General features: G+C 46.0%; 8 protein-coding genes across 17 annotated transcripts in view; 5 read left to right on the forward strand and 3 right to left on the reverse strand.

The window, feature by feature from the left end:
- Positions 1–1341, reverse strand: part of BCL2L11 (BCL2 like 11) — a 14262-nt gene extending 12921 nt beyond the window's left edge. Inside the window, exon 1 of one of the 3 annotated variants that reach the window (XM_055725686.1) lies at positions 1–488. This exon is cut by the window's left edge and continues 302 nt beyond it. The gene's annotated coding sequence lies outside the window, so the exon portion shown is untranslated. The other 2 variants (XM_055725687.1, XM_055725689.1) reach the window with 2 other exon arrangements.
- A 7425-nt stretch (positions 1342–8766) lies between these two features.
- Positions 8767–44405, reverse strand: BUB1 (BUB1 mitotic checkpoint serine/threonine kinase). Its single transcript, XM_055725706.1, has 42 exons — positions 42587–44405; positions 42333–42415; positions 39713–39827; positions 38957–39085; positions 38597–38713; positions 37356–37474; positions 37076–37177; positions 35775–35901; positions 34810–35011; positions 34013–34157; positions 32240–32425; positions 31747–31811; positions 31375–31462; positions 31016–31085; positions 30230–30449; positions 29916–30006; positions 29504–29617; positions 26842–26844; positions 25802–25858; positions 25581–25725; positions 25030–25226; positions 24010–24050; positions 23631–23737; positions 22166–22218; positions 21867–22057; positions 20252–20412; positions 19555–19889; positions 18748–18800; positions 18085–18222; positions 16956–17048; positions 16206–16296; positions 15726–15807; positions 14867–15047; positions 14200–14278; positions 13474–13679; positions 12845–12985; positions 12073–12188; positions 10472–10633; positions 10122–10279; positions 9851–10028; positions 9498–9604; positions 8767–9061 (listed from the first exon to the last, which is right to left on the reverse strand). The coding sequence occupies exons 1-42, from the start codon at positions 43031–43033 to the stop codon at positions 8866–8868; spliced, it is 5691 nt and encodes a 1896-aa protein (XP_055581681.1). The 5' UTR covers positions 43034–44405; the 3' UTR covers positions 8767–8865.
- Positions 44406–44627: 222 nt separating this feature from the next.
- NPHP1 (nephrocystin 1) lies at positions 44628–62565 on the forward strand. 6 transcript variants are annotated; one of them, XM_055726028.1, is made up of 20 exons: positions 44628–44731; positions 44820–44884; positions 45431–45491; positions 45967–46103; positions 46551–46746; positions 47056–47157; positions 47972–48063; positions 48494–48536; positions 49112–49196; positions 49826–49920; positions 50568–50696; positions 51852–51926; positions 52670–52780; positions 54524–54606; positions 55880–55956; positions 56809–56908; positions 57310–57422; positions 59820–59893; positions 60340–60384; positions 60752–62565. In XM_055726028.1, the coding sequence occupies exons 1-20, from the start codon at positions 44663–44665 to the stop codon at positions 60797–60799; spliced, it is 1800 nt and encodes a 599-aa protein (XP_055582003.1). In that variant the 5' UTR covers positions 44628–44662; the 3' UTR covers positions 60800–62565. The 6 variants fall into 6 exon arrangements, with proteins under 6 accessions (XP_055582003.1, XP_055581998.1, XP_055582000.1 ...); XM_055726023.1 differs by having other exon boundaries at positions 62132–62565; XM_055726025.1 differs by having other exon boundaries at positions 62201–62565.
- A 141-nt stretch (positions 62566–62706) lies between these two features.
- MALL (mal, T cell differentiation protein like) lies at positions 62707–66803 on the forward strand. Its single transcript, XM_005445629.4, has 4 exons — positions 62707–64252; positions 65355–65522; positions 65791–65919; positions 66274–66803. The coding sequence occupies exons 1-4, from the start codon at positions 64151–64153 to the stop codon at positions 66334–66336; spliced, it is 462 nt and encodes a 153-aa protein (XP_005445686.1). The 5' UTR covers positions 62707–64150; the 3' UTR covers positions 66337–66803.
- Positions 66653–90079, reverse strand: ASB3 (ankyrin repeat and SOCS box containing 3). Of its 2 annotated transcripts, none has more exons than XM_055726031.1 (10): positions 89841–90079; positions 77454–77656; positions 76933–77091; positions 75340–75452; positions 74720–74771; positions 73671–73848; positions 72105–72302; positions 70656–70907; positions 68362–68495; positions 66653–67370 (listed from the first exon to the last, which is right to left on the reverse strand). In XM_055726031.1, exons 2-10 carry the CDS (start codon positions 77647–77649, stop codon positions 67102–67104), a joined length of 1551 nt encoding a protein of 516 aa, XP_055582006.1. In that variant the 5' UTR covers positions 77650–77656; positions 89841–90079; the 3' UTR covers positions 66653–67101. The 2 variants fall into 2 exon arrangements, with proteins under 2 accessions (XP_055582006.1, XP_055582005.1); XM_055726030.1 differs by having other exon boundaries at positions 74636–74771.
- On the forward strand, positions 77729–86551 carry CHAC2 (ChaC glutathione specific gamma-glutamylcyclotransferase 2). Its single transcript, XM_055726034.1, has 3 exons — positions 77729–77911; positions 80117–80152; positions 83618–86551. Exons 1-3 carry the CDS (start codon positions 77777–77779, stop codon positions 83999–84001), a joined length of 555 nt encoding a protein of 184 aa, XP_055582009.1. The 5' UTR covers positions 77729–77776; the 3' UTR covers positions 84002–86551.
- An 80-nt stretch (positions 90080–90159) lies between the features above and the next one.
- ERLEC1 (endoplasmic reticulum lectin 1) lies at positions 90160–104097 on the forward strand. Of its 2 annotated transcripts, XM_055726032.1 has the most exons (14): positions 90160–90403; positions 90937–91041; positions 92309–92389; positions 93288–93365; positions 93512–93575; positions 95522–95562; positions 97982–98205; positions 100647–100776; positions 101199–101360; positions 102002–102061; positions 102550–102674; positions 103078–103155; positions 103352–103427; positions 103808–104097. In XM_055726032.1, exons 1-14 carry the CDS (start codon positions 90251–90253, stop codon positions 103877–103879), a joined length of 1449 nt encoding a protein of 482 aa, XP_055582007.1. In that variant the 5' UTR covers positions 90160–90250; the 3' UTR covers positions 103880–104097. The 2 variants fall into 2 exon arrangements, with proteins under 2 accessions (XP_055582007.1, XP_055582008.1); XM_055726033.1 differs by lacking the exon at positions 92309–92389.
- A 6028-nt stretch (positions 104098–110125) lies between these two features.
- LOC102058278 (toll-like receptor 2) lies at positions 110126–115542 on the forward strand. The gene has a single exon (XM_005445628.3). It carries the CDS (start codon positions 110442–110444, stop codon positions 113106–113108), a length of 2667 nt encoding a protein of 888 aa, XP_005445685.3. The 5' UTR covers positions 110126–110441; the 3' UTR covers positions 113109–115542.
- Positions 115543–117012: the final 1470 nt, after the last annotated feature.

Here is a 117012-nt window from a genome sequence, read left to right on the forward strand (position 1 = left end):
GCCCCGCACTGCCCCCCGCGCCGGGCTTGCACCGGCACACGCCGCCCCGGCACCGTGCACACACACCGGCACACGCAGCCCTACACCTCCCCGCTTGCACACAGCCCTGTGCACCCTGCGCTCACTTTTGCATACCCCTCTTACGTTCCCACCCTTGCATGACTCCCCGCACGCTGCACACTTGCACCCTGACACACACCGTGAGCCAGGTGTATACCGCCTGCATGCACGTGCTGTGCGCATGCCCCTTACACCCCCCACGCACGCCCTGCTGCACCCCCACCGCACTGTGTGCACACACCTTGCGTGCCCCACGCCCCGTGGGTGCACCCCTTGCCTCCACCTGCTCGGCCTGCACACACACGCATCGCCGTGCAACCCCTTGCACACACACTGCCCCCCTGCCGCACCACGCACACCTCCTCACACCCTGCAAACTCCCCATGCACTGCCCGCTGCACCCCCTGCACCGCACCCCCGACCCATTGTTCCCCCTCACACCCCTGGCTCCCCACCTTGGTGCAGGTCTGTGGGTGCACCTTGGTCACCGGGAGGTGTCAAGCGGCAGGAGAGCAGCCCTGGTGGGTGGCACCCAATTTCACATGGAAGAAAAAAAATAAAGAAAAAAAAAAGAAGAAAAAATAGAAAAAAGGGAAAAAATCAGGAAAAAAAAAGGAAGAAAATAATAATAAAAAAAAGAAACAGAGAAAAATAGAAAGAAAAAAAAAGAAAAGAAACCAGCAAACCCCAACCCCAGCAGCCTCATCTACGATATGTTTTGCATGAACAATCACAATATTATTTTGCGGTGATGAAGCCAACCCTGCGCCCTGGCAGGCGGGAGCTGCCGACCGCAGCTTCCTCCGGCCTCAGTGCCCACGCAGGGCACCCTGCCAAGCTGCCTGCCCGAGCCCAGGGCCGCAGCCCCCAGCCCCCGCAGCCCCCAGCCCCCTGCAGCCTGAGCGAGTGTGGCAGCCGCTGGCATCTGGAGTGTGGGGGACACGGCCAGGGTGGCGCAGGGATGGGGCTCCTTCGCCTGCTGCTGCTCCCACGGGGCCACTGTGCGGCAGGTGCCAGGGGTCCGGAGGTCCCGTAGTGCCCCCCCTGGAGAGGGGGCCGGGCCGGGGCAGCACCCTGTGGTGCATCCTTCGAGCAGCAGCAACTGGGCAGGAGCCAGGCGGCCCCGGGGGGCCGAGCTTCACCGGTGAAGCTGGTGCCAGGGTGGCACACAGACGCCCCCATCGTGCCCGGCATCCCCCCGTCCCAGCCGCAGCAGGGCCCGGTGCTTTCCCAGCCCAGACGAGGGTCTCGTCCCCCCGGCCAGCCCCTCGCCCTTGGCCACTGGGCAAACACAAGGACGGCGCCGGCGGCCTCGACGCTCAGCCCTTGTGGGAGTCAATGAATAAGGAGCAGCACGGATGCCAACGCTTCTGCAGGCTCGCCTGCGGAGGAGGGAATTTTCTTGGGAAAAGTACCATCAGCACCAGGGAACCCCCAAGGTGAAGCAGCCCAGCTTGCAGCGCGGCCTGGGCCAGCAGCCCACGGTGCCCGGGGACATCTTGTCCCCCAGCCGCTGCGGCGAGGGTGTGCCTTTATCAGCCCGGGCCTGGCCGCGGGGCATGGCCCTGCTGCAAACCCTGGGGGAATGGCCCCCGCCCCTGCCCCGGCCTCGCCGCTGGCGGGGTCCCGTGCTGCCTGGACCACAGGCACACACCCAGTTTTCGGGGTGAGCCTGCCCTCCGCCATGCGTGCTGCGCTGGCCACACCGCCAGCACCGCGAGAGCTGCGGGGAGCGCTCGCACTTCCCTAGAGGGATGGCAAAGCTGGCGTGGAGAGGGAAGGTGGTCCCAGTCACCAAAAGCTTGCTGCCCCTTGCAGGGGGTCCCCAGGGCTGGAATCCCTCTGCCCAGCCCCAAAAGCAGCCCCGGGCGCTCCTGCCCGCCCAGCTCGCCCACTGCCAGAGCATCCTTGGCTTCCCAGCTGGCGGCGGCTCTGTTCCCATCCCCTGCACGCCCCTCCGACCGGGTGGGAAGGAAAAAGGCCTGCGGGTGTTTGTGTGGGAAAAAATAATGGAGGAAATTCATTAGGGAACCTCATCAGGGAAAAATGTGAGGGCAGGGACCAGCAGCAGAAGGGAAAGGCTCGAAGGTCCCTCCTGCTGGCTTGGCAGCACTGTCACCTTCCCGCTGCGGACTGCGGAGCATCCCGGGGGCGCACTGGCAGGGCTGCGGGGGGCACGGGGCCGGCAGGCAGATGGGATTCTATTTTCTCCTGCTGCTTCATTTTGGTTTCTGTGTGGGTGGCTCATGTGAACAGAAAGGTGATGGGGAAAGCATTGTGCGAGAACAGCCTGGCCTTTCAAACACCTAAATTTAAGCTGGCAATTTCAGTGTGTTTGCAGGGCTCACGTATGCCCATGATTTTTTCGAGAGCTGCAACAGCCACTAGCTTCACTCCCTCTTTCTCCGAGCGCATTTTTCCCCCGTGAATCATGGCACCAGCCTCCTGGAACAAATCCGTTTCGACTTTGTCCTCGTTCCCATTGTTGTGAGCCAGCTGAGAGGCATTTGCACCGAAGCCACTTCCCAAAGGTCATCTCATTTTCATCAGTCTGGCACAGCACTCGGCGGTGGACATGGATGGAGAGAGATGGAGTTTGCAAACTCTCCTGTCGCTGCTGCCCCGGCCCCCGCAGCATCCATACCCCACACCTGGGGGACACCGGGCCGCGGGTGCCACGTCCCAACCCTCGTCCTGTGGCACCGGCACATGCTAGCACCGATGAGCAAAGCTCCCCTTAGATCTGCCCATCCCTGTCACAGAGCTGCCACCAGCCGTGGGGCGCTTCCTTGTCTCCCCCATGGATAACAGCAGGGAGAAATCCAAAGGGAGGTGGAGAGGGGTGAATAAGCAGGGTGGTGGGGAGCCCGTTGCACCCCAGTCCCCCAGTGCTGGCCGGCACCGGCCACTGCCTCTCCCACCCAGCCCTCCCTCCTGTTCCCTCAGCAGGCTGTCCCCACCACCGGCGAGCATGTGGGGAGGGCTGGGGGACAGGAGATGGTGCCCGGCTGGCGTGGGAGGACCTGTGACACTGCCAGCACGGCCCCAGAGAGCTGGACCCCCCCAGTATCGCAGAGAAGAACTTCCCCCAAACCCCCCCCCCCCCCAACCAGCAGCTGCTCATCAAACCCATTTTTAACCATGCAACACACCAACGGAAAAAAGTGACGCCGGCTTCTTCTTCTCCAACCCATTGTGATAAATGTTATTTCACTCAGCGCTGGCAGATAAAATCAAGTTTAAGCCACATGCCTTAAATACAAGGCTTTATCTGAGCCGGGTTTGGAGCCTGACCTTTATGGCGGTGCAGTGCTGTGTCTGCCGAGCGCTGCTGCTTTTCAGCCCTGGGCACGCAGGATAACAGACACAGCACCCGAGGTGCCTCCGAGGTGGCCCGGCAGCCAGGGAAGAGGAAGGGGAGAAGAGGAAGTTTTCCTGGCCGGGGAGAGGAGGAGGTTTTCCCGGCCAGGGAAAGGAGGGAGGGCTGGGGGAGCTCGGGGATGGATGCGCTGCCCGGCGGAGCAGGACGAGCAGGTGGCACACGTGGGTGACGGCAGCCTGCGCCGGGGCAGGCAGCTGGGCACAGATGTGGTGAGAACAGCCGTGGGACGTGCACCGAGCTGCCACCGGGCTCAGGCACCTGTGGGTGACATCACCAGCGCTGAAAAGCCCCAATCACTGCCCACCCCCAATCCCTCTCCCCACCAAGGGTGGCTGTGTTGGAGTGAGTGGGCATCACTTTCCCCACGCCTCGGGTCTGCATCCCTGGTGCTGGGCAGGGACCAAAACCTACATCTTCCACATCCCAGCTGAGCACTGAGCTGCTGAATTAAAAACAAACAACCAGAACAAAACAGTCATTACTCCTCCGTCAGCTTGCTCCATGTCCCCAGTGGCTACTATGAACATGCAAAGGTTTTCTCTCTATATATATACAATAGAGGGTTTAAATATATATATATTTATATGTATGTGTGTGTGTGTTAAAGAAACATGTCAACCACCCATTTGGGGGATGTCACTACTCTTCACCCATCCACAGTGGTGACGGAGGCATGGTAATAGACCAAGGGATGGTCCCGCAGCAGCAGCAGCCTCTTCTGGAGGCAGCAGTGGCTGAGAACGATCCCATCATGACCCGAGTGGTCCCTGGGCCAGGGTATCCCCCGGGAAGGTGTTGCTTTGATTCACTGCTGACCCGAGTTAATTTGTTACCCCGTTAATGGGTATTTCTTGTTCCTAATGGGGCTGAGTGACATTACCCTGAGTGACATCAATGCCTCCCCTGCATGGGAACCAGGACTGCTGCTTCGTTAGCATGCATCTAACCAGTTAGTGGTGCCTGCAACTTTTAACAACCTCAAACTTTCTATTTTTTAATGCTGTAAAAACCACAGTTAAGAAATTTGGCCTCTGCTGAGTGACAGGGTTACTTGGTGATGGGCCGCCACCAGCAAGTGATGGAGAACCTGGGAGGGAGCAAGCCCCAGGTCCCAGCTCATCACTGGGGCACAGCACGATGGCAAAGGGAGAAAAGTGAGTAAACTTGGGTTTTCTGCAGAAGAAAAAGTGAGCCACCCACGCGCCAGGAAATCTCTCCTCTCCGTGTGGGTGGTGGAGGCCCCAAGATGAGTTATCTCTAAAGGGCGACTCTGGGGATACCTAGAGATCTTCATCAGCATGGATTTGGTGTGCGCTGAGGAGGAAATATCAGCATCACCACCTGGGGCTTTGGGGTTTTGTGTTGTTTTTTTCAAAGCTCTTTTTTAGCAGCTCATTTTAAAATCGGTTAGAAAATAAGAGCCTCCACCCCAGCCCAGGTCATCTCCCCATGGAGCCATTCCCACGGCCGCCACACCACTCGGCCCCTCCTGGGATGGTTTTACCCTTTATCCCTCCTGCTTCCCCGTGGGATGCCCCGTGGGATGGCAGGAACAGGCACCCGGCAAGGGGGCTTCTCTTTGAGGCTATTTAATAGAAAGTAACAGGGCACGGGCAGGCTGGACCTGATGCCGCAGCAGTGCGGGCAGGCAACTACCCCATCCAAGACCTCTGCTCCTCTCTAGGGCTCAGCTATAATAATTTGTAGCAAAACTAAGAGCCCAGAACGCTAAAATCAAGGTGACTGCAAGCAAAAGTCCCATCCACTGCATCCCTGCGGGCATCCTCAGAGCTCACACCCACACACGGCTTCCCCGGGATGCTCTTGGCCATTGAGCAGGAGCAGCACTTGCAGGCAGACGGGATGCTTGCCAAGCAAGGAGGGATGTACAGTGTCTTACAGCTAACACCTATCTACCATATATAACGATGTGAAACTCCTACACCCACGCGAGCTCCTTCTCCACTTGCAGGGGGGCTGACATTTAAGCTGCGGAGGCTCCAGCCCGGCTGGCGGCACAGCTGGCAGGGACATACCTGCACCGCAGCTGCTGCTAAAAAAAATAAATCACTACCCCGAGGTGGGGCAGGCAGAAATTAGTATTAATGAGGGGCAAAGACACAGGTAAAGAATACATTGTGCTCATAACGCAGTGTCATATGCCACTCCAGAAAGTGCTCTGCACTTTTTGGAGCGGCATATGATGCTGTGTTATGAGATGAAGAACTAAATAAATATGTTTTACTATACATATAAAATCTTGAGGCTGGCAGAGGTTTTTGCCTGGACAGAGAACAGCTGGCTCCAGTTCAGCTCAGAAAAAGATTAAACAGAGGAGGAAGGGCAAAAAAAGAGAAGCAACACAAGCGCTGAATGTTTTTATTTCCACCAGCTACAAGGAGGTTTCTCCAGCTGATCTGCCTCACAGCGCGACTTGCTGCAGCTAATTTCTTAACCAGCTGCTTTGTATCAAACCCAAAGGCTTTTCCATACACCACGGGAAGCCTAACAAGAGGCAAGGCAGCATGCCGTGGAGGGTAATCCAAGAATTACTTGCTATAAAAGCGGGCAGAGGAGCCCCAAAGCAGGGAGATGCTGGGATCCATCCCTGCCAGCATCCCTGCCTCCCTGGGCATAACTCGCTGCCCGCTGCTGGGGTGGGTGGGGGGATCTGCAGCTGAGCAGTTCAAGCAGCAGGAAAATACTGCAATACGGTGAGAGGCAGGGAGATTTATGAAAGTCTGTTGTTTGTCTCCCTCCTGTGGATAGATGCACAAATAAAATTAATGCCCTTGCCTCCCCCCGGGGCTCTGCGGGTAAAACATCCTTTTTTCTATCTGCTTTGCAGGATTGTCACCCAGGCCCTGCACCAGCATGCAGACGAGCGGTGTCAGGGTGGCCGCATCCTGCAGGCTGTGAGGGTACTGCTGCGAGGGTGCTCTGCAGCTGCCCGACAGGCGATGCCCATGCACTGCTCACCCACATACGGCTCGCGTGCAGCTTAAGCCGGGAGGGTCTGCGGGCTGCCCAGCTGCTGGCAAAGCCCAAGCACCACACTTTTGCATGCTGTGCACGGGCTGAGCACTGATTTCCCCGTGCAGCACTGCTGGCTCTCCGCTCCCCGCCACGTTACCTTCTCCACAAATTACCCCAGGTCCCGTAACTCTGGGTTATGGCTCCCCATTTTATCCACGGGTGGGAAGAAGGTCTTCAGAAAGAGAAGCGTCTCGGTGCTGGAATTGTCCTGGATATCCTGGCCCCCCAGCACCACGCCAACCGTTATTTACCACCTGCAAGGCACCAGTGCAGAGCACTGCCCACCTGCGTGGAGCAAAGCCCCGTACAGATTTACTCCCTGAGATCAGCCAGCAGCCACGGAGGCTCAAGCGAAGGCAGCAATAAGCCGCGGTGCAACTCCAGCGTGGCTGGCACAGCCGGGGAGCTCTTGCCCCTGTATGGGAATCCCAGCAGAGCAGAGGCAGGGCAGAGCAGGTCCAGCTGGGAAGCCCTCCAAAGCCATCAGAGCTGTGGCTCCAAAGGTCTCAGAGACTAGTTTTGGCAGCAAGTCTCAGCTTAGCAATGCGGGGAAACAAAAAGAAAAGTGGCTCGGTGGGAAGGGGAGCTCGAGAAGCACCATCCATCCTTTGCAGTGACTATCGGCTGCATCCAGCTACTCCTGGCATCCTTTCAAATGTTCAACCGCAAGAATAAATGCAGCAAGCGAGGCAAGCAGAGAAAACCTCAAGCCGAGCCATTTGCTCGTGCGGGTCAGTGCAGAGGCTGTTCCCAAGTAGCAGCATCCATCCGCACCTGAGGATGCAGGCAGCCTGGCACGGGCGCTGCCGTGGAGGTGGTGTGTCCAAGGTGCCTGCCAGAGTCCTTCAGAGTTTGTGTAATTCAGGTGATTCAAGTTAATTTGATGTTTAACATTTGACAAGATGGCAGTAAAGCAAAGCCAACCTCGTGCGAGCTGGAGTGAGCGACAGCATAGACAGCAACGATTCAGCACGTTGGTGTGTGGCCACTGTAATTAAGAAGTGTCAAAATAGATAAAGGGGAATAGGGGGCACTTGTAAAGGAATGCTTTCCTGGTATATTCCCAGAGTATTTGCAGAACATTCTGCCACAGTAAAGGAAAAAACCCTCGTAATGAACAGAAACCAGCCGTTCCAGTTCTGGCTGGGAGAGACACCTGCTTCGCGGTCTCCTCCTCATCTAAGACTGTCGTGGCTGGTCAGAAGGGAACGTAACACCAGTGGCAAGTGTGCCCCCGGTCCTACCCCATTAACTCTAACCTGCAAACCTTGATTGCTCTCAGCCCAGAAGCACCCAAGAGAGAGGGCAGAGCAGGAGGGCTGAGTGCCCCAAACCTCTGAGAACTGCAGCGCTGCGAGTGCTGATGCTCAGCTGCATGTTTGCCTCATCACCGGCTCACAACAGTGTTTCCTCATATTCATTAATTATCTGCAGCGGCTTTTTTGGGAGAAGAGAGACCTACACCAAACCTGCTCTCCTTACACCTACCAACCACAGCTTTTTCTCTGGGCAGCTGTATAAAGCTACACAAGATCACACCCACATAACCCACATTACGTACACACTATTTCACTTCCAATCACTGGCACAGATTTTTTTTTTTATTGTTATTATTCCTTAATATCCTATCCCACAGGCGCTGCTACCCTTCCCAGTGGACTTGGCCTCTGCCAGCAGCAGGTCCAGCTGGGACCTGGCCAGCATTGGCCCCATCGGGCATGGGGGAAGCTTCTGGCACCTTTTCACAGAAGCCACCCCTGTAGCCCCCCACGACTAAAACCTTGCTGTGCAAACCCACTGTGACCTGCATGCCCGTTTCCACCTCGCTCCTCCCCAAAGGCTCTGCTCACTATTGTTCATGTTGGGAAAATGAGTCCTCAACCTGTCACACATGTTTTCCATTGTGTGGATGAGCCCGCCCTGCACATGGCTGGACCGCATGTATCGCCGGTACACTTCCCGGCCTCCGCATGACAGCCACACTTGCCAGCATCGTCGGTCTGAACCTGGCATTGACCCTGCTTTCAGGTCAAAGCAGCAGACTTCCCAAGTTCCCTTCAACAAGGAGTCGTCGATGGCCTTTTTTCAAAAATCCCAGGGGAGACCGAAAGCAATTACTTCATCTGTACAATACTTTTCACCAGCTTTCTCCCTCCCCTTTAGAAGTACAGAACATTATGACAATTGTCTACAGTCTCCAGCATGCCCATGCCTCCCAAACTGGACAAGTTAAATTAGAAAGTAATTTTTTTCATGCCATTTTCCACAAAAGCACAAGAAGATGCAAGTTATTCCCAAAGTTAGCCATTTATTGTTAAAACAAATTAGTATAAAAAGATTTCACATGACTGAGATGCCAGTCCTCAGAAACTGTGCAAACTACATGCTTATTTTCGTGACCGTTTGTTTTCTATAAGCAACACAACAAGCCTGTTCCGAAGGAACTTTATTTCCTTTGCATATGACTTGCAAAATAAGTCCTTCAGCCTTTTGCGCAGAACTCCTAGAGAAGGCAGGCTGCGGCAGCTGGGGATGTTTAGCATGCTCTCAAAGAACTCCTTCCACAGGTCAGCGTTGGGAAGCCTGCAAAGGAACAAAAATGCATCAAAAGTATTTTCTTCTACATTCAAGCAGTTAAAATACTGTTTCCCGTATTTCTCCAGCTCCCTCCCCAGTTGCAGGCTGGAGCAAAGGCAGACATCGCTGCAACACAATGCAGCTCCCGCTGTGGCACTGCTTAGCGAACCGCTGGGATTTTTCCCGGTTTGTTGTTGTTCCCCCCTTCCAGGCAGCAAGCCGCCAAGGATGCCGTGCAGCTTGCCACGTGCGCTGCTGAAACGCTTCCTGTGCTTAAGCTGGTGAATTCTATGCAGCAGTTTCCACACACTGAACGCAGTTTTCAGGGCATCAAGAAGCGCATACAAGCAACACAAAATGGTGACAGAAACTAACCTTCAACCTGGTACTAATGATGCACCTTTCTAGGCAAGGGAAGATTTTGAAAAGATTCGACACCAACCTTCTGAAGGTCCCCTCAGGCTTCCAGATACCATTTTCATTCTTCACTTTCATGTAGGTACCAAAAAGCATGCAATACACCGTTGCTGCAATGCCAAAGTAGTCCGTCTAAACAAAGTATAAACAAGTTTCATATTACAAGTGTGTTGAGACCACTAAAAATTAGCTGAAAAACATTGTGCGGAGCCAACAGGGCAAGCTCTGTAAGAAGAGGGTTCAGGACTGAGCTTTTAAAGCAACAAGCTGAAGATACAACTCTAGTGCAAAAGTCCAATATTTTTGCAGCTCATTTATTCAGGCCAGATGCATTTGCAGCAAGCTCCAAACGTCCAGGCTGCCTATGCGGTCTCATACCTGGTAGTTCCACGGTTTCTGTGTCAGCATTTCAATACACTGAAATCCAGATGTTTCACACTTTGCGGTAAACGCCGTTCCTTCAGGGAAGAGTTTCATGTCTATGCTTTGGCCCAAGTCAATGAGCGTCAAGCCATGAGAGAGCCCATCTATGTCACACGTGTCATTGTCCAGAAACCTTCAACCGTGACGACAAGAAGTGATCACGTAAATATCAAGGCTACAATATCACGATATGCTGGCATCTCAGGCAGCAAAGGGAAATACTTGCCTTTCTCCAAGTATAAAGTTGTCAGGTTTAATGTCACCGTGAATGATTTTGCAGTTATGGAGCTCTTCCACCATATAAAGAATTTTTACAGCAAAGTAGATGACAAGTGCTTGAGGCATCACCTTTTCAGGAAGCTTTTTGTAAATGTTTATGGCATTCTGTAAACAAAAATAGTGAAGAACCATCAGCTGCACAGAAACAACTTGGTACGGATTACAGGTCTATGTTGATACACACAGAATAAGTTCACAATGAAGGTCTGTAAAGTGGAGAGGAGACGTCTGAATATCGTAATGTAATAGCACTCCAAAGAATATAAATGTTCTGAGGCACGAGCTGATTCCACTCACCAGCAATGTTCCATAGTTGTAGAGCTCACCAACCAAAATGCTTCCATTTTGAAATAAATGAGCAGAATAAAAGTGGATGTAGAAATGGCATATGCTTGGATCGAGCCTTTCTACCAGTTGTGTTGCTATATAGAACTCCCAGGGGTTGGCAGGCTTCTGGACCTGTAACCAGAAAGTCGATTTACTAGAAAAATCTATTAGTATTAAAAGCAGAAGTTCTTCTCAGGTTGGTGGTTTTTTTTGTTGTGGGGGTTTTTTTTTTGTTTTTTTGTTTGGTTGGGGGTTTTTTTGTTTGGTGTTTGTTTTGTTGTTTTTTTTTTTGTTTTTTTTTTTTTTTTTAATAGCAGACCAGGCATTTTTCCTTTTAACCAAATAAAATGCTTATATCTACAGTAGTTAACCTCAAGTTGATACACTTAACGATTGAGGCTCTTGAATCAAGACTTCAGTTACACGCCACAATTCCATCCTAGCTTATACAGTCTTCCGCGTTATCTGATAAGTCTGTCCGCAACATTGATATTTCTGCTGGCAACAGACGTTTAATGCAAGACAGACAGAAGGCTTTTTAAGTCAAAACAGGGAAATCCTTCCAATTCTTTCCCCTACTATTTCCCCCGCTATGCTGAATACCTGCTGCTCCAAAAAACCAACCAAACAACTGAAGTCACCTTTACATACTAGAAAGGTCCCGGTTAAGGTGTTAACACAAGAAAGGATTGTTTTTCTGAAAGATTAAATGTTGCAGAGGAAATCCACAAAAAGGCTGGGAAGGCAGACCTAATGTGGAAAGGCTAAGGGTGCGTGTGGGGGTGTGTGCGTGTGTGAACTCCACCAAGTAACCATGTTTCAGCCAGGCTGTAGTAACTGCTCCAGGTGCCCTCCCCGCCAGCAGCAGATGCGGGGTTGTGTGACCCAGCAGAACCCTCGTGGACTAAGCTGACCCTGCAGTCACACACTTTCCTTTTGGCAGTGGTTCCACTGTAAACACATGCTATCATCTGTTGCTCATTCCTGCACTGAAGCAGCCTGGAAGAAGACAGGGCAGAGCCAAGAGGGCTCAACCTACAATCGCCATCAAGACAAGTGAGTTTATTAATAAAACCGCACCAGGGAGGTACCACCCAGCCAAGTCACCATAACCGGCCAGCTGCCAGCAAACAGGCTGGCTGCACAAAGTGCAAAAACGCTTGTGGAAAGCTAGCGGGCACGTAGCTGGGACAAAGAGCAGCCCCAATGTCATTGCCAATCCACATACATTTTCATTTTCTGTGGACTAAGAGCATTTGCATAAGTAACTGCCTTTGTCCAGCTAAGAAAGATAGCCTGGTTGTAATTCTTACTCCTTGGGATACTTGTGACTACTTTATAAAGAAAAGATGAAGCAGTAAGTCGAGTCAAGAGGATAAATAACCTCTTCTGATGTAGAGCCAATCAGACATCACAGCATCCAACCTGAACAAGGCTTTGAGGACTGACCAATATGCTTTACTTCATATTTGTAAATTAAAACACTCAGCAGAATCCACCCAGGGTAGCTGTCATTATAGTTAACGCTCCAGAAGTTTCCAGCAAAGCTATTCCAAATCAACACTTCTTACCTTGAATATTACTTTCTGATTGTTTCTAGAGTTACTGGCATCCAGAATGGAAGCTTGATAGACTTGGGCAAAAGCTCCCTCCCCAACCAAGCAGTCCACATGGAATGAGTTGGAACCTTTAAGAGATTAACATAATTAAGTCTTGCTTGCAAGCTTCACAGAAGAGACATCACTACTCAGACAAAGAAAAACAAGCAGCAAAAAGCACCAGCTTGTATAAGTTATTGCTTTAACCATAGAGCTAGTCTTTCTTCTACAAGTCTCTCCTCGCTAGTTCTCCTTTCCATACAAGGGAGCCTGTACTCGCTATTGAGAACAAGAGCGCTGTGAAGTGCCACATACTAAATAAATAAATAAAAAAAAAAATCATTGTTTCTATTTTAGTCTGACTCCCTGGAAGTAATCAAATTCCAAAATCCATTCTTTACAAAGTAAACACTAATGTTTAAGTCGTACAACTATGTTGCAATTACTGTCATACAGATTGTGTTGACACAGGACTGCTGCTGTTCTATACAAAGTTTGAGAGTTGTGTCACAGATTACTGGGAAAGGAAAACTAGGAAAATCCCCTACTCTGAATGCCTAATCAAACACGCTTATGCTACAAAAGACAAACAAAAAAACCAGGTCTAATTTCCAATCTGAGGTTTAAATAACCTGGAAGCTATCTGGATATACACGCAAGTAAACTGAATTAGAAAAACACTTCAGAGTTTCCCTGAAAAACTTCAAGAAATGCTTTAAAGTGAAATGTTTGAAGTAGCTCTTACCCAGTCGGAATTCAGCCTTCAGTGTGATGGGTGGAAGAGCAGACTTCCATTCAAAGTAGTTGCTGTAGGTGTGGAGTGGTTTAGGAAGCTCTGATAAGAATTTGCAAATCAATTCCTTATCCCAAGGGTTTTCAACAAGGACTTCATGGAAAGAAGAAAAATATTTAAGCTCTAAAAAAAGTGTCATTTCAAAGAGGTAACACAAGCTTATACTTGAATAAGCGTCACTGATCTGGAAAAAAAACAACAACCCAAACTAAAAAAAAAACAACAAAGAGGGATAAGTTTAGACTGCCTCAATTTTGACAATCCAGCTTTTATACCTATGTCTTCCCGGTTAAAGTTGCTCCAAAAGACACATTTCTGAAATATTTGAGCCTCAACTAGCAAAGAACCCTTAGGTACTCTCAAGTACTCCTGTACTTCAGAATATCTTTGGCATTGTGTAACAGGTACAACGCACGCTTGTCCTTCCTTACATCCCTTGTGCCGAAGCAGCAATCTCCTTGCAGGAGCCACAAGAGTCGCTGACTGCAGTGACCACCTTCATGCTGGAACAAAGCTGCAAGAACGTGACACTGCCCCGCTCTTGGACTTGATGGAAGAAAACTGTAGGCAATGGTCCGTACCTGCAGCTCTAACGCTCTGGGCTGCCCTGTACTGCCCAGCTCCAGACAGCTTGTCATGGAAAATTTTGTCCACCCCAGATGACAAGGCATATTCAGTTCTTCTCACAGCAGTCTTTTCATGTGATGCCTGAGAAGCAGCTGTAGCCATTCCTTGAACTCCATTTCCTTGAAGCTCCTCTTGTTCTGCAATTTGTTCTAGAGCAGGGCTATGTATTTAAAACAAAATATTATTAATTGACAGTACTGCCAGGGTTTTTTGCATCTGCATTAAGCACAAGTGTGTCAAATCGCCATGTTGGAGACCTTGCCCATAACCAACATTAAGATGAATAAAATGGACATTTCTCAAGAAAACAAGATTTGATCGTATTGTACTGCCCATACCCTAATTAAACCTTTGAGTTTGTTGGCCAACAAGTTCAGCCAATATTGAAAAGAGAGCAGTAGTTTTACATGCACAGCCATTAAAACTTTTGGGGCAGTTAACTTTTAATTTAAATGTGTCAGAAACTTAAATCATAGGAGCATTTTTAGGAGCATTATCACCATACCAAGGTTCCTTTGCCTCCACAAGGTGCCAAGATGTATGCTAAGCAGAGTCAGCCTGACACAAACATGTCAGTTCTAGACTGCTTGGAAAATGTGCATCGAGAGCAGCAGAGCAAACCTGGCATAGATTTGCCCAGCGCTCTCCAGACTTGGAGGTCTCAGCAAGTCGTGACATACCTTAGCTTCTTAGTCTTTGTCTGCTTGTGCAGTTCTTCAGGAAACTCCAAATCCATTTGCCGTAAGTCATCCCCACAGGCTGAACAAAGGGAGCAGCAACAATAGCAAATGTGTATTTTCCCCAAAGGCAAGTGCATTTAGAGTATTCTTACAAAGACAAGCAGGTTCAGTCACACCGCAGCTGCGAAAGCTGGTAAGTTATCCAGAGCTCAACAAGTAAAGGTAAGCCAGAACTCAACAAGCCCATTTAAAAATACATGAGTAAAGATAACAGCTTGATTTCTTTAGGGAGTAAATTCCAAGACTAAAGAGGGCCAGACAAGCATAACTGTGCCCCTTGAAGAAGGTGCTGGGACTTCAGCCAATTTTTTTGGCCATTTACAACTCCTTGGAACAGTTCAGAACAGCAATTTGACAGTACAGTCAAAGCCTCTCTTGTCCCTCGCCACCTTCTCCTATTCCCCCAATTAAAAATTCTTGGAAAGCTTATGTGCTCGGCCAGCCCGAGCTCCCAGCTGCTGTTCTGCAGGGAATGCGTGCTCAGAAGCAGCAGCAGGAGCCATACCTGCACGGTACTTGGCAAGGGCTGCAAGGTGACCCAGGCACAGGCAAGGAGCTAGACAGTACTGAATGAGATGCTCCCGACCCGAAGCGCTCGTTATTTTACCTTTGTACCCCAAAGCTTGTTGCGAACATGCCGACAGGTAATTAAATGGCGTTGATACAAGCTGGGCAGCTCGTGCGAAGTCTCTTGTGTTGTTTGGACTGGGAGCTAAGGTTTTATTACTGCTTGGTGCATTCCACACTGTATAATCATCCCTCAAGGACTCCAATGTCCCTGCCTCTTCCTAGATGGGGAAAAAACATATAAAGATTTAAAACCAAGCCATCAAAACTATCCTGCCAGAGCTGCAGCTGTAACCTATCAGCAGTCTCTGCAGTCTGTTTCAGTAATGTTGAGTCTGCACATGTCAACTTACAGTACTAGAAAAATAAGTGAATGGCAATAACGTAAATCTGTGATTTACATAATTTTTTTAATCAGACCTGAACATCGGCAATAATCAATACCGCAGCAAAATAGTAGACAACAAAAAATTGCCCTAAGTCTGAGAAATCCCCTCTCATTACTTAGTGATCACTTATAACCATCCAGACTGAAGTTTTATGCATCTCCTTGGCTATGAGAACTGTTAGGTGGTGATCAGAATGTTCAGTGTCTCTTGCTCGCTGTCCTTCCTCTCTCAAATAACATCAAATCCACACATCAACTGCAGTCAGGTTTGTTCTAGGGACTGACATCTCCACTATCAAGCTCCTAGGAGTTTTGTAAAAATTAACAACTGAAAAAGTTCATCCCGTTGGCAGGAAATGGGAAAGGGGATCTAGACTTCAACTAGATATCATTCATAAGAATAATTGCAGGACTGGGACAGAACAACGGTAAATACAACCACCTCTGAGACCCCCTATAACGACATAACCCATTTTCAATGCCAATTCTTGCAATAAGATCAAACACTCACTTCTGTACTTGCTGTACAGCCAGACAAGGGACGTTCTCCAACACTTCTGGGCTCTTCTGGCCTGTTTTTATGCTGTGGGATCCTGACAAAACAGGTAGTTTAGAATAGCTTTTCCCCAGAAACTTTCCCAGGCAGACAATCATAACAAAGATTTGTTGGTTTTAACCTTTTTTTTTTTTTCCCCTAAAGAATCCCATTTGCAGATACTTAGAGAAGCCGCAGCAGCTCAAAGAAACAAGCTATCCAGAATTACCCAGAAAATTAAGCATCTCAAGCATGCTGTCCAAACAGGGAAGTTGCGCAATTCCACAGAGAAGCAACTACAGCTTTCTCATGCCACTTCCACACAGCTGCTAGCAATTGTATTCAAGCCAAGCCTGATACTGCAAATACGGTCACAGCTAAGTTATATGGAATAGAATCAATCCTATACATAACCCTTAATAAACTGAACTCAGCTGTTACTTTTTTCCTCCTTACCTGCTGTTCTCTTTTTCATTTTCATCTTCAAAGATAGAAAATGCAGGCATGACAGGAGCAACAACATTATTTTTCACACTTCCATCAGGCTCTTAAAAATAAAAAATAACCAATATAATCTTCATTGGGTGAAGATAATACAAACAGTCACATTTTCACCCCTAACCAGGCAACTGACAGCTACATCCAGCTAGATCAACAGCATCCTCAGAATTGCCACTCAAATCATCTTTCCTATAAGGTCCTGGAAATGGGGAAGACTTTTCCACTTCAAAATCAAGACTTGCCAGGAGCACAGAAGCCTTCTTGGCTGCATCTGACCAGTTGTGAAATCCCTGTGGTCACTCCTAAAAGCCACTGCTACTGCCTGGTGCTCAGACAATTTCAACCGTTACAATAAGCTGGCAATTCAGATACTAACACCCAGTCTACAAAATGTTTCAGAAGAAAGCTCTACTCACATGAAGTACCAGCTGTGCCCTTTTCAAAGTTAGGTTTTAAATACTAGAGAAGTCTCTATGGACAAAGCAACATGTTCAATGCATACATGAATAGACTTGCTAACAGTAAAGTGCTTCTGCTGTTTTCAGGCTGTGCATCAGAATTCAGAACTTGTCAGTAAATTAAATTATCAGGAAAGAAGTTACTTCTTCACACCTACTCATCTCAAAATTATCAAGACTAATGGAAGGGGTGAATGGGAAATAAAGGAATGAAATATCATGGACCGAAAAAATAAATAGTACATACCACATTTTCTGCAAGAGACTTCAGATTGCTCCTTGCTTTCTTCAAGAGACAGCTCAGGCAAGATGGGTGTTTGAAACATATCCATGAGAAATCCTAAAAAAAAAAAAAAAATTAAAAATTTTCACTGGAATATTAACCCCAGTAAAAGAAATTTTCTGATGTTCTCCCATTGTATAGTAGTCAAATCAAATGCCAATTAATTATAATCTTATCATTTATCAAATACTATTCCCCAATTATTCCTTCATATTGCATTTACACACGCCAGACAACTGAACATACATGGGAAGATCCAACTTGGCCGGCACATACTTGTTGATGCCATGGCCTTTTTTTTCTTCTTCTTCTTCTTCAAGATGAGATTTCAAGTTCTCCTAAAGGAGCAAATTCTCCTTTATCTTCTTAGATATTTGGAAAACTAATGAATACCACAAGCTTTCTGTTTTTGCAGATATATATTTAGCTGCAGCAGTTTGCTACACATCAGTGGGTTAGCAGTTAGCGGGCTTACTATCAAAACAGAAAAACATGGCAGAAGAGTACAAAAGGGATAAGACAGCATCGGGATATTATGGCTCACATCTGACATTAGAAACACAATTGCATTTTCCCTTTTAGGATTTTGAAGCAGCAATGTTTGGAATTGACAGTTTGTTAAACAGTCAAAGACCTTTCGCATAAGTCATCCTTGTTTCAGCTTTGGGGAAGCTCGATACCAACTAGAGTTGCCTTACTTAACTTCCTAACACTCTTCCACATTAGTCTGTTGTAGGTCTTCACCTCAGGAACCGGAGTCCCTGACAGCACTGACAAAGGCAGCTCAGAGAACACGCTGCCCACACAGCGTGGCAGGTGTACCCCCAGCGACCCACCCGGGAGCTTATAGCATGTGGCTGCTGGGATGTCAGTAAAGCACCTACTTTTACAAAAAAAAAAAAAAAAAAAAAAGTTTTGGGTCATCCAGACAATTGCAAAAGAAGAGTACCAATTTAATTTTATTTTCCTCTTTGACTGAATGCTGTGCACGCCCATCGCTAGATAGCCTCCGCGTATAATTTGGCTCCACCGAAATGACCAGGCAAGGTCCCATTAACTCCAGTGGAACCAGCATGTTATTCCAGATGCTTACCCAATGCTTCCTTCGTATGAACTGTAGGTGAAGGCTGCACTTTGAATGGTGTTGCCTGCCTTGCTCCTCCCAGCGAGGTGTTCGGCGTAGCTTGAGAAGCATTTCCAGAAGCAAAGGCAGAATTTCCAACTAGAGATGCTAGAAAGGAGAACAGCGAGATCACTTCTGAAGCAGCCTGGGATTGTTTATTCACACTGCGGGAGCTAGCAAAATGTTAGTAAGAAAAGTAAATAAGATGAGTAGCAGAATGACAACCCAGAATTTTGGGAGAGATTTTGGCTTGTTCAGAGATCTGCTTGGCAGATTCCCAAGGAGTCTGCCCTGAAGGGCAAAAGGGACCTCGGAGAGCTGGGTGGCCTCTGAGGCTCAGCCTTCAATTCACAGGAGCAATCCACTCAGACACAAAGTCAAGCAGGCAGGAAGCCAGCAAGGACAAACAGGGAACTCCCGACCGAGCTCAGACAAAAAGGAATTGCACAGAAGGTGGAAACAGGGACTAGCTCCACGGAAGGGATACAGAGACATTGCCCAAACACGCAAGGATGGAGTTAGCAAAGGCAGCAAGCGTAGCTAGGGTTGGAACTAGTAGCCACGTACTATTGACTCCCCACCAGTATCACTCATACCAACAGCACCAGTCCTTACCAAAGCTGAGCCCATTACCTTCTTTCGCACCCACAGAAGTAGCTAGCCCAGCGGATCTCTTGGTAGGGCACCTTCAAAGGGAATATTAAGAGCATTAGTTCATCCCAGACAGACAGCAGGTAGCGATTCCCTCCCCCCTGCCCCCACCACAACTGACTTCTTTAGTCACACAAATGAAGCAACTGAGAGATCCTCTAGAAAATTGTTAGAGGCTGCCCCCAGAGAGATTCTCATACAGTTGCCAATAGGTATAAAACCTGAAAGGCAGCAGAAACCTTTAGAAAAGCCAAACTGCAGGCACTGAATGCTCTTCTTGGATACAGCGTGTGCTCCATAACGTAAGCGAATGACAACTAGTTCATTTCCTCTTGTTGGCCAAGCCCCTCAGCCCAGGTTCCCCCTCGGCCCCGCAGTATTAGCTAAGGCACACAGGGCAGGAGTGCAGAAGGTAAATACAAGCACTTTTTTCTTCTCTGGAGACCTTTGTGGCCAAGACACAACGTGTGGGATCCGCACGAACTAAGCATATCGTGTTACTCCAGGCATGGCAAGGACAGCGATGCTGAATAATCACTTCAGTTACACACTGAATTTCCTCTTGATTATTACAACTAAAACACAGGGTTAAAGGAATTAAAAACTGAAATGAGGACTGTAAGTTACGCAAGTTTGATCTATGTCTAAATATTGGTTCCATGAGCCACTTCAGATTTTTATTTTTTTCCAGAAGAGGGAGATTATTTTTTTTTTAGTAATTCTCAGCTGAAGTGTAGACAGTGAAGACTGCAGAATTTGCAAAGCAAGAATAAGCCTGTTTATACGTACTGTTCTCCAGCGCTCCAGTTAAGAGTGGATCTAGGATGCGCCTGTTCCTGAGCTGAAACATTATTGGACAGAGAGTGTAACAAACTGTTCTTGAGCTCTCCAAGCTCTAGCTGAGTTTTGACTGCATCCTTCTTATCTGTTACTTCCCAGAGGGAGGCTGATGATATCTGGTGGTCAACGGGTCTCACTGGCTGCAGTGTAAGAGCAGTGGACGATAAAGCGCTTGATTGAGGCTGGTCTGGCACCAGAGCTTGGGTGTTTTGCAGATCTGAGTTTTGACAAGATGCCATCCGGTTCTGCTGTAGAGCTGCACTGGGTATCACATGTGGATGCACCTTTAGAGGAAAAAAAATGTTCTTTAACACTCAAACACCCCGCCCCAAGTATAGCCTTTTCCAAGTATAGACATTTTCCCTTTTATTTCTGCATAACTAGAACAGTTTTCCAGGCATAAGAGCACTTCCATATGCAACCAAAACTAAATTGTGGAGAAGCAAAAGCAAACTTTTGGGTTTAATGATTAAAATTTACATCATCAAGTATTTAAAGTTATGCCAGCTATCCATACTAGTCAGATATTGCAGCCTGAACTTCCAGATTTGGTTAACCAACTACTCTGGCTACTGTCTGAAGCACGGTTAAATGTTGTGAGCGATGTTGACGAGGACTGCCCCTGTGGATCACACTACGTACTTACCACCCTCTTATTTGGTTCAGCTGATGCTGTAGGTGCTGGCTCCAGTCTAGTTTCCTCCAAGCTTCTGGTGAGCTGGGTGAGCTGCTCCAGCTTCTGCTGTAGGGCTTGCAGTTCAAGGACAGCTGACTCTTTTTTCCTTACAGAGTCTCTCTCTTCTTCTTCTAAGGATTAAACAATGACATTAAGCTAGACAGTTAATCAATACCCGAATGAGTTTCTCAACACAGACATTACAAGCTGCTTGAATTTAAAATTTAGATCTATAGTCTGTATGACAACAGGATGACACTCAGCCTTAGATGCCTAAGTTTGGGAGAAGGGGATGTCTCCCCCATGACCCACTGTGTCCAACCTCTCGCTCCTGATCCCTCAGGGGATGGCTACACAGTGCTACCTCAGCGCGAGCCCGGCGATCAGCGGCAGCCAGCCCTCACGCTTTCCAGAGGAGGCGACAGGCCAGCCTACCTCCCACCTGCTGCGTGCTTGCGGTGCCAGGCCCCGTGCTGCTGCAAGCACACTAGTGGCACCCATCCTCACCACAAAAGGAAACCAACCCAAAAAGATTCCACCAACATGCCCCTTTGGTAAGGCTTCGGTGGGGATGGAGCCTGCCGTCCCCAAGGGAAGAGGCCCAGCTGGGAATTATCATACACAGCTGCTGGATTAAAAAAAAAAAATAAAATCCAGACTCAAACATTTGTTTTAAAAACACATTGCCACCTACACTCCCACTGAATCTCTCCCTGTCCCGCTGAGTACAACTCATCCGTTTCTTCCTTTACCAAATGAGATAATTCCTTCTTACGTCCAACAACATTCCCCAGCAACCTTTTTTCTTCCTCCTATAAATGGTCAGATAAACAACTAAATTCCAAGTAGCGGCTCTTTATTTGCACTCAGTTTTGGCTTTGCTTCTCTACGACCTAATCTGTCCATTTGAAAGCCCACTACTTGTTCTCCAAAACATCATCATTCAGCAAACAAAGGTATTACCTCTAATTACAGACTTTTCTATGCCTTGAGAACCCTCCCAGCTAGAAGCCTGCCAGCGCAGACTATACAAGAGGCATCCCGCAGCCACATTTGCCAAGGCGGCCAAGTGAAGACAGTGTCACTCTGCTGCAGCACGCCTTTGACTGACTGGGGCCAAGGACAAAATGTGGCATCATATGTGACCATATGGGAGTTTAAAGCGTACTCTGAGCTCTCTCTGATTACAGCCTACTGATAGGAACCAAGACACTCTCAATCTTGAATTACTGGTGGCAGAGCGCCACAGCTAGAGCTCACCCCAGGGTAACTAGTACTGCTAAGAGCTGCTCACACTTCCCTCCTGTTTCCCCAGAAGAAACTCCATTCTCTATGAAAAACTAGGTTTGAAAAGACAAACCCAAGGGATGAGCTCAAACAGTAAATATCGATGTCAGTTGTTTGGCATGTTACCTGATATTCCCAAGCTCACCCCACCCTGTTTCTGTACAGGGATGCTAACCTGGGCTTTGAGGACAGTTTCAGGCTTCAGTAGAGAGCTGAAAAGAAATGAATGCAGCCAACTACTGTTTTTTCAAGAATATAAGAATGTTTCTGAAATAGCTAGATGGAAAGAGAAGAATACCCCATTCTTGCTGTCTTCTGAGGCGCTCGTGTTTCTTGAAGTATCTCTTGGCTCTTAGCTCCTCAAAGGAAAGTTCAGAGCCTTCGCATACGAGCAGGTTTTTATCATACATTGCAACCTGCTCACATTCAACAACAGTAGATGATGACTTGGGAAGAATTTCAGATTTGGAGATGTACGTAACGTACTTCCTGTGAGGAAAAATAAGAAAAAACTCTATTCAAGTTAATTGGACTTATTCTGGGAGCGTGTTAATTTTTCTACAGTGCGACTTAAAAAAAAAAACCCTACACACTTACACTTCTTCTCTTCCACCAGAAGAACTGGACTGAGTACCAGCAGAATCAGGACTCTAAAGCAGGGCAGGGGGAAACAAAAAATAAAAAAAAGAAAGAACTCCAACATTATAGTTAGCCATCCATTTCAACAAGACCAGCAGCCACGAAGCCCCCAGTATTTAATTCTGACTGAAGCAATGACAATACAGACCACGAGCGTGGCAAGAACACATCCGAGTGTTCTACAAGTCATCAGAACCTGAGGAAGTTCATCCTGAAGAATTAACCATGTAACAATTTGCCATAATCTCAGAGAACTTTTGGAAGACGAACTAAGATCTCAGAGAACTAAGAGAGACAGATGTAGTTCTGGGAACTGCAGTCCAGAAGGACACGGGAACTAGTTGAACAGGTAGTTTCTATTACAAAAAACAGGCACGTCTGTTAAAAATCACTTGGGTTTGTTAAGAACAGACCGGATGGCCTCACCCAATTTCTTTCTTTAACAAGCTATCCGACCTCAAGTGAAGGAATAGGCAGCAGACATAGTAAGTTTTAAGCTCTATTCCATCATGCAAGATATCTTTCAGTATTTGCAGGCAATACCAAATGGAAAAAGACACAAGCACTTTAGAAAACAGGACTGAGTTGAGAAAGGTTGCATCAGTTTCTTACCCACAGTCTTTCACTCTTTAATTTCACCTCCTGTTCACTTTTCATCTGACTGCGTTACAAAGACTGAAGAATTTTAACTAGCCCTGCCAAACCTCAGAAGAACGAGCGCTGCATTCTGGTACTTAGCCGAGTTAAAAGAAGTATGGTTTCTTCTTTTGTTGTTTTATTGTGGGGAAGGGGGTGCAGGAAGACAACTACAGGGTGACAGGATTTGAACTGTAAAGTTAACTCAAGACCTCCACAAAGTATGAACAGAACCTCACCTGGAACTTTTTATGAGACCCAACTGGCAAGCTACAAAGAGGCTCATGAACTGTGATAAAGTAATCCCCTACTCATTTCTCAACTCAACAGATTGACTTCTACAAGAAGCCACCATCCCACCAAGTACCAGCCCGGAAATTTCTCTTCTTCCTCTGGCATTATCTTGTATTCATTCTTAAAGAGGGTATTTAAGAGGAATTTCACCAAAATTCAGTGTAGGCAATTTCCAAGAAGCATGGCTGGCACAGAATCTATTTATAATATTACTCCTCTGGAGAATGCTAACCGGCTGGATGGATCACTCTGCCTGTGGTTCTGGAAACTTGTCAAGTGACTAAAAAGTGTGTCCCAATGCTTCCCCATTGAGGTGTTTCTACAAAGATGTGATGCTTACAGGATAAAACCCTCCAGTAACATTTTTGAGCTACACGAGATGTAGCTAGCATATTTTATCTTTGTTATCCAGTCAAGATCATCAATCTAAACTTTATGCGAGGGCACTGCGTTTTCCCCACAATGTACAAATTGCTCATTAATAGTAATTTACCTGATTTTTGCAAGTGTATGGTGGGTCAGTAGGACTTGAAAGACCTTTTCCAGTAGTCATCTGATTTGCAGCCTGTGAAGTTTGAAGTGGTTTTATAACGGCAGCACCTGGGACAGATAACATAGGTTTGCATTAATGAGTATGAATAGTTTTCTTATTTATGGATTTCTATTAACTAAGCACTAGAAAACTAATACCTCATTTTGAATACACTCCCCTTATGAATTTTAAATATGGCCAGGAAAACAGAAATCACCACCACCACCCCCCACCCAGCTTCTACAGGAAAATTATTTTCCTCAGTGACAAAACTCACTGATTGAGTTAAGAGAGTCATCTAATCGAGCTGCAGCTCACAGGCAGGTGTCTTCAGCCTCACCTTGCAAAGGAGGATTCCAAGGATCATAATTCTGCAGCCAGCTAAATTGCAAGAAACGTCAGTTATTATTGTTGAGTCAGTCATTCCTCCCCATACCCCAGGAACCTTTGATTTCCTCGTATGGTCACCATGCCACAAAATTTAAGACTAAAAAAACCCCTCGTTAGTCAGAGGACGCTCATTACTGTATACCAATATACACTGTTAGCTTCACATTCACAAAAATAAAAACACCTGCAATAGGTGGCAGTTTGTGTTTTATCATCACCAGAGGGAACACACAGCATCACGATAAGCACCAGAGCTTCCAACAGCTAAGCGCTAAACTCCAATGGGCACCCATTCGCAGCTAAGTACTCTGTGATAAGCACAAGTAACTGGACACACATATTATGGTCAACACATCCCCAAAGTGGGCTAAAAAAGTCCAGCTCTGATCAGCAACTGATGCCCGATTTCACTGCAGTTCCAGCTATGGCCACAAACCAAAATCAAAGAGGGTCCAAATGAAGCAGCAGCTGCAGTATGCATTCAGCTGGCAGTGCCAATAGATGCACAGGCAGCTACAGGATGAGCCACAGCCAGTTAATACACTCTGGAAAACATACAGATGTCCCAAACTTGAAAAGTCTGGTGTCATTAGCATGGCCAGCTTGCTTGAACTTCCAAGTAAGGAAGCTCACACACAGTATTTCCAAGGTAGACAGCCTGAAGCGGACCAGGCTATGCATCTTTATAGCTTCGAACTACTTAGCAGATGCTAGGCAGGGAAGAAAACCCCTTCATTGATTCATTTTTGGGCCTTACTTCACTGAAGACAGTCTGGTACAGCCCTTCTCGATACACCCTCCAAAACCTCCAACAAATACTGAACAGCAAAGTATTGTTGAGTTTATACGTGCCTTTAACTGAAATAATCATTGGCCTACTCTGCTATAGTACAGGGCACATACACAGAAGACAAAGAAATAATTATCCGTGTGCTATTTGAATAGCTCAATAAGATGGGTCAAGAATTACCAGTAGAGCTGTTGCAAGCACTCTCGTGGCTGTGCCTGGTTGTGAAGCCCTTTTTGAAGGACAGCTCCTGCACATTGCACGTTGCCTTCTTTTACAAGCTGCTGAGCCCAGGCAACATAGAAGTTAGATGCCTTTGTACCAATTCCGTATCCGTACAGGCAGTCAAAATACTGACAAGGAGAAGTGATGAACTCTGCCTGCACAAGATAAAGATGCAGATGTTTCAAAAACGTCCAAGGAAGTCACAGGCAAAAAAAAAACCCAACGGCAATTTCCCAGATACCATCATAGGAAAGCGTTATTTTCCCCAAGATAGAAGCAGCTGGCAGGTAAGTTACCTCCCACCAGGTAAACAACAATGCAGCTTCAAAACCGCACGCTATCCTTCAGCAAGGCTGAGAAGTTCGGAGCCCCTGCAGAGAGCAACGCAGCGGAACTCCCTGCCCTCCCCCGAGGGCTCCTGCTGCTCCCACAGCTCTCTGCAGCCACAGGGCTACGGACCGCCGGGGCAGCTTCGGTTTTTGGGGGCAGCTTAATACGCGTGCACCTACCAGCTTCACGCAGTAGCTAACGAATCTCGGATCCTGGCGGTACCTCTCGTGGCCGATCCCCGCCTGCACCAGGCGCTCCAGGAGGCCGGGCAGGCGGCTCTGCCGCTCCGGCAGGGGCAGGCATCCCTCGGCCCACCGCGCGTACCTGCAACGGTCCCGCCGGTCAGCGCCCGGCCGCGGCCCGCAGCCCCCGCCGGCAACCAGGCCGCGGCCGCGCTGACCTGTCCCACACTTCCAGCGGGTCCGGCCCTCGGTAGCTCCGCAGCTCGGCCTCGTAGCTCCGCATCTGGGCCTCGTAGCTCCTGCAAGGCAGACGGGCGCCTCAGGCCAGGTCAGGCCGAGCCCGGGGCTGAGGTCTGCAGCCCCCAGCCCTCAGGGCGGCTGCCCCGCCCCAGAGGGCCCCACACCTCGAGCCCCACACCCCCAGCCTACCCCTGCCCCAAGCCCCCCCATTCCCCCCGCCAGGCCCGGCCCCCCCCTGACCGCACGGCGCCGTCCATGGCCCCGCTCAACCACCGCCACCGATTCAAACCCGGCGCGCAGGCGCGCAGCCGCCCAGCGCCGCCTCCCTATTGGCCACCCTCTCCGCCAATCCCGCCTGCGGGCCGCCAGGCTCTTGTCACCCCATTGGGTGAGCGCCCGCCGGCGGGGCGGGGCCGGGAGGGGCTGCCGGCAGCAGGGCGGAGGCCCGCGGCGGGAAAACCCGGCTATCAAAATTTAATAAAAATATTCCAAAATTAAAAAATAAAAGTTTTTTTTTAAATTAAAATCTTGAAAAATTAAACTTAAAAAGTATATAAATAAAAAGAATATATAATAAAAAGAATAAATGTACAAAGCAGTAACCCGGCCTTCGCAGGACGCTGCTGGGCAGAGGGACGGGGGGCTGCGCAGGGGGACATACACAACGGCCACCTTGGGGCTGGCACGCGGGGGCCACACAGCCCACTGCCCCACAGGAGCAGCGAGGGGAGGCGCGGAGCCCCCCAGCCGGGCCCCGCTGTGCTCCCTGCAGGGTTGGGAGCCTGATGGCACCACATGTCCCATCGGGGGCAAATACACGAGGTGTCCACTGCTGCGGCCAAGGCGCAAGCAGGAGCCGTATCATCCATCATCGTGGCGGAGAAGGTCGGGAACTGGACCCCTCACACTTCAAGGAAATGATAAGCAGCAAGAATGTAGATAAGGAGTCTTCCGACAAGGCAGAGAGAGAATTCAAGGATGCTAGGGTAAAATAATTGTGGTAGTGGGAGATTGCAACTTCCTACGCAGATGCCCTCCCCCCCACAGAGGGGGAATCCCCCGGTCAGGGAAGCGCGCACAGTAAATTTAAAATGAACTGTATCGTTAAATGAAAGCAAGAGAACTTTACACCAATCATAATAAAGGAATGTATGACTAGAGTCACTCAAGCTCCACCTGAGAGTAAAGAAAAGTATAAAAGGTGAATGAATGAGGGGAGAAATAGGGAAGAGACCACCGAGACCGACTGCTGGGACCAGCTGACAGGCTGAGCCTTTCTTCTCCCCTCCCCGCCCCCCCCCCCCCCCCCCCCCCCCTTAGATGAGACTTAAACTAAGCACTTCTTCAGGAAGTTTTGAAATATCTATTAGAGAGTTACTCTCCGATATTTATAACCAGGCTGTATCATTTGTAACTTTTCCACATGTTTTACACTTAGTAACATTTTACCTGCACATGCTTTTCTGCAGACAGTCACTATCACCAGCGATCCAGAAACCTGTATATCTGTTGCACAAATCAAACTGCACTGTTAAGTCACTAGTCATCACAGTTTCTCATAGAACATGACCAAACCCCAGAGTGTGGCTGTCCTAGTTCACGAGCACGGCTGGACTGGCAGCACAGACCGCTATTAGTGTATCCAGATCTGCAGCAGTTTAATATACATATTAAATGCGACTGGACTGATGGCAGTAAATTGGACATCACTTAGAATTCAAACCCAGCCACACCTAACCTCCCACCTCGTGAGGAGAGTTAGAAGGCAAGGGGGTTTATTTTCTGCCAAATTACTCCATCCCCTTTAACACAACACCCATCATCATCATCATCACATCCCAGGACCCTGCACCTGGGGGAGTGCGAGGAGGATGATACGATGCTGTACACCCAGCCCCTCCCATCAACAACTCCATGATAAATGGTTGCTTTTTTTCAGACTGCTGAATTTAATGCACTAAAAAGCTGTTTAATCCAGCTTACATAGGTCCACATATGCATATAAAAGTGCTGTAATACAACATTCCAGTTACAAGTAGGTATTTCATAACATACTGCATACGGCACCATTACTCAGCCGGCACGGTCAGATACACCAGCTCTCCCTCTGCTTTCCCATAAGGGTAGTTCCAGTTTCAACATTTATATGAGACTTTACATGAGAGAAAGCTCCTTTACATGATGAAGCTGTTTCCAGCCTCAGCTGTCCTTTCTGCTGCTTAATCCATTCCCCACGTGCTGAGCAGCCAGCCAGGGAACATGCTCCAGACCGGGGCAGCTGAGAATTAGCTTTTCCTTCTCGACCACCGTGGGTCACCCCCATTAGGCTGCACTCTCAGAAGTCAGATTACTAGGTACAGTGGTGGCAGGGGACAAGTTTAAGATCTCTTCAAATGAAGGGCCTTCATCCTCAAGGGGTATCTCTGCCTCAAACATGCGCTGGAGCAGAGCATCAACCGTCCTGTAGCCTGCAGGTGGCCAAAAGAAGAGTCATTGTAAGCATCCATTCCTGTTCTTCAGCAGAAGTGAGGTAGCAGCTAACTTAAGGCAGCTCTTAGTCAAAGGCTGCTCCCCACGCTTTACGCTGAACAGGCAAGAAAACACCCCAAATTATGTTTCCTGGCGTTTTACCTCCACATACTTTTAAGCAGCGTAAGCACTTGTAAAGGGTAAGACCATTATTTTAAGTGCTTCTATTCCCGTGTGTCCTTCAACGGATTTGTGATCCCAGTGAGCTGACATGCCAAGAAGCACAAGCCTGGTGAACTGCTAAGGCATAGCAAGAAAGCCCACAGATCAAAAAGTAGCCACTAAGCTAGAGGAAAGAAGCATACAGTCACCCTGTGATCCAAATCAGGACGAATACAAAGTGCATGTAGGAACGAGAAAAGAAAACCAACTCTCGGCAACAGCAGCACCACAGCAATGTCTGCGTGGGCTGGTAAGGAAGACAAGCGTGCACAGAAGGGCAGAGGTAGGAGAGAGGAAAAGGAGTTGCTACAGAAGTAAAAAGAAACAGCAAACGTTAGAGTGTCCACAATTCCCAAAGTCTCCAGCTGGGTTTAGCAGTCTTTGTAGCCCAAAGGAAGCAGAAGTGCTTAGGAGCTTCCCCAGAGAGAGGGTTACGATCAGGGACAGTTCAGAGCCTCGGCCTCTTAAACAAAAGACTGAGCACACTGTAGGGCTGCACTTACGTTTGGAGGCAATTTTAAACACCAGCCCTTTAGACTGTGGCTTTGTTTCACCTTCCCCCTCGAGGTCATGCTCGGCACTCTCCATGTTATCAAGGAGCTGTTCATCCTGGAGCTCATCCCTACACAAGAAGGGCCACAAGTTACCTAGAGGGGAGCACGTTCTACCCTGGGGCCCACATGTACTCAGAAGCAACGGATTCTCTCAGACAGGGCAAGCACCAGTCACGGTGTTAGCATCCAGCATCCTCCGGGCAACAGCCCTGGGCTGGAAAAGCTTGGCAAGGCAGCTGCAAGGCCAATGCAAGAAGCCTTCTGGTAACACCTAGACCAAGCCTACATGGTCATGACAGGTTAGCAAGAACTTTGTGACAAGAGGAGTCTCAGCTCACACCTTGGGACCAAGGGTGGCTTTTTCCTCCAGTCCCACAGCCCTCACATGTGCCATACCAGCCACAACCAGCACTGCCCTTTTTTGGGGGGGCTTACTCTTGAACTCCCATTCCCAGCTCCTGGATTTTCTGTTCAATGGCTGTTTCTACTTCACTCTTCTCTAGGGAGTACTCCACAAAGAAAGCTTCCAAAATGAATGACACAAAGATACTGAAAGAAATGATGAGCAGAATTACATGTCAGCGTTTCCTTACTGGCATGCCCCCTGCTTTTGGGCATCATCTACCATCTCCCAGGCTCATCACCCAGCACTCCATCCCCTCCTCTGCCAGACACGGAGAGCTCTCAGTCAGGGGAGATGAGAACAGATGCTGCAGATTCCTCTACAACACATCCTGCCTGTCTCCAAGGGCCACACCACCTGTGACACTGGGGCCATCAGCAGTGCCCTGGCAGCAAGCAGAGCCCCTCTTCCTTTCAAAGTGGCTGAGAGCAACCCAAAACTTACTTGACAATAATTATCACCATCACAATATGGAAGGCAATGAAATACAGCTTTGCAGCTTGAACTGTCACGCTGGCAAATCCATTGGCAAAGAGTATAACGGGAGTTAAGGGCAAGAACATTAAAGGAGAACGTCTTGCTGGAGAGAAGTGCAAAGAGAAGAACCAGATAACCTGGCCAGCAACAACCTTCTGACCAAAGCCCTCTGCAGGGACCATTTCTCTGTTGCCTGGCACTACGTGCACGGGTGTGTGCAATACAAGGGGAAGAGCACGGATCACTGCACTCTCGTTTGAACCTTCCGCCACAAAGGATATCATGCCACTGATTGACTACAGTGAGCTCCATCAGGACAATGAAGGACGATGCAAAGTTGTTGAAATTATTCTTGCAGTATTTCCCACGGGCAAACAGAGAATCCTTGAGAGCTGGGTTTCCGCATTCCAGGGCGTGAGGAGCATTTGAGTTTGCAGGAAAGAACTGGATTTTCCCATAGAACAACTCCATGCCAATGATAGCAAATATACAGTACACAACCTGGGAAGAGAAACCCCATTGCCTGCTTCTCCAGTGACCAGCAAGCTCCACAGCAATTTTAGAGTTCCAGCAGGTTTTCCAGTTTTTACAGAGCCAGCAAGCAGCTGAGGGGCAGCACAGAGTCCAAGAGACCCAAGCCACTGGAGAGCGATTACCAGGCAGGAATAAATAAGCCAAGAACTACAGCCCAAGTACATAGAAATGAAGTATTCTCAAATCATAATAGAAGCTATTTTTAGGGAGTTATTAGAGAAACAGATTTCTCATTCAGCTTCTTGCCCAAACCATAGTTTGATTTCTCACAGTGCAAGACCCAGACCGCAGAGAACATCTTCACTGCCCCATGGAGCAAAGAAGGATGTCCTGACCCGGCAGCCAGCAGGAACCCAGCCCCTCTGCACACATTTACTCGTGCAATGACCAAGGGTCAAGTGGACACTTACAGTTTCAAGGGCCCGCCATCCAGAAATTTGCATTTATCCTCTTGGAAACAGCATGAGCCTGAGACTTAAGACACATTCCTGTAAAACTGGAGTGCTTTGAGCTAAGACACCATGATTTCTTACCAGAGTCAGCCCACCAAATGTCAACATTGTTGGTACGATGTTTATCAGCGTGTTCATGATGACCCGGAACCTACAGCAAACGATTCACGACAACACCTGGTGTGGGGAGGCTCTTATAAAGGCCATGCCCATGCTCCCCACATGTCTTTATAAATAAGGAACCCTCCAGAGAGGCTGCTGGGCTTGCCCCAGGCATGCTGGGACAAGGCCTTGGGCTGCTTTGTTGAGTGGCCATGGTCAATCCAAAGTAGCCATGCAGAGCAACTCAAGGCACTGCCTTGGCCAGCTTCTGACACAGCCTGCCCACCCTCATACCCTGCCCCAAACCAACCGTATCCCTATCCCATTCTCTTCATTACCTTTGAACGCTGTCAACAATCCTTATTAGCCTGAGGACCCTTAAGATGAAGACAATATCCAGGATCTGTTGGCTGTTGTACTTTGTGGCTGAGAAAGAAAGAAAAAAATAATTGGTTTGTTATGAAAAATAATCAGGGAAGCATAGAGATAAAGCATGTTCTTACATTTGTTACAATTATGTCCTTGTTAAACATATATATAACAAGGTAGCTATAAAAAAAAAAACCAGAACAGACTGGGTTAGTTCTTAGACACCCTATAGGAAATTCATTATCTTGTCAAAAAGTCTCCCAAGCCCGAGGCGATAGCAAAAGACTACTCAAGACCACCGAGTTTCCCAGATGCATGCAGACTAGTTAAGCTGCACTTACTCGATTTCAGGGTGGTATTGAGTATCGTTGCAGTCAAGGCAGCAAAGATGATGAGAGTATCAAACCTAGCACGAGGGAAGGCAGTGCCGTTAGATTTATGGTGACAGAAGGGGTGCTTAAGCTGCCACATGACAAAAACAAGTAGTGACCCCTCTTCCTCACATCTGCACCACACAGCCCTGCACCATCTCCAACTATTTGCAGGGTGGGAAGATGGGAAAGCTAGGTTTAGGGAAACACTTTCCCCTGCCCAGCCACCATCTTCACATGCTGCAGAGCAGAGCAGAGCACAGTAGTCTCTGTCAGAGCCAGATTAGGCCACGAAAGAGCACAATGTCCTCTGATGCATCCAATCATTTCAGTTATGCCCTGGCATGTGAGTTAAGCAGCCCATCTCTCCAAGAAACTTTCAGGTTTTGAGGAGCTGAACACAAACACAAAAAGTCTCACAACTTTTCACACCATCTTTAACACAAACATTGATCCCACTTACCAGTTCCAGAACTGATTTTTGCCAAAGAATGCTCTCGGTTCGTAAGTATACACTTTCAGGAGTATCTCAGCTATATACAAAGCAAGGAAGACCCACTCCGCGTAAGAAATATAAGGGGTTTCCTCATCCAGAGCAATGAAGATAGCATTTATTAGAATGATTATGTCGTAAGTCCAAACAAATCCCCTGCAAGAAGAAAAAAAAATATCAGTTTGCCACACCCAAACAGGTAAAAGTTACGCAGTTATTTCAGAAGTTCTTTGCTTCCTGTCTTAAATGCTGCCATTTAGGAAACTATCTTTACCCATCAGTTCTCCCCAAATGTAAGAGTTTAGGAGAAGTTACTGCAGAGTTTAGCTTTGCTTTTGAAGTTCAACAGAAAACAGAGCACAAGCCTTCAAAGTACACCAGTGTCAATGGTCTCAGTATTAAACAAACTCTTAGAGACTGCTACTGTGTTTCCAACATGCCAAGCAGCATTTCCCAAGCAGAAAGGCTGGATGGGTAAACCAGAAGACTATACAAAATTGGGAGGCGTGGCTGGTACACCCACTGGGTGTGCTGGAGTCAGAGGGACCTAGACATGCTGGGAAAGTGGGCAGAGAGGAATCCCACCATGTTCAAAGCAAAACGCAAGGTCCTGCTCCTGGGGAGGAATAACCTCAGGCACCAGTGCAGGCTGGGAGGTCAATCATCTGAAAAGCAGCACTGCAGAGGGTCTGAGCAGGTCTTGGTTGTCAGATTAAACATGTGCCAGTAATGACTGCTGGTGGCAAAGGCGGCCCAGAGCATCCTGGGGCTACATTAGAGAGTGCTGTTAACAGGTCCAGGGAAGTCATCCCCCCCGCCATCTAGTCAGTACTGCTGAGGCTGCATTTGGAGTGTTGTGTTCAGAACTGGGCTCCCCAGTACAAGAGACATGAAAATACTAGAAGTGAGTGCAAAGGGTCACAAAAACAATTGGGGGATAGGATAGTCTGACATCTAACATGTTGAGAGGGTTGGGATTGCTCAGCCTGAAGGGGAGAAGGGGCAGCTCAATATGCATAAATACCTGATGGGAAGGTGGAGAGAAGATGGAGCCAGACTCTTCTCAGTGGTATCCAGTGAAAGCACAAGAGGCAAGGGGCACAAGTTGAAATACAGGATTTTCCATTTAAACAAAAAAAGGTTTTTTTGTTTGTTTGTTTTAAAACAAGAGGATGGTCAAACACTGGAACAGGTTATATGGGGGTTACGGAATCTCCATCCTTTGAGACACTCAAAACCCAACTAGACATAGCCCCGAGTACCCTACTCTAGCTGACCTTGCTTTGAGCAGGGGGTTACACTAGACCGTTTCTAGATGGTCCTTCCAACCTCAGTAGTTCTGCAATTTTGGGAAGACTCAGATCTCTAGCTCTAGCTCACAGTACCATCTCGGTAAGAGCTGATGAAGCAGCATGATGCAGCTTTGCTGCAGAGACTGCTGAGGTAAGATCACCTTAAAGTGAAGCGTTTAGTCTGGTCCTTCAAGGCACATGAAGAATCTGAGTAAGTGGGACTGGAATAGGTATGGACTTACCAACAGCCAAGTCTAGCTTCTCCACAACACTTAAGGTCACCTAAGATCAGAGCTGGTCCACAGAACACTTGAAAACTGAACGCCTGATGTTTGCCTAAACGCACTTTGTGCTTTCCAGCAGGACACCCAGATAAGCTTTTGCTTGCACCACCGCTGCTCTGCAGCCCTTTGAATGTTAAGAGCTGCTTCCTCCACCAGCAGAGGCTTACCTGTGCCTAACCATGCTGCGCAGGAACCGACTTGCTGCTGACTTGTATACACGAGGCATCCACTGCCCCAGCGGATGGCTGCGTATTTTCAGAGTAATCACCTGGATGTTGAGGAGATCTGCCAGTTGTACAAAGGACTTCTTGTCTGTAGCAGAGGAGAGCACTACACATCAGTCTGCTGTCATTAAAAAAAAGACACCATCTGGCAAACGCAAACCCATATGCACATGAATTGCAGCAACCTGGACTCAGTATCTGTTTATGGCAGCAGGCAATGCATGTGCCCACAGGACAGGCTGCACTCTGTACTCAAACAGCTCCTGTGCCCCATTCCTGGGGGGACTGGCTCAAGCCACAGGCCAACAACCAACACAAACCTTTAACAATCAGGATGGGCATAAACTAGCACGACTGACCCATCTCTCCTGATATCCTGTCTCCAGCAGGAGCAGGGCAAGAGGCTCTAGAGGACTGTGAGGGAAGCCACATTGCTTGGCAGAATCTGGTAACAAGGGAGGCTTTCCTTGCCCTGTGCTGACAACAGGAGGTCCTGTTTGCCATGGTGAGCTTGGCCTGATCTCAAATGGCTTTGAAGAGCCACCCACAGTGTACATGACGTGGGCTACAGCACAGGCAGAAAGAACACCTTTCAGGACTTAAGCAGTCCAGAGGGAAGCAGGAAGAGGGGCCTAGAGTCCCTCTGGGTCCATTACAAATGACCAGTCCCAGTGCCAAAACCCTTGAAGCAGCAGGCTCCTGACCACAGGCTCTCCCCAGTCCCTTGACCCACTGCTCACCTATGAAACCCTTCTGCTCATCATCCGAAATGCGTAGCAGCAGCTCTCGGTGGGAGTTGCTGGTATCAGGAGCCACCAGTTTGACAAGCTGTTTCCACCGGGCTTCTCTAACCACAAACTGTGCTCCCTCCTCTTCCTTCAGGAGGTTGAAGGCCTCTATCATCTTGCGGTGCTTCATGTAAGCAAGCTTGCGGATCTCATTCTAGAGAGATTATTGTGATTCAGGCAATGGCAGTCACCCTTTCCCCTTTTTGCTTTTAAATATCTTATTTTCATGGCACAGAGATGCAAGAAGAGACTCAGAGGAACACAGTTGGAGTGGTATTAGACACAATGAGTACAGCACAGTCAGCGGGGATGATGAGAAATGCTATTTAACAGGCAGCCATGGGCTCTCTTGCACAGCACACTGGAAGTATCAACAGATTGCTGCTGGGAGATGCGTTGAAAAACCGGAAGAAAAGACAAAGCATAGTCCCTAACAGGAAGGAGATGTAAAGATCACAGGATCTGCATGTCCACAGGTCACAGAAGCAAAGAGGATGTGCCCACACATGCTTCCCATCCGTAAGTGAATACTGCTGAGAACAGGGGTGGAGATCCGCTTCTGCACATGATTACAAGCAGGCTGAAGAACCTTATACCCTTAGGAGACCAGCTTCTGGGAAGACCTAGCAGCCTGCTTACTGAGAAAGAGCCAGTTCCCTCATGGGAACACTCAGGAATTCCCAGCTCTCACCTTTTGATCACAAGTACCAAACCACACCTACTCAGTTTGAGCAGAAGCAGCAAAGAGTAACTATTTAATTTGGCCTCCCTTTAAGTTCCCTTTGCTTTAAGGGCACACGCAGTGGCATAAAAAGCGTGCCGTGCACTTAGAGCCAACTGAAAACAGGTATTTCCTTACAAGGTTATACAGAACAGCAGGCAGTCACCAATTGCAACTCACCCCCTCCAAACATTACCTTGAGGTGTTTTTTGTAGTTATTGTACACAACAGCCAGGAAGAGAGACATGAAGATATAAGTGTTGACAATGACAAAGGCAATGAAGAACAGGGCGTACCATGAGCTGAAGTCAAATGCTGGCATCCTAAAGAAGCAGAGAGATCGCTACATGTTAGGCAGACCAGCAGGAAAATAAAAGAAGCCATAAGAAAACAATCTTCCAGATGGATTTCCAAGTACTGTTTTCAAGAGGCAGATCAAACTTGCTAGATAACAGCCAAGCTAAAACCTGGATTAGCTCCTTTGGAAAACATTTTTTTCCCCGCTAGGTTTTCATCCTGTTTATCAGGCCCTGACTGAAGGGATACAGAAGAGAAAGCACAGACATGAAGTTTCTGTCAGCATGGCTAAATTTAAGTGCAAAGTCTTGAGGTGATGCCTTAGTCAGAAGCTGGTTACTGGCTTTCCAGACCCTCACTGCGCTCAGATCTCCTCTTCTACTTAATCTAGGAAGACTAGAGGCATTTCTCAGTCTAAATGCCCAGGGCCCCTGTAACATTCCAGTTCTGTTCAGCACATCTCCAGTACGAGTGTGCCATTCCTGGCCTGCCCTTCCTCTTTGATGGCACCTTGACAATAAAAGCCGAAATGGGAACTCAGAACAAATAAGGATGTGAAGCCCAACTCTCACATAAGCTTAACACAGCTGTGAAAATTTTAAAAAGTCTGCCTAGAGAGCCCTGCAAATATTATGAAAGAAAAAGACATCTGATGATTAAATCACACCCTTCCTTTCCAGGAAAGGCTTTTAATCCAAAAGCGTGTGTGTTTGTCCCTCTAGTGCAGGGGTCCTCAAACTATGGCCCGCGGGCTGGATACGGCCCCCCAGGGTCCTCAATCCGCCCCCTGGTATTTACAGACCCCCCCCGCCCTCCTCCGCCGCGGGCTGGGGGGGGGAAACCAAGCAGTCGCAGATGGCTTCCTGCCACTTCATCCGCGCGCCGGCCCCCTGGTTAAAAAGTTTGAGGACCCCTGCTATAGTGTAAGCCTTCATTGGAAACTGGGTCACTTGGAAAGCAGGATTTTTAATACAGATTTTCTAGAAGTCTTCCTAACCTCAGATCCTGGTTCAGAGCCATTTATACAACAGATAGCTGAGAATTCACGAAACCCTCGCAGGCTGGAAAAAGTAAGAGCCCTGTTGCCACTCTGAAATACCTTGTTGTGCAAGACACAGGATTGTTCTAACCAGAGATCCTGCCACTAGGAGCGGGGCACCAGCATTCACAACAGAAAGACTGCAAGCTCAGCATACTTACATGACATCCGGGCTATTTGCTGCCGTCACCAGCACATAGAGGTCAAACACAATTTCTAGGTAGTTTTTGAAATACGGCATACCTTCTGCTGTCTGGAGATTCCTAGAAGGAAAAGGACAGTCCAAAGTTAAGCACAGAGATCACATCGCACCACAGGAACTACACATATCAGCAGTGCTTGTATTCACTAGTAATCATTTGGAGTTGCCAGATTCTCTCCTGCCCGAAAGTATCACACACATTCTTCCCATCCAGCTCTGAGCAAAAGAAATATTCACACCTCTCACCAAACAGCTTCAAGGCCATGAGGGAGAACATGAGAAGGCTAAACATGAAGAGCAAGAAGACGTAGGTGATCTCTGGCAGTGTGTTGCGGATGCTGCGGAAGGCTCTCCGAATCTGCCAGGGAGAAAGGAAGTGTTTAGAGGCAAGGTGCTACTTGTCTTTCCCCCTTATCAACCCACCTGGATCACACACCTACACAGGGACAGGCAAGCAAAGTGGTTCCACAGGTACACTTCTGTCACAGGGCAGAAATTCTGACCCAGACATGCCAGCTCCGTTCTGCTAAAACCCGTGCAAGGGTATCAGGCCTTTCCTCCTCATTCCCCAGAGGAGATGCAACAAGGGCAGATCCTATCCACACACCACCACAAACTCGGCTAACCGAGGGACAGAGGGCCCTGCCGCACTGCTGAGATGCTCTTGCTGCAGGGGACCGATCAGGGACAGAAGCCCATCACTTTAGGCCACAAAACACACACTCTGAGCCCAAGAGTTCAACTGCTCCCTGCCCCAGGCCTCCATACCACAACAGCTTATTCATTTCTAAGTCAGGACCAGAACAGTCTTGGGCAGCAGGGCAAAGATCTCCCTGTGACAACAGGAATCAGAGTCCAAATCACCCATCTGGACTGCAAGTTCACCTTCCGAGAACAGCACAACACATGTGGTTGTTCACCTCTGAGACTTCCAGAAATAAGCAACCTGGTCCCTGACCTAGGGAGAAACAGTTTTCTTATCTGCAGCACTGCTCATGCTGACACCTCCTGAGGACAGCACCTAACTCTGCTTGGAAACAGAGGCTGCTCCTCCCATACAGGCTGGACTAAACACAGCACACAGGCTGACCTTGCAAGAAACATTCTTCCTTCTCCTTGCAGTCTTACGCTTTAAGCATGATCTTCCCTAAATAATCACAGCACCATGTTTGGTGAGAACCTCTAGTTCCAAGCATGCTCAGGGTTTTGGACAGCAATAACCCAGCCCGTAGGTACAGGCAGGAGCCCTTTAGTGCTTTGCACAACACCCCAAGCAGCACCAGTGCTAATGCACCCTTTTTTCTGTCTCAAATTATTGCTTTGGGTCACCTCTGAAAGAAACCTTCACTCACAGGAACCTGAATTCTGCCACTTCTGCACAAAAACCTTTCTACTAAATTCCCTATATCTCAGAAAGCAGCAGGCTGTCTAAAAACAGGATCCTGCACCAGGGGTACATCCCACCAGGTCTCTTCCTTACCTGGCGACTCTCTGCAAAGTTGATCAGGAAGATGGGCCTCACAATTCTTGACCATCGAATGCTCCTCACATTGTATATCCTGAGAACCCCACATATGGTCAAGTCTGTTAGGGATAACTGTAGAAGAAAGAAGGAAAATTCCCAGAAGTAATGTCAGAGATGTGTCTAGATGGTGATGACAATAGGGTTATCTGATAGAAGACACGCACAGGTGACAGGTTCATGAGAACAGGCCCAACTGTTGGTTGATTTGACCAGGGCTCTTGTACATCAGGCTTGTTACCAGGAAAGCAACAGGGGGAAAACGCCACCTCCGCATCAGCCACTTCAACCTTGGAGGCTCCCCTAGGCCTAACTCACCAGGATTGCAACCATGATGCAGATGTTCTTGGTATCCTTCCAGAAGACGTTGCGAAGGGTGACTTTTGCAAAATGTACCAGTCGGCCAAAGAACACCAGAAGGCACAACACCTCGACCAGTGAAGTGACCTGCAGAGAGAGAAGGGGCCCAAGTCAGGACAACTGAGAGTGGTGCTAGCCCTTTTCACACAGATGAGGATGTTCAGGCTGGGGTACAGGCAGAGTCAGTATAAAAGTTTTTCCAGCAGGTTTTGCTGTCGACTGTTTCACAGGCTCATGTATCTGGCACTGAGCCATAGCTTCAGGCTTCCTTTTGTGAAATTCCCTGCCACAGGCAGGTTAAAGCCTGTAAATTTGTATTTGCTTAGCACACCTCTCACAAACACACTAGTGCTGAATGAACAAAGGCTACAGAGAAGTCAGTCCTAAGGGCAACACTCCACTTCTGCCTTCAGACATGAGGACTGGGCTCAGATCACACAGAAGGCTGGAATTGTTCTGAGGTGCAGAAAAGCAATGTGACTTTTTCTGCAGTCACATCAGCCACTGCTGACAGCCACGATGGCTCCCATAGTCCCTGTGTAACTTCTATGCTCTTTTTTGTCCCCATTTCAGTAGAGCAAAGGTATAAACGGAAATATCAACCTCAATTATCTCCCAACACCTCTGACAACTAGTTTCAAGCAAGAAACCCTTGCTTGCTCTACCAAGCAACGCAATGCTGGCTGCATTGCTGCTCCTATGCTGAAAACTTACCAGGAAGGGGAGCGGATACACAGCAGGTTCTTCAAACACCGCAAGGGACAGGTTGAGAAAGATGAAGAAGTAGGTGGCTGTTCGCATAATCCAGTGGTTATAGAGATAATAAAGCCTGTAGAAAGAAGGCAGTGGCACCATAAATAAAGGCCTCAGTGCACATACCCATGCGCTTACCAAACGCATCTTGGAAGAACAGCGCACACTGTCCCAACGAGTCATGGAGGAAGAAGGGTAACAGCAGCACAATTTCTGCCAGCCAGGGATTTGGCAATTTGTTTCCTGGCCCTTTCTTATAGCATCATAGCCAACGGATGCCATACTCCCTTTCAGGGAGGAAAAAAATCCAGGAAGGTGCAACACAGGTGTTCTCCAGTTCAGTTTAGGACTGCAACATGCAGATTTGCTAAAGCTGCTTCCTTTTTGTAATTACCTTGTTCCTTAATTTGAGTGCAAACTTCTGCTAAGCTCAGGTATCCACAGGACACACAAATTAAGTCTGATCAGTTATCTAGCATCCTTTTTTCTTTCAGGTTAAAAAGCAAAGAGATAAGAAGAGCCACCAAAGAGAAGTATGGACTTGCACAGCAATTTTTTTTTTTTTTTTCATACACAGGTCAAGCAGCACTCTAACTCCTACAGCAGCAAAACCTCTGGTGAATGCTAGCAAAAACCATGAACATGTCCAGCTCAGCCTCCCACAGGAGGTTTCACACTATGGCATACAACAGTGGCTCCTTTAGGGAGATGCAGAGTAGCTCTATAGAGCATGTAGCTTCCCTGCCAATAAAAAAACCCTGCCAACATTGCCAAAGAGTCACCTCAGCTGCCAATTAACCACCTGCATAAACACTACAGGGCAGGCAATTACACAGATGACATGATATTATCCCCTTAATTACACCATCAAGACACAACCATGTAAAACCTAATAATTTCTATTAGTTATACTAAGCCTACTTGGGCAGGTGTCCTGGTTTTGGCTGGGATAGAGTTAATTTTCTTCCTAGCAGCTGGTACAGTGCTGTGTTTTGGATTTAGTAGGAGAATAATGTTGATAACACAGTGATGTTTCAGTTGTTGCTAAGTAGCACCTACTCTAAACCAAGGACTTTTCAGTTTCCCATGCTTGGCCAGCGAGGAGGTGCACAAGGAGCCGGGAGGGAGCATAACCAGGACAGCTGAGCCGAAGGGCTGTCCCATACCACAGAACATCAGGCTCAGTATATGAACCGGGGTGGGGTGGGTGCGGGGGTGTGTGTCTGGCTGGGGCCTGCCGATCGCTGCTTGGGGGCTGGCTGGGCATCAGTCAGCGTGGGGTGAGCAACTGTATTGTGCATCACTTGTTGCTTTTTTTCTTTTTCCCTTGTATTTTACTCCTCTCTCTCCATCTCCTCTTCTTTACAGTTACTATCGTTGTTGTTATTTTAATTATTGAATTGTTCTTATTTCAACCCACAGGTTTTATCTTTTTCTGACTCTCCTCCCCATCCCACCAAGGTGTCACTGAGTGAGCAAGGAGCTGTGTGGTACTTAGTTGCCAGCTAGGGTTAAACCACACCAAGATTATATGCACACACTCAGTTTTTTTCCGAATCAGACAGGCACCACAACTATGCAACAGCATGAACCTGCTCAAATCCTTTATAACAAACATACTTAACTATACTTGCATCTCCAAAATGTCCAAGAAACTTCATTAGCTAAGACACAAGAAGTAAGAGGGAAGGGTTTTGTGGGGAGGGCTACAGGACCCATTAATGCTCACCCACCGCTTTGCTGGCAGTCTGTTGTATCACCTTTCCTTTCTACGCTAGCCACTTTCTCTTAAGTTTTACACGTGGCAGGCGTTTGCCTAAAGCAGCCCCAACCTGAAGGAAAAGTCACTTCTCTGAAGTTGCTCAGCCTCTTGCCAGCAACTAAAAGCAAAGAGAGTCACCACTGCAGGTAAAAACGTTCTTGACTCAGGGCACTTATTGCCAATTAACGTAACCTTTTAATTACTGCTGCCCCTAGCTAGCAGCAACCACCCTTTCTGAAGCACACCTGAGCAGAGGTGCCATACATTCCTTTGATTAGCCGAAGTTTTGGTGTTGCATTGGGCTGGTGTCACCTGCTGCCAAGCCAACCTGTAACAGCTGCGATGGCCTGGGACAGGGCTGTTCTCCCACACAGGCCAGCTGTGCAGCCCCCTGCTACCGAGACCCTGCCTCTTACACCCAGCACAGCCACGCTCCAGCATGCCCTCCCAAGCTTGGTGAGGGCTGACCAAGCTTCCAAAACTCTTCATCCCCACAGAGCGCTGCAGCTTGAAAGTTTTTTCTTTCCCTCCAACAAAACCCAAGTTTTTATTTCTTGTCCCATCCTCAACACACAGATGCACCGAGCCCCATTTAACACACACACTTCAGTTTAAATCTAGTTCTTTGCATCCTGCCCACCCAACGTTCTCAGCATCCAGCTGGAGAACCCGAGGTCTCCCGCCTTGCCCTTCACCTTTTTTGGCTGTTGCTCTTTTGACACAGTTGCAGTGGGTTCTCCCCCGCCCAGCTTGAGACCAGCACAGAGCCCTGCCCCAAGGTGATGGCGCGGGTGTTTGCGGGCACGCAGAACTCCTTACCTGACTGCCTCTGGGGAGGTTTTAAAAGGGATATTTCTGTTGTACTGCGCATCAGAGACAAATGCTGCTGCCAGCAAGAGATCCTGTGGAAAAGGGAGAAGTGCAGCTGGTCAGTAGGTGCTGGAGCTTGAAACGAACTCCGAGCAGAACCCGAAGCGGCTTCCTTCGGGGCGCTTCTCGCCTCTGTAGCGTGCCCAGGGCTCGAGGGACGGCGCAGCTTCGCGGACCCCCCCCCCGCCGGGCCACCCCGCTACCTGCGACGCCGCCTCCGCCATGGCGCGGGCAGACGCGCCCCGCGGCCCCGCCGCCTTTAGCGGCCCCGCCCCGGCGGAAGCGGGGGCGGCGCGAGCCGAGCGGCCGGGATGGCGCTGGAGGCGCTGCGGCCGCGGGCCGTGCGCTGGGCGCTGCTGGCCGCCTTCGCCGCCGGCGTGCTGGTGGGCTGGCAGGCGGGCCGGGCCCGCCGCCGCTTCCTCCGCTGGCGCCAGCGCCGCCTCCAGCGCCGCCTCGCCGCTGCCCAGCAGCAGCTGGAGGCGGCCTGAGCCCGGGGGAGCCGCGCTGCCGGGAGCCTTCTGCCCTCCCGGCCCTCGCACGGCCCTCCGGCTGTCCCCTCCGGCTGCCTCACCGGGTTTGGGAGGTCGGTGCAACCCTCCGGCTGTTCCCCTCCAGCAGCCTTGCCAGCATTGGGAAGTCAGCGCGACCATCCGGTTGTCTCCTCCAGCAGCTTCACCAGGTTTAGGAAGTCGGCGTGACCCTCCGGTTGCCCCCTCTAGCAGTCTCGCCAGGTTTGGGAGGTCAGCGTGACCCTCCAGTTGTCTCCTCGAGCAGCCTCGCCAGGTTTAGGAAGTCAACACGATCCTCTGGTTGTCCCCTCCAGGAGCCCCACCTGGGTGGACACTCTGTGAGCAGAACTGGCTTTGCCCCACACTGCCGTCGGAGCTAGTTTGAAAAGGGGTGGTGAAAGCAATGTTGAAGCGCTGCTGGAAAAGGATGGCATCCGTGGAATGCTGGGGACTCTCTTCTGTCCTTTAGATGACAAGATCCTGAACTGTGGGAGACTTAACAACATACTGAGGATGCAGGAACGATGACACCAAACATACTTCTGTATTTCTCGAGGTTGTCTGTGTTGCCTTGCTTTAGGTCTGCTACAGAGATACGCTGCTCTGCCCTGGCCAAGGAGTGCTGCCGATACATTAAACTGGCAAAAAACGTGACACGATGTTCCTGGATGTGTTTGTTTCTCTGCTAAGCAGCATACCTTACAGGTGCTTGTAACGAGTGACAGATCTCGGTATGAAAGTGTGCACATGAAAAAAAGAACTGGGGACAATTAAGTGGTGAAATAGCTGCATGCATTGGTAGAATAAATGAGCAAATTACACGAAGGATGCTTGTGCTTTGGACTTTGAATTTCTTCTTGCGCTTTGGACAAGGAATTGCGGAGATAGCTGTAGTGTGTTCCTTCTTCCCCTCCCATTGCTAGCGTGTTCTGGAAGAGTGTTTCCTTGCGCCTGACAGGATGTGCTCTTGCTTTGCTCTGGAGGATTTACTGCACGCTGTGCAGGCTGCTGGTTTTCAACTATATTGCTGAACTGTAGAAGTTCAAACAGTTTTGGGGAAAAAAACCAAACCTGCCTGGCACCCCTTAAGATCACAAAGTGCACGTTTGTAGCCCCATAAGCAGTCCTGTGGCTTTTCGGTAGAAACAAGGTTTCAGACCTTTGGAAGTTCCTTCAGTGCAAAGGCCGGGGAACGCAGTGTTGGGTGCTGCTGTTGACTGGACCACATGGTTCCAACTGCCCCAATTCTGCCTGAGCTGTAGTTGCCTTACCAGCGAAGCGCTGGTACCTTTTCATGGTGCGTCTTTTGTTTTACATCTCGAGACTGGCAGGCTGTTAGGAATGGGGTTCTCGTACAGCTGTTGGGGCCGTGCCTGCATACAGGTGCCGTTCTGTCGAGGCGGGGGGGACTACCAGTGAGCGGGAGGTGTGTGCTCCGGCGCGTTTTCCAGCAGAAGCCAGGGGTGATGCGCCACGGCTGCGGGGGCTCCCCAGGGGAGGGCCTGGCCGGCGGGCCAGGGCGCGGTGAGGCCCTGCTGGCTCCTACCCGCGGCCTACAGCAGGGCCCGGCGGGTGCCGCTGGCGGCCGGGCGGTGCCGAGCGCGGCCAGGCCGTGCCCGGCCAGGGCTGGGCGATGCCTGGGGGCGGAGGCCGCGCAGCCCCCGGCTCCCCCTCGGGCGGGCGGGCCGCGGCGCCTGCCGCTCCCGGCGTGCCGCGCGCGCCGGAAGTGACGACATCTCGCGCCGCCGCCGCGCGCGTTGCGTAGCGGCTATGTCGGGGCGGCGGGAGCGGGGCCCGCTGCAGCGGGTGCAGCGGCGGAGCCGGGAGCTGCAGGCGCAGGTACCGCGGCGGGCGGCCCGGCTGGGCCCGGGGCGCTGGGCCGAGCCGAGCTGAGCCGGCGGCTGCCGGTGCCCGTTCTGTGTTGCAGGTGCAGGCGCTGCGGGCGGAGAGCGCAGCCCCGGCCCCCGGGCGGCGGGAGGCCCTTCGGCAGAGGTGAGGCGGCGCCGCAGGGGTCCCCTCCCGCCGGAGCTGCGGGGGCCCGGCCTTGCTCCCAGCCCCTGCCCCCGGCCTTCCCCTCTCTCTTTAAGAAGCGCTCCGTGGCCAGGAGTCGCACAGCTTAACTCTGTGTTGTGGGAAGAACCATCTCCTGGTGGCTCTGAGCAAAGCCCCTGCCAGGTTCGCCGCTTCCCCGTCACCTTTGCAGCAGCAGAAGGAGCAGATGGTTCCCTGGGTGCCTTTCCGTTTTTTTCCTAATCGTACAGATCTCTTCCCTGCCCCTTCTCACTTGTCTGTTTTCCAGAAGCCACAGGCCAGCTGCTTCCCAGTCCCGAAGGGCTGAGGGAGTTTTAAGTGGGTATTTGCCCATCACAGGTATCAGTCAGCTAAGTTGCCATTTGGGCGTACATTGGTATTTGTCAGGCTGTGTGCATGCAGGCAGGCAAAGTTCGGAGTATCTATATTGACACGTTTCAGTAAGCATGCGTGATTTGGGTCACACGTTCTGAATTTTAAGAAAACACCCTCTGTCTTTCAATGCAGATGTATGCAGCTGAAGAAACTGGTGGATGAGAATACAAATGCTCTTTATGCTTTGAAAAAAGTAAGTATGGAGACAATTTGTTAATGGTTTTCTCCAAAATACATCACCAAGAGTATTTAGAGAATACCAGCCTCCTTCGATTTTAGATGTCTCATGTCAAGAGCAGTGCCTAGCCCTGCACAATCCCCAACTGGGATCTCTGAGATCCGTGTATATTATTTAAAGCACATTTTTAATGCTTTATTGTGTACAAGTTCCGTGCTTAAAATCTTTATCAACCCAATATGTTATAAAATAATGTTTATCAACCCAATGCATTGTATTGGAAGCAGGGAATGCAGATTTGAAATTTAGCTTGAAATTTTATCTTGGCAGAATGCAAGGGCAAGAAAGGTCTCACTAAACAGGGAGTGACAGTGCCCAGGAAGGTGCGGGTTTGTAAGCCATGTCTGGAAAACTAACTTTCTAGGGGAACTTTAACTGTTTTACTTAAACTTTGATTCTTTGAGCAATTTGTTGTGTTTTTCTTTCTCAGGCTGATGAGCCTGCACCTGTGGGGAATTACAGTCAGAGGAAAGAAGAAGAAGAAAAGCTATTGCTAAAACTTTCTCAGCAGCTGCAGAAACTTGTTCTTGTCTTGGATCAAGATAATGTGACTACGAGTTACGGGGTGTAAGTAGCTTAAACAAACAAATACAATCTGTACTTTTGTAGATTTGTAGATGTACGGTTGGAAAGGACCCTGAAAAATTTTTAATCCATCCCCTTTATTGTCTTAACACACAGTTAAAACAAAAGTGCTCCTGAGCCAGCTCTTACGGGCTTGTTTTCTTGATGCAGTCGTTAAGGGCTCCCTGGAGTTTTCAGAGGGTGTTGGTTAATGGCTGAAATACAATGTGGCGGTTGAGAGGAGAGGGTGCAGTGTGGCCTGTAGGCTCAGGAAGGAAACACCATTGGAATTTTGGAGTTTTTTCAGATCAGGACAGAGAGTAAAACAGGAATGACAATTCTGTATCTGGATAACATCTTTGCAGAGAAGCCCATATTGCAAGGCTTTACAGAAATTTCGGGAAAATTTGTTAAAATAATAATTTTAAAAGTTTGATTTATTTTGTTTAGGGATCAGGAACATCAGAAAGATCCTCAAGCAGAAGATGAGAATGAAGAGGAGGAGGAGAGTGAAGATGAGGAAAGTAGTGAGGAGGAAGACAGTGAAGAAGCCGATGAGGATAAATTGTTGGATGATCCGAATGTTAAAGAATGTATTGCAGTTGGGAACTTTAATGCACAGCAGGAAGGAGATCTCACATTTATGGTAACTATGTCTTTGTAAAAGTTTTTTTACTGCAGATCATTCTGTATTAAGCAATAACTGTAATTAAATCCTGTTCTTCGGGATTCAGCCAGTTCCTTGTGGGATTCAGGAGAAATGGCTTTTCCTGGTGTACAGTTGGCTTAGTGGAGTCCAGTATCCTTTTGCCACCTTCTGTAGTGGCAGGGTCTGTCACGGTAGTCTTGTGATCTCTGTTGTAGGGAAAAATAAGCTTTTGTTTGTTTAATTGTGCCTGGAGCCCTTTTGAAATACTTGGTTGTCTTTTCTCTGTCTCTCTTTCTAATGGCAAAGAAAGGGGAAGTCCTGCTTATACATGACAAGAAGGCAGATGGCTGGTGGGTAGCCGAAAACTCGAAAGGGGAGAGAGGCCTCGTTCCTAGAACCTATCTTGCGGTTAGTCTTATCTTGTTCTAGTCTCACCTCTGTTATTTTATATCTATTAATGATAGTGTGTCTGCGTAAGATTGATCATAATGCTTACGTGGGGACACACAGTAGTGTTTTGCCAGTTGTTTGGAAATAATACTATGCCTGTATACATCTATGGAGATAGCTAGCAAAAGCAGTATTTTTGTGCCTTGTGAAGATGCGACATATAAATGCAGAGAAGTTTCTTGAATATGAAGGTCATAATCTTTTTCACTAAAGATCAGCTCTGAAGATTCCAAGCTGCTATGGACTAATTTGGGCTTTTCATAATTTATATGAAATGTGAATCCTTGTGAATGTTGGAGTATTTTGTAATTTGACACGGAAGAACCTTCTAAAAATTGATTTTAAAGCTTTGTAACTTGTATTTTTTTTTTTAGAGTTGCTTACACATGTTAGTTTATGTACTTACGCACGTGTATATCCAGTGGTGGTGGACACTGAAGTGTGGGTGCACAGCTGGGATTGAGTGATCAGATGGAACAAAGCTTTTTGCAATGCAACTAAAGAACATGCTGAGTAGCTAGCTTTTTACTTCATGGTGCTGATGTATTTCTCTTTAAAAATCCCTTTGCAAATGCATTCTCTTGCTTACTTGTTGCTGTAGCTGCAGAGCTAAGGGCAGTATTCTGCAGTTACAGTGCTATGGAGTAATACATTACAGATGGAAAAATCTCCTCTTCTGAACTATTGAGATGTGCTATGGTTGGAGAAAGCATTTTTAAAAACAGAACTGTGAAGAAATCGAGCCCTTTGCCATTTTGAATCTGATTTACAGGTCCATAGTGAAGGTGGTGAAAGCCAAGCGCAAAGTGAAGAACACATAGAAGTGGTGGATGAAACAGCAAGTGGAACTGAAATTAAGAAAAGGTAAATGGAGTGATGTGAAGGCAAGTAAGTATAAAATGACTCTTCCTCCTTAAATCGGGCAGTTTTCTTACATTTCTGACAGTGAGGATACCTCACAAGGGTATTTGCTTGTTTGAATTTTTCTTTTCAGTACAGGAGTGCACTTGGTTTTTTTTTTTTTTTTCTCCAGTCTGCAGGCACATTTTTACTTGAGCGGGTTTGTTGGGGAGTTTTGCTTTGGTCTGCCTTTTTTCCCCTCAAAATCAAAGAATGACTGGGTCATGAGACAGTCTAGCAGTTAGTCTTAGTGACTAGAAATACGTTGTTAGTAGTTTCTCAGATAGATACGGTTATTAAACTGCTGCTATTTAAAAACTAATCAATATTTAGTGTTCAAATTTTTGTCCACATGAGGATGATGTATTATAAAAAATAATTATTTTTCTTCCAGAACAGATTCTCACTGGAGTGCTGTAAGAAGAGCTGTCACGGAGGTAGGTGTATCTCTTACATAGCAGCTTCATTTACTGTCATGTTAATTATTTTGTAGACAAGGTTTGCCTTTTATTACCAAGCGCTGTTTCTCACATTGCAGGCCACTGGTTTTAAATGACAATTTTTTTTTTTTTTTAGCAAGGAATACTACAGGAATGTTCTCCCATACTTTAGAAATGGGCTGCAGCCCAGCCTATGTGTCCAAATGAAGATGCAAATAAGATGTCTTTTGTTGTTTTGCCACAGTAGGGCTTTACCAGTTCTGTGCTGGGTGTGATTTTGTTCTGTAACTGACTGCTCTGCTGCAGCTTGGAAACGGAGGGGGAGTTTAACAAATTGGGTCTGGCTGGGTTCATACAGGAAACAGAGCAAAAGCTCCTGAGGGTGGGTGAAATTAGCTTCAGGTGAGGAGAGGTGGCTGATGCCCTGGATCTCTGATACTTGTTGTGTGAGACTTCTAAATTAGGATAGAATTACATGTTAAGTAGCAGGAATACTAACATACTTTTTCTTTGTCTCTCTCCCCCCCCCCCCCCTCCCCTGGCCCTCGCCCCCCTTGTCGTTTTTTTAATAGAATGACACAGTAGAGGTACTGGCAGCCACAGGAGCAGTTCCTGCAGGATTCCGCCTATCCACACTTTTCCAGCTCTTAGAGAAAGGTAAGGTTTTCTCACAATAATTGCAGTGCAGATTTCTCAGGTGTCTGTGGTGAGTTCCTTATCCTGTTTACTAGCCTACTGGACTAAAATCAGTCTTGCTTAATTATAGTTGGGTAATCTGTACAGGCTATATTTGACCTATCAAATGATGTATAAAAGGCTTTTTTTTTTTTCCTTTTTCAGTTAAGTTTTGATTTATCTGTGTGAAATCCTGGCCATGCTGGCAATGACAAATTTCCTAATGATTTTAAAGATTTTCCTCTTTGTGAGATACTTCCTGTGGGTGTTGCAGAAAAGGATGCTTTTTTTTTTTTTTTTTAATCTTCCCTTTGTCTCAAAGGCCTTTTGGAATCTCTTCAAATACGTTACACGTTTCCTATCTTTTTGTTTAAAACTGTTTCAAATCAATTGTTGTTTCTGTTAATTAAATTACTGTGCTTGTGGAATGAAATGCTGCAGAATGCTTATGAATAGTAAAAGTACCCTTTTTGAAGGGTGCTTGTAGAAGATATCTCCGTGGTTTTGTTTGGACCAGTCAAATATTCAAATGGACATCTGAATTTTGGGTGTTGTGGCAATAAAGATCATAAAAAAAAAAAAGTAAAGTTTTAAAATTATTTTTGTTGTAGGCAATCAGTTTCGAGCAAGCTACTTTTTGCAGCCTGAGCTTACTCCATCACAGGTGGCTTTCAAAGACTTGGTGTGGAACTCTGAAAAAAATACTGTGAGTATTACTGGTAAGAAAGCTATGATACTTTTGGCTTGAGAGAAATTTCAGGATCTCTAGATGCGAAATGCTGCAATATTTCATATTGGTGGGTGGATACTGCTGTGGAACAGAGGATAGATTTCTATGTCAGTCGAGACTCCTTAGGCAGTAGATGTTATCACATGCTACTCTCTAATAGGCAAAAAATCAGTACAAATCATCGTGTTGGGTAAGAATCATGTTTCATCTTACATCTGTGGGTTCCTTCCCTGTCTGGGGTGAAGCAGATCTGCATGGGTGACTAGTCTGAATCTTTATACCATAAACTTCTGCTAGGCACTGTGAAATCACGGAGTTAATTTGTCTTTCATTTTGGCTAGTGTTTATGCCTTCATTTGCCCATTTTTAGAATATTTCTTCTCAAACTTTGAATAGGACCTTCTGTCTGTCATGCTAAAATGTCTGTAGCAATCTCCTTAGAAGAGAGCTAAAGGCTTATGAAGAAATTTTGGTGCTGCTGCTAATACTACACAAGCATTGTGGTTAGAGGAATCTGGTCGAGTGAACATTACACTTGGTCATCTCAGGAAATAAACACAAAATGTTACCACGTGTAGGAAGACCTTGTAGATTTAATCCTCCTTCTGTTGTCTGTATTTCAGATTTATCCTAGACCAACTAGAGTATCCCTGATTGTAACTTTATGTAGCTGTAAAATGATTCCTCTCCCGGGACTCAGTATACAGGTTCTCAGTAGACATGTTCGGCTCTGTCTGTTTGATGGCAATCGGGTAAGTTGTTTGGCTATCAAAAAAAGTCTGGATGAGATGTGGATCTTTTCAGGATCTTTCACGCTCTGATTCCTCTGGTAGCTAACTCCTCCAGCTCCTCGCTCAGAGAGACACACACACACAAAATCTGCCTCCCAGCCACTTAACTCTCTCTCTGTACCCTCAGTGTCTCACTTGAGGTCGTGTGGGCCCCCAGTAACCTGTGGTCTGGCTAGTTGATGGCACCTAGATGTACGCACACACATGCATTTGGAATAGAGAGCTCATTCACCCAGAAAAATAGTTATAAATGCAGTTTAATGAGTAAACAGGGCAGACTGCACTGATCAGGTGCTGTGCTGGGCATGGCCAGACATGCATACTTATCCCTCTGTTTTCCCACCCTTGTTACTCCACAAAGCACCTTGATCCCTCCCTTTTTCTGCCTTTGGTTTCTCCCCTGAACATGCCTGTAGTAAGTCACGTGCAGTCCCAAAATGCCTTTCCCCTGCCTGCCAGCACCTTGTACCCCTAAGCAGTGACCCCTTTCAGTCTGTAAGGTGATCCAGCAAGCTGCTCCGGTTGACTTGTCACAACAGGGCTCACACCCAGGCCCTGGGGCTGACAGCTGTCCTGGGCAGCCCTGGGAGGGGCTGGGGTGGAAGCTCCATTTCTCCGAGTCCATAATTTCAGTTTCCCCACCTGCCATTGTGCCTCTTTGCTCCTTTAGGTTTGTGGAGATGAGTGTGTTCTGGGCTGATCTCCTGTGATGGGCCTGGGAGTAGCTGTTGTCAGGGTCATACCAAGATTCCTCCACTTGCTGTTGATCCTCTGTGTTCCTCTGTGCGCACATGTAGCGCATCTTTTTTATAACAGGGTCTAGCGCTGACGATCTGGCAGTTTTCGTTCAGCTGCGCTGAATGCTGTTGCGGGCGAGGGGACTGTTAGTGGTGTATATGAAGCAAGAATGGCTGGAAAGTGCTCTGTGGCTTCAGGGAAAACTTCTGCTAGTCCTTTAAACTGAAGCCATCTGATAAAATTGAAGAGAAAGTGTAATTTCATTTGTTGTGTGCAGTGTTGGATTAATCAGGGATGGTACTGCATGTTCTTAAAGCTTAAAGCATAGCTTTCCAGAAACACTTGCCGTAGCTTTTTTTCACCGCTGTCATGCTTCAGGTGCTGAGTAACATTCACACAGTGAGAGCTACGTGGCAACCTAAAAATCCTCAAACATGGACCTTTTCTCCGAGGGTAGGTATCTTGCTCAGGAGGTGACATAGCCAAGTAACTGTCTGTTTACAGCTGCTTATTTACTGACATCTATTACTTCTGGTATTTGTGTTAGAAATAAAATGTACTGCAACCAAAATGAATATGCAGAAAAGACATGCTGAAGTGCGTGAATTCAAACTAAACTGAGTGCTTTAGCAAAAACACTTTGGAGAAAAGAGTTGGGGGGAAGGAAAAGTAGCAGAAGGGACTGGTGATGCAGCCGGTGACACTGGTTAACTTTGAATCAGCATCAGGCGGACGCTACGCGGTGTATGTGGAGAAGGGAAGAGACTAGCCACTGTGCATGTGAGCTTTTGCTTTGATTTCATTTTAAAAAGAGCACATGCTTGGCCCCATGTTTCAGGTGCCATGCAGGGCCACGCTCACAGCAGTAATGTTGTCATCTTACCCCAGTCGTTGCTGTGTTCTTGTAAGGAATTAAGTGCTTTTTGACATCTAAAGTTCTTTAATGGCTTGTTAGCGCACACGGAAGTACCTTGGTAGCATAGTTGTGTTGCATGGCAAGATAAAGAGTAAGGGGAGCAAGGTTTCAACTGAAATCGGTTCTCTACCCTGATCTTGTTTTATATGCAATGGGATTGAGCTTGAGATCCTACATGAATGAGTGATTTGTTTGATGGCCTTTAAAAATTAGTTGTTTTTTTTAATAGGTACATTCACTTTTTTTTTTTTTCCCTCCCCCACCCCTCTCCCTGTTTTAGGTAACGGGCATTTTACCCAGCTTGCTTGATGGGGACTGTTTTGTCAGGTCCAGCTCTCTGTCTTCAGACATTGGTATATTATTTGAACTTGGCATCACTTATCTTCGCCATGTAAGTGGGTAAAGTTGCAGTATAAATTGTTCCAAGCACAGATTTATAAAGTGGACCAGCTGTTCCAATATTTGATGTTAAGCTGTAGTATCCCAGCAGCAAACTGTGAGATCCAAATGGAAATTTAGCTGAACCTTTCTTGGCTTACTAAAAGATTGTCTGCCTTTTGGCTTCTGGGAGGGAGGAGAACGATGCTGGATTTTGGAACTGTTTAGAGAATAAAAGACTTCCTGACTGGTGGACATGAATGTACCTTTACAATGAAACAACTTCTGTTCGTCTGTTAAAGATCTCATGTAACGTGATCGCAAAGGACCAATTCCCTCTTCACTCCTTACGTTGTTTTTCTATCTTTGTGATTTGTTTCAGACTACTGTGCTATATAGTTTGGAAACTAAAATTTTAACTGTTTAAATAGTATGGACTCTGGTTTGTAGCTGGAATTGATACAGATATTTCCTATCCATCTAGGATATGCTTCTGAGAATTACAACGGGTAGTAACACGATAGATGGTAAAGCCCATAAGAACTACCGTAGTAGAAGGCAGATGCATCCAGGAGCATAAGAAACAGTGATATTTGGAGGATACAGTGGCTTTTCAGAACAGGCCACTGCTCTGGAAGGTCTCAGCTATTTTATCAACAAGACTGACTTGAGTCTCGCTGCCTCTTTCCGAACACTTACGTTTTCATTATGGTCACGATCTTCCTCAGTTGAATCTTGGCAGTCAAGTAAATCGTGGGTGAAAGATGAAAAGCAGGGTAACCCAGAACAGCTAGTAAGCAGGGTGTTAAACGGTGGGCAGCAGAATCCTGAAAAGATGGAGCTAGAGAAGTTGCAAAGGGTGCTGTTGCTGTATTTTATCTTTCACTAACACGGGTGTGAACTTAGTGTGCAAGAGTGTAGTGCCTGTGGTGATGGGGAGGAGAGACCTGCCAGGAGCGTGGTGTGGTTGCAGAACTGTTGCTCAGGGGGATGAGCAGAGCGTACATCTGTAGGGAGCTGGGCTGTGACAGTTGTGGTGATGAACAGCGTGTTGGTGGGCAGTGGTTCAGAGCCCTAATGGGACAAAATTGCCCTCCTCACGCTAATCTGAGTAGTCAAGTTTAGGCGAAGTTGTCTGCTTCTGTTTATGGAGTAAGTTTAAATGAAAGCTGAAGTGTTTACAAGTTCCTACCTGCTGTTACTGGTGCTTTTGGGGTCTGGAGGCGGATGGGCTGGCACACAGGATCAGCTCCCATTCCCAGGCACTGTCTCTGGTACTGCAAATAAAGCCTTCTGATGCGCTGGGTCTCTGGCTTGGAAACTGATGACTCTGGAATCAGATGGGTAAATCCTCTGGACAAACTTCTTCCTGTCCTTTTCTCTGTCCTGCACTCTTTAGAGCATCAGTGCAGCTTTGGGTGCTTTTACATTTTGTATCTGTGCATTTCTTCTCTTTCAGGAGCCTGATGTACTTGGGTTTCCCTTATGTCAAACTTAAATGTGTGTCTCTTGGCTTTATAAATCCTCATGTCTTAAATATGTTCATAGATGATCACCTTCAGCATAACTGTGTGTGCTGTTTGGTAAACATCTTCAAACACCTGTGAATGTGACACAGTCAGTGTTTGCTTACCGCTAATCTGGGGCTTTTACCATTTTTACAATTTTCGTGTGATTATCCTAAACAATTGTTTGTGGTTCAGTTACTCATTCTGGTTTACCTGCTCAAATTATTGACGTTTCTCTTTTTTTCTAGTCAACAGGTGAAAGAGGAGAGCTAAGCTGTGGCTGGGCATTTCTGAAGCTTTTTACTTCTGATGGAATGCCTGTTCCTTCCAAGTACGTTTGCTATGTTTTCCTTCTCTCTTTCTCTCTGTGAATTAACATATGTATTTATATGCATATATTTTAGGCCAGGAGTTCATATTTCATACTTACACACCAAGAGGGGCAGGTGTAACCCAGACTAAAGCGCAGGTTGTGCTGGGTCTTTCAGTGAGAATGCCGGTCCTGCTTCCACACCCGGTGTACGTTCTACCAAGTTTGTGTGGGAAAAGTGCTCCCTGTGCCCAACATTCAGGTTTGAAATGTTGCAAGTTAGTGTGTGTTGAAAAATATTCTTCAGGAATTTTAAAACTATGGAAAAGCCTGAGTTAATAGGGAGTTTTTTAGTGTTCTGTTTATATAAAATAGAATCATTACCCAAACTGAAGGTGGCAGCGTCCTTTTTGATTCCAGCTCTTCCTGACGTGCACTTTATATCCATTTCACATGTAAAAATTAGCAGATTGGTTTCCAAGACTAAGCAGCTAAGAGTTGTGAATTTATCTCTTACCTCACTCGGAGAGTGTGAATAAGCTTATGTTTTGCAGTTGATTTTATGATTAATGATAGTTGGACCCATGAACTAAATAATAATGAAATTACATATTTCTATTTTATTAAATGTAGGAAAGCTTTTTATTAATTTACAGAATTATTCATCGTAGATAAGACTTGTGATACTTTGGTTTTTACCAAATATATATAGATATGTATGTGTATTCTGAATATACTTGGATTACAGGGCAAAAAAAAATACCCACGGGAGACCTCTACTGCTCTATTAAGTCTCTAAATCTCTTCTAAATGTAATCTCTAATGTTATTTTTCTGTTTCATTAATTAAATTTGGTGTCTACAGAGTGAAATGCCATGCTTCCTGCAACAGTGACTTACTCTTGACAGAACTGAGATTACCTTATTCTTCAGTGTTTTAAATTTTCCATTTCTAAAATGTACTATGTAAGCGATGACTCCTTAAAAACGTTTTAGTGAAACAATTGCTAAATTTCATATAAGAAAAATACTGGGGTCATGTGGAAAAAAAATCAATGTTGCTAATTTCTTTTAAAATAATTAACTACTTTCCCAATATAATACAAATCTATCATTTGAGATTTGGCTACTTAATTAGGCGTAGTCATTTCACATAAAATACTAGTCATAACATCAAGCACCATGTCAGTTTTTTATTTGAGATAGCAGGCAGCTTGCTTTCTCGGGAAATGGTTGTGCTGTTCTCGCGTATCCTTTTATCTTTTTATTTTCACTGTGTTGCTTTTCTTTCACAGGATGCATGAGCTGCTATTAAATGGTGGTACTCCCTACGAGAGAGGCATTGAGGTTGACCCATCGATATCAAGAAGAGGTGTGTTTCTCCTAAACACTATAAAACTAGAACGATATCACAAATGTTACACCGATTTTACAACATGCTCTCGTTATCTCCTGTTAGCACGCAGTCACCACAGCCTGGTTTGGTTTTGTTTTGATGCCCTCCTGAAACACAGTTTTGTGTGTTCTTATTTTGCACAAGAGAACTGGCTGGTGGGATTCGGAACCATCTGCCAGTGCTGATGTTTCTGTAATATCCAGCGTTTGCAGGTTGAAGGTTAGTTCTGAGAAATGGATTCAATTATTTCCTTAACTGCACTTAACAGTTCGTGGCTATGGGCTGATGGATGGTACCAGGCTCAGCAGTTACACTGGTCTAAAGAGTTCCCAAGCCAGCCTGTTCAAGTCCCGTATCACTTGCGCGTAAGATCCACGCGTGCGTAAATATGCTACAGAACATCTGTACTGGGTCTTCCCTGTGGGCTTGAATAAAGCTTCCCCAAGAGTTGGTTCAGATGATAGACCACTTGTGTTTTAAATAAGGGTGGCCATGGCTTTCCTCCAGAAGCTGTAAAAATACCCGTTTGCCAGCGACACATGCTGCGAGCAACGGGAGGCCTTTACCATTTGGACGCTTACCTCTGCGTTACTCCAGGCATATCATGAATCCACCGTACTACAGAGAGGCAATAGCTTATGTTCAACCAAATGTTGATAGAGCCGATGAATCTTCAGACGTGCAGTTCCTCCTGGTTTTTAGACTATCCTTAAACCATTACAGTTTTAGTAAAACATCTCATGCCAAATTTAAATGCCCGTTCTTGTAATATAATTCTTAATGTTCTTTCCAAATGATTGATTTCACAGTGAGTATTTCTTTCTTCAGCAGGCAGTGGGGTTTTTCATCAGTTTATGGCACTCAGGAAACAGCCTGTGCTTCTAGTGAAACTGAGGTCACTAAGTGTGCAGTCAAAAGCCGTCCTGAAGTAAGTATTCGTGTGTGCTGCCGTAAACTGGAAGAGTGTTTCACATAGCCTCGAATGGTCCCAGAGATCTAAAGTATTCCCCTTCCCTGGAGCACTGGCCATGGAAAAAACCGAGGGTCGTGTTCCCGGCTTATCATACTTGATCTCTGTTTGATGCTCAGAGCTATTTTGTTGAAAACAAAGTCTTTAGGTAAGATTAAGAACTGCGACAGCAGGAGTCTGTATCCATGTATGCTGTATCAATGTATGCCTTCAAAAGTTGCGATGGGTTCGTGGAGATGACAGTATGAGCTAATGAATAATATCCGTGAAGCTGTCATTACCCTCAGGTTTTACTGAATGTTTCATAGGAGCAGTTTTCAATAAAAATCTCAACCGCATGTTCTTTATTTTCCCAATAGTTTGCTTCCAGAAACGTTACTGGGCAGTATGTGCTACATCCATCTCTTGATATTTTATCGACAAATGCTTGGTGATGCCCTCCTGAAAGACAGAATAAGCATACAAAGCGCAGGTAAGAATTGCCGTTGCGGAGAATTAACTCCGTATGGAGAGTGTGTTGGAGAAAGATCAGGTTCATAAAGAGAGTTACTCTCTCCAGAGTCTCCCTTTTGTAAGAGAAAGCAGGCGGCTGCAGGAGCAACTCTCCCAGCTGCAGGGCGTGTAGAATTTTGTTCCTTTGTAGTGCTGCCATTGTCCGACCATCTCACAAGGTGAGGAAGTCATGCTGCCTGTGTAGAGGATTTCAGTGTGTTTAATTTTCGCTCTGCAGGTGTTGTGGGGACAAACAGAAAGCTGTTGTCCCTGTAGACAAAAGGGAACAGCCTCTTGCTGTGAGTACCACCGCTCGGTGTGTTTGTATTTCAAACTAGTAATACTTCAGCCCGCATCTGATGTGTTACCCTGTTTGACATCACGTAGCAGAATGCAAACCCCACCGGAATAGTTTTGTTTTCCACACGGTAGGAATGAAGTGCTTTCAGTGAAATTCTCATTTTAAAAAAGCCTGTGCAGGTAGGTAGAGTTATTTCTAAATAAATACAAATAAATGGAAAGCCAATAAAGGTAAAGGATTATTTGGAAGATAAATGTTTCCTTTTCACCACCCATAGGATGAGAAATTAGGCATGCATACAGGTTTACTCATTAATTTCTAGTGTCTGCATGCTCTCTGAGTTACAGAAGAGATTAGGCAGATGTTTCTGTCATTGAGGCTAAGTAATCCTCTTTTTTTTTTTTTTTTTTTCGTTATTTACTTATTGACTAATGCAGCAGGAAGAGACAGAACTCTGGAAGAGTTCTGGTTTTAGAACTCAGTATCTTGCTCTGATTTTGTAACTGTCTTAGTCCTTCCACATCTTTCAACAGCCTTTGACAGAACTGTAATAGTTTATAGTCTCCTCCATTTTAATATCAATTTGAAATATGGAAAAATTACATTTCTTAACTGTACTACAGGTGAATTTGTACACCAATACAATATATATTGGTACTGCAAAGTTGCTTTCTTGTGTTTTCTCCCTTTTCTTCTCCAGACTGAATTATTGTCTGTTCCTATGGCAAATAAATTTGCATGTGCACTTACGAGCACTTTTAACTTACATTCTTTAGCCATACTTAGGCACCTGAATTACAGGTTTGTCTTTCAGAGGTGCTCAGAACTTTAACTTCCTTCCTGATTTTCTTGAGCTTTAATACACATTCTGCGTATATGGACTTCGGTATCTGGAAGGCAGACCCTTCTAGAAATTAATGCTTTATTTAATAAACTGACCACAGAGAAATGAAACTGCTTAGTTTTTAAAGGCTAGTTAGGAACTGTCACCCTTACTTGATTTGATCTTTATAATGTAGGACAATAGATAAGGCTAATGACCTCTCCTGGAGATAAATTGCATCCATTTGGATTCAGGCCTCATTTGAAATGATTTAAAGGCTTTCCCCCAGGGTTTCAGAAGTTGTTCTGTTAGCCATTTTCTGCTTTTTACTAGTGTAACGGGAGATTTTTCTTATTTCAAAATCAGCTAACGGGTAGCTTAAAATGCCAGTTATATTCCACAAAAGTAATCAGTTCTGGCTTGCTTCCATGTTTTATTATCGGTAAATTACTAATGTTTACTAAACTTTCCATCAACTTGCACATAAAGAGACAAGTGTAAAATCACAAGAAAACCAGAATTCCATTGTGTGTCACTTGTAGCGCTCTTGTAGTCTTATCCACAATCTCATTAACTAAAATAACGACAGGACCACCGCGCCGCTGGGGTCAAGGCGAGCTGCCCTTCCTAGGAGCGAGCGCTGGTTCCTGCGGTCCCAGCGAGGCGGTGCTGCCCTGCCCCACGGTTCTGACACACCAGCCTGTTCGGCTGCACCAAGACCGCTGGCCCCAGCAGCTGACGGGGGGGCACGCGGGAGGCCTAGGCGCTTTGGGGATGTGCCCCATTTGGTACGTTTACTCTGTCACTTGTTACCCAGCTACCTTAAGACCGCACACAACGTGAGCCAGGTTAAGGTAGAATGAAAGCATGTTTACTCATCCAAACCAAGCAGCACAATTTCAGATGTTTATTAAAAAGACAGGTGCAAAAATGAGGAAAACCACCTCAGTCTACCTGTACGTGAAGCCAGGCAGGTCTCCTGCTTGCTGGCTTCTCCTAAAAACCCAGCAGTTGTGGTTTGTGTGTCGCTGTCAGGGTAACTGTCTCTCAGCCATTCAGTTTGCTGCAGTCAGAGAATGCAGTTGATGGAGAGCTCTTCTGCCTTCCCTGCTGCTCCGGAGTACCATTGCAGCTAACTTTCCCTTTGAAATTATCTGAGGGGAGGGGATGTGCTGAACACCTTGATGTGTTGATGCCCTGAAAACCATCCTGTTTCTTCCTTAGCCTTTGAGTGTGTGTGTTTTCTGTTTCAGATGTAATCTGTAGTCCTATTTTAGCAACTTTCCCTCAACTCGTGGATCAGCCAGACCTGATGGATGCACTTCGGGTATGTTATCTATGCAGCGTTCAATTGCATCTGTTGTGTCAGGATTTCCCAGATAGTTTGCAGAATCTGAGTTTGGGTTTGTTTGGGTTTTTTTTTCTTTTTTTTAATGGCATGAAAAGGTAACTTTTCTGCTGTTTGGTTTTCCATTTAACTGTTTCAAGTACATACAGCTCTTGTGTCTTAGTGCCTGCAAAACTGCAAGAGAAGGCTCGAGTACGTTCCGAAGGGATGCAGAGACATGAACTGGCTAGTTTGAGTGCCGCTAGCCATGCAGCCACAGCAGGAGCGTGCTCGGGTGGGTTAGTGCCAGGGAGGAGTGGGGAGTGTGAGGGAAGTGGGACTGTGGCAGGAGCTGTGGGACTGCAGGAGAGATTTTTGCAGCTAAAAATGGAATTGCTTTAGATCTCCACCATCCCAGTCTGATTTGACATTTCACTTCATTTTAGAGCGCTTGGGCAGATAGAGAAAGAACGTTGAAGAGATCCGAGAAGGTAAAAAATTAGAGTTTTTTATTTGACATACGTTCAATCTAATTTGAACAAGAAGCTTTCTGTCAGTGTTATTGCTAGTTAACTTTTTCTCTCGCTGTACATTTATTTAGAAAATGTAGATATGCTAAATGCAGTTCTTAACGTTTCTTTACCCATATTTATACCAGTAAGCTAGGAGGAGTATGAAGTTAACTTGTAACCCTTTGTCTCTGCGTTTGTGTATGGTTGTTAGCGGGGAACCTGTGGCAGGTTCATACCCGAAGCGTGGCTCCCTTTCACGAGGTGCTTCCAGTACTTGACTGGTAAAAACTTTCCACTGATACAACAGGGGCCGTGTATGTTCACAGAATAATCTCTCCTCCTCCAGCCTCTGAGCTCCAGACCTCCCATCAGTCTGCCTGAAAAAGACCTCTGAATTCTGCAAGTCTCCCTACCTCAGACAGATGTAACCTCCATCCAGTTTTGGTGTGTAGACAGCTAGGAACAGAATTGCCCATGCCACCAGGCTTACCCTACCTTGGTCCTACCGCCTGTTCTCTGGACAAAGAGAAGCTGTAGGTAACGGAACGGGAAAGGCACTGGCTCTTGGTCCAAGGCACTTCATTTCTTGGGAGCAGCAGCAGGGTATCTCATTCACTGTGCGTGCTACTGAATAGAGAGGCGAGAAGATCTCCTCGTTTGTGCAAACAAAACAAAATGCTGTTGAGTCAGAATTGCTTTTTCAGGGTCATTTATCCAAAACGAAAGCTGATCTGCTCAAAGAATTAGTAACTCCTCGGTATCCCAGAACCATCCAGTTTTACCTGATCTGTCATGTGCCACTCCCGTGGTAGGATTGCTGCCTGGTGAATTCTTACTCCTTGCACGGCTGTGTGACTTGTTAGCTTAGCTGCTAAATCTGCTGCTGAGGCGTTCAGTGCCACTCATAGCGCTCACATTTCTGGAAGAGTCTTGGTGATCAAGTTTTCCAGGAGGCAGCGTGTTGCATCTGCCCTCCTTGCATGAAGGGGTTTTTCTAGTGTGCGTGTGGGAAATGAGGCGCACAGATCTTGTCTAGTTACAGCGTTGGGATCTTTCAGTGTTTGATCACTGACCGGGCTGCTGCTTAGTCTGAGTTTTTCAAACTGGTCTTTACAGGGGAGGGCGTAATTCTTGCCATGCACAAAACGTCCTATGAAAGCTGGAAGTAACAGTACGTACGGTGTGGCCTTGCCTCCCGCCAAGAGCCACATGCTGCCAGGAGTGTGGGATCATTCCAACTCTGCCTGGGGCAGTAGAGAAACAAGTGGAGTTTGGGCTTCCAAGGCGGGGAGGATGTGGCACTACCCTGGCAGTCTCTGTGCGTGCAGAGGCTTGGGGAGCAGTCGTCGCATGCCGGTGTTCTTGGGAAGAGATACAAAACCCCCGGGAACAAAGGGCTCTCGGTGGCTGTTTCGTGGCACCCAGCAGGGTTTGGCTGCGTATCGCTGCTCTCTGTCGTTTGGAAAAGTAAGTTGGCTGGAGAGCGGATTTGTTGATCTGTGGTTTATGTAGTGTACTCCTCGGTGGCGAGTCCAAGGCCCATCTGGCCAGCCGATGCTTATTTAGGAAGGTCAGATCTTTTCCCGTTGTAATCCTGGGAACCGGGGGTTAGCCGAATGTTTTCTTCTTTGATCTTTTTCCCCCCCCTGTGCACAATACTTCTGGAGGAGTGCTTGGCAACGCCATGTATTTGAACTGAAGTACTTTCAAATCCTCTTCTCTGCAGAGAGATGGAGAATTTCTGAAATCGCTGTTTGTCCTGGTGTACCACAACTCTGTCTTCCCTCTCCTCCAGTCCACTCTCCTCCCTGACCACAAGTGGGCTGAGGAAGAGTCTGAAGCATCTCGCTGGAGAGTGATTGCTGACTTTCTGAAAAAGAGCCAAGAGAATAATGGTGCACTTCACTATCTGCTGTCATCAGAAAACACTCACAAAGCCTTTGATATCTCAGAGCTGACTTATGATTTCTTAAGAGAAGTGAGGGAAAACAATCCTGGAGTCTGAATGGATTACAGAAGAACAATTCAGGCTCTATACAAATAGGGTAACAATGTAAACGAATTCTCAGCAGAGTGAAACTGCGTACCGTCTGAATTGTAAAGAATATTTTAACACATATAAAAACGTTTTGAGACACTAAAATGTTTTTATCAGTTTAACTAATGGAAATTGTGTTTTAAATGTTTGACTTTGCAGTCTTAGACAAGGCTATGTTGTCTGTTACTCGGTGCACCAACTGTTACAGCCACGTCGAGTGTTGTATTTTGCCTAAGCTGAGCAAATGCTGTGGTAGCACTTTTCTCCTCTCTTGCAGCTTCCAATTAATTCCCAGTTTTGTTTTAATTAGGGTGAACAAAAGAGTCTTTGTCACAGTACCCCAGTAGACTAGTAGCAGGCCAGGAAAACAGCAGTGATCTTTAAGAATGCTGCTGAGCCAGGCTAGGAGAAAAAAAATATCGATCTCTTGCCCAGTCAGCGGACAGCAGGATGCTCTGTATTTAGACTGTTTTACTGTTTTTCTTTCCCACTCAGGAAAAGGTTGGGTTATTCTTAGGAATGTGTTTGACCCACCTAATACAAACAAAAGCTGGTGCGGATTCAGGGCATGCTGCGTTTCCCCTGGGCATGGCTGTGCCGTATGGTAGCTCCCTCTGTGCTGAGTCACATGGATTCAAGGCCGAGCCAGGCACTAGTTTTGTCTTCTGTGAAATGTTTTAAAACAAGACCTTTCAAAGACCGGAGCATGCTGCACGGAGCCCAAAGCCAGCTCCCACTGACAGCGTTTGTAAACTAGAGCCTCCAGAAACGCCAGAACATGCTTCCACCCAGCCTAGGAAGGGCTCGGACAATAAACATCATGGATTTGATCTTTGCTCTGTATTGCGCAAGAACTTGGCATAGAAGCTGAATTCCTAGGGCATCACTCGGCTCTCCTGACAGACACGGTATCGTACTGTGCTCCTCCTGCCGTAGCGTGTTGCCCGGGTTAGTGGAGCCGTGCTGTCCTCTCTAGGCTGTGAGGCAGAGATGCCACTTCCAGCCTTTCATCCCACCAGTTACCCACGAGTTAGGGGGTGAGGCCAAGTCCGCTGGAGGAAGCAGTGCGTGCTTGTCGAATCCAACGCGCAGCTGCCAGGGGGTGGGGATCGAATCTGTCCCAGTAGCTGTCCTTCAGACCCTTCTGGGCGCTCAGGAGTACATGGGCAGACCCTCCCCTCTTTTACTAGTGTGTTGAGTTGTCTGTAAAATATGTTTGGCTGCAAGTTTTCAAAGGCTGGATGTGCCCAGTGGGTGTGGGGGAGTCTGACGTGACCATGGGCAGAAACCTGAAGAAAAAGGGGAGGAGGCAACAACAGTGGAAGCAAAAATATTTCAGGCTTGAAAGCATGCCAGGGGAAAGAAAAAAATTGATAGCAGGAAACGTTTTTGCCCTGCCATGGTGTAGGATGTTTTTTTCTTTCCCCCCCTCCCATTAAAGAGCTTTGACTGTGCGCTGGTGGTGGGGCCGGGGTCTCGCTGCTCCCCCATCCCGGCGTTGGCAGCAGGGCGCGTGAAGCTACCCGCGATAACGGGAAGGCTGCCGAGGGCTCCTTCAGCTGGCGGAAGCGGCGTGGTGCCAGCCTGGGCTGGTTTCTGTGATTACGTCCCTGCGGGTGTGTCGGTTAAAACCCCGCACGGGAGCGGCGTGGTCCAGGCAAATGCAAGTAGCCGAGCCGGAGTGGTCGTGGCATCAGCTGAGAAGAGATGGCCTCGGCGTGTCCCCCTGCGGCCTCCACACAGCCCGCCTTGCCCTCCGGACCTGCCGTCTTCAAAACAGTCCCCTACGCCTTCATCCTCCCGGAGATAGTGAGTATGCCGAGCTTCGCCGCGGTACACCCCCACTAATGGCTCCAGCAAATCATGGGGCTGAAAACCTGGGAGTAGCCCCCGACATGATCCCAAAGGTGGTGTTAATGGGAAGTAACATCTTCTCTTCTAGCTTATTCTGAATGCACAAGGGTGCCTTCGTGGTATGTTTTTTGGGAACAGCTTGAGGAGGAGATCCGCTCCAGCTCCATCCCACAGCTTGGGGAGGGGTGCTGGCTGGGTGGGCTGAGAGAGGCTGAAGAGCTGCAGGCGCCTCCAGGGCAGAAGCAGCTCTGGTTACTGCATAGAAATTGCTTGAAAGTCAGGCGAATTTCCTCCTCTATTAAGCCTTTCCAAGGGCTCCAGGGCAATTGGGTGTCTTGTAACGTGTGACACTGATTCAACTGCTCATGGGTCCAGAGGGCACCCGGTGGGCCTGGCTGAGATAACTGCTGCTGTACTTTGGCACGTTAAACGGCGCTGGCGACCCATGCCACCCGCGCTCCACGGGCGCAGTCGTGTGTCGTGGCTTTGCCGTGAGCTGCCTGTGCCGGTGGGCTCAGCTCCCTGCTGCAGACGGGGGGCAGCTTCATCCATCGGAGCTCCAGCAGCATAGGGCAGCATCAGCTCACCCAGATAACTCCGTGCGCTATTTGTGCACTGTAAATATTTTAGGTGGATCAAGAGTGAGCGACTCAGCCCAGGCTGTGCGTGGAGTCAGGCACGCTGCAATTTCAAGCCCAGGAGATTAATGAGCGGGCAGGGCTGGGCTGACGCAGCCCTTCACCTTTCCCAGATTAACGCCTGTTTTCTGGCTTCTGCACCAAAGCCCTCTGGGTGAGATGTTTCCTTATGTTGAACACAGCAGCATATCTTTCCCTTTTGTAAAAAAGTTGTTTTGAAGCATTTCCCAGCAGCGTTCAGGGAAACTCGTGCCATCTTGCAGTGCTGCTGGGATGCTCCGGGAGGCTGGTTGGTGCTGCCTGAGGGCGCAGGGGTTGCTGGGGGCCGTCCCAGGGGGGAGGCGAGGAGGGACACGGGGAGGAGAAGGGGCTTTCCCCATGCTCAGCTCAGTGGAGGTGCCTGTGTTTGTCCCTGGCAGCTCTGCGGGACCTGGGTGTGGATCCTCGTTGCTGCTACCTCCGTCTCCTTCCCACTGCTGCAGGGATGGGTGATGTACGTGTCCGTCAGCTCCTGCCTCATCTCCCTGCTGCTCCTCTTGAGCTACCTCTTCGGCTTTCACAGAAACAGCGAGAACTGGAAAGTGCTGGTAAGGAGGGGCTGGGACTCGGGCGCACGCTGGCAGCAGCAGCGTGGGTGCATGACCACTGCGCCTGGCAGCGAGGTAGCCAGCCAGCCGCTGGCCCTTCCGCAAACCAGCCCTTTCGCCTTGATTGGAAGTGCTGGGGGGAGCAGTGCTACACCACTGCCGCTGCACGGGGAGGGTCTTGCAGGTGCCGAGGACAGACCTCATCCTCGGGGTGAATCGGAGGGCAGTCCGGGGCAGCTTTCATCCACGCCGCTGCCTTCTTTTTCAGGACAGTTTGTACCACGGTGCCACGGCCATTCTGTACATGAGCGCTGCTGTCTTGCAAGCCAACGCGACCATCCGCTCTGAGCTCGGCCCCGACTCGCCGCTTCACTACCAACTCAACAGTGCCGCATCGGTGAGTGTCCAGGAAACATCGGGCAGGCTGGAGCACCCCCAGTTCCCCTCGGGGAGATGCAGGAGCAAATACTGAAGCTGCAGCAGAGCCATCCCAAGCCCAGCAGTGTCACACGGGCCAGAGCTTTAGCTCCTTGTTCCTGCTGTGTCATGCAGCCAGCATGAGCTTCCTGGGGTCCAGCAGCTCATGGCCAGCCTCACGTGGCTGTCTTCTGCGAAGGGGGGGCTTTGCCTCTTCTTTGAGGCTGGAGAGAGCTCTAGGCTGGGAGGCTTCCCCAGGGCGAGAGCACTGAGAGGAGCTGGGGTTAGACTTTCCCAGCTGCCCCCAACTTTTGCTTTTCTTCTTCTCATGCAGTTCTTCGCCTTCGTCACAACCTTCCTGTACATCCTCCACGCCTTCAGCATCTACTACCAGTGAGCCTGGCAGCGCTGGCCTCGCCTCTGCAGGACGAGGGCTTCCCAGCGCAGGGGATGGAGCTGTCTTCCCCCAAGGTGTCCCTGCCCCGGCCCCGCCACCCACCCTGTGGGGACAGCAGCTACTTTTTGACTCCGTGGCAGGAGGGATTTTTGTGCGGCGGTGCTGTGTTGGTGTGCTTGTGGGGACAGTTTGTGGCTTGCCCGTGGGCTATGCGAGGGGAGGGACTGGGTCAGGCTCTGAGCCGGCCTCCCACTGATGTTCCACCACATATAGATACCAAGGAAAGGGGAGGAAAAAAAAATATCGGTTCCTTCAGTAAAGTTTCCTTTCTTTTATTATTTTCTTCTCTGTGGTTCAGCTAGATTCACTTCCCAATGCAGAAGTGCATAATATACAATATTGTTCCCTGACTTTCAGATAATTTTATTTCATATATGCAGTACTTAGAATAAAGCATCTACTAACAGTGTCTGACCAAACAGGTTTTGACCGCTACATAAGCCATGTTCATTGAACAAGCTAATTTTACTCTGTAAGAGTTAAAAATTTACTTTCAAAAAACAGAAAACAGTCACAGACTTAAAAAGCTACAACAGGCTTTTTAAACAAGTAAGGCATAGAACTTCTAACAAACTTCTAGATAAAGTATAAAACTACAGTGTGAAAAGACTTATTACTACAGTTATTCACAGCAGTTCTTCCCCCGTGTCTGCTAATTGCCATTACAAAATGTGCAGCCACAGCGTTCAGTCACTGGCAGCGCCATCACCTAGTGCCGGTGACAGATGTGTCCCTCCTCTCTGCATCTTCAGCAGCGGAGTGACTGGTAGAAGGAGCTCCCTCCTCTCTCTGCCCCAGGTAATCCTCGGCCTCTGGGATAGCGCTGACTCGCAGTACGTCCAAGTAGAGAAGGTAGTCCTGGAGACAAGCTGGCAATGGCAATTCCCGAATAAACCGGTCTGAGCGCAGGCGTTTGCTCGTTAAAATGGCCCGAATCTCAAGACGACAAAGATGAGAGAGGGAAGGAATGAAGGCTGAAAAATTAAAAAACAAATCAAACACTGAACAGGACACCATGGGATTACATCAGTTGCCTGTGGTCACCGGGTTTAGCTGGATCCCATCCGAATCCCCGTCTCTGGCAGGTAACAAGGCAGAGTTCTTGACAGTAAAGGGCTGTTGCCTGCTAGAATCAGCATTTTTGGAATTTCCCTACAGTAGCTAGAAAAGCTACCTTGAACTTCCAGAAACTGTGTCAAAGAATCATTTTATCCTTAATCAGAAAGTTTCACCTAACCAGCCTAGAACAGCTCCCTAACCTGGGGGGAGAGGGGCTCCTGCCACCTTACAAGCACTGAAAACTTAAGTCTAGAAGTAAAGCCAGCAACAAAGTAACACATGGGAAAACACTTCTAGGGCAAGTACCAAACTACACGCCAACTGAGTCGTTCTAACGTGCTGCTAAATCGCTTGACGTGGGACAACCATTGTGTGAAAAGATACACAAGGTCTTGGTAGCGGGGGGCTACAGGGGTGGCTTCTGTGAGGAGGTACCAGAAGCTTCGCCCATGTCTGATGGAGCCAGAAGGTGCCAGAAGCTTCCCCCAAGTCTGATGGAGCCAGTGCTGGCTGACTCCAGCCAGACCCGCTGCTGGCCAAGGCCCTCAGTGACAGTGGCAGCCCTCTGGGATAGCATAGTTCAGGGGAAAAAATGGTGCAACTGCAGCCCAAGAGAGGAGTGACACCATGTGAAGGGAGGGAGGTAGAGAAAATCGGGAGCCTAAACTGAGAAGACCTACCCGAAACACACCCACGCTGAACTGAACAATGCAGTGAGTAAAATTCATTCAAACGTGTTTTGCTCGTTTAGGGTAACAGCTGGTTTTGCTCCCCAGTGTGGACAAGCAATGTGTATCAACTCGGAACCTTCTCTGCCAGCGGGCGTGAGCCCAGAGAGCCGTTTCCCACTTGGAGCCCGGAGGTGTTAGATGCAGGGACTTTTTTTTCCCTAATGGTATTGCTTACCGAAATGGCTCTTGGGAGTCCAAGTGAACTTCTCTTTGTAGTCTGTCAGGTCTTGCTCTACAGCTGGAGGGAGTCTCTTCCAGTTTGTGAACTCCAGGATGAAATTCAGGGTGCTCTCACTCACAGAGAAAATCCTGCATAACAAAAACTCCCGTAAAATATCATTTTACACAATAGTATAAATATAATAATGGAAAAGCTTTACTATTTTCTAAAAAAATCCTCAACAACCTACATCCTAAGTCCAGAGACAGAAAACTATTAAAGAGAAAGTGAAAGTAATTCTGACAGCACAGGCCTCTATACTAATGTAATTTTATCTTCCTCTGTTTCTTTTTAGGAGTAAGTTAGACTGTAAGAGGAAAGTATCTGCTCTGAAACTTAAATACCTCAGAAATAGGCAGTATTCTCCTCTGCACTAATTTCTTATTCCACTTAAATTTTAATAAGGGGTCAAGGCACCAGAGCTTTACTACCACATTTGGGGGGAAAATGCACATATATTCAGATACTTAGCTATTAAACCAAACCACGAAGTTTACAAGTGTTTCAAACTCTCCTTCTACCAGCGATTGCACGTATATGTATTCAGAAATCAGTATGATTTACTTTTAAAATCCTCAGCATGTGCGAGGAACCTTTTAACAGCAGCTTAACTGAACAGAGCGTATAAAGAGGTTTAATTAACAGCAGGTACAATGACTGTTCTAGTGTTACACATGAGGAGGAGCCAGGCGATTTCACAGAATGTTGGCTAGATGTGTACAATCCTGAATTTTCATCGGAATGGAAATGTAAATGCTCTAAAGACAACAAAAATACCAGGCTAAATATTTTTAATACACTACTTTTTACAAGAGATCAATGTCAAAAGTATTTTATGTCCCTTCTAGTCTTTACTATTTCATTCTTCGCATTTGATTGATCTTACATACATTCACAAAAAGCATACAGGAGAGAGGTGCGATTGCCTAGCTTTCTGTAAGAGAATGATGGTTTTACTTTTCCCACTGGTAATTAAAATTGTCAGAGCTCTAGACTGACCACTTTATGACTGATTATACAGTTGTTTTGCACAACGAGTCTGAGACAGTTAATGAACCATATGAATATATGTCATTTGTTGTCTACTATTCTGTTACCTGCCAGGACAGAAGTTAACAGTTAATACTGAAGTTAAATTTACAAAAATGTTAACTTTGTAGATTATGATGCGGTAAGTGTTCTTTTAAAAAGTGGACACTTAAGCAAAGGAAGTAATTGGTATAGAAGTGTTTGTGGTTTAGGTAACAAGAATGCCAAAAAGCACCATATATGAGACACATGGACAGTGCGATTTGTTCAGGCACTAACTGGAACCTTGGAGCATGTTTACTTTGGCAGCCAGTCTCTTGGTCTTCTACGAATAAATGTGATCTACAGAAGCACAGATATACCATGCTTCGTATATGCTCCAATCACTTCAGAAAACCATGGATGCTAATGATTAATGGAATCTTACTGAGTCATAAACGAATGCAGTTAAAATGACCGATGATAACTTAACCATGATATCCTAAATATTGACTTATATTTCAGATACTGTTAAGTAAACCTTAAAATCCTCTTTCTTTCATACAGTTATGTAAAGCATGTAACGAGTTTACACGTATGACATTAGGCACATGGTGGTAGTGAAGTCTAAGTATCATCTTCATGGACAAGAAAAACACAGAAGAAAGTACAGAGACTTCATAATTTTAAATATAAGTTTAATTCTGTAGTGCCTAATTAAATACAAAACATCATCAAGCAGCTATTTGTACGTGGAAGAACTTAAAAAAAGTTAAAACAACAAAATCAGACTGGAAGTTTTGCCACATCACTTTGTTTAACACAATCTCTAACTGCATCCGTTTCCTCTCCTCCTAGCCTCGGCCCAGCTTCACTTTACATGTTTCCCATCCTTCCTGACCTCTTCCTTGCCATTTTAAATTCTTCTTACCGTTACAGTATGATACATACACAATTTGCAACTAAATTTGGGGGCTAATAAGAGATGTTAGATATAAAATTGTAAAATGATGCCTTTCTCCAGGGTAGTGATAATACAATTTCCATTCTAGCTTTCTTCCTAAAATAAACAGGTTTTTAACTGAATCCAGCCATTACGTGTGATTTATTCGGTAACCCCACCATCACGGCAACCAGTTATCAAGTACTATCCTCTGACAATGCTCATTAAATAACATTAGCAACAGCTTTGCAGATTAGCATACAATATTTAAGTAAACAAGATAACATTATCTGCTTACCAGAATCTGCGCATTAAATTCACCGGATTAAAACCAGCCAAGAGCAGATAAGGCAGCCATTCCTTGTACTCCTCGTGTGCTTTAATTGTGTAACTTATGAACTCCAGTAACTGGTCCCCAGAAGGCAGTGAACAGCCCAGCTTCAAGAACCGTTGAAACAAAGTAAACTTTTCATGGAACAGGCAATATCCCAGATTAATCCCAAGTAAGGTGATCCCGTATTTCAGGAAAATATCAATGAAATAGAAGAACCTATGAACAGCACACAAGCAACAGGACATCCTATTAGTTTTTCCCCAGAAAGCTAATTTCACTACTTGCCTCCAAGAAACCAAACTTCTTCTACCAAAAATCCCCCCAAACTAAAGGAAAACGCAGCGTGCCGTTCTGACCGCAGCTCTTTCTGGAAAGCGCCAGTTTAAAATGCAGAACTACTTCAGGAGACTCCAGTCCCCACATTTAACACATTTGTTCCTTTTGTTCTGAAAAACCTGAGGTTTTGCCAGGCTTCCGACCCTTCAAAGCAGGCTTTCTGACCACAAACTGCCCAAAGTCATCACTGAGCAGCACCTGTAACACAGGGGTATCGCACCCTGCCGACCCCCCACTGCCTGCCACCAGCAGCAAGCGCCGTGCCCGCTTGGTTAGGTTTCACCTTGAAGATACGCCAGTTGCAACAGACACATGGTGAAAACACCAGATGACTGCACCCCAGAAGTCAGGGATCAGCCCGATGTTCAGCCTTGCGGAGGGTTTAATTTACATCCAGCTGTATTTGCGGGAAGCTCTGCAAACTCGCTGCACACAGCATCCCAGTGACACACCACATACATATACACACACACTTACGAGTCAGGCTTTCATACCTTACTACTTTTTCTCCCAAATTATAGCCTTTGCATTATGAAGTAAGCATTGTTTTATCTCCTGTTGAACACCAGGGGTAGGCATCACTCACCAGGCATACAAAGAAATGGCTCATGATCTAGAAGAACCCATCATTCAGTTCCCCAGCCCTCCTTACCGCTACAGTGCTGAGCTGATTAATTCTGCTCGTCTTATGCACAAGACTGGCATACAGAAATACAGGAATACACTATTTTTTCCCCAATAACTTATCCTTACTGAAAAGGATCTGGCTACTTCAGAGTCCTTGTGATCCAATTAGCATCACAAACGTGTTGATAAGCCCTTCTGGAAGCAGGAAAACTGCAATTATGTTCTACAAGACTCTTCTTCAAAGAGCGGGAGCTTCCCCTTGGGGATTTCCGCAAGGTTCTTCGGCTGGTGCGTGCAATCCAAGCCCCACACACCCTTCGGATGCTTACTGTTTAACTCTGTCAGCTCGAGAATTGAGGAAGGCAGGCAGGAAAACTGCACATTTGAGAAAAGTTAAATAAAAGGCCAACAGAATTATGAATAGTTTCAAAATATACGAGGTGTACCTACTCTTTTTGGAAGACCATACACATGGGTGATCTGCAGTCGAAGTTAAGGCACTCCTGAGCATCAGGACTATAGCCTTCCTTAAGTAACATTTCCAGGCACTCTTTATTACCACCATACACTGCTGAGTACACAGGGCTCACTTTGCCTTTGCCTTTGTCACAAATGCGATCAGTAATTGGTATTAGCAACTCCAATATCCTGCAAAGATTTAAAAACACGATTTATTTTGTGATCTGATGCAATGATTAATTTTAAATGTATGGCCATTTTTTATATGGTCATTATAACTTAAGAGGAAAATCCTACCTGTTTTTCACTACAGAGTTCATGTAAAAGAACAATTTTTATCATTTCATACATAGATCCATCACGAACGCTGTGCTTTGGCATGGGTTTAGGCTGGCAAATAAATATTTTAATCCAAACCAGGGACAAGTTATTTCCTATCATCCAACAAACATTTTTATAGCAATAGAGCACACATTAAATCTAGACTTCCACGAAGCCTGAAAACAAACTGAAAATGTGGGTTGCAAATAAAACGAGTATTTACTTCTGTTCATTGGCACTCAACAAGATGCTGAAAGAGAAAAATTGTCCTATTTCATAGCTCACACTCCAGTCCACATCCTTTCCAGCTAACAAGGATTAGTGACAAACACCACTTCCTTTGCTACTGGAACTTACTGGTCCTGCTCAGAGGTCACCGGTTACGTATCGCTGCAAAAGCTATAAAGGCAGCATTTGGTTTACAGACATTTCTAGTACTGACAGCTTGGCTAACCCACCTTCCATTTCTGAGAAAATGAACAAGAACCAGCTCCCTCAGTACCTGCTGCAGCCTGCCCTCCTTGCCATTTTGAGTAGAGGCATCAATTTGTTGCACAAACTTTTCATGACAGCTCAGCTGATGATCTCCTTTTGCTAGGGGTTGAGATCAAACGTCTAATCATTTTGCAGTTAGTATCATCATGAATGTATTTACGTGCTGTCACACATGCAAATCATGGGCTTCCCGAGAGATGCTTCTCTGAAAAGACCTGCTACTCTGGGAACTTCCTTCCGCTCTTGGCCTTCTGCTGTCAGAGGGACTTGGATCACTGGGATTGGGCAAAGCCACAGACGTATTTCTAGAAGAATTAAAGGAACTGTTCCGTGGCTTTGATTTTCTGGCTGGTTCAGCTAACTCATTATTTGCATGTGACTACTTCTTCTACCTCATGGTTAGGAATATAATTCTAATTAGCAGCTGTTCAAGTCATGTGTAGAGCATATGTTATTGTTATTTGCATTGTAAAATGTACAATGGCTATCAAGTGAATCGATATCTGGTTCGGCACCATGGAACACCCTCTAAACTCATTAGGACGCGGCTCAGACCCAGGCTACATGCTCAATTAAAAGCAGTCGGTCGCTTTACTGGGACTACTTACAGACGTTTAAGATACGAAAATAATTAGGCATTCTAAACTACGGAACAGCCTGAGAACTCATTTTTCTTCCTTTTAGAGCTGAACTTCTTCTTTGACCAGAATCTTCTGTCTGAACGTCTTTTTAATCACCTACTTCTTATGGCCCATTTCCGCCGCTGCGTGAATAGGTAACTGCCAGTTATCCTCGTTGCAGTAGAGGTTGGGATCTGCCCCCTTTGCTAAGAGCAGTTCCACACAGGCGACGTGGCCCTCCTGCGCGGCGATCAGCAGGGGGGTGGCTTTGTCCTTGGCTTGAGAGTTTACGTCTGCACCTGACAAAAAAGCCAATACTTTACATCGCCACTACAGGACACAAAATAAACAGCAAATTAGCGTTAATCAGTAACTGGTTTTCATGGGGTGGCTTCACAACACAACAGGTTTTCCACAGCAATAAGGAAACGTTAAGTAGCTTGTTGCTACGTTTTTTAAACAGTCAGTGCTTTAACATTACCTCTGTCAAAGATCAGCACACCACCAGAAAAATGTGCTGGAGGAAAGGCAATGCACCAGGCAATCTTTTGATTGCAATTATTTTTTTAAGATTGTCCCCGTTTGGTAGATCAGTACTATTTATCTGGTCAGGTCATGGCTCCCTTGGGCTTAATAGTTATGGCAATTAATTTTGGTTGTAAGAACACATGCACTTTGACATATAAGACTTGTCAACTATGTGAATGGAACTGTTGCTGTCCCTTTATGACCAGAGAGAGGCATCTTCACGTAGCCTAAACGACAGCCTGTTAAAAGAACAAAGTCCTCAAAATCAGACCGCTAACACTGTACTACTGAGGGCTTCTAGAAGACTCTGATGATCGTTAATCTTTTCTGTCGTTTCGATTTATTATTTCCTACTGTCACTTGCTGAAAACTCCATTACATTATGAAAATAAGTTTTAGGCAATTAAGATGGTTTTGCATAACCATCTGCAACTATAATTACATCAAAAAATACTGAAATTTGAAGTTACAAAGTGCATGAGTGGAACTATAATTTCATCTGGTGATGGGTTGTTGCAAGTTTAAGAACAACGAAGCTAAATGAATGATCATTATTACCGTGGGATACAAGCAGCCTTAAACTCTCCAGCTTTCCATACTGAGCAGCAACAAACAAAGGTGTAATTCCAAAGTCATCCTTACATTCCTTGCTTGCCCCTTTCTCCAGGAGTATTTTCATTATCTCAGTGCATCCCTGAAAGAAATATTTTTATTCTTAACCAATAAAGCAGCAGGGAACTGACATAATCTATTTTCCCCCACCCATTCCTAACAGAAATAAGAAAAAATGCAATTTACTCAATAAAAGATGTACCGAATGATCTATGGCAGCCAATTAATTTTTCACATTTGTTCATTTACATGATACATACAAATGGAAATTAAACCAGTTTATTAGAACCATTAAGCTGACGTATTCCTATTCTGGAAATACGTCATACATCTCACTGATGATGACATACTATACGGAACTTTTTCTAAAAAAAAATCTTGTAAGAGATTCACTTCCCAAATACAACACATGAGCTTGGGAGCACAAGCAATGCTTATAATACTTAAATAATTATTGCTTCACAACATCGACATCTCATGTAGTTTCATATACGTTCTTCAGTGCAGTGCATGCCCTTCAGCGTTTAGACAACTTTAAGACTGATAGGGTAGGTTAGGAAAAATTACCAATAAAAAGGCAAAGAAATAGATCTATTATCACTTAGAATACACCCGTTACATGGAAATTTTGTGATACACTTGCAGGTTACCTGAAAAGAAGCTTGGTGCAATGAATTCCATCCAGACCAACAATGAGGTCCTTTAACATTTGCTCCATGTTGGAGCAGCAAGTTTACAATGTCTGCATGCCCATTTTCAACAGCTTTGAACAGAACAGTAAAAAAAAAAAAAAAAAAAAAAAGAAGAAGAAAAAAAATTCTAATTAAATGGGTTTAAAGAACTCACTGAAAACACTGCTGACTTTCTGACACAACAACCATAATTCTTTTGAACTTGCCTTATGTAAGATTAATTGCCTTTTACATTTACACCCCCAAAACAGTACTGGAGAATGGAAATTTATCCACCAAGTTTTTAGACAGACTTGTTAAAATTCCACCTATGTTGGGCTAACACAGATAACAAAAGCAAGTTTCTCTCCTCCCTCTTTTCTCGTAGAACATGGAAACAACTCTGCAGCAGGCACCAAACTGCATGACAGTTGCAATGGCCTCCCAAGCTTGAGAAGCCCAGCGGCTATCTTTCTTACTTTAAAAAAACCCAAAATTTTAAAACTGCTTTAAACACTTACATAAAATTAATTTATAATGTGTACATTTAATTTCTGCTAATGCAATTCATTGACAAAGCCTCTTTTAGCATCCTGATTGATCCTCAAGTTTTTGCCAGCAGCAGTTCTACCAAGGCACATTTCCTGCGTAACCCTAAAAGCCGGGTTTGGTGATAAGTGACCTGTGAACAGTTGCTGCTGACTGAACGCAGAGTATTAGCGCCCGAGCTCGACAAAGGAGCGCCCCAGCTTGTAGTACTCCATGTCCAACACAGCGCTGTGCCATAACCCCGCTGCACAGGCCGCACTCACCTGACCAGAAACATTTTCCTTTTTAAAAATCTCTTGGCTACGCAACTGCAGGAGCGCTCCCTGGCCCTGTCTGATCTATGTAAGCACTTGTACCCCGTGTTACCATTACGCAGCGTACTTGTAACGGCTCCCCCACAAGCACTACCTGTTACCAATTGTTTATAGCGAATCAGCTATTTGGATGCTTAAAAGTAACAAGTGAATAGACTCGTAAAGAAAGGTAACGTGGCAGCCACGATGTTTGCCTGGGTACAGAGGTCAGTAAAGCAATAAGTGTATTTCATTAGATAATTCAGTCTCAGAGGATTCACTAGAGCGGAAGCTTTAAGCACTTAATTATGACAAACATAAATCATAGAACCCCCCCTCCCTAAAATAATGGATTTTAATTGCCAAATTAGGGAATGCAAAAAGTCTGTCCACATAAGAAGTGGGGAGTAATAATAATAAGATCTAAAAAAGGACTTGAAACACCCTCATCTAGCTGCAATCCTATACCTCCTAGACCTTGTCGGTGCTAGAAAGAAAAGGTGATGCGGAAAACTGATTTGGCTTTGCAATTTTGTTTTAAAACACAGTCTGAAGCAGATGTAGCCATAAATACAAGATAATTTCTAGACCCATTCCATCTCTGAGTCTACAGTGTAGTATTTAGGCTACAAAATACAAAACATGGCAGGCAGTGAATGAACTCTGGTGGGTTTAAGCTCAGTGAATAAGCTTTTCCCCACTGATGGGTTGTTCTGACAGCTTGCATCACCTAGGAATAATGGGGTGGTTGCTTCGGTGGTGACTTCATTGGGGTCTGCCCCAGCTTCCAGAAGAACACGAACACTTTCCAAAGACCCGTAGCGTGCCGAAAGGTGCAGTGCACACATCCCTTCAAAGGTCTTTGAGTTTAGGTAGTCATCAGATGGTGCTACAAATGAGAAAAATGGACAGGGGTGTGAGGGGAGAAAAAGTCTGTTTAGCAATGAATTACAAAACGCAGTTGTCTTAAAATAATGCAGTTATTTGGGTCGTGTGGCCTAGAGGGCACCCACAGATGCACCATTATCAGCTCCGTGCAGCAGCAGTGCAGTTGCTGCTGGCCCTGTGCCGGCACCTGTCTTGGCCAGAGCATGTCAGGCAAGCAGCATGTTCCTGTTGGATCCAGCACGCTAGTGTCTGTGGGACCACACTGAGACACGCAACAGGACCGTGACAAATGTACCGCATTTCTGTCACATCCATCAGGGTGATGGGGAGCAAAGCGCGCACCTCACAGCCCGTCCCCCTCACCTGCCTGCAGCAGCAGCCTCAGGCATCCCGCGGAGTCGTGAGCCGCAGCCTCATGGAGGGGCACCCAGCCCCTGTTGTCGGGCACGTCGATGCTGTAACCCTGCGCCACCAGCTCCCGCAGCGCTGCCGCGTCGCCCCGCCGTGCCGCCAGCCCCGCGGCCGAGCACCGGTCCGAGTAAGCTTCCGTGAAGTCCATGGCGGTGCTGCGGGGGAAGGCAGAGCGGCTCAGCACGCAGCCGGGCGGGGGAGCGCCGGGCCCGCCCCGCAGTGGCTCCTCCCCCCCCGCCCCCGTTGGCAGCGCGCAGGCCCGCGGCGCGGCGGCCATGTGGGTGTTCGGCTACGGCTCGCTCCTCTGGAAGGTGGATTTCCCCTTCGCCGAGCGGCTGGTGGGGCGCGTCCCGGGCTACAGCCGCCGCTTCTGGCAGGGCAGCACGGACCACCGCGGCGTGCCGGGCAAGGTGAGGCGGCGGCACCGGCATCGGGCCCGGCCCTGGGCCCGGCGCCCCCCCCCGCTCGGGTCCGTGTGCAGCCCCGGCCGCTGCCCGGCCCCCGCTTCCGCGTCCCGTCCGTCCTCCCCCTTCTCCCTTATTCCTCTGAGGCGAGAAGCGCTTCCTGAAGTCCCCGGGGGCATTTTCTTCTCCGCTGTTGGTTAAAGAAACCCCAGCAAACGTAACGGGAGGGGAGCGGTAACAAAACCAAGCAGCAGCCCGTCCTAACGGCTCAGCCTAACGGAGCCCGGCCTTAGGGACACGACCCCGAGTACGGGGAGAGCCCCCGGTGCGGGGCTGGGCTTGGGAGGGAAAGGCCAGTTTAGAAGTGTTGATCTGAGCGACCACCTCGCTGGTTTGCAGCATTTTTTGGGTTTTTGTTTTTTTTTTTTTTTTTTTTTTTTTTCTCTTTCAAATGAAAAGTAGAGGAGGAAGTACTTCCTATCTGAAAAAAAAAAAAAAAAAAAAAATCAAGCAAAACAAAAAAAGCCTCCAAGAAACTAAAATTCCAGAGCTGAGCGTTCCCAGTTTCATGCAGACACATGTATTGGTAAGCCAGGGGAATGAGAGTAACAGAGCCCTACTGTGCCTCACAGCCTGTACCAGCACCCTGCCCACAGGAGGGCTGCTGCCCCCGCAGAATCCCAAACAGCTCCGCAAATGGTAAACAAACAGGAGGTTACGGGAGCACCAGCAAGTTGACTTTGGCGTGGCAGGACTCTTATTTACAGCTGCAGCTGCTGCTCACAGTGCGGTCATCAGAAATGCAAAGCAATCATAAATGTACAGAAAATGATAGCTGCGAACAGCTCTTGTAACAGTTTACCTACTTTGGATGCTGGTTTTGTATCACAAAAGTACGTTTTCTTGATGATCCCTGAAGCACTTCTCTAACCTGCACTCTAAAACTGGAGTACAGCTTTAAAAGAACCCCTTCAGAAAAGGCATAAGGATCCTTTTTAAAAATAAACCACAGCATGCTACATGTAGCATGGAGGAAATTTTCATCTTATTCTAAACAGCACTAGTTAGAACATCAAACGCATAACAAAATAATAAACAACACAATAAAACAACTTGCACAGTACGTGAAGATAATACACCCACCCCACCCCCTTGCATTTACTTTTCTGCAAGGCAAACCACCATGCTTCAGGTACTAACACAAGTTGGGCATCTAGTATTTAAAAAAAAAAAAAGCTTACTGCAAGGAAATAAATTATGTGCAGGCAGACTCTGGCTCGGCATGTGTGTTTTTCAGGCTGGAGCAGCGCTGTGCAAATGCAGCTGTCCCAGTTCTGAACTCGAGCCCCAGAAGGCTTCGCCACGTTGCTTTTGTTGCTTTTAAGATGGAGTCGAAAGCCTTGCTTTGTCACATGGCTTACATGCTGTCGCACACTTACATGCTGTTGCGCACACACACACGCTGTCACACACACAGTTCCCGTCCCCAAACCTGCCTGGCTCCCAGCGGCCAGCGATGCGGCATGCCCCGCGCCCGGCTCGGTCAGCTCTGCGGCCGGGCAGCAACCACCATTGGCTGTCGCAGTGGGAACGCTCACTCCTCCGTACTGGTCATCCCTTTTCAAAGACTGTGTTTCTATAAGCATCAGGAAATTTCTGTTCCCATGCAAGCTAGGTGTCTACGTTATGTTATTCTCCACGCCTGCGTATAAACTTTTTACATACAAGTGAGAAGGTTCACCTCATTGTGCACTCTGGAGATGAAAAAAAATCTCGTAGTACTGTGGAGAAGCAACATGACAGAGAAAGGTGTGCTCCTTGAGGATAGTTTTACATTAATGAATTATTGGCACAGTTTTAAACAGGAATAGAATTGAGTTTGGCCTTGCTTTGTATGTGCTGTCCATTCAAAACCTCCCTGTTAATGACTGCCTGTAATTTAGCTTCTGTGTTGCAGACACCTTTCACTCAGAATTTAACATTTTGTTTATCACAGTTTTATCTAATACAGATAAAAAGCTATTCTCAGAAAATATTTATACTGGATCTCAAAGAAATAGACCTTACTGAGACTGTCCTGGATTAGTTCTCTCACTCTTTCATTACTTTTAATTATTTTTTTTCTTGTTTGGTTTTGGATTTGCTCATGATTTAGGGTAAAAGCCTCTGACTGAACTATGATTTTTTATTTTTTTATTATTTTAATTTTAGCCTGGAAGAGTTGTGACTCTGGTTGAAGACCCTGAGGTATAGTACTCCTGTTCTGTCTCTGTAGCATACAGAATGTCCTGTTGCATTCCCAGACTGTATAGTAAGTCTATTGTTAATTTTTGCTTCTCTACAAGCAGATATTTGAGTTATCTTTACCACAGTGAAAAGTTCTCTCAAAATTTCTCAGTGTTACACCAGTGACTCTTGATTGTTTCATATAAATCAACCAATCTAAACTAAGAAGCTACAGTAGTTTGGGTCTGTTGTTACTAAAGGTATATTTTAAAGTGTTTTTAAGAATAGTCACTTTGGCTAAGTTAAAGGATGCAGAATTTTACTTTCAGCATACATATAGTGCCAATGATATGCCCCCACACGTTATGCCAGAACTGAAATCTTGCCCTCCCACAATAAAGCCTGAAACAAATCAAGATTACATTGCAGTGATTAAAAAAAAAAAAAAGGAGATAACTTTGCTTCTGTTTTTACTACACAGATAAAACACTTAAGGAATTAAATGCCACAACTGTGCTTTTGGTTTCTATGTAATACTGTGAAATTAGCTCCTGTTTAGAGAAGATGGTCGTTGGCCTGAGCCGCCTGTTCTCGCTTACGTTTTCACCTTTTCTCCAAGTCTCACACCGACAGCGCAGTGGAAGCGTGTGCAAGGGGAGCGCCTGGGCTGGGGAAGGCGGGCAGAACAAACAAGGCTTACACAGTCATGTGAGCTGGAGGAAAACCAAGATTCTTCTGCTTATAAAAGTACTTGGACTTACGTGTTACCCATTCCAATTCTGTTCGATAGTAAAGAAGCTATCTTCCAACTACCTGCAATTTTTTTTAGGGCTCTTGCCCAGCAGAACTCTCTCAGCTGGCCTGCTCACCAGCTGGGACAGCAGCAGCGAGCTGGGCTGGGGAAGCCCAGGGGTGGCTAGTGCAGGGTGCCCCTTGGATGCAGCTGCTTTCCCGCTCCCTGCTCATGCCGTGCCCCCTGCCGCCGTATGCCCTATTCTGGTGCCTTGCTGGGGACGGCTGCAATGGTCATGTCTGTCCAGCTTCACCCCTCTCCAGGAGAGGGAATCCCTGCAGGTACCAGTGCCTCCAGAAGAGCGGGAGGGAAGAAAGGATGGCATGGAAGCAGAGGGAGAGCAAGACCACATGACACTGGGCCATAAGACACGGAGGATGGGTGTTTTGGTCATGGTTAGTTAGTTGCCTTTCTACGCGGTTATGATATTGCCGCCTTACCAATCTATTTCCCTGAAATGGCAGCCACAGAGAGATAAGTTTAGCAGCACTCGAGAACTTCTGCTGGTTTTTGCAGTTAGCAAAACCAGCAAAATGCAACGTGCTGTCTCTCACTGTGATTTTCTACACCTTTCTAGTAAGGGTTTTTTTCACATTACTGTATTGCTGCGTACCACTATGTTACACAGAGGCCCATATCGACAAAGAATGGTTATGTTTGTTGTCACTCAGTTTGTATTGTTAAGCAAACTTACTTGTCACCACAGAAACCTTTTTCCACTTAGCAAACCAGTTTTGTTTGGTTGGGTTTTTTTCCCCCCTTTTCTCCAGAATCTTGTCGTGTGGCCAGATAATCACCCTTTACACACAAACATCAAATGACAGGACAAGTGATGTGCTTTAATTTCAGTTACTCATTCTGCAGTTTAAGAAGGTAACCTTGTTTTTAAGGCATCTTAGCAGACTACAGCAATTTTTCCCCTGCGCATACACCCTGAATGCTATGGTGACAACAGCAGGGGTACTTTACTGGCAATGCCAGCTGCCAGCTCTGTGCTAGCCTGTCTGTCCTTTTTCACTAGCGATACACAGAGGCTTGGAAACACCCAGTTTACAGACTTATTTTTACTTGCTCTATCTGAATTTATTTGCCAGTTAAGAGGAAACCACACAAGAAAAAAAAAGAGCATCACACTCCTTGTCAGGTTTCCAGATTATAATTTTCCATCATCTGAAGTAAGAATTCCCTATACTGAAAACTAAATAAATGAACTAGCAGTACTTGTCTGCTTTAGATCCATGTCTCCACCACACCCATATTTATTTTCCTATCAACACGGAAGTAGGTCTGAATGGCAGGTTTAATGGCAGAGAGTAACAGGCACAGGAGAGGTCGTTTTAAAAACAAACACATTTCCTGCAGACAGCTGGAGCGAACCCGCATCCCAGATGGTCCAGGGAAAGCAAGGAACCCATTCTTGTATTCGTTAGCATTGTTTCTGGCCACAGCACATCAAATGCTGTAACCACCTACAAAAGTAGGCAAGAAAATGACTCCTGATTATTATTTTTTTTTTCTCCCATAAAATGCCTTTGCCCAGCATACGGCCTCACTGCAAAATTCAATGCTCATGAATTAACACCACCACTCTAGCACTGTCTGATATCATGACTAAATACGAGGATCCAGTTTTAGGGGTTTACAAACAAACAAATAAATAAATAAATAAAAAGACCACAACAAAACAAAACAAAGCCCAACCTGAATTGCTTTGTCATCACCATTGTTGCACTGATACACATACCAACCGCAGGAAGAATCCACATTTCACGTTGCCAGCAGATGAAACAGACTACCATTTATTGTAAAACAGCACTCCTAAGAAACATTTGGTAGTCTTCAATAGATAAGAGACCATCACCATTTTTCTATGCTACTTCAAAACAAAACTAAAAACCCATGCAAACCTATCCCTACACAGATCTCACTGATTTGTTCACATAAAACTTGGTAGGAGAGTATAACTAATACACACCACAGTAAAATACTTTCTCTGTGTTATCACAGAGATAACACAGAGATGTTATCTGTGAAGAGGGTGAAGAAATACTCCGATTCTCAGAGATGGAAATGAAATTTATCCTAACTGTTTGCTGAGGTCCTGCATATACCACACTTAATGGTGCAAAACAAAGGTTCGTGTCTCAACTTTTTCTTCTCTGATTCGGTTTCAGTCAGTAACATTACCACACTCGTCCCTCCAAGCAAGTCTAACAGATGCAGCGGACTCTTGGCTCCTTAGAAACGAAGCTGCAACTAAACAGAGAAAGGACCCAATCAAGATTACTTCGAATTTGGCACTATTTAAATTTTAGCTCTCATACAAATTTTGTGAGGTCAGGAAGACCCTTTGTATCCTTTCTGCCAGCTCTTTAGTAGGCCATGCCAAAGCTATTTACTGCTTCAACTTGAATTGTAGCAATAAATTGTTTTATAAGAAAGGCCTCAGCATTAGCAAGAAAGCGGATGATCAATCTGCATTGATCATTACCATTTTGACAGAAAATTACCTAAATAAAGCAGCCCTTTTAGCCTGGGACTCCTACAAACAGTGCGAGAAATACCAATAAAAAGACTGAAAATGGAAAATAATTAATTTAAGACGATTTTACCTAAACACAACAGAAATACATTAATTTACTAGTATCCTTTTAAACACTGCTTGGATTTTCTTTTCTTCTGTCTTTCCACAGGGGTCTGTATGGGGTGTTGCTTACAGACTCCCAGCTGGACAAGAATGTGAAGTAAAGGCACACCTGGACTTCCGAGAGAAAGGAGGCTACAGAACTACAACTGCCATTTTCTATCCAAAAGATCTGTCGGTAAAACCGTTTGATATATTGTTATACATTGGAACTCGTGACAACCCTAACTACCTTGGTCCAGCACCTCTGGAAGAAATTGCTGAACAGATTTTTAATGCAGTTGGCCCTAGCGGAAGAAACACAGAATACCTGTTTGAACTTGCTAATTCTATCAGAAATCTTGTACCAGAAGAGGTAGATGAGCATCTCTTCTCCTTAGAGACACTAGTAAAGGAACTCTTGGAAAAGCATCAAAAACTAAATTGTCAGTAAAATAACTTCTTACTTTTAATGATCTAGCTTCATCTTCAGAGGAATGGTTTCATTGCACAATGAGTATATCACTTGGAGGCATGTTTCTTTGTACTATGCCATCTTATTTATTTTAATATTGCCTTCAAAATAATGATTATTAAAACAGTTACAAAAATTATTTCAGGAGTCTATCGAAGGGATACCAGGAGAAGAGTTTTGGGTTTGAATTTGGTATACTGGTTTTTATCCAAAGACTACATCTTTATGAAATCTCAAGAGAACCACTTAAGCTTCTCTTTTTTTGAAGATTTATTTAATTTTATTATTTCAGGTTTAATATGAATCATTAGAATGTTTTTAAGATCAAAATCTGCATTCAGACACAACTCCCATTGATTTAAGTGATCGTTTTTTCTGATTCAAGACCACAGGCATGGAGCTCAGTGCAGCTGAAGAGATAAATGTTAAGTAGTTGTTGTAAATTGCAATAGTAGAACATTTATATCATCAATCACTGAAATTGTTATTCCACTGAGTTTCTCATCTTACTCTTTATATATTAGTTTGTCCTTAAACACAAAGGATAAACCATTTCATTATCAAGGAAATAATTCTTTCCCTTGGGTCGTTATGTCAAGCCCCTGAAAACCAAAGCACAGGGTACTTGGACGCAAACAAGCCATAAAGTATCAGTGACTAATTACTTTTTTTTTTCCTAAGATTAATCTAAAGAATAAGCCCAAAAAAGTTAAAATTAACCAAGAGTACGACTTGAAGTCCCAATGCAGCAAGAACGTTCAAAACTCTCATCTTAGTTACTTGCCTTTATGTGCTGTTGTAACCCCGCCTCTTGGTGAAAAAATTCAGCCTCTAAGGATAGGTTTTAAGCCAGTAATTTTCAACCACTGTTTCAGGGATTCACAGACAAAAGGTAATTAAGAAAGGAACCCCCTTTTCAGTAACTTGATGTTTGCTCTATGGACATGCAGACAAAGAGAGATGGAAAGCCACCAGTTTAGGCTAGTAGGCTTACTTTATGCAAAACATAAGCAAATGCAGTTTCCGTCCCAACGAGGCCTTGTCTTGCCTCTCAAAAATGCAAGTTATTTCTGTTAACTGTTAACAAAGTGTATTTTTGTATGTTAATATAGGAAAAGTCCTATTTCAAACATCATGTAACATCACGTTTTCTCACACAGAACGTATGTGTGTTTAGTAATAGCTTGGAAGCCTGTATTTTGCATCAGTAATTGCAAAAAACTGTGTTTCTACTATACAGGTTGTCCCTTTCTCTTCTTTACATTTTGGTTTTTTATATTTGTAATTGCTTGAAAATATCAGGGTTATCTAAATAACAAGCTGCTATTATTTTACTTGGCCACCTATAAAAGCCAAGAAGAACATAAATGAATGTTGACAGGCAGCTAGATGAGTAGAAAACAGGGTATTAAAATTCAAACTTAAATTTGAGATAACTAGAGCACTAAAGTATTTAACCAAGATAGCTATGGTTTTTACATACCGTATTATAATTTTAGTGTGCTTCTGGCATCTCTCAAGCATTGAGAAAAAAACAGAAGTGTATTAGTTTTTAGAAGCTACTGTTTACTATGGAGAGTTGAATGCCACTATTTTAAGAGTACACCACGAGGTTTCACTTGGAGTACTCTAAACTGCAGAAGCAAATCCTCTGATCGTATTAGCAAGACAATCATACATACTGAGGCCTTGTTTTTCCATCAGTACACACGAGTTACTTGCAAACTGATGGAATATCCTTGATTCTTCACTGTACTGTGCTGGTTTAAGATTCTGCTCAGTTGTACTGTGCAGAAAAGCAAGCCCCACTAATGCAGCTGTACATTAGTACATTAATGCAGCAGGAGAAGAATGTGATCAGAACTTCCAGGTGTCTGTCTGCAATGACAGTCATCAAGACGCCAAGACTGGAGCTGAGTGACTTCACGCACCAAAGATGAACAGCAGCAACCAGCACTCAAATCAACATTGTTGAACATGCTCCATCACGCATACATTTTACTTTGACTTGACTTACTTGACTATCTTTACTGGATACTTCATTGTTATTAAAAGTGTTGTGTGTGATTTATGTCAAGCAATGTTAAGCATTGAAAATAGTATTCTCCAAAAAAACCCCAACCGACAACAGCACCTCCTTTCTTGTGCTTACTTCAGGTTTAAGCAAGCTGTGGTAAAGTTGACACATGCACTGTGGCATGTCCACTCTATATATTTTTTAAAACTCCTTCCTCAAAGACTTATCCTTGTTCTTTAAAACAGGGCAGGGGATGCTTAGACTCACTAATGATCCAAAAATGTTTAGACTCACTAATGATCAGTGATAACTCCCTCTTTAAAACTTTTAATTATTTAAACACTTTGTTGAGGCATTGTGATTATGTATGGTTCTACATTCTCTCTTTAATTATATTCAGGACATTGTTGGTTCATTTACTTTCCAGATTCATAAAACTTGCAATAATGTCTGTCATGAAACATTCTAGTTTGTGCATACAACTTCAGTACAATAAAAATGAGTCATATTTACTAATGGTGTTGGAGAAGGAAATTTTCAGAAATATTATGTTTATTTAAAGTGTATGCATATTAGGATGGACATCAACATGTGTCTTAATTGCATCTTGCTGTAAAATGCTGTTAGATCTAATGATGAAAAACAATATGCAAGAGCTAGCTACTATTATGCAGTATTAAACTGCGTCAGCATTAGGAATTAATTCAAGCTGTGGTAATATACATTTGTTCTTGCTGTTTGGGATTTCAGCCACAACTCTGCCTACTGCCTCAGTCACCAGAACAAACCCCTGTAATTCTGTAATTTCTCAGATTACAGAAAAAAAGATAGATTAGCATACACTTTTTATATGCTATGCCATATATGCTTAAATTTTCCCCCCCCTACTGGTCAGAACTAAAATTTGTGGCAAATTATATAGATTTTAGCTATGGTTTCATTATACAACCACACACATGAAGCTACCTCTGAACTAAACTAGTTTCTGAGCTGTGTTTGAGGAAACAGTAGTTGTATCCATGTTGTCAGATTTTACCCCCTAGGATCCACAGACTCAAATCGCCAAGCAGTCAGCGTGGACCTCCGTCCCGTGCACGAAGGAAGCCATACGTAGTAGTATGCAGCGTACCAGGTCCTCCCTGGTCTGACTGCACAGTAACATTTGTAAGGCCACTTGCAGGAAGAGGAAGTTGCCCAGCAGTTGGTCAAGATATGCCCTCCCTATGATGGTGAAAGGGATTACTACTGAGCAGTACATAAGCTGATACATCTGTAAATTATTTTGGAATCTTCCAAATAAAAGTCCGATAATGATTTAGGTTAAAGGGGAAAAAAAAAAGGTATGGTTTGTACAAAGACTGCAATAAGAGAGTTTAGTTTGATCGTGCTATAACATTAATAAAAATAAAAATGCAGATACCAAAAGTAGCTTCTTGTAATATCTGCTATTCCTTAGTATGATCAATTAACCATGACAGCAACAGTCATTTAATGGGCAGTCATCTTCCGTCAATATACAAATCTGTAACCTGAAAATGCAACATTTCACTTCGGTTTTTTGTCTAGCTTTCGGTAATAAGCACACTTCATTACCCATTTTGACTGCCACTGACAAAATTAATGTGTCATCTGACTTATCATGAAACTTCTGTAAATAGATTTGCATTTTTTAACACAGGAAAACTATATGGACAGGGGAAATCAAAGCATTCTGTAATTACCAGACTCTTTGCAGCATCCCCAATGATTCCTGTCTTTCCTTCTTCAGTCTTTCCTTCTATGTGCTCTGCGTTTCCCATAAATGAGTAAACAACAAAGGTCAGATGGGACCGGCCTAACCTGCGCTGATTTGGAAACTGCTGGACCATTCAGGCATATGTGCTTATATCTATGTATATAGACACACAGAGAGAACTTCTTTTTTTATACACATAAACCTTCGTTTGCTTTTATCCGTTGGTTATCTCTAACAGCTTTGCGCATAAACTAAAGTTTGGAGGGTCACAGACCTTTTCAAAACAAACCCAAGCTAACTGTCATGCCTTCACCACACAAACAGAGGATTGCTAATGGTTTCCTTACTTTTGTATCACTACATCTTTATCCCCACTTTCATGCTTTCAGATTTTTTCACAAGGGTACATAAAGACTTTTTCTAGGCTAGGCTGCTTTCTAGAAACCAAAATATGATGATAATCCTTCAGAAAAGATAACTAAAGTGGAGTTTAGTTGCACAGAAGAATGCAAAGTTCGTTAATTCTTGAAATCACTTTAACACATCTAGCAAAACAATTTTCACCACAAATGCAAGAATAATATTGTGTCATATTGCAGCTCTGGTAACACCCGACAGAAAAAAAAAAAAAAAACCCCACACCAATAAAACAGGCAGTCAAGAGAAGCTCTGCAAATCTGAACATTTCAGGCAATTAAAAAAAAAAAAGAAGTGTAAGGAAAAAAATGTACCCGTTTGCTCAAAATACCATGGATAACTTACCCTTTACAAGCAGAAAAAACCCCAACCCAACATCAATATTTTGAACACCGCTAAAGCAACACAGTTACAAAATTGATTGCAGCACTGCCCATCTGCAATGTATCACTATTGTATATCATTATTTCCTGAAGTTCATCATGTTTAACTGATTTGCGGGCCCTTCCCATTCCTTCTTTTTGGTATGCAGGTGGATATAGGCTTTACTCAAACTAAGGAGCTGAAGATGTTGAAAAAACTGGCTGCTACAGCTCCCCGATCCGATCTATTGCTGTACCTCCGACTGTGTAACAAAAAAAGCTCTTTTTTCACTCTGTTCAGCTAAGCCACTGACTGGCAAAGGTGATGCAAACAGACACCAGGACAGCAAGCCCCCAGCCCGTATCTTGACCATCTACTACGCAAGTATTTAATGGTCACAAGATTACAAAGCAATGGTATTTCAGGTAGTTAGGCTTCTTTTAACAGTCTTCTGCAAAAGCTGGGCACTCACTTTGATGAGCCACTACAGTACAGCCCTGATTATTCCAGCTTTACGCTCCCTCAGTATTCTTAACATTCATTTCCTCACTCCTCCAGCTTTTTATTCAAGTAGCTTCCCTTTAATTGTTGCCCTCCTTTGTCTCAAACATCTTGCCTGCATCTTTCTACAACTTGGGGCTCTTTTCTGCATATAGGCCACTTTCATTCTGCACATACCTGAGCTGGCAGAATTCTTCTCCCAGTCCAGCTACATCTACTTTGGCACCAGTTTAACATGGAAAAAAAAAATACCGCTACACCCTTAAACAAGAAAGCTACAGCAGCAAAGCTGAAAAGCATCGACTAGATTCAATGCAGCCATTTAGTCAAGTTTTAAGCTATCTCACCTGTATTATCCCCTCTGGAAACTGTTCTTCCTACTGGGGCAAAGTCACCCCAGGGATTCCAGACCATTTACTTTAACGTTTCAGACCCAGCTGGTTTTGCTGACCGTGAGCGTGAAAGCGGGTGCACGCAGCACCCCATCAGCACGGCCGCGATGGAGCAGGGCCCCACACACGCTCCTTGCACCAAACCACCGACCCGGCCACGCATCACCCAGATGTCCCTGTCCCCTTTCTCCATTGCCACTGGGATTTTCCCTGGTGTCATCTGCTCCCTTTGCCTGTAGGTACTTCTCTCACCAAACGTTTCAGTGCCCAATGAAATGAGAGTTCATTAGGGTTAATTAAGAATCAATAAACGCTGCCCACACGCCAGCGCTGTCCCGGTACCTCAGGCCGCACTCCCCTACCCGCAGCTCGGCCCGCGCCCGTTGGACTCACTGTAACGCGCAAGGGCTGTCCTCGCACCCGGCCTGTGCCGCGGACACGGAGCTGGCGCTGCTCTGTCGGGAGCAACTTGCGAAACACCGGAGGCAGAGGCAGCCCCGCCGGGGCAGGGCCCTCAGCGCCGGTACCCGCCGCCACAGAGGCCCGACGGCCCCGCCAGCCCGCGCTTGCAACCCGGCTGCAGCGCGCCCGCGCCGCTTCCCCTCAGGGCCTCGCAGCGCTCCGCCGCTCTTAGCGAGCCCGCGGCTGGCGGGGCGCGGGTCCCAGGCAGCCCCGCCGCCCCTCCCGCCGCCCCGGATGTTGATGGCGGCGGCGCGCCCCGCCGGAAGCAGACGTGGCGGCGGCGCTGGCTGCTGCTGCCCGGCGCTGCCCCACCGCCCTCCCGCCCCGGGCCGCCGGCCGGCATGAGGGGCTGCCGGCACCGGGCGCCCACCCCGCGGGCGCTGCTCTGTGCCTTCCTGGCGGCCGTGGCGGTGGCGGAGGGCGGCCGAGCGCTCCCTCAGCTCAGCGACGACATCCCCTTCAGGGTGAACTGGCCCGGCGCCGAGTTCAGCCTGGTGGGTACCGCGGGGGCGCGGGGTGTGGGGGAGCTCTGGGCTCGCTCCTCGGGCGTCTCCCGCCGTGAGGGGCCGCCCGGTCAGACCGGGCACCCGGGCGGTTGTTTCTGAAGCCCCCGCCGCCCCGCCGGAAAAACGGGTGTTGGGGTGTTCGTAACATCGCCCCGGGGCTGGGCCCGAGGGGGAGCGCCAGGCCCCGGCCCGGGGCTGGCAGCTAGGGAGATCCCAGGGGGATCCCAGGGAAATCCACCCCGGAGGCCTGCGAGGGGCTGCGGCAGCAAAATGTGGTGGTTATGGGGGTGATTTTTTAATAAAAGTCTGTCATAAGAGCGGGGAGCGTGTGCGGGGGGAGCGCGGCGCGGGCGGGGGGGCAGGGCACTGGGAGCGGGAGCGCGGGTGCTGTGGTACGGGAGCCCGCGCAGTGCCCGGCCGCCTGCCCGTGGGTAACCCCACCGCTCCGGAATTTGGGAATGTCTGTGACACGTAGCGTTAAAACCCCACCTGACTCATGCCTAGGTTGCTTGCTTCCTTAGCCTACAACTGGTGTCCTGTACAAAGAGGATAACTACATTATAATGACCACTGTGGACAAAGAAAAATATAAATGTATACTTCCACTGATAGCAAGTGGCAATGAGGTGAGTTTGGTCAAGTCTTTTTTGTAATTATAAACCATAGACAAACCTTTACAGTGTCTTTTCACGTCTTTATTTATTTATTTTTTCCTCTCCAAAGTAAAGAGAGGGGTTTTTTTTCCCCTAAAGAGAAAATGATCCACAGAATGCTTCATGAAGAGGGTTTTTTTCCTTTGTAAAAAGAAAATTACCTACAGACTGCTTCACAGTTTCACAGTTTATGGTACATGCCTTCACTTTGTATTGCTTACCAGCTCTGCACTAAGTGGGGCCAGTCTGAATGATCTTATTTGGCAACAAGCAATTGCAATAATGTTCTGTTCATTGCTAGGTCTATCGCTGAGCGTGAAATTCTTGTATTTTAAGTAACGTGGTCAGATTCTAGGCCAGTAAATAACTGTTAAGACTTGTCAACACTGCTATCGTGATCACCGTATCTGAAAACGCTATCCCCATGGTGCTTCTACCACCAGTAATTTTTATTCTCCATCATTGCTTCCTCAGTTGCAAATCTGAATGCACAATTTGGGGCTTAAATAGTGATAAAAACCCCCTATATAAAGACAGCTGTTTGTACAAGGGAAGGTGGATTGAGGAGGCCTTTGGTGAGGTTTATCATTGATTGTTACTCCAATGGTTCATTTTTTTCATACTGTGAAAGCTTGCACAGACAAGCTGTACTGCTGTGGTAGGGGCCTCTGTTTTGACACAGCCCTCCTCCTTTAACTGACTGACAGTATGGAGTGCTTCAGTCTAGGTGAGAAATCTTTAGTACTGAAGAACTTTGGAAATCTCTTCAATAGTATGCACAACTATAGAGCAAAAAAAAGACGCAGAAATAATCTTCCACAGTATTGCTTTATGCTTTTTTGATTAATTTTTTTAAAGTTACATAAAAGCTGTGTGATGTTCCAAGTATACTGCATCAGTATGGCATCAGCATTGACTAACAAATTAAAAGATTGTTGATGCTGTGTTCTTCACACCCCAAGGTGCCATTCTGGACATGAGCAAGTTGAGAGCTCCTACTCTTTTCCCACGTGTGTATTTTTTCAAACCACAAAACTTTTGTTTTGACTGCTTTATTTGTGACTTTTATTTGCCCCTTCTTACTAAATTATCTTTTTCTAATCACTACACAGCTCCTTCAGGGCACAAATTAATGAGGTTTTGTGATAAAATTTTTATTTTGTTTTTTACTATTGCAAATGGGTATTATCTAAGCAAACTGCTGTTAATGTTAATGTAATGAAATATCCTTCTGTTCTAGGAAGAAGAAAAGGACTATAAAGGTCCTACTCCAGGAGAATTGCTGGAACCTCTATTTAAGCAAAGTAGCTGTTCGTATAGAGTATGTTACTTCTGTGTTGATAACTTAAATGCTAACCAGAAGTTTACAGTGTAGTTCATTTTTAGGTTTAGTGTAGTAAACTGTTTGGATAAATGAGTCTCAGACTTTCAGGTACCAGTTCGATCCAGAGTAAGGTCTCTACAACTTTATGACTATATCCTTAGTATTGTCGATAAAATTCTGTGTAATTGAAGATACTGGGATTAAATAAACTGGGTTGCTGTAGTAGCAGTTTAAAAACGTGGATTTAAAATATTTACTTCAGGAGTCAAGCCATAATTTATGACAGTCTAATGAAGAGCATTTCTCAGAAAGTGTTAGAAGACCAAAGCAAAAGTGTGTTTAGACAGTCTGAAAGTTTTCCAGTTTTTCATCAACTGTTGTCCTGGTTCAGACTCATCTCTTACGTTACAAGCTTAATACCAAACAAGCTGGTACTGAGAACCAGAGGCAGCGACAGTGGCCAGATACTATACCTATGCAACATCCCACACGAGTCCTTGAGGAAGGAGGAGTGGGTCAAGCACAACTGGTAAACGGCCCTTATCTTTGACAGTTGCCAAAACCAGTCTGTGCTGAGTCATGTGCCCCAGTGGTTTGGGGGCACATTTAGTCTTTATGTTTTATTTAATTTTTTTCCTTTGTTTTATCTGTGTGAAAGTTAAGGAAACCTTGCCTGGTGTATTGATTTGGAATGTCATCAAAATGCTTAGGGAACACAGAGACCATGCACTGTGCTATAGTTTTGTGCCCCAGTCCACCTGCGTGGGCTGCGTTTCATTGCTGCAAAAGCCAACATTTTGGGGGATTTCTGTTTTTTGGGAGGGGTGTATGGATGGGGAGTAATGCAGCTAAACAGATTTCTTTCTTAAAAAAATTTTTTGGTTTGGTTTTTAAGATTGAATCTTACTGGACTTACGAGGTCTGCCATGGAAAACACATCCGTCAATATCACGAGGAGAAGGAAACGGGACAGGTAGGCTTCTTACAGTTTAGTAGTCTGAACCCCCTTTTCCACTGGCGTGTTCATGCTTAACTCCTCCAGAAGACATGAATTCCTGTACACTTGAAAAACTATGGAAAATGGTAACTGAAATTTGTTTTAACTTCTTTTAATTGTAGAAAATAAACATCCAGGAATACTATCTGGGGAATATGATGATAAAGAACCCATTGTCAGAACCAGGTTTGTCTTAGATTATTTTATTGCTGATGCTAATTAATTGTTTGGTTTTCAGTTATTACTTTCTGAGAAATACACTGTAGAAAACTGATTCCCAGTGTAATAGAACAGAATTTACTCATTTTCTACAAAATGTATCAGTTTTAATTAATTCCTTTTAGCACCTCGCATTTGCATCCATCCTGTCAGTTTTGCCATGCTGTCAAATTGATCAGATTCACTAATCTGCAATAATTAGTGTCAGGGAAATAAAATAATGTAATACAAGAAATGGAACCAATATATGACAGGCCATACTTTGATAATACAGCCTGTTGCCACTCTTTTTGGGTGAGGAGAAATGTCTTTCAACCTGTGAGCAGAGGGCAGAGTGCACAGGACATCTTGGGCTCTGCTCTTCTGAAATAAAACACAGTCTGCAAAGCCGAACGCTTACTTTTGCAGGTAGATGTGATCCCTGGAACTGTTTGAGAGTCTTTTTTTAGGGATCCTGGCGCAGATCTTGAGCAATACTGAAGTGCCTGAAGTGGGACTTTGGTGGAAATTAGGTAGCTGAGCCCCAAACTCAAACTGCAGTTTAGAATAACTAATTTTCTGAGCGCTTGCATTTTTTGCCTGTAAATTATAGTAGATGCTGGAAGTTCTGTGGTCGCACCTGCCAATATCTGCTTTCCTGGCTGAGCTCTTCAGTAGTATATTAGTCCAAAGAACTCTTGAAAATCCACAGACTATAAGTGTTCATTCATCAGAGCTGATAGAAACAATATTAAGAACCCATCATCTAGGTTGGGGCGTTTTGTGTGTTTTTTAATTCTAGGCTAGTATGTAAAAGGCGGGCACCACTGTTTTTTCTCTTCCTAACAGCGATTAACTTGAACACCTCAGTCTTGGAGGGAATTTAGCATTATTAATCCCATTCCTTTGAATTCCTGCCTGCAGCCTTCAGTTAGATATCTTAGTCCTGAAAAGAAACACAGCTTCAGAAACTGCATTGTTTGGCATTTCTTTCTTAGCGAGTTACAGTGCTTGTTTGTGCTGTCATTAATTCTGTGCAGAAATGCCTTGTTCTCCCTAGACGCTGCTGGACAGAAAACAAAATGTTCAGTTTGAGTTAACCAATTCTTTTGTGGGGCTAGATGTGGAAGTTACATGTGATGATACTTCAAGTCGTCATATCTGAGTATTTTGGGATGTTGTCCCTCTGTCCTTTCTGCTTAGGTGGCAGACTGTATTCTGTCTGTGCTTCCTATACAGCAATTCACATTACTTCTCTTAAAAAATAACAGATGTTTTTCAAAGCACTGTGAGCTGAATCCACAAGCGTCATACAGTAAACTTGGAGCAGCTGAACGGGTGATGGCAAAGCCGAATGGCCTTTTGCTCACCTGATTCTGAATGGAGTCCAGACTATCTCCTGAAGCAGTTCGGAAGGCCACGGATAGCTCTCACCTGTGACAGCTTGCCACCCTTGCCCTGTAACCATGTTTGCTCTCATGATCGTTAGCATGGCATGTGGTCTGGCCTCACCTCTTCCTATGAGTGTACCCTCTGAGGCTGGCTAGTGGGTGGGCTGAAGTACTTGCCTGTTTACTGTCCCAGCCTGTAATTTGCTCACTTTGAAAAGCGTAGTCAGCTACCCCTCAAAGAACAGGAGTGACATGTCCTGCTGCCCTGACCGGCCTTCCTGTGCTGCTGGGGCTGGATTTGGCCTGTCCTACAGACTCAAAATTGCTTTAAGGCTCTCATTTTGTTCTGTTTCCTCTGGACCCCAAATCACTGTTTATTTCCTTTCTTTCCTCTTTTGCACCTGCAGGTTCATGAAATTGAAATGTGGTGTATATACAAGTACTAGCGAGTACACAAAACATACGAACTTTGCTGTATATAATTTCATTTTATTTCAAGTTCACAGACTTTATATGCTTACCTCATTCTTAATTATTCCCTAGATCAAGAAAAGAAGGAAAATCCTAAAGAGAGTGCAAAAGAGGCAAGTAAAAAACATCTATTTTGACTTTTGCCGTCAGTAGTGGAGGTAGTTTATGTATGATGAGATGAGGTAACTAGTTGCCTACCAAAATGAGTGTCAAAACCAGAAGCTCTGTTCCCGAGCTGCACTGTTTGCACTTTTGATGACCCGTCCCAGCTCAGAAAGCTTATTTAGACTAGCTAGTTGAATGTCTTGCCCTTCTACTTACTTACATTAAAGTTATGCTAATCTTGAACTTAAATGAGGTGAATTACACACTCCTTTTCTATGAAGAGAATAAATATAACCACAAAGTCATATTATGGTCTGGCAACAGTTATTTTTCTAGCTACATTAGAAATCCCAATTCCCTTAATGACACTTCCGTGTGTTTTGGGTAGGGAGAAATGCTTAACAAAATCCTACAGCACAAAATCCCTAAAAAATTTCTTAGCTGACTTGATGATCAATCCCATACAACTCTGTGCTTCCCTTTTCCATTAGAGAACTTTTCCATTTGTTTAGACCCCAGAACTCAATTCTTAGTTACTAACTTTATAGCAAAACAATGAAAGTACCTGAAGCATGCTGGAGTTGGAATTAGCAATTTTTCAGACCGTGCAGTCTCTCTAAGCACACGGAATGAGTAGTTTGGTGCAACAGCTATCCTTAGAAATGTGACCTGTGGACAGGCATGCGCCTACCTTATTTCCAGTTATCCTTCATTTTAATTCTGAAATTAATTTTTTTGTGTGCATGTTCTTTGTAATGATGATTTAAATAGCACCGAGTGGTGGTTCTGCAGTGGATCTCAGAAGATACACATGCCTGATAAGCTTGTCGGAGGTAGATGGGGGAGCAGACGGAAGTCGGAAGTTGGCCTGTTCTAATGGCAGTGGCAGTTATAGCTCTTGGAAATTAAAGAAAACTAGGTGCTTTGTCGTGTAACTTTTCCTTTGTATTTTCAGAGAAGATTGAATCTTACAGATATTTTTTTTTTTTTTTTGGACAGTATTTATGAGGTACATACACTGTCTTGGTTTCAGTCCATAAAGAATTTAGACTTGCAATTTGTGTGGAATCTCCAGTCAGGAAAGGGAAAGAATACATAACACAGCTGGGTGGTGCCTAAAGTAACCAAAACCTGCTGTGACTAGAGATTTATCTTCAGTCCTACTGGGGTGCCTTTCTGTTGTGTGCAAACAGGTGTCTCCATTTAGATTTCTTGAACAGTTACCTTCAGTGAAATGCATAGGTATAATTTTTCAGTTTTTAAGGAAAAGTCAGTAGTTTAATTCAGAAAGATAGAAAGAGAAGACGCTGCAACCCTTTTGGTCAGCTCTTCTGTACGCAGCCAGAATATATCTGAATTTCCCACCTTTTAATATTGAAGTATAGAGTGGATAAGTGACTGGAAGCCAAGCAGCACCTGAGCAATTAAGCTGTGGCATGTTAATTGTTTAAACTCATGAATGTCTCATTGCCTCATTCACGATAGAAGTTTTTAGGGAGGAGAGAGTCAGTGGCCTGTGACAGGGTAACATAGTTTGAAAACGAAAGCAGGTGAGAGATAGGAGGGTCTCAGATCCCCAGGTTAGCATCCCAACCACAGAAGGCCTTTTGGTGCAGGGCCTGATCTGTTGCGCGCTGAAAACGTTTGCTAGCTCAAGCAACATGGGTAAAAGAAGGTCTAGTTTGTGGGTTCAGTGTGGCTTTTGCACAAACAGAACTTCTGGTATCCAGGAACTTTAGCAGCCTCCAAGATAGGAGCCAGGCGAGGGACTTCGGCCGGTTTGGGGAATCAGTTTCTTAAGTGGAAGCTGGATGAAGGACGAAGGAAGTACGAAGGAACAAGTCTGAAGTGAGCTTACTTAAAGTGTGTACAAAAGTGGGATTTACTTCCTATATATCATTAACTTTGTTAGCCACGACAACAGGTGGTGTGGGATGCTCTGGGTAAGGAACAACCCCAGCTGGGTGTGCTGAGAGGTGTAATGCAGGTATTGGGATGACTTTGTAGGGGCATTTTTAGATTCTCCAAGAAGTGAAAGCACCATGCCTGGCCAGAGCTGACCTGAGCCTGGTGGAGCTACTCACATCTCCCCATTTCCTAGACTGCAGGGTGAACGCAGCTGGCTTGGTGCTCTTCCAAAACATTGCACTCAGCTGGCAAGCCTTCTTAGAACCAAAACATCAGGCAGCCTGTGCAGAGGAACCAGCTGCTTTTGCAGTTGGAGCTCGCATGGCTTGGTGCGTTTTTGCGGGGCTGTGCTGGAGGTAATAAACCAGTCACGTTCAGATATTGCAGAGACACCAAGTAACTACACAGGGGCTGGTTTCAATCCAGTAACGCTGACTGCACAGTGTAATAATATTTTTTGTTTCAGAAGAGTCAAAGGAGCTTTGCTGTGATTCTTAACTTCTACTTTCTTTCACCTAGATACCTACAAAAAATATAGAAGGGCAGATGACCCCATACTATCCTGTAGAAATGGGAAATGGCACACCTTGTAGCTTGAGACAAAACCTACCCAGATCGAGTACAGTGATGTACATCTGTCATCCAGAAGCTAAGCATGAGATTCTTTCAGTAGCAGAAGTTACAACCTGTGAATACGAAGTGGTTATACTGACACCTCTGTTATGCAACCATCCTAAATATAGGTATGGCACTCCAATTTTGGCTGACATCACTTCAAATTTTCATCAATTTCCATGCATGTGTGTGTTTCTGTAAGTCATATATCCAGCTGTGGTTTCTGGTACAGAGCTGTGATGCTTGTACGTACTTCGGCAAGTGCAGTTTTGCCAGGTCTTAAGTTTTGCTGTCAAGTTGCATAGTGTTTGTGTTTTGTAAGTCTCTGGTGATTGCTCCCATATGAGAAGCAGATGGGAATTATAACTTTATTTTTGACAGGTAAGTTTCTAGGCCTGTCCTTCTGCAGAAACACAAACTAGGGCAGTAAGGCTGCAGGCAGATTAAGAACACCCTGTCTCCTTTTAGTTTATGATTTGAGTGTCTTGGGGCAATCATCTTCATGGTATTCACAGACTGTGGATTGTGTGTATGTGTGTTACATGTGTGCATGGACTTCAACTTCCCTCATTTCAGACAACAGAAGTATGGTCTTCAGCCGTAACCATAATGTTTTAGTGGTACTCCCAACTTAAGGAGCTCCTGTCTGTCTCTGTCCTGCCTCATTGCCTTAACCTTCAGCTCTATAAGTCATTTTCATACGAAGAATTCATAATTGCAGCATTATTTTCCAAAAATCAAGTTTAGGGTTCTTCCCCGCGCCCCCCTTCCCTGAATTGTACCGTGCATCGAAGGGATGCCCTTAGTCTCAACAGTATAGATTTTTGACCTTTCAAGGGGTGTAAACAGAATTGCAAAGGGAATATGATATGCAAATGAAGGGGGAAATAACGGACAGGAGTTCTGAATTTCCCATGTACACAGATGTCGGAACAAGCGAATGTTTAATCAGTGTTCTGAAACGGGCAACAAAGTCTAGAGGACAAAATCCTCAGTTGTGCATTTTAGAAACGCTTGCCAGTTAGAGTAAATAATTTAGACTATCATTAAATATTTATTATCAATTATAAATTTTCTCATGTAGACGGGTTTGGTAATACTATGTTGTCTGTTGCACTATTATCTGTTTACTGGATGAGTAGAAAAATAGAAAGTGCACAGGCAAATTGTCCTGTCGTTGATAACAATAAAATCTTGAGCTGCTACCTCCTTCCAAATGGAAGGAATGGAAGGCTTCCTGGCCAGGAAATACTTAAAATAAACACACAAGATCTTTATTCTTCCACTTACGTCATCTCATAAATATATAAATATAAATAAAGATGGGTGGAGATAGCAGGCTGGAAACGCTGCTTTCTGTCAGTGGAGGTAACAACAAACAAACCTCATGTTAAGTGCATTTTCCTGCCATGTGTTCCTGAGACAGCACTGGGCAGTACTGCCACCACCGTGCTTTTCCTCTACACCCATTTTCTTACCCAATAATGCACTTGCATTAAGTTACCAAAAGTATATCCAGTAGTTCTAGTTGTCATTTTTACTTGGGTACAATTTGACTTTTTTGAAATTGGTGGGAACTGGGGATGGGGAGGAAGGCAGTACAAAGCAATATAAGTGTACTGTAACTATTAGTCCTCATGTTCAAATAAAATTCAGATAAAACTAGGCTTCTTTGGTACCGGGCTTATTTAATCTAGAGTGTGGTTACTATTTAGGAAACATTTTCAGACTGTTTTAACTACAGCGGTGATTATTACACAACTACTGCTGTATTACAGAGTTCCTAGGAGGACGTTGCAAAAAGCCACTTGGCCTCTGAAGCGGTATCTGCACATGTATTTTGTAAATAAGCTTTGTCTAAAGAGGGCCTCTTCAATGAGACGAGCAGTGAAGGCTGTACAAACATGTCATTTATCAGTATGATTTTCATTTTGATGTTACTTTACTATTTCTGTTAAGGGATATTTGGTGTTTTAATGAGGCCTTGATCTGTGTAGACTAAGGGGAAAGCTGTGTTAGCTCTGCTTCATCTTTTCGCTTTGCCTTTCCTGTAATAAGCTGCTTTTTGCAGACATAGCTCATGAAGAGAGAGGTAAAGGAATAATGGGTATATATGCAGTATGAAAAGCCATACATGTCAGGTAATATAAGAAAGAACATGCTATTTTAATTATGTAGGAACTACATCTATCAGAAGTAAACGATTCTGTGATTCTATCAAGTTTCACCTTTGTCGTTTCCTAGCTTCTGAGAGCTCTGTGGAGCCGTGACACTGCGCTCATGGTACACGTACAATGCAGTTTGCCTGTTAATACGCAACTTTGACAAAGAGGGGTTAGACTGTTGCCAGTTGCCTGGCAGCGTTAGGAGCGAGACTATGCTGGGCAAAAAGCGTATTTACATCAGTTGTAAGAAAGTGTAGCTATGGCTGAGATGGTGCGAGCAAGAGAGAAGAAAAATATGTACCTCAGCACGGCTCAGTCGGAAACTTACAGTGATGGGGAAAAAAAAAAGTATGTCTTTACTTACAAAGCACAGTAAGTGATGTGTTGCTGACTTGTTTGGCCAGGTTCAGGGCTTCCCCAGTGAATGACATCTTTTGCCAGTCTCTGCCAGGATCACCACTTAAACCCCATAATCTGGAGCAGCTGGAGAAACAGCAAGAAATGATGAAGATGCCTTTTAGAAGGGTTAAGGAGGTAGGATTTGTTTAACTTCAAATAGAAAAATACTTATTTTCAGCGTTGGAACATGTGCAACTTTCAGTTCCATGGAGTAAGTTCTTTTACCCAACTTTATAAGACTGTGTCAGTCTTTCAAATGAGCTTTAAGCTTGTTGAAATCATCTATAACTTGCCTTGTTTGGAAAGAAAACAAAGCAAATATGTCTGGGCTGCTAATTTAAAATTTTTGTTGCCTTTGTAGCCTACAGTTTACAAACATGTTAAGATTTTTACTTCCGATCTTTTTTTCAGTTGTGCTGAAGGCAGTGAAAGCAATGACTATGCTTTCATACTGCAGCCTACTTCTCCTAATGCTAAGTAACTTCATGTACTTTGTAAGACTTTGCAAGGGGCTTATAAAATCTAAGCGGGTGTATTTGGGTATACTTTAATTTCAGGAAGAAATGCATTCAACAAAAGAAGAGAAATTTTCTTCCATTCATAAGCCTGTTGCTGTTGGAAGCCACCAACTATTAACTGTGGGAACAACCCACATCTCCAAACTGACCGATGACCAACTTATAAAGGAATTTCTTAGTGGTTCCTACTGCTTCCATGGGGTGAGAAATAAAGTGATGTGTAATAAAATAGCTACTCCTTAATCGCACATACTGGCTTATGTATTTGTTTAGTTTCTCCATGAATCTTGACAGTTGCATTCTTATACCCCTAATAATTGCCTTTCCCTGCATTGATACAGGGAAGGCTTATATACTGGGGTCTGTGCCAGAAAGATATCATCAGCCTTTCTTTGAAATTCGATTTAGAGCAGTGAAATGAAGTAGATGGTGAGAATCATTCAGTGCCAATTTTGTTAATGAAAAGGAAAAAAAAAAAAAGTCTGATAAAACTTATCAAGAGGACAGCCAGCAGAGGAAAAGGCATCTGAAATTTTCCCTGTCCTTGAAAGGGAAAAGTATTTCTTTAAAAGACAAATAAGGGGGCCTACAAGTAGTTTAAGAAATTTGGTCCTACATGTCTTTTCCAAGAGTCCCTGCTTAAACTTATTTATTCGATCCCTTGCTTATGTCAGTCTAGTAAGACGTTTTCTCTCAGTGCAAACCTTGAATTAACATACCTAATTAATACCCATGGGGCTTTACAGCTAAACTAGCTAGTGGTTTAGGGTCTGGAGGGAAATGGATGTTGTGGTTTGGGGGGGTTGGTTTTGTTTTAATGCTGAGATTATAACTCTCCCTAGGGTGTTGGTTGGTGGAAGTACGAATTCTGCTATGGCAAATATGTTCATCAGTATCATGAGGTATGTTTAAATAGTTTTATATTCTGCCACTAGATGGCTGTGGGGGGGAAGAGTTACAGAATCTGTCTACAGTTTGAAAAAAGAAGCATCCTTTCCTTGGCTGATAACATCTTGGGTTTAAGAAGTGGGATTTCAGAAAATAAGTCTTCTGTGTGCTGCCTCAGCTTATGCAGGGGGAGGTAGGTGCCGTGTCAGGTAGAGCAGAGTGATAATCAAAGCTAAAAAACATGGATGCTTTTGTGGGAAGGCTCGTCTGGTCGTTGAAACACTCTTACCAGCTCACGCAGCCTGGGTGGCTGGTTGTAAAGACCATCAACTTTGACCCTTGACCCTAATGCAAGATTAGTCCTAGTTTGTCCCAAATGCAAGAACATGTTATGTTGACAGCAGCAGACTTGCTCTAGAAATGACATTCTATATGTCGTTAACATATCCTTACTACTAATCATATAATACAAGGTGTAATTACCAGCTTTTCTTTTTTTTAGGATAAGGAAAGTGGCAAGACTTCTGTGGTGGTGGGTACGTGGAACAAGGAGGAACACATTGAGTGGTCCAGGAAGAATGCTGCTAGAACCTACTATCTCCGAGAAGATGGCACGCAGACAGTTAGGTACGGTTGGTGCCACCATGATCGCTGCTCTGGCTGGCTCTTCCTGAACTGGTCTCATACCTGTGATAGAGAAGAACAAATGCCAGGGCCCACTTGCGCAGTGCAGGAATGTGCAGTTTATGAATAGATCCACAAGAGCAGTGTGTACAGATATTTTTATATTCTCCCTAATCAACACACAACATCAGAAAAGGTAATTCAGCACTTTGGATATCATACAAAGAAAAATCTTCCAATAGTGAACAACTGTTTACTTCTGCAATAACTGAAAATACAGCATGTGTTTGTATATTGGAGTTAAATATGTGAAGAATGATGAGATACAGTATCATAGGGGGTAGCTGCATGCTTCAGAATTGTGTTTAGTATTTCCAAACTTTTCCATTCCAATCTTTTGTGGCAGGATGGTGTCTCATTTCTATGGAAACGGAGATGTTTGTGACTTAACAGACAAGCCAAGGCAGGTGACTGTGAAATTGAAGTAAGTTAACTTTTTTAGTAAACTGATGTTTTGCGTCTCTGCTTCCTGTGTCAGAGGGAAAAACTCTGTTGTCTTCATAAAGCTCAGGAAGCAATGGCTGTTAGCTTAGTAAAACCACTATAGATACTAGGGAAATACGTTTTAGTTTCGTACTTAATACATGCTGAATGCTACAGAATTTCTCTTCTGTTTTCAGATGTAAAGAATCTGATTCCCCTCATGCTGTGACCATATACATGTTAGAGCCTCATTCTTGCCAATACATCCTTGGGGTATGTAGACATGCTTGAACTCCCGCAGCTCAGGTGCTAGCTCGTAGATGCCTCCAGGCGCACGTTTAAAATAGCCCCTTCCTTCAGCGCCTCTTCACAAACAGTCCTGTGGCGCGCTGCAGCACATAGATGTAGCTGCTGAACACACACTGCTTTGTTCCGTTGCTTTTGCTTGGAGAAAGTTACGCTCGTTACACTGTAAATATGCTACAGAGGTCACACCCAACAGTAAAAAGCCCTTACTAAACTGTACAAAGCATGGCTGGAGTACTGTGCCTCTTGCAATCCCCGTCCTTCATCTCACCATCTCTGTTGCAATCTCTTGTAAAAGTGTATTGATGACTGGACAGACATTAACGTTTTGATCTCTTACATTCAAGGTGGAGTCTCCAGTCATCTGTAAAATTTTGGATACAGCAGACGAGTACGGGCTCCTCTCAGTGCCCAGCTAAAGACCAGGAAGCCCACGAAGCAAGCCATACCTGTCAGCAACCCCGCCGGCATTTTCCACATTAACAGCCGTCTGTGAGATGACAGAAAGCAGCTCTCAGCCAACCAACCTCACCAGCAGAATTCTGTAAGACGAGGGACTCGTGAACCACTTTGTGTATAACTATGTGTACATAAGAGGTTATTGATAAACTTTTAATGATTAAAATCTTGTCTTGCACTTCCTGTTCGACTTGTGTATGACACATTCTACAGTCATCGTCATCATTATTAAGACAGAAATTACCAACTTCAAAAAGGCAAAATAAACAAGGTCCAACTTTGAGTGAGGAGCTCACCTGCTAACTGAAGAAGTGAAACCGACACTTTGTGCTCAGGAGCCTTCAGCAGCCGCCACACTGCTAATAATTGTCCTGCTGCCATTCCTCGCTTTGTCCTGGCACAAATGGTACCTCCGTTTGATTGCTTGGAACGGTTCTCTCCTGGTACCTTACCTTACCCTTACCCCTTCAACTGTTATTTCTTCTCCCAGCCTGGGCTGCTTCCCAGGACCTTTTTTTTTTTTTTTTTTTTTTTTTTTCTATTAATGCTGTAGGGTTTATCTTAATATATTTATTTTGCTAAACATTGACGTCAGTCAGACTTGCTGTTTTGCTTCTAAGGATGCTAAGGTATGATACTAGTGATAAACAGCCAGCATTTTTGGTGGCAGAGTTGTCAATATGAGTTAGACCTCTAAGCTCCCGCTTGGCTGGATTCAGCCACGTGCACCTGAGTGGTTCCCTTGTTGGTGACAAGGACTGGGTACATCCCAGAGGCCTCTTAACAGCCAGTATCTGGCTGGAGGTCCATTTTCCGGTAGCTCGCCCACCTCACAACCAGTTAAGATTTTTGGTGCAGGCATGTGAAGTTTTAGTCTGCTGGCAACGTACATTTGTCACGTTAAGAAGGGGGGTTGTTCGAACCCTTTATATTTGATCAGCCTTGTCACAGTTTCCCAAGAAAGATGAGACCCTTGTAGATCTCCGTTGTATTTCTAAAATGGGAGTTTCTAAATAGCTAAGAAGAAAAGTTTGCAAACCAGTGGTTTGTAGCCAGCACACCCTCGCCTATTTTCTTCCCTGGGAATACCGTGGGGCTGGCAGCAAGCCATTTCGGCGCTGTTACCAGGTGCGACACCGCTGGCTTGTTTTCTGGCTGCGTTGCTCCAAAGGACACACGCTCAGCGTGAGGGCCGCTTGTGCAAGCCCGCTATGGTTCCTCTTCGCTAAAGCTATTGTGCAAATAGAAAGTTTCTTAACTGCTGTCAGACGGAAATCCGCCAACCATTTGGCATATGACTAGTTGAATGCTACCCAAAATAACCAAGTGAGGCTGCTAGACTGTCGCAATAGAACCCATTTTACTGTCTCCTATGGCAGAAAACCAGAACAGCAGCAGCAGGATGATACAGCATTTAAATTTAAAGTCATTGTTCCCGATCATGTTCTTACCTCTGATATGGCTTTGTGATGTGGCGGAGGAAGCAAAAAGGGGGAAGAGGCTTCTATCCAGGTTTTCCCCCCCCCAGTCTTCCTGTTGAAGCATGAGATAAATGAGCAAAAAAGTTGCTTAAGGTTTGATCCTGTATTTAGCCAGTAGCTTTTAGAAAAGAGAAGACATTAGGAGCATTGTTCTCTGGAGTTTGGATCTTTAACTTCGGTTTCCCTAAAGTTCTTGTGCTTGCCAGAACAGTCAGCTGGCACAATCTCCTCACTAAGCATCTAGGTGGTATGAAGCTGGACCCCACACTGCCCAAAATTTGAGCAACTTGTTGCATAAGCTGCAAAGCTTTGGGAAGGGCTCCGCACCTCGCTACCTGCCCTGCTGCCAAAGAGCGCTTCAGCGGCAGCTCCTCCAGCGGCACTGGCAGCCCTTCGCTGCCTTAATCCCAGTCCTGCGCTGCCAGGGGTGTCGCTCAGGGCTGCGCAGCGAAGGCGCATCCCAAGGCAACATCTGATCAGGAAAAAATAACAAACCTGTGGAGCCTTCGCCTCCCTAAGCCGTCTTTGCAAGGGGCTGGCTGAATCGCCTCATTAAGGTGCTGGCAGTAGGTGGAATCCATTGTGATAAGTTTTTATTTTTAATGGAGGCTGCCCCGAGGGAGGGTGGTACGGCTGCAGTGCTCACGCTGGGACTAGCTCGGGGGCACCGGGAGCCCTGCTGCAGAACGTGGACGGGTGGCATGGGTCGGGACGATGCCGGGCTCCCTCATGTTAAAGGGAAGGGAGATCACTAAACGCGCCCACACACCCCTCACTTGTGGGCATTATATCAGAGGAAAATAACAGTTACTTCGCAGAGTGTAAAGGTTTCCACTTCCCCACGCAGGAAGGAAGTCCGCAGTGACACGGGGCAGCACAACCTCTTTGACTAAGCAGCCACAGCACCTCGATGCGCTGCTGATGCCAACTGTGCCACACTGTGAGCTAACCACACTGTTGCCAAACCCACGAAATCCATACATGGTTCTCCACATTCCTCAGCCTCTACTTCCCCTTGCACAGGAAGCAAGATGCTCTAGGATGTTCCCACCCTGCGTGAGCATACAGCTCCACACAGAGATGAAGAACATCCTTTTCTCTTCCACCCTCTCCCACCCCTCCCTGACCAGCAGTTGACTTGGGAAAGAAGCACCGAGGCGTGGGTGAGGGGAGCAGGGAAGATGCGTGCGAAAAACCCACAGGGCATGACAGACCATGAGTTGACACTGCTGGAAATAACTAACTGCAATATAATTTTAGGTTCTAACACATTTGAATCTAGAAGCAACGTACAACTTGCTGCTTCAGCCCTCTCCCAGACAAGCCCTGAGGGGCAGGAACCCATCAGTACCAAACCTGGGGAAAACCAAGGCCCTGGTATGCGGAAAGCACAAAGCAGAACGGGAAGGCAGCAGGTTTCTGCGCTGGTCTGCTTAAGATTTACACCTGAGATACTACCGTGGGTTTGCTCCTCAGCCTAAGAGGTACAGCTGCTCCCATGCTCATTTAAGAATCAGCAACGTGGAAAATAATGCGGATGGCAGACAGCAAATCTGCAGCGATGGTACTGATATCATCTGCAATTAGTCAAAGGGAATTTCATCAAAGAAAAGTAGGTGTGGGAAGGTGAAATGCGCAACTTCTGCAAGGTACTTCCTTCTCTGAGAAGAGTTCGAAGAATGAGATGGTTTATGTCCCCAAGGACAGGATTTATCCACACAGAAAGAGCAGAGACGTCACAAGCATTTAACAACCCCCCCCGACCTGCCTGCACGGGAAAACTCCCTCATGGGCCCCTCCGACACAGCCCAAACCCGAGCAAGAGCGGCACTGCTGCCCCAGCGCCACAGAGGGCCATCACCATTTGGGTCCGTCGTTATTGCTGTGTCTGTCCTTGCATTTCCACTCAAAGGCACTGCTCAACTATTGCAGCTGTTTGACTTCAGAAAAAAGGGATTCATTCTAGAGCTCATTTTTAATTGTCACTTAAATCACAGATTATTAATTAGCTGCAAGACTGGATCAAAAAGTAGAGGGAATATTTACGTAAGACGCCTGCACAGCTGATAGGCCTGGCTGAGAGGAGCCAGTGGCTCAGCACGCGAGGCCAGGCAGGCCCTGGGAAGCCTCATGTAGCTGAAGGGGTGAAATAAGACCATCAGGCTCAGAAAGATTTTCTCAAGTGGTAAAGCAATGTGGAGGATTATTCCCTCTGCCTGCGCAGAGGCAGACAAGTGCATTTCCTGTTCATAAACACCTGATTTGTATAGCGAAATGGATGTGACTTGCAGTTTTCATCCAGCACCCAAATCTGAGCCCACCTGGGTAAGAGAAGCTCCTCTGAGGGCCGGTGCTCATCCCCCCTGGAGCTGAGCAGGTCTTGCACGGGTTCGGTTCTGCTCCCTTAAATTGCACTTCCAGCACAAACCCACATGCGCTGCAGAGAGGCAGTGAGCAAGTGGAAGGGGATCTGTTTCAGAAGGAAATCTGCCTGTGCCTTCCTACTTGCTCACACACGCCTCTCTCACGTGCTGCTTCTCCTCCACAATTCCCAGAATAAGAGGTTGCCTTCAAGAAAAATACAGGCATACGCAGAACGCACATTGAATAAAACAAATGTCAGAATAATGCCAGCACAGCATGTCGGTAGACTAACCATTTTTGTACTGAAAAATGCTTTTTTTTCACTTTATCTCTTCCAGCTGCTGTTTCCTCTGAGAGCCAGCCGAGGAGATGTGGTTTGACAGGCCCTGTGCTAGAACACTGCTGCGCTGTCTCCCCAGAGCAGGAGCCGAGGCCGAGGAGCAGCACAGCTGTATTTAGTGAAGGATGGAATACTCGGGGAGAGACGGCTGCCTACGGGGACTCACCCCGAGCTGAAAGCAGGAGCAAGAATCTTTCCGGATATGTCCAAAATGCTTTTAATTTCCTGTCTCTTCCACTAAACGAGTCAGGATCTGTCTGAAAAACTGATGACTTCAGGGCAATTCCCAGAACCTGCTGTGGCAGGACAGTGTCTGGTCAGGCTAGGAAGGGAGCACAAACAACCTTGGGGTTTTCCAGCCCCCCAGGACAGGACAGCAGAGCCTCTGGGCTACTGCAAGAGTTTCCAGTCACTGGCAGTTACAAAAGAGTTGAGGGGGGGACGGGGCAGGGAATAAAAATCCATAGTGGAAAAAGCAGAGTGGATAGCAGAGCTCTACTCCTTGTGCAATCTGCTGACTCCCCTTCTGCTGGCATCCTGAATCGAACCAGCTGCAAAGAGCCCATCTTTCCAGGCAGCACTACAAACACTGAGGAAATCTCCTGTTATTTCCCCCCGCTTAGTTCAAAGCACGCGAAAGGTACGATCGCTCACTGCAGGAGCACTTGCAGCACGTGAGACCTCGTATTCACACATAAGGGAGCCCAACACAAAACCCTCCCCACCTTAGGAAACACCCGGCAAGACATCGCGTTACAGGAGGAAAAAAAAAAAAAAAAAAAGGTTTTATAACCCTGTGGTCACGCCTGGCGCCTCCAGAGCTTCCCCGCGACGTTTGGGCAGGAGCGAAGCAGCGGGTGCCTTGGGACACCACCATTCACAGCGTCTCGGCGTTAAAACAAGCAACTTCCATCTTCGACTCCCCCCTCAGTAACAGGCTCAGCAGCTCCTGGTGCTGGTACAACGGGGGAAAACTTTACGGGTTTCACCGGGGAAAAGCGTCTCTGGCACAAGCCCCCTCCACCAGCTCCGCAAAGGGCAGCGGGGCGGGACGAAACGAATGTTGGAGTACGGCCAGCGCAGCACGCTGGTAGGATAACCGCCACGGGCAGGATAACCGCTGCGTGCTCCGGCGGGGCCGGGCAGGCCGTGGGGTGCCCCAGCCCACCCCGCTCCTGGTGCTATAAAAGGTGGCAGCAGGAGGAACCGGTGGGACAGCAGTGCTGAGGCGGAGAGTGGGGAAAAGCAGGGCAAGAGGGACGGGGAGGCTCGCCGGGAGCGTAAGCGAGCTCTTAGCTGCCTTCCAGCTTTAAATCTGCAACGCTTTTAACACCCCGAGGGGTTGCTGACCCCTGCGGTGCATCAGCTCCCGGTTACTCCGGCTGGGTGTGAGGCGCGAGCGAGGGGCACGGGGTGGCCTGGTGGGGTCCTGCCGGCAGCGGCGGGGCCAGGGGGCAGAGCTGGGGAGCTGCCGAGGTCCCTTCACTTAAACTCGATGGTCCCAGTCCGGTGGGCAGCAGCGGGGACTAGGTAACAGCAGGCTCCTCACCTGAAGGTCCGCGCCTGAATTTTCAGGTAATCAATAGAAGACGTGGAGCAGCGGTGTCGGGAAACCAGAGATCCAGGCGCGGCGCAGGAGCAGAGCTGGGCAGTGACGCTGCCGGGCAGTGGGAAGCCTCCGCTGATGCGGGATGCGCGAGCAGTGACCTCTCCTGGTGCAGGCTGCCTCGTACAAGCCTCTGGTACCCTACTTCAGGGCAAACCTACTCTCTTTACTCCGACAGGTAAGGCTAAATAAATGGTCACTGGCAAATTCTTGGCAGAGGGCAAACCACCAAGAGGACGGATGACAAGAAGACGCGCGGCCACACAGTTGCACGTGGCAGGGTCACTCTTGAATATGCGACTTCAGTGGCTGAGCAGGTTTGGATGGGTCAGAGCTGCCTGGCCGCGCTGCACCGGGGTGAGAACGCAAAGCCTGAGTCCCAGGCTGTGGTTACAAAGTGCATTTCAGATTATGTAACGGCAAGATACTATTGCAAAAGCTGCTCGCTACCTGACGGGGTTAGGGGAGAATAAAAATAAATAATAATAATAAAAAGAATCATTCAGGCTGTACCTGCAACGATCTGAAATGAATAACACTCTCCTTCAAATTGTTACCTGACACCATCTTTCGGCACTGCCTCTTAAAAATAATAATGAAGCAAGGTGTATTTTTTTAATGTAGATAAAAAGGGATTTGTAGATATGACTAATGAAACAATTTCTGTATTTGCAAGCAAACTAGGGTTTCTTTTTTTTTAAAGGGCATTCACTAACACAGAACAAATTATAATGATGGATTTGACTTTTTTTTTTTTTTTTTTTTTTCTCTCCAGGATGAGGATTGTTATTGGAAGCCTTCATTTCTACTTCACCTCTTTCTTACTGAGTGGAGCAAATGGATTCCTAACCCTGAGAACACCTACAGCCTATGCCTTCCCGGTTTATAACTACTCCTATTTAAACCTCTCTTCTGTATCAGAAGCAGAAGCTCCAAAAGCGGCAAAAGCTCTCAATTTCTCACATAATGTAATTGAAAAAATAACCAAGAGAGACTTGGAAGGTTTTGACACGCTGGAAGTTTTAGACCTTTCCTACAATCAGATTAAGGACATTGAACCCGGTGCCTTTGAGGGCCTGCTCAGCCTTGTTTCTGTGGATTTATCATTTAACGATCAGAGACTTGTATCGCGTCTTCCACCCCATCTGAAGCTCCTACCCACCAGCAAAGCCTCAGGGTCTTTGCAGCTTTACACAAACTCTGACAAACCCTCAGAGGCTGCTCTGCAGCCTCCTGCATCTGCCGGGGGGCTGCCGGCGCCCGGAGGCCCACCCGTCCTGCCAAACGGTAACCTGAGGCTCAGGCGAAGCGCAGGGAACCTTCTCCGAAGAGCAGAGAAAAATGCTACAGTCTCTCCAACGGCCACGGTAAGGCCTGGTTTCTGCGGAGAGCCAATAAATGGGACACTGGATCTGTCACACAGCAAGCTCTCTGAGGAAGAGCTGATGTTAATGCTGGATCCAGATCTCTGCCAAGCTCAGCTGGACCGTATTTTGGAGCTTGACATTAGTCACAGTGAGCTGCAAATGGACCTTCTGTCACTGTTCATGCTGTTTCTGCCAATGAAAAACGTGCGGTCCGTTGATGTGAGTTACAACAAATTAACAATTAACATTCTAGATGTTGAGGCGATCTGCAGCTTCCCATTCAGCAAGCTTTTGTTTTTAAATTTTAGCAACAATCCCATAAACAGCCTGGATACGCTGTGCCTCCCTCCAACCATCAAGATAATTGATTTGTCCTTCACCAACATAAGTCAAATACCCCAGAATTTTGCTAAAAAAATGCCTCACTTAGAAAACATGTATGTTCAAGGAAATCACTTCATATATACTGTGCATCCAGCGATCACCAATGCAGTTCCACAGCCCTGCCCCGGAACCGTACATATTAATGCCATTTCCTTTGTCAGAAACCAGGCTGGCACACCCATTGAAAGCCTCCCGAAGAAAGCGAAACACCTGAAAATGTCCAACTGCTCCATTGTAGAACTGCCAGAGTGGTTTGCCAGCACAATGGAAGAATTACTATTTTTGGATCTCAGCAGCAACAGGATTTCTGTGCTTCCTGACTTACCCACCTCCCTGCAGCACCTCGACGTAAGCAACAGCGATATTAAAATAATACCCCCTAGTTTTAAATCCGTCTCCAACTTAACAATACTTAACATTCAAAATAATAAAATTACGGATATGCATCCAGAGTATTTCCCACCGACTTTAACAAAATGTGATATTAGTAAAAATAAGTTGAACACATTATCATTAAGTGACGCCCTGGAGAAACTCAAGTATCTTAATGTTTCTGGAAACCTCATCGCCAGGCTGGAACCTGCCAGCCACCTTTCCGCGCTCACTAACCTGGACAGTAGTCACAACCTCATCTCAGAATTGCCTGATCACTTTGGGAAATCTCTTTCAACGCTGAAATATTTTAATTTATCAGGGAATAAGATCTCCTTTCTACAGCGTGGCTCTCTCCCAGCTTCTCTGATCGAGTTAGACATCAGTGACAATGCCATTACTACCATAGTGGAGGGCACTTTTGGCCAGTTAACGAGCCTGAGTGTGCTGACTGTTCAAGGTAAGCATTTTTTTTGTAACTGTGACTTGTACTGGTTCGTGAACGTCTACCTCCACAAGCCCCATTTGCAGATAAATGGCAGAGGGCATCTCAGGTGCAGCTTTCCACCAGACAGGAGGGGCTCGTCAGTGGAGAGCAGTAACCTCACGCTTCTGCGCTGCTCCCTGGGCATCCAGATGGCCGTTACCGCCTGCGTTGCCACCCTGGTCGTTTTGGTGGTAACAGGCTTATGCTGGCGGTTCGACGGGCTTTGGTACCTGAGAATGGGCTGGTACTGGTGTATGGCGAAGAGGAAGCAGTACGAGAAGAGGCCAGAAAACAAGCCCTTTGATGCCTTCATTTCATACAGTGAACACGATGCAAACTGGACCAAAGAGAATCTGCTGGGTAAACTGGAAGCTGACGGATTCAAGATATGTTACCACGAGAGGGATTTCAAGCCGGGGCATCCTGTACTCGGTAACATTTTTTACTGCATAGAGAACAGCCATAAAGTCCTTTTTGTTCTCTCTCCCAGTTTTGTAAACAGCTGCTGGTGTCAGTATGAGCTGTATTTTGCTGAACACCGGGTCCTGAATGAAAATCAGGACTCCCTCATCATGGTCGTGCTGGACGACCTCCCGCCCAACAGCGTGCCGCAGAAGTTCAGCAAACTCAGGAAACTGCTGAAGAGGAAAACCTACCTGAAGTGGAGCCCTGAGGAACACAAACAGAAAATGTTCTGGCATCAGCTAACAGCTGTCTTAAAAACAACCAACGACCAACTCGTGAGAGCAGAAAACGGATCCACTCAGGATATGTATGAGATGGAATGAAACACAAGAACATGTAAATGTTGTGCCGGGAAAGCCCGAGGTCAAATAAAAGCATTCCTGTGTTTACCTCCTGCCTTCGCTGTGTTGCAGTGGGGGTTTCTCTCAGATCAGTCCCAGGAGAGGTTACCCGTGGGTTCATAACACACGCGTTATTCTGTCTGATAAAAGAATCCATTATCCAAAGAGCTGAGCCCCCAGCACTGATAAACATCCTTTTCTTCCTGGGTGCTTCATGCTCTTCAGCTATTCACAGCGTTTCTTAAAATGCTGTGGGTGTCACCTGAAGGGAAGAACAGCTCGAGTCACGCCACATGTCCTAACTGCCTTCTTGAGACTGCTGCACTGCAAAGCAGTGCCGTTCAAAGGTAAAGCTCTAGTTCCAATTCTCAGTTCCAGTACGGCTTAAGACGGGACACACATAGCGTACACGTAAGAAAAACACAAACTATGGCAGTACACGGGTAACAGCTTCTTTCTGTGGTTTAGCGAGAAAAGATTACAGATTTACTTTACGTAGCCATCTGAGATGCAACTGCAAATCCACACTGCTCCGTGACTTGGTTTAAACAACCAGTGGAAAAGATCAGACTCAAAGATCTCTTATAATCACAGATTTAACATACACAACCAAACCATCAAAAAAGAGCCAGCCGACCGTGTTGGTCTCCACCATTAAATAATTGGTGTGAGCTTTATTGAAGTGCCGTTATCGTAAAATCTCTGAAGAATAAGCAGGAAAGTTCTGTATATTATTATTTATGTTTAGGAAAGTTTCACTTGACACAATCACCCTGACCCATTTCGAGTGAATTCAGTGCTACCTCTGCAGAGCCCTCGTCATCACCTACTGCCTGTTAATAATTTAATTTATTCTATTTGAAAAGGAAAAAAAATAAATCAGCTGATCTGATTTTCACATTCAAGGAAAATCAACAGACCGTGATGGAAAATAAATGCCAGGTGAGAACAAATCATTTAGCATAGCACAATCTGGACTTGCTCATAAGACGAGCAAACCCAAACGACTTACCAGCAGCAGCTCAGACCCAGGAACGCGGAATGTCACTGCACAACATAGGGGACAGCACCTCTGAAATGCAGACTCTGAGAAGGAATTAGCTCTGCTGTGACAAAATGAAGAGTAGCAGCAACCTTTCTGGTGCCAGAAGGGGAAACATGAGGCTACCATAGGGAGATACCCACAACACAACTTTGCCATAGTGTCTTTTGGAAAGGAGAAGGCCCAGCTGGAGCAGTATGTGATTTTCACCCTCCCCAGCCCCACCCTGCAGCACACAGCACGTTTGGCTCTGGCGACCAAGGTTCAGGGACGGCTCTTGCGATGAACGGAAGCGTTTCCCTGATATTAAACATAACCCCATTTTCAGCAGGAATTGACAACACCCCGTTGTCAGCATTTAATCGCACATAACAAATGACAGCTTTAAGTCAATTTGCCAGTACTGACTGAACTTAAGGATACTGCGCGCGGTGTATCCATGAAGCGCAGTGCTTGAGGTTGATTTGAATAGCTCTTTGGTTATTGCCAAAGAAACCTGCGTCAATTGCACTGCAGGGTAGAATCAGGGCTCACAAACCCGAGGCGCTTTGAACTGCCTCTTCATCCTTTGTCCCATGGTGCTGACTCTCCAGTTTTCCACCAGCACGAATTAGGAGGAGGAGAGCAGGACTTGCCCTCCTCTACCATCTGCATTTAGGGAGAGCTCTCTTTGCACCCTGTGCAAAGCCACCTCTCCGCAGTTAGCGCAAGGAGTCATGCACTGTTGTGGAAAAAGAATTATTTTCCTGTTCTCTAAACTGCTGTCAGCCTGTCAGCCAGCTACGTGGTGAAAGAGAGAGCTGGGGCCTTTTTTGCTGCTACGTGCAGCTCGAGCAGAATTGCTTACCAGCGCTGAGTGGAAGAACCACTTATGTAATCCTCCACCCACCCGTGGCATCGGTGCAAATACACTCCTCTTAAATACTTAAATAAAAATCAGAAAAATAAATAATTCAAAACAGATAGAAGACAAACCTAGAAAACACCCGCAGGACTCCACCTTAATCGCTGCAAGTCTATTCTATTATTTTAAGACACTGTCCCCCCTGCCTTCTCCTTGTTTCCACCGTGAGCGCCTCGTGCTGCTCTCCATAGCCCTGCTTCGCTACCTCGTGCAGGAAGGTGAAGAGATCGCAGTTCAGGAGTCCCTTTACTTTTCATTCCCAGTGCTGCAGGCAGAAGGGTGATGGAGATTACAAGGGGAATAACTTTCAGTGTTTTCCTAACAAGCGACAAATTACGTACCTGACCGATACATACCACAAACCCCCGCGAAACCATCAGGCGCTGACCATTCTTGACTGTTGTCTGTCCAGTTTTTGCATCTCGCCCTCCCCAGCTTGCTGAAGCCTTACTGTGACGGCGGACTGGCTCTGGGACTTACCAGAAAATGCACGCAGAAATCTCTCTAGTCTAAAAAGTTCTGAGGTGATGTCCAACTGTTGAATGTTCTCCAGCAACTTTCTGAGATCATATAGATCTTGTTTAAAGTTATTTAGCAAAAGCAGCTTTCAGGTTTTATGCATAAAGGATAGAAAATACAATACCGCAGGCCACCAGCTGAAAAAGTCAGCCCTTACCACCATAAAGCAAGACCTAGGACTTGAAAAGACTGTGAATTATAAAAGCTTTTTTCACATCAACAACCACAAGTCACTTGTTAGTGGGATCAGCCCCAAGTAATGAATCCGCTGTTTTTATAATAAACTTCTTTATGCTTTCTTTGAGGCCACTCCTTGTTTCGTGAGATACCCCGGTCAAACTCTTAGTAGTACACCTAACACTGCAAACACAGATTTTTCAGTAATTAAGCAAAACCAGTCCTCGGGCTGAGTATCGTGACAGCAGTCAACACCAGCAACTTCAAAAGCAGCTGAGAAGCACGCTGAAAACAGGTTGGAAAATGTATTCCACCACGACGGGTTCATCCTAACCCCCGAAATCAAAGATTACTTTAATTCCCGGAGTACAAAATTTTACACGTATTCCAAAATGCGTTGTCATTAACTGTCTGGCTCCAGATACTTGTATTACCCACGGTGAAGTGGCTGTCACACCTTCCCAGTTTTTCCTAAACACTTCTGCAGCGATGAGGTCCGCAGCGTGTTAACGGACAGCAAGGGAAGTGCAGCACTTCACAAGTCCTGGATTTGCCACCGTTCAGATGTGCGAGGTGCTCTCTTGTTCTCGTGTTACAGACTGCACAAACCTACTTTTCCCAGACCATTCAGCACTGACGTACTTCCATTGCTTACTCTCTTGCCCATCTCCTCTCCTCACCTACATTTTCCATCTCCTTCATGCAGCCCTGTTGCTTCCCCTCTCAATTAGACTGCTGCTTTTTTAACCTCACAGTCACGCTTCACTGGCTCTGGCACCCAGAGGAGTTCTGATACAACGAGGGGGCTAAAGGGAAAAAGAAAAGTTATATTCCAGAAGAGTCTAAAAAGATTATTTTCTCATATGATAATCAATTACTTCATGATTCACTTTAAAGAAATTGTACCTACATTGGTACCTGTTTTCAAAATCCCACCTCTATTCACCACATCCTTAAACCTGTCCTTAACCAGTTACTCAGTACAACGGACAACCTAAATCAGGTTTTGTTCCTACTACAGATTAAAAGGCACTGCACTCTCCTACCTGACGCTACAAACACATTAACACACGGGTTGTATTACGAACACAGCCGGCACCGGGAGGTAACAGAAGAGTAATACCACAAAGCGCTTTGAAGGGTCTTCCGTTGTTTTGTCTTAGTGCTACATCACGAGGGCAGTAAAACCTCCTTCTGTCCTACAGCTGCATCCTTCTTGCTTTACTCTCACACGAGTACTCAAT

This window comes from Falco cherrug, chromosome 13, assembly GCF_023634085.1.
Source record: "Falco cherrug isolate bFalChe1 chromosome 13, bFalChe1.pri, whole genome shotgun sequence".
Lineage (NCBI taxonomy): Eukaryota > Metazoa > Chordata > Aves > Falconiformes > Falconidae > Falco > Falco cherrug.

Coding starts and splice junctions, on each gene's coding strand:
- NPHP1 (XM_055726023.1), top strand. CDS start 44,663: ATGTCGGGGCGGCGGGAGCGGGGCCCGCTGCAGCGGGTGCAGCGGCGG. Junction 52,781..54,523: donor GCATCACTTATCTTCGCCAT/GTAAGTGGGTAA, acceptor CTTTTTTTCTAG/TCAACAGGTGAAAGAGGAGA. Junction 59,894..60,339: donor ACCTGATGGATGCACTTCGG/GTATGTTATCTA, acceptor ACTTCATTTTAG/AGCGCTTGGGCAGATAGAGA.
- LOC102058278 (XM_005445628.3), top strand. CDS start 110,442: ATGATGGATTTGACTTTTTTTTTTTTTTTTTTTTTTCTCTCCAGGATG.
- MALL (XM_005445629.4), top strand. CDS start 64,151: ATGGCCTCGGCGTGTCCCCCTGCGGCCTCCACACAGCCCGCCTTGCCC. Junction 65,523..65,790: donor GCGAGAACTGGAAAGTGCTG/GTAAGGAGGGGC, acceptor CTTCTTTTTCAG/GACAGTTTGTACCACGGTGC. Junction 65,920..66,273: donor AACTCAACAGTGCCGCATCG/GTGAGTGTCCAG, acceptor CTTCTCATGCAG/TTCTTCGCCTTCGTCACAAC.
- ERLEC1 (XM_055726032.1), top strand. CDS start 90,251: ATGAGGGGCTGCCGGCACCGGGCGCCCACCCCGCGGGCGCTGCTCTGT. Junction 98,206..100,646: donor TGCAACCATCCTAAATATAG/GTATGGCACTCC, acceptor TTGTTTGGCCAG/GTTCAGGGCTTCCCCAGTGA. Junction 102,062..102,549: donor ATGTTCATCAGTATCATGAG/GTATGTTTAAAT, acceptor TCTTTTTTTTAG/GATAAGGAAAGTGGCAAGAC.
- BUB1 (XM_055725706.1), bottom strand. CDS start 43,033: ATGGTCGCGCTGACTTCCCAATGCTGGCAAGGCTGCTGGAGGGGAACA. Junction 39,086..39,712: donor TGTATCCGCTCCCCTTCCTG/GTAAGTTTTCAG, acceptor CTCTCTCTGCAG/GTCACTTCACTGGTCGAGGT. Junction 25,227..25,580: donor TTAGCTACTGCGTGAAGCTG/GTAGGTGCACGC, acceptor TATCTTGTGCAG/GCAGAGTTCATCACTTCTCC.
- ASB3 (XM_055726030.1), bottom strand. CDS start 77,649: ATGGACTTCACGGAAGCTTACTCGGACCGGTGCTCGGCCGCGGGGCTG. Junction 77,092..77,453: donor GAGGCTGCTGCTGCAGGCAG/GTGAGGGGGACG, acceptor TCTCATTTGTAG/CACCATCTGATGACTACCTA. Junction 67,371..68,361: donor GACTCCCAAGAGCCATTTCG/GTAAGCAATACC, acceptor TTAATTTTTCAG/CCTTCATTCCTTCCCTCTCT.
- CHAC2 (XM_055726034.1), top strand. CDS start 77,777: ATGTGGGTGTTCGGCTACGGCTCGCTCCTCTGGAAGGTGGATTTCCCC. Junction 77,912..80,116: donor ACCGCGGCGTGCCGGGCAAG/GTGAGGCGGCGG, acceptor TTTTAATTTTAG/CCTGGAAGAGTTGTGACTCT. Junction 80,153..83,617: donor CTCTGGTTGAAGACCCTGAG/GTATAGTACTCC, acceptor GTCTTTCCACAG/GGGTCTGTATGGGGTGTTGC.